Below are 102,750 nucleotides of genomic sequence, written 5' to 3' on the forward strand. Positions count from 1 at the left end.
CGTACCCAAACACCTGCTTTGCCTACTCACAGCTCTTCCAGTTCTGAAGAGCGCCTAACCGATGCACGCTCGAGCCCTGCCGAGGTCCGCATCCCCTTTTGGCCTGTGAGGTTCAGCGTAGCGGACGCGCTTCTGCCGGCCCTGCACAGCCCAGAGAGGAACAAGCAGTGCCTTTCTCTTTTGCAGTAAAAGGACCGTTCGCTCCAGTTTGGTTTCTCCCCTGCTGACGAGAACTCGGCCCTGTGTTACGAATGCTGGGAGCCTGGGGCGGCACACCTCCCTGGCACGCGGCTTTCTGCTGGCACCTGGACCTGCACCACTTTGGGGAAGGAGCTGAACATTCAGTCGGCTTACCAGAACTGAGCAGGATTCAGCTGGGTGCCAGGGTCTGCTCTACTATTTAATCCTAAGGAGTGTTTTATGCTGGGTTTTTTGTACCTTCCATTTTTCAGCTCCTAGCCTTAAGCACCCACCGAAATCCAGGGTCCTGGAGTTAACTTCCCAGTCCCAACCCACTTCAGCTGATCAAACCATTCACAGGTAATGCAACTAGAGGCAGCCTATCAAATTTACATTTATTAGGGAAAGAAATCCCATTTAGTACCAGGGGTTTGAAGTTCTTAAATCCCTTCTGGAGGCTGCTAAGCCGTGCGTTTTAAAGATCACGTTTACCTCAGACCTCAGATACTTCTTCAGAATCATTCTTCAGGATCTGCCTGCAGGGCAGACATTGTCGCAGGAGCGCGGCAGGTTATGGCCCTGGGACTTCAGTCACCTTTCGCAAATGTGGTGCTTGCAACGCTAGTTCAAACTAGGTTGACGGTGACTCAGTCTCATGAGTAGTAGTGCTAATGGAGGTCTCAAGGAGGACGTTTCTGTACAAACTGACTCGCGGTTCAAGTGTGAACTCTTTAATTAGAAGGAAAAAACCCCATGGTTTTCAAATACATTTAATGAATAAAATGTATACCCATTATTCACATAAAAATAACTTTACAATTCAAAGTCGTACAGCTGACAAAAAGCAGTAACATGGTTGCAATCAAAAACCATAACCCTTAACAAAAAAAAAAAAAAAACCAACAAAACCCAAACCTCCAAAAACTCCGCCAAAAACCAAAACCCCAAACCAACCCCCCCCCCCCCATGATTTTCATGTAATCTGACCTTCACACAAAGGCTTTTACTATTACTTTTGACGTCATGAGCAAAAAGTACCGTTTTTACTTACAGTGGCGCGAGTTTTCAGGTAAGCGTTGAGTCAATAAAGGTGTCGATTATACAGCAAACTTCAAATTTTGGAATTCTGTTCAACTCTTGCCATGGCAGCAAGAAACGAAAAGGCACAAGGGCTTCTGCGTGAAATCTTGACTCCATTTAAAGGTACTCCCTCAGTTCAGAAACCACAGTTGGTTCCAAAAGGCGGTCCTCCAAGGTTAAAGCTTTTTGTTGCACCGCGTCATGCTGCTGTGCCGAGTTTCCCCTCTGCTCTAGGGGGTGCCTCTTAAAAAAGAGAAAGCGAAACAACGGTGTATTTGGAAGTGTAATAATTAAGCTGTGTTTAGAGGAGGGAAGGATCTCCGCTACTGTAGCGTGGCTGCTGCTGGTAAATGTCGTTTTAGCGGCTACTTCTTAGCCACTCTCTTCCTATGTAATTACACTTTGCTAATATGGTACAAAATCTGTTAAAAATCATAAGCCAAGTTCTATTCGAGTACAGCATTAGATCTTTAAATGGATTTACTGTAAATTTCAATCTACTTTCACCTCCACCTGCCAGACACGATGGATAACAAGGAAGATTAAAAAGGGATCATTGTAATATTCTTCCCCTTCCAGGGAAGGGAAAGAGCAGCTATAGTCTATAAATTTTGCACCGTATTATGAAACGGTCACTTCTGAAACTTTTAAAGAAATCTTTTGCAGACACACACAAAATGGAAATTTCTTTCTGATAGAAAAAAGCGGTTTGAGTCAAATGAGATCAAGATGATGAATTTTTTTAACATTTGCGGAGATACCAGCTACCAACGGCGAAGCAGTGGTAGGTGGCACAGGGCGAGGACCGAGCGGCGAGAAGGCTCCGCAGGGCCAGCTAACGCCGCTCCCACGGCGGCGGCCCGCATTAAGGGGCTCATCAGTCCCCTTACACCGGTTTGAGCGAACCCATACAACCAAGACCCCGGCTCCTTTTTTGCCTGCCAAGGGCCCGACAGAGCAGCCTAAAGTCAACCGCCACCTTCCTCTGTGTCCTAAATGGAGCTAAAGGCAAATCCTAAATACTCCACGAGTGAACTCTGTCCTGCTTTGCTTTATATTTGCATAGCAGTAGTCGATGGAGCACATTAGAAGACAGAAGCAGCAGCCTCAAGGAATTTAGTATCTGCTCTTATGAAGACAAATAAAAAAAAGCCCCATAGGACAGGCAGGTCCGCAAGATAAAAGGCGGAGCCGGACTCTGAAGTGCTCGATGTCAGAACGCTTTGCAGACCAGGAGGCTGTTTTAACTGTGGTGTATCGAGGCTAGGAACTCAAGAATTAAGATCGAGGCTTTGACCCCAGCTTGCAAGTATTATTTAGCTACAAGGGTGCTCCCTGGTCTACTGATGGCAGATGCCATCTGTGCAACAGCATTAGGCGGGGTGAATTAAGGACAGTTGCGTGCAGATTTGCAGCAGTAACCATCCACGAACAGAGGGCCAAGGAAACCTCTCGCAAATTAAAAGGTGACACCAGACACTGTCACGACAATTTCATCTGCTCCTTTAGGAGGTCGCTCCTGATGGTGGAGAGATGATACTTACTATCCCGTAGAGCTGAAGTATCCCGTATCTGAGGGTGCAGAGGAGGAGAAGAAAGTTGTCAAAAAAGATGCTGGCAATGCTGAAGTAGCGAAGAAAGAATTTCTAGCGCGCAGCCTTGGCTGCAGAGTTTAATTTTAACTGTGTTAAAAATAGAAGCATATGATAGGAACCTTAACTAAAAAAATTTACAGCTAGAGTAGTCACGCTGCGATTTCACTGCGGCCCCTTTCCACACCACTGCTGCGGCATGGTGTCAGCGTACTGTAATGTTCTCATTTCTGTTCGGAGCACCCCTCTACCTACACGCTTTCACAACCACTGATCTTGGCAGCACCTTCGCAGTGGTTTATGGCCTTGTGGGTACGCTCAACATGTAGAGCGTTTGGTTTTTTTCACGTAAAGAAAAACAAATTGGATTTTCACTCAACTCTCCCTTCTCAAACTGCGTGCGAGAAGACAGAATAGCACGCTGGTGGTCTTTTTGCCCTTGTTGCCTGCATCTTCCTTGCAACGCTGTTTACAAATACTCCAAAGTTCATTGGATTCTGCTTCACGCAACGGCCCCATAAAACCAAGTTACAGCAGATAGGAGGTCAAGATTTACCTTGGAAGCCTGCCTGCCTTGGGTTGGCTGTCAGGTGCAAGTCATCCCTGTCCCCCCAGAAGCTGCAGACTTTCAGGTGAGAGAGAGAGAGAGAGAGAGAATTCTATTGCTAGACAGTGTGAGGAAGGCAATAATAATACAAAACCCTAAGTTGTCACAACCTGTGATTCGCTGCACCTTTTTCTGCCCATTGCAATGGCGAATTTAAACTCCATCTAGAAGAGCCCCTGGGCCAAGCTGGATCAGTAATTCTGGATCACTGCAGCAGGAACACAAAGCCACCGGGAATGCTCCTTCTCTGCTGACTTCTCCAACCCCCGCCCCCCCACCCCATCAGGCCCTACAGCCGGAATTTGAGCTGCAGTAAAACAAACCCACAGAAATGCTCAGGTGAGGCAACAAAGATGCAAAAGAAGGTGGAGTTTAGCGAGCAACGCAGCTGTGCGTGGGCGTAATGAGTACTGACCAAGTCATCTTCCCTCTAGGACTGGCCTAGTCCCAGACCCTTAAGATCTCCCGTAGGGTGTACAGGCATTTCACAACTGTCTGCAGCATTTGCTGACCAGTTGTATGTACAGATGGAGACGGACCCTGACCTTTGCTGTCCCTGTCCCTTTATCTGTGCATGTGAGGTCCAACTCATGGCCCTGCAAATGGCTCCATCTCACCTGCTGCCTTTTCCCCCCAAAAAAGACTGGCAACAGCTGTGCCAGACCCCGTGTTACCCCAGCACCTGCACAGGCATCCATTGCCTTGTCATGGCAGCCTTTGGAGAAAGGCCTAAGAGCTGGGTTCAGTACTTAGAGCTGCAGAGGCTGCACTACCATGAGCTAATCCTAACGAGCACTCGAAGGCCAGCAGTCTCGCTGTAGGGAATGCTCCTTCCACGCACAGGCATTTTTTGTAACCATGAAGCAAGAGTTCTCCTGATGTTCGGTCGCATCAGCTGCAGCTTTAATTATCTAAAGCATTTACACCCACTAAACAGGCACAGCCATCAATAAATTATATTTTACTTTCTCATTTCTAAAGCTTGAGACACTGTATTTTTAGACTGGTCTTAGAGGCCGCTCGGGTTTTCACACTGAAGCTCAGAAACCAATGTTACGACGCTGGAGTTTTACAACAGACGCTGCTCAGAGCTGCCAAGCTGCGCTTGGAGACCGAGGGACAGCTCGAGAGACACGAGTCCTTGGCTCGAGCTGCAGCAAGGGATACCGAGACCCAGAGCCGCTCCCTCTCCTTTGAGGACGAGCTGGCATTTCGTCTGAGCTCTGGCCAAACTGACACAGCAGCACCGAGCAGGACACAGTTTAGTTGTCTTGGATTTGACTCATCCACGTTATTTTTTGGTCTATATCCAAGGCAGTTATTTTTAAAGTAGACTGCAATAAAATGCAGCTGCTGTGGAATTGGGTTCGTCAGAAATGTAAGTTTGCAGGTATTTAGTCCACAATCCGTAATTGCGTGCGGGCAGTCTGCCGAAGCCCAAGAGAAAGTTATTTGGTTGAGAAATGCAGCCTTTGCACAAAAGTTCCATCAGGGCTTTTAGCCCAGAGACTTCAGTCTTAATTTAATCCAGCTGCCACACAAGAACCATTATAATCAATGAACAAAAAGAAGATTTGCACCGTCAGCAACAAACTGCCACTTTAAGTACCTACATATTTGAGAGTCCAAGTAATGCTCCTATTCATAAATAAGAGGCTTCCAACTGAGCATATAACAAGTGAAATACATTGATGCTGGGCCACAACGTGTTTAGAAAAGACGGGGGCCTAAAAAATAAAGTACGTTTAGTCAGAGCTGGGCTTTCACCGCCACCAAAGTCACTGAGATAGCGCCACATTCTGTGGCTGTCCGCGGTCGGACAGCTGGCCCCGCCGTCACAGTATCTGAATACCTATTTATGCAAGCCTGACACCACCTTAACAAGGAGCAATTTTTACCCTCCTTCGCACAGTTCTGGCCCAACACATTACATAGCAGCGCTACCCGCTTGGACAGTTACCACAGGACACCTTCATATTTATTTTTTGAGTTTGCTATGAGCTTTTTCTTTCTGGTCCCCAGTAAATCAGAGCAACGCAAACGCGAATTCGTACTGCATTTCACACAGAGGCACGTGTCCCCTGCTAATCTGCCGTGTTTTACCTTTGGTTTGCTCATTAACGTAAGCAGCCCGCGTGTCATGTACCCTCTGTTTCTGCTGATAACGCTCAAAAGGTGCAAGGAAGAACATACTGTAATTATCTAAATCGGATCTGGACACAGCAGCGACATGACTGTACTGTGCCAGAGCTGAGTTAAAAGAAAAGAAAGAGGAAAATCCCAGTATTCTACTCATAACTGCAGATGCAGTTTAAATGTTACAAATGTAATAGGAGCCGTCATAACAACTGCAGGCATGACATAGCAATTTCAGTAAATACAGCACAGTAAATTGCTTATTAAATCAAGCTGCCCTCAAACAGGAGCTGTGGCTACAAATTCAGATGATACAATGACATAGTTTAACTGCACCAAATTACAGCGCTCCCATCCTTTTCTTCCCAACCCTGAGATTTTAGAGCTTCTTAGAGGAGCTAAAAAACCTTCCTGAAGCACGAAACCTTCTGTGAGGCATAAGCAGAGTGCACGAAAGGGTAGCGGGTGCGTACGCGCTGTGCTAGATGGTATACTTCTCTTGGTAAATAGAACTTAACCTCTTGAACTTAAACCCTTGGACTCTGCAGGATGCAGTAAGTTTGTTTGCAACCGTGTTTCTCCGAAGGAGCGAACAGACCGCTTCGGCATTGTGCCTGGGCCAAGGAGCAATTAGACTGGCGCTGGTGGCAGAAACGCGGTTCAGGCTTCAGGACCGTCTGTCCAGTCCCGTTCCCATTGCAAAGCACGGCCCCTGCCCACATCCGAGGTCTACCCCAAGCACGCCGTGTTTTCTCCCATTCTAGGAAATTTACAGCTCTCACTGAAAAGATCAAATCGCATCTGGAAAAGCAAATGCAGTAAGCGGGTACAGCGGTACGACACCACTGAATTCATCGGACTTTTTTACAAAGTGACAAACCCCAGTGAAAGAGGAAATAAGTACTTCATGAACTCTGAAGGATGTATCTGGGTGTGCCGGTGGGAGGGACAGCCCATGCCCACTACTGGGAATTTTCTCGTCTCCATGGAATACAGCTGGGAAGAGCAGCTCTCATTTCTGTTCTTCCAAATCAAGGCCAGAAGTTACCAGGACAAAAAAGGCAGTGCATCTTTTACATCCAAAACTGCAACACCAACAACTTGATCTCATTTGAAATCCCATATTTTTCTTCAGGGCACACATGGAAAAGGTCAAATTTAAAAAAAAAAAATGCCTAGAATATAATAATAAAAAGGCAGTACGTAGGGCCAACAACACAGCACATGAATGGCAACTGACTGTACACGCCCAAAGATCAGCACCTGCAAAGGGTGATGCTGTTTTGAATGAAAGGTGCCGGGTGCATTAGCCCAATTAATACAAACCGTGTGTGCGCTGAGCCTAACCCACAGGGCGTCCAGAATGGCCGAAGGTAAAAGAGAATGACTACAACTGTTTCAAGACAAAAGCGTTCACTTTATAGCTAGGTTGCAAAGAAAATAGCAGGTTGAAATTGCCGGAAAGATTCCTTGCTACAGCAGAACAGCTTAAACACACACGCAAAGGCCACATCACTGGAAGTGTGGCATTCACGGTTTGAAACATCTAGCCAGAGACGGGAAATTAACTTTGGTATCGCTGAGCCACCACCTGCAGGTTTTGGAATAGATCTGCCAAGCCCAAGACACTTCATTCGCGGCGGGTGCCGAGACAACGCGCCAACGAGGGACCGCTCTGGTCACACGCGCGCGGGAGGGTGGGGAAACCCGGACCGCAGAGCACTCCCTTACTCTTGGAAAGGGCAGCAAAACGCTGTGTCCTCCAGGGATCTACTATGGGGTTTTTCAGAAAAGATGGATCATTGGTGAGAGACGGGATAACACATTATCTCACTGGAGGGAAGCAGCTTATTAAACAAGCATTTGGCTGAAGAACTTACGCACACAGAGGTAATGAATCTCAAAAGCTCAACATTTTCAAGCTAAATCACAGGTTCTGCATTTTGACGACAGGAAGATTCAATTCCTGCCAATATTTTTTTTTTTTGCTGGGTGCTGGACATTATGCTACTATCACAGCTAAGACATAGCTGCACGTCTGATGCCACTCGGGAACCAAGTAATACAAAGTTACACGTATGATCACCATTTTTACAGTCCTGAGCCAGGGTCACTGCACTCGTCCACCTCTTCCTTTTGGGGAGCTGACGGGCAGATTTCCCATTTCCAAGGGGACACCGCGCACAAACGCAGTTGTGGCCTTTCAGCAAGAAGTCTTCCAGACGACTTCAGATTTCAACGGCTGAATTTATCCTACTGGATGTAGAGCATAAGCTCTACTACAGCTTACGAGGTAAATCCTCCCCTTCCTCAAATTTACGGATGCTTTTTCGAGCAGTCCACATTGTAAAATCCCCATGTAGCTTAACAGACCTGCTGAGACAAAACTGCCGTGGACTTTGTTAATTTTAACTGGTGTTTTCAACAAATGTACAATCTCGAAAGAAATCTCTTCTACCCAGCAAATAACGATTCCTATTTTAGAATAAAAACAAGGGAAGGGAGCGTTCACATAGTAACCTTACTGCCTTGAACACTGGTCTGCAGAATTCTTTATTTAAAAAAAAAAAAATTCTTTTTCATTCCTTTTTAAAAAAGTCCTTCATAAAAAGGATTGGATTGCTTCTGCAATTTAGCACTTGTTTCTGAACCACTAAAAGGTAGCTGATCACACTCATTTGGTGCTGTTTCTTTTGATCACATAAAGTTCCTACCAGAAGAGGTGAGGAGCAGAGCAAGCACCACCCCTGCAGCCAGGATGCTAAAGCACTTCCCAGGCACAACCCTAGGGAACCCCTTCAGGCCAGGCCTGCGAGTACAGCGCGAAAGACAGCACTACTGGTGATAGTGGGAGCAGGCACGGGGGAGTGGGGAAAGAACCGACCATGTCCTAGGGCAAGTTTAAAAAAAAAAAAAGTCTTAATTTGCTCATCACCCATTTACAACAATAATGCAGGGGAAAAAAAGAAAGAGAGCTCTCTTCAAGATGGATAACAAATTTAAGAAAAAACCCACAGCCTTGGCTTCAGCTTCCAAGGAAGCTTGTGAGGTGAAACAGGGCCACATGGAGGTCAGTAGGTGATTTACAGGATGGCAATGCAACGGTGCCTAAAAAAATAAGTTAGAAGTGAAAGCAACCAGAGAGTCAGCTAGGAAGCAACAAGACCCTCAGCCGTGGTGGAAGTGAAGACTGTACAGCAAACAAGTGAAGACGGGCCCAGAGAAGTTCTTGAGGTGACTTTGGTAGAGGTACACTTTGGGGTTTTGTTTTTCCTTGGAATAGCCTACAGCAGTCCGACACAATGAATGCTTCTCACAGCTTGTAGATTAAAGGTACAATTTTTCCAAAGCATCTAAAGGATTTAGGAGCTTAAATAGCACTGCAAATTCCACAGGAATTTGACTGTAATTAATTAGACTCTTCTGGAGTGTCTTTGTTTTTCGGTTTTAAAGCGTTTTCTTCTCCCTTGCAATCTCGGAGAAAGCGTGTTACAAAATCAGGATGCGATTAACTGGAGCATCCCACGTTACAATGAGCAGGAGAACTAACGTATGCAAGTGTTATTTCTGACTTCTGTTTCTTCAGATTTCCTGGAGTCACTGTTAGTTTCTGTCCTAGACAAAGGGGTTTAAGACTTTCTTGAACTAAGCCCCTCTTTATGTAGCCAACTACAGCAGACTGGAAGCACAATTATGCTACTAAGACAAGACTAAATGCAGTGGTGATGCACCAATTCATCATGTTTGGGTTCTTCTAATGAAGCCCATTACTCACAGAAGAGAATTTTCTCAAGCAGTTAGTCACCAGCAGACAGCTTTCCCTGTTACTCCTTCCTTTTCTACAGCTGGTGAATAGTCTGGTCCTCCCCTCACCATCCCAAAAGTGCAATATTAGGAAAAGTCAACACCTAAATTAAAAGTAAACGAACAGTATTTAACTTTCCCTTAACCAGAAAAATTAACAATAGAACAAAACAGCTTTCAGGAGCAAGCCAACCTTTTTCATTTGGAAAAAAAAAAAAAAAAGACAAAAACAGCCTGCTGTCCTTTTAATACTACTGAAATACATTGAATACCTTTCTTTAGCTTATTAAAATGAGCATAAAAACAAACTACATACTAATTACAGCTTGCATAGAAACATTTTGTTTTGTACTTTGTGCAAATCTTACTAAATAAGGCATGCTTGAGAGTGTAGGTAGCAATGCAGTAGTTATCAAAGAATGCTGAGAAACTGCAAGGAAAATTCCAGGCAGTCTGCAATCCACATCCACTTACACAGTTCATTTGACTTCAAAGACCAACAGCTGATAGCTGCAGATCTGTCTGCAACATAAGGCAATATGGTATGTGTAGGGTCCAGCACCTGCTCTCAGCTAGTCATGGGTTTAATACGCGTAAGATCACTTGAATTCAAAAAACCTGAGCCGCTAGTTAAAAAGAGGGCTTCAGATGTGGATGGGTAAGAACCCTGTTTCAGGGAAAAGGAAGGGAAGGGGGGAAGAGGACAAAGAGATGAAGAAGCACAACCCTCCACAGAAAGGGGTTTTGTGCAGATCTTGCGTATACTTTTATACCCTGAACTGTCCCCATGGGGCAACGTTTTTCCAAACAAACCATCTATTAACAAGTTATCCAGCAGAGTATTTCTGGAACAGAAAAAGCTAAAACGTTTGCCTCTCTTACCCAACCTACAAGTGTCTATTGCAGAAATTCAACAGGAATCAGTGACACTAAAGAAGGGTAGCTGTGCAAAGAGGAGGAGATGAAGTAGGAAGCTGCAGTAAGAGCAGTATCAGAAATCTCTCAAATAAGTTACGTAGCACAGAGGGAAATTATAAGGCCTAATGTAAGGTAACGTGGAAGAACATTTTCCCTCCTTCTTCCCCCTCCAAATCAAGTATTTTCAGGAAATATTGAAGTACAACCTTCTTTTGTAAGCAGCTTTGCATTAAAAATCTGTTTAAACTCCAAAAGCTTTTTTTTAAAACATGCTTGAAAAACCCACTAATAATAATCCTCAAAATCCCACAGTGTTTTGTAACATAAAACAGAATGTTCCTGGGCAAGAGCTGCCAGCTCCTTCAGGAACTCCGGGAAAAGGGCAGCTGCGAGTACGGCATTCCTCACGTGTGCAGGAAGGCCGGGATGAGCCAGGCCTTTCTTTCCTTTATGTCCCAGGAAAGGCTGGAGTACAGCCGGGTAAGCTTCAGAGAGGTTCCTTCCTTTCCCTGCGTTGCTGCTGTGCTGGACATTACCTAAAGCCAGGAGAGAGGAAAGAAAAAGGAAAAAAAAAGACTCAGTATATTGAGCACACACAGTATTTGTACAGTGTCCAAACCCAGGCTACAAGGGCTGCGTTCAGAGCTGCAGTTTGCAGTATCCAGACCGTGCAGGGAGATACTCCACTAATCCAACATTTTAAAGTTCTACATGGCCTGATTCTATTGCATTTTTTATTAGCTATCTTTCCCCAGGTTATACATTATTCAGTTCCAGCTCTGACGAGAAAAATATGTGGGCAGACGAGGAGTCAAGGGAAAGAGTAGTATGGATTTACCGTATGAAATAGCAGATAATATCTACCCGTCTAGACCCAGCATGGCTGTCTCAATTTAAATGATACTGTGATCTAGCCCTCCCCCAGATGAAAACATTCTTTGGACTTTACTTCTCTCCCTCTTTCTCTATCCTCTCCCTATGAATCATCGTGTAAGTGGGTTTGAGGCCAAGCTATCACATCGCCATGGGAATTTGAAGCAAGCTAGAAACTAAGGGAAAAAAACGTTTGAAAATTTTATTTTTCTGCAGCTGTAGGCCCCACTAACTTCTCTTACCTTTAACTCTCTGTAAAGCAACTAAACATGAAAAAAAGAGCAAGCAAAAACCACCGTGTGCTCTTCTATATGGGCTCTGCTGCCAGAGTTCAGAAGATCAGGGCTCAAGCATCAGAACACATGGAATTACAGTGCCAGCAGCACTTAAATTCCAATCAATTGCTCCTTGTTTCAACCTGAAGCAGAACTGCACTTTAATGAGATGATAATTAATTTAGTGAAACTAAAAAGGTGACAAAATTTAACACTGATGGAAATAAATACTTCACAAAGAAAAATTAACCCGCAGAACTCACTGCCACAAGATGTCATTGAGGCCAGAAGCAGAGACAGATAAAATCCTGTCTAACTTACAAGTGGATGTTCTCATAAGCTGTATGAGTAAATCATTAAAAAAACCAAAAACACTGTCTTATTAACCCACACCCTGCAGATAAGCCGAACGCTACATTGCTGCATTAAGATGTTCCCCTTAACGTGCATGCAGTTTATGTTAAAACAACTCGGTCTCAGGTTACACCACCATTTTTCTAAAACCTCTCCAAGTAGGTAATGCGAGGACCCGCAGATGAATGCCTCAGCGGACGCAGCAGAGCAATCCCTCTGTTCAACAGCCCTGCACTTTTGTTCCTTTCCTGCAGTTCTCCTAAGGCACTGTGGAATTACCGTACGCTTCCAAATACTCAAAAGAAATTTTCATCTCAATCATCTAACAGAGTTGTACTTTTCCTGAATTCCAAAAAACCTTTCCAACTCCAGACTTGCCAGTTGTTCATATTGTTATTCTACAAGTTTTTATCTACTAGAGACAGAGGACAGGATTTTCAGTTCTGTGGAAAATTCTGACTGTGGGAGGAAAAACAACTTAAATTATGAATTACAATGAAAAGATAAAGGTTTGAGCTTCCCTTGAAGATGGGAGGTTTTTTTAGATTTTCTAACGTCAAAATGTTTCATAATTAATATTTTAAGTTTTTTTTTAAATAGTTTAGCCAATACAACCAGAATATATACTGTCAAAGCTTTTCTGTTTGGTTGTTTTTTTTTTTTTTTTAACTCTTCCCTTCAAAAAGCATCAAAATTGATCATTTCCCTAAAACCATTTCGATTTAGATTTAACTGCTTATTGGGGAAAAAAAAAAAAAAGAAAAAGGCACAGAAAGCGGATCTAGGGACAAGAGATTTGATTATTTTCTTTGACCAGGATTGTCCACTTCTTTCTAGGGTCAGGATGCAAACTGAATCATAGAATTAAGAAATTGAGAAAATGAGCACTCTGGAGATATCGTTACCAACGCACTGAAAGAAGAGCAGCATTTCCTACGGGATCTGCATCATGACAGCTCTACATATCTAACCAGAACCCAAGCTACTGTGTAAGGAAACCACATACTACTGCAAGCAGAAAATAACAAATCGTCCATTTCTGCTCGAACACCTTCAGAGACTATCACTGTAAAGAGAAAGGAAATGCTCTGGAATATTTCGGTTTTACATTTGTGTTCCCCACTAAGCCTGGCTTCTGTTTTTCAGATGTGAATTCCGTAGGAGGACAGTTACGCTCAGACCTGCAGAGAAAACTTTGGGGTTATTCACCACTTCCGTTTGGGGAAAAAAAATCCCTCAGAGAACAGCTCATTTGCATGACACTCAAAGGTGGCGTTCAAGTTAATGCAAAGAAATCTTACAGGAGTTCCTATTTTTTTTTTCCATTTATCATTATTGTAGCAGTTCCTACCTTGCACTTCTTAATCATTATAATGGACTACTGTGGGTGGATGGACTACTGAGCCAACTTGCCTGTAGGATTACAGTTTGATTACTTGCATCACCAGTCTTGTTGGGAACCAAGACTGCAGTTTTCCAGATATCTATTTACACTCCATCTATTTGTCAAGCGGTGCCTTCTTTACAGGAGTTGCCACAACACAGAAGAAAATGTACCAAGAGGGTGACTAAGCAGCCTTGTTTCAAATTCCTAAATAATGACCAGCATGAGTCAGCCCGGCAAATTCTGAAGCCCACAGAAGAAAAGTGACGTAAAATAAGAAGTATAAATAAATGCCATCAGGAATTCATTATATAAAAGTTCTTATTGCCAGCACTGAAAAAAAAGGACACTAAATGTTGCCTCCTAATCTCATGTCCCACATGCTAGCTACAATACCATCTAATTGTAAGGCTTTCTAATTTATGGCACCAGAATGTAGTGCGTAAAACACTACCGACATTTGCAATACACAACTCCTTTACAGGAGGCACCTTCCACGGACTAATTCTTCGAAATGCAGCCTTAGCAAGATCATAATTTTACAGACTAGATGTACTGCATCATTTGCATTTGTACTTCTACAAACCTTAGAAACACATATCATGCTGACTAGAAACTAGGTAAATTATTATTCAGAGCCTTGAAAAGCGAAAACACAATTAAAATGGCACGTAAAAAGTCCCACTATCCACACCTCTAGAAATCCAAGAAATGTATCAACATCTTCACAGAGATACGGGCAGAGTGGGTGATTATTAATGACTCGCAATGATGAGTAAGCACACACCTGTAAATGCAGCCTCTCTTGAACCCTGTTGCTGAGTCAGCTCTTAACCACCGTGGTCACTGCTCTCACCAAATTTGACACATTCCCGTCATGTGGGAAGTTAGCTTTTAAGGGAAACCTGCACCCAACATTGCCCGCTCAGCAGCAAGCTGAGAAGCAGCACATCCCCAGGGCATGGCCCAAACTCTACCAGTTGCCTGGCTGTGCCTGGAAAGTTCTCAGTTAGAATGTAAGATTCTTCATTTTGCTTATTTTTACTAGCTTCCCCCACGGCAGTGTAAATACTGGTAACTGTCAAGACAGGTGTAGCGTGCACTGTGCTTGAGAAGCAGCAGATGTTACAGAAGTCCCCTGGAAAGCTGGCTTGTTGGGATGTTTAACTCCCCACTGCTCTCGAAGTGTCCTGGCTTTTACACCCACCCACCCCTTTTTTTGTTGTTGTTGTTTTGTTTTCCTTTTCATTCAAGAAAGCACGTTCAAAGTTTTCTGGCTAATATCTATCTCCTTCAGTAGTAGCCCAAACCATGATATGAAGCCTTATTCAATTGTTGCAGAAACCAATTCATTCTGGACTTCCGTCCTCCTTAACATTTATGAAAAAAGAACCAGTGACTAGCTGAAGGTCAGGCTAAAAATAAAATGAAATCATGCACATATGCCATCTCACCTCATGCCTTGAAAGCAAGTTTGTTTACGGCCAAACTGACAGCGAGCCCAGAGTTGATTTTGTTACTTCTTTAAACAGACCTTTTCTGTAGCAAATAAAAGCTTCTAAAGAGCAAAGAATGTCCAAATAAATCCATATTCTGTGGCCTACTGAGCATCATCAGTTTAAAGTCAGAAGGGTACATCTGGTTAATGATATTCACAATGCACCACACCTACTTTTAATCATGCTGTAGAAAATGAGAGAGAGAACTAGTGAGTCATTCCACCCAGCACTCCTGCGAGTGTGGTTAACATTTACCTTTGGTTAGCAATTCGTCCGCGGCATCAGATGTGTCCATGCGAAAAAGCAAGTACTGTTGGGCCTCCAGGAGAAGACCTGGGAAGTCTTTTTCAATGGAAGCAAAATGTTCAATTTTATTTTTCACAGATGCCAGCACCTGCCAAAACAACAGTAACAATTACTTCTTCCTCCCTTGCTCCCAGTGCAGCCGCAGACCGAATACTCAGGCTTTCTCTAGCTGCATTAAAATTGAGTTACAACAAAAGTTATGGTCATAGAGAATTTCCAGTTCTTTGCACAAATGTAATTAAAACATTGAAATGAGATGAGAGGCTCTCAGACAGGTGGGAAAGCAACAGGTGGAACTGAAAAGAGCTAACGTAAGGTTTAACGAGACACCAAAAATACTGTTCCAATAGGCATGACTAACGCTTATGGTCAAATACCTGATAAAGTGACCGCACGCTAGGCTGAAACACCATGTTGGTGTTGAGCAGAAAGGAGCGAAGAAGAGGCTGTGGATAACTTGCCAGCTGAGTAATAATCCCAATAAGCAGCAAATTTACATGCAAGGAATTCTCCAGCATGTTCTCCAGCTTCGACAATACTACGCTGATGAACGGTCCTGCAAGAAAAGAAGAAGGAACCAATGCTTTTGTTTTCACAGAAGAAAAATCCTAAGATCCAGGAAATAGGCATTTAAAAGAAATTTTTATTATCATAACCAGCCAAATTAGACCTCCCACATGCTAATTGAAGCCAGCAGGGAGAAAAACCAAACTGTATCTGAACAGACAAAATAGACTTAACAGAGGTGTTAAAAGCTTTTGTGAGTAGAACCACTTTTGCTAGCTAGCCAATGAGTTTACATCAATGGCATATTTAACACGCATAACTATTCTACTTTACACGTGCCAATAAAGATTTAGCCTAGTATGTTATGGTCTACTGTTCTATTCCCCTTGACGCTAATCAGAATGGTACCACGAGTTTCAATGCAAACAGAATCTGCCCTTTTTACTCGTTGTGCCTTATTTCTACATAAGGACTGGGCAAAGTAAATTATAGCTAGCTTTCTTGTCTTATCAAAAAAACAGTAGCGTTCTAAAGACAATGTGAAAATGCTACTCTAAACATAAAAATCAAGACCTGTGATAGTTCAGATCACAAGAACAGGCATTTTCAGTACTGCAAACCGTCACACAAAGCAGGGGAGACATTAAAAGAGATTTATAAACAAAGTTATTGGTAGATGTAGTCTTTATCATATAAATGTCACCAATAAATAATAGCTTTAGTTTGTGCATTCATGCTGCAGGATAACCACTGAAATACAGACGCATTTACCATGAAAGTACATAAACCCTTAGTGCTCAAGCTAAAGAAACCTTCACAAGGCTGAGCATGACTTTAACCAAGTACTACGTATCGTTAGACGATATGGCTGGCGAGATGCTTGAGGCAGTCTGTAAAAGCGACCTAATTACAAGTAAAGTCTTAAAAACGTCCCTCATCCCACAGCCAGTCCCACCACACTATTCTGGCTGCGTAAAAGCTAGGGAAACCACGCAGAGGAACCCCTGGGTGACGCAGTTACAGCATTGCTAATATCCCACCCTAGTCCCTGGCACAAGATGGATGCCACAAGCATTTCTATAGTCAAGAAGGTGGCCATAATCTGACCCCATTCCAGCTCCCCTCAGCAAGCAAACGGCCACCATTCGAGCTACCTGGGCATAGCTTAGCCCAATTCAATACACCTGCTGTAAGCTACGGCAGAGGCTAAAGCAATTCTGTGCCAGCGCAACAGTAAGGATCAAATCGTAAATGCCTGCATTGCCACTTCACCTAATAGAGCATCACTAAAGGTTGAAGTCTATCATGTTTTATAGCGACCGTGAGTACAAAGCAAGCACTCCCTCGAGACTCATCTATCACAGCTAATGCTGGCACAGCTCCACTCGCAAGAGGAAAGGTAGGAGGGCCAGTGTTAATGAGGCTTTATGTGGCTGCTACCTTTCAGCCACCACGTCAGCCACCAGCGTGAAGGTTGGTTTCATACCCTGCAGAAATCCCCCCTGCCTGGGTATCCGATGGAGCAGCCCCAAAACCTTTTATTGAGATACAGTTTCTCCTGTCCCAACATAACCTACTGCTTCCCCTCTCTCATGTTCATGGAGACATTTTCACAGAGCTCCTGAGGGCCACAGGAGCTCTGCTTCATCAAGAGGGATTGCAGGAGAAGGAGCTGAGATATATCACTGTTTCTCTCCTCTAGGTCAGACTTCAAAGCTGAGTAGGTAAAGCTGAAGCTAGTACTTGTTACAAGTGCTGTATGCCACTGCAAGAGAGGTTACCGAGATATATTAAAAAATTTCTCAGTAGTAGAGTGACTTTTTCCCTGAAGAAATTATTGGAATGAGAATCAGAGAAACTAAGCAGTTTGCAAGCCTTGTAATAAACAGGGCAAACAGATGAGAAGTCAAAAAATTATTCCTTTCCTGACTGTGCATCTCTACATGGCCATGAAGTCAAGCACTGACTGGGGGGGAGGGCAGGGCAGGGGGCAGAATATAAATTCCTGTTCCTGAACACCACATTCTTTCTTGCTCAGGGGAAAATAGGGATGACAGTGTTTAATGCTTTTAAACTGGATATAGGCACCAGTAGGACATTTTCTTCATAGATCCATAGGCCTGAAGAGAGCATCTTTGCGCTGCTGACACTTACTGGGCGTGGGAACCTCTGGTTAATTGATTCTGCAGAGAAGTCCCATCCCACGATGGCATCCCAAAACAGTGAAAGCAACCAAAAATCCTTATCACACACAGCTACAAACATAATATAGCATTCCAAATTAAATATATTATCTTTGAAAGACACTGCAATCTCAACATTTCTGAGGTGTTCTTACGAGCACCTCCTTACTTGCAATCACTAAGATCTCCATTAAAGCAAACAGCCTAAGAGTAAAACACGTTGTGGATGGGGAGTAAATGGCAAGGCTTTTTGTGGTTTTTTTTCTTTGTTTTGCTCAGTTGTGGGTTTTTTGTGGGGCTTTTTTTTGGAGGGGGGGGGGGCGATTGGTTTTGATGTGGGTTGTCTTGGAAAGGAACAAATGGAGGGAGGGACTAGATAAAGAATGAGAGACAGGGACAACATTTTTGAGCTACATTCGACAGCAGATAATGGGAAATAGAAAGGTTTGAATGTGATTAGCTTCTGGTACAAAGAAATGGCCACCACAGCAAAAATAGAAAATTGATTTGAAAAACAGGCTGAATTTTTCAATTAAGAAACAGTGTCAGGCATGCTGGCCACAGCTGACCAGAAAGGGCTGCATTTCAATGGACACAAATGAATGTTTTCCCTCTCCTTTCAAATGAACGAGAAGCCATCTCACAGAGGTTTTGTTTTGGATGAGGAAACCTAGATACATTATTATTTTTTATTATTTGCATTACCGTGGTATCTAGGGACCTAATTAAAGATCAGGAGCCCACAGTGCAAGGAGCTGTACAAATACAGATCAAGCGCCCACTCTAACCTCCAGTAGCACCGTCATTCCTGAAAGGCTTGGACAGCCTGCGGAGACCAAGCTTAAATCGCTGCCCGGCGCAAGACAGAAGAGCAGACCTGACACCGGAGGAACAGGGTGCCAGGGCAGAGCATGCAGACAGGCACGTACCGACATGGCACCGCTGCTGCCACCTCGTGCTAAAACGTGAAAAGGCAGAGGAGGGGAAAAATGGCAACGGGATACCACATCCATAGTATCAGCGAGGAAAGCCACCAGAAAAACAAATTATTTACCTGGGCTCTGTATATTGGAGCAGTTGCTCCAACCCCCTTTCAACTGCAAAAGCTTTCTCTAGAACGATGGAGCTCTCACATACAAACAACATAACCCCTGCTCAAGATTTTAAACAATTACCAAAAAAGCAGCCAAAAAACCCCCTGAGCAACCGCCATTTGCTGTCACCACGCTGGCTGCTCTGCTCTACTTTCACGTTGAATCTCTCACGCTCCTTGGACCAGTCACAGCTATTTGGGCTACACCCTCTTTAGTGCCAGGACCGTTCCTTGCTCTGTGCTTGTGCTGTGTGCCACACAGTGTGATTTCATTTGGCCGCCTTTAATCACCATGCCTTCCTGTATTTGTCAGGTATGTAACAAACAGGACATTCCACCTGTAAATGGAGCACTCTGGCTCCTTGCAGCGTGCTTGGGAGACACGTCCTCCTTTGGTCCAAAGGGAGATGACATGCTCTCCGTAGAAGGGGTGTCTGCTGAGAAATTCTCAAAGTCCTCCTCCTCTTCTGCAGGAGAGACAGGGTCAGGAGTATCCAACTTCTGCTCCTCCAAGCTTGCACTGTTTGGATCCAGTTCCTTAATAATTTTGTCATACTGTGCAATGAAATCCTCACCATCTGTGCTCAGCAGTCTTACACTTAAGTTATGATCTGCCTCCTGAGGAGAAATCTTCAATTCTAAGTCTGGCTGTGGATCAATCTCAGTCATTTTCCGGTTTATTTGTTCTTTCATTACACCTTGAGTCAAGCTTGAATTTCTCTTACTGTGCTCATCCAAGTCCATTTCCAGCTGGCTCATTGCAAGAGGCCCATTGACTACAGTCTGGCTTTGGATCTCGTGTTCTCTGGCTACATTTAAATTTTTCTCCTTGGAGTTGTCATCATCTTGAGTATCCTTCTGGGCACATAACCTGTAAACCATAACATCATCCTGAAAGTCTGAATCCTCTATGTAAGATCCTTTGACGAGCATGATGGCATTTTTTTTCATTTCTTGAATGTGTTTTGGTGGCTCTGCAGGTGGCTGCATCTCTGTGCTTCCCAGATCATCATATGGTTGCGGTGAGCTCACATCAGAACCAGGAGAAATCCCTGTGTCATAGCTATCATCCCATTCTAGCTCCAGCTGCATCTTCTCACCGAATGGAGTTACTTGAGAGGAGCTACACATGCTAGGTGTCCTTTGCTGGAGCCGAAACATGGGGTGTTCCACATCTGTACTGTTCTCCTCAGCAAGGGTTTGGATAAAGGTGTCTGGATCAGGGTTTACTCCATCATACAAGGCAGACCAAACCTTACAATCTTTCAGACACTGGAGGATGGCTTCTTGAGCTTCCCCCAAGTACTGCAAGTAGCTGATGTCCACAGCTCTTCCGTATTCCACAATGCAAGTAGATTCAGAAGAGCGTCTACCAGAATCTGAAAGTAAAGAAGATTAGTCATACCGTGACATAATAAAACAACCCAAAAGTTGTCTAGCAAGGCAGCCACAAAGACATGGCAGGTAGAGTCTTTAGTCCCAACCATCCAATAAAGCAGGAAGATCAAAGCATAAAGATTAAGAAATTTGCTCATAAACATACACAACCTGTTCCTATTGCCAAGACAGAGCTTTAACTCAAGATTTCCAAGAGACCAGCCCGCTTTCAAACCTTAAAACAACAGCAACCACTCTGAAGCAGCAAGGGTTGCAGTCATATATCTGTACACTACTTTCATGAATGCATATTCAAGTTGGATAACCGTTATAATAAGGTTTCAATAGACCTGGACACATGGAAGGAATTAAATAAGCTTTCCAGTCCAGGCTTGCCCAGTTTATTGTTCCCCACCACACTTCCTCCCCCTCCCATCCTTCCCCACCTCCTCCCATGAGCTGCTACCAAATCAAACTCAGTCCATGATCTGGTCTTGGTCTTCCCCTGAGCACCAATTACCTTTAGTTTGTGCTGCTTTTGTCCATAGAATATAATCTTTTCCTTGGCTTTCAAGTGTCAAGGTGATCCCAGTGGAGCAGCATACTGGTGTCAGGGCAAGCAGTTTTGCAGCAGATACAGAATAACAGTCTATCTCTTTCACAGCCCACCGCTGGCTCAACATCATGTGGTTACATGGGATCAGATACCTGAAAATTACCAGCAGTGTCTAGCATTACTTCATCGTCCTTTCATGTTAGAGAAAGCAACAACATACAAAATTCCCTTCCCACCTTCCTGCCCTCTCCAAATTAAAAGAAACGGTAACAATAATCTTGACAGTGACACATATTCTAAATGTCTCAAGAGCACAAAACCCTGACTCTTTATATTGTGAAGCTATGGTTTGATAAGGAACTGTCAAGATGAGCAGAGGTAGGAGATCAGTTGCATCAGAACAGGGAAGTGAACAATCCTTTGCAGGTCAGAGCAAACTTGCTGTTAGAAGGGATGAAGGAAGTGTGGGATGGGCAGATGTCAAAGGCCAGCAGGGTGGTTTGGTCCCACTATGAATGAGTTGTGTCTGAGAATCCTTGATTTATTTGTTTTCCTGGGAAATCCAGAGAGCACCAGTTTACATGTACCAGGCAAGCAGCCAGCAAAGAGGAGAGAAGGGTCATCAAGGTGTTTTACTGCCCTAGATCAAGACTGAGCTCTCAGGCAGAGGAAGGAATAAGCTATGGGGAGTACAAGGAATAGAGGAAACAGTCTTCTTTAGAGCACTTTTGTTCAACTTTTTAAGAGTACTTTATTAAGAGCCGCAGTGTTAACTGGACTGATGTTTTGCCATTTAAAATGCAAACAAATTCTAAAAGATTCCCTAAATAAACAAAAAGAAGATAAAATACAGCACTCTACTGCTGTTAGAGTGGCAACATACTTGAGTTCACAGAGGTCCTAACAGCATTCCCAGGCACAACATCCAGAGCTATAGGGAATTTCACCTTAATGCCTGTAGGCGGAAGGGCAGGCAGTACCTGAAACGTTCATGTGATCTACAGTGCTAAAACCCCAGTTTAGTTATACCAATATTTCCCAATAAATAATCAATTCTCATCTAATACACACACCAAAATTATAAGACAGTATTCTGAAGCAATGCATAGAACCATCTGTTAAAAGCAAAAATAATCAATGCGTTAAGTACATTACATAACATTCTACCTACAACAGTTCAGGAACCTACAGTATGCTCGGTGACAGAGGAATCAGAGGTGGAAAACAAGAAATAAGGTGGAAGCTGCAAATGAGTATATACCTCTGTATCACAGTGCATAATACACTAGAGAAAACATGCAGAAGAGAAGAATTATACATTTAGAAGCAGGGAATAAGCAGTTTGGAGGTGATAAATATATTCTTAAGCTTCTCTTCTCTCACTTTTATAGAAATAAATCACAAGAAAAATCTCTTGCTCCTGAGGATCACAGGACGTAAATCACACTTCTCCAGGTCTGGTAGACTTTTGTCAGGATCGTAAATATTCTTATCTCTGTAGTGTCTTGGATTTCTGCTCTCTTGGAGAACTCTCATCCATAGGCAGAGACTGTATGTCCCAGAATTAGGATGAAGAGCAGAAAAAGAAGTTTGGGCTTTACCTTAAAACTAGCTGTAACATCACATCTTCACAATGCAAACCAATGAGCGTTCTGAACAATGCCAAGGAGACCACACAGAGCTGGAAAATGATAAACATTGTCAGTTTTTCATCTGGAAATTTTACCTTCCCAATCTTCCCTGCATACAACATTACAAAATGGCTCTGCCAGAACGTCATGCTTTATAAAACAGTGTTAGTAAGATATTCCATTTTGTCAGCACCTCTATGGGATATATTTTTTTTAAAGTTGTCTAGAGCTATACGCATAACATGTTACATTTTAACAAAATACAATCCAGAATTTTCCTTCAAATAAGCTATTAAAAAAGCAGTAATTTACCAGTCTTTAATATTATTCAAATTTATTAATTTAATTTAACTCAGCATGAAGTGAACCCTGTAACTTCCAATACAGTGTGTTAGTTTTTACCTCTGACATAGAATTTGAACGAACTAAAGGTCTTTTCCGAAAGAAAAGTTATAAATCACCTCAAGTTTCTGTTGCTTTAAGTATAAGGAACGATTAGAGTTCTACACATTAAGAAGCAGAATGCTTCTATACATATAGCTTAAGGTACTAACATAAACCAGGACTAAATAAGTCATTTTTATCAGAATCTACTCCATGTGGAGTGTTCACAATCCCTCCACTACGGGTCACTTGAACGTCTGGGAACCATAGCAAGGCACGAAGATCCTTTCTGTGAGACCAGGAGAAAGGAAAGAAAAACAGGATTCCTCATAGGAATTGCATGCTTGCCTTTTTGGCAAAGGTCTGATCAAATATACCCATAACTAGGTATTTCAGTAGTCACACTCAGCAGAGACAAAAATCATACCCATTCTGTGACAGGCATCCCACTTTCACACTTGCTTTAGGACAGACGAGAAACATGGACTTCTACAGGCCTTTTTGGTCACTAATTAGACATACAACACTTTCAAAGCTATCGTACAGTACATTTCTAGCTGCCAGATGCTTGCTAGACCACACAGTTATGTCCAACATGGTAGAAGCATGAGCTGTAAGTTTTCATGGACCACAGCACCATCATCTCCCTGCCTCTTAATGCGTATTTCCTTGGGCACATTCTCCTGCACCGCTCTCCCCTAGAAACAGTATCTCACAGCTGGCTTCGACTCCAGGACCAGGCTGACTCTTGTGAAAATTATTTAGCATAAGCTGACCCTTTGCTAGAGTTTCAAGTTGGTGTTTAAATCTTGCCTCTATGTTAATTATGTAAACTCAGATAATTAATGTATGAAATTAATGGCAGTTTTCAGTAGCTAACAAAAGAAACAGATTAGGACAAAATAAGGAAAAAGCTACAGATACTTCTCTACCTCATTTTTTCAGTCACTGAACATCCTTTGTAATTCATTCAGGATTAAATCCAGCATCCTGCCTCTGCATGGCTTCTCCTCCACACTATGGAATTTCCTCCTCTTCTCTGCAGTCACTTCCCTTACTCCCACTGTTAAAATGCTCTATTCTAGCTCTGCAGCAGCGCATTGCTATGTTCCTCTCTCCAGCCCATGCTTTCTCAAGATGTCAACTTAAAGACTCTTTGTTTCACCATTTCCAGTTCTCTCTTTCAGACAAGTAACTCAGCTCCCCTACAATGTGATTGGCTGCCCATGGTGACCAAGACCAGATGAATGCATATATTTCTTGAAAAATACGTATACATACATGTATTTTCCCTTCCTTGGTAGCTATATCTGTGGAACAGCTAAACAGCAAAGTTTAAGCGAACCTCACTTGATAGCCTCTGAAAAGCAAAAGTTTCTTTGATTGCCTTCCCTAGTTTGGTCACTGAACTAACACCCAGAGAAGAAAAAGAGAAAGGGAAAAAGCAGAGAGAAGAGAACCAGGGAACACTCATGAGCTGGCTTGCAGTGAAGCAACGTAGAGCTCAAACTTGTTGTCCTGCCACCACTGTTCACTGCTTGTACTAGGAGCCAACAGGAAGGTGATAGTTAGCCCAAGACCTCATGTATACAGAAACAGACGGAGAAAGTAAAAGGGCAAGAGAAGAAGAAATAACCAGAATTGCAGTTTTAATAGGAACAGGAGTTGAAGAGCTTCACAACAAGCTTTTGGAAGAAGTCAGATCCTTGCATGAAAGGTGCGTTTTAGCCAGGGGACAGAGGGAAATTCTTATTTCCTCTCTGAAATTTACTGAGAGCCAAGTCTAACTTTTCTTCATACTGTGTTTTAAAACTTCATACTGTTCAAAAAAACCCTGCTACTGCCTTAAATTTTCCTGTATTTAGGAAAGTTCATTTTATAGGGAAACATTTCTCATTTGTCTTTGCAACCATATTGCAAATCAGGAATCATCTGAATAAGTAAAGCTAGGCTATTTTTGTATTTTGTAAAACAAAAAGTTTTAATATATGCTCAGGAGACAAAGAGGATAGTATTTTTACAAGTCCTTTTGGCTACCTGTCTGTACATAAGTTTAACCCTGTGAATTATTAATAAGTATTTTCATCAATAATAACATATGCAGCTTTTGTGCTATGGAAACACAGGAGGCTGCAGTTCTGGCTTTTGCACTTGGCCAAGTTATACTGCAGAAAACTCATTTAGCATCACAGAACCATTTTGGCTGAGATCCCAAGTTGCTCAGGGCTGCAGAATTCTTTACAATTCCCATCTCGTTTGCCTATGGAACAGTAATTAATGATTAGCAGAGAAAACAGCATTTGCATTTTTGTTGACAGAAGCTGTTTCAGTTTTCAGGGTTAATCCATCTTAGAGATGCAATAACTGCAGCATATATCCACATTTGCATGCACTCACATTTCAAAACAAATTTCAGATGAAGCTACGGTCCCTAATACACGAATCTAATGCATGTGCTGGTGTTCTGGCTTCTCTTGTACCTGAGCTAAAACAATATTCTTTATTTCATTTATGAAAATATGTGCATCACACAAGATTCATCCGAGACTGCCAGCCAAGCAAGGCTCAGAAGGGTAGTCCAGTGCAACAAGTAGTCATTTTCTCTGCCAGAAGATCCAACTGTTAGCAAAGGTAACTATCATCTCTGTCAGCTAGCTCTCCGGCCACTGTGGTGCATTGTGCCTAGGCTGAGAAGGAGCTCACTGCAAATTTGAGATAAACCTTACTACACAGAGGAGTGAAGGCAAAGAAAAGAAAGCAGCAATCTGATCACTTGAGCAAGAAAACACCTTCTTTCAATCAAGGAAGAAAACAGGCAACACCACAGTTTAGCAAACATGCTATAACAATACAGACTTGATTCCTGAGAAATATATTGGCAATACTGCAATTCACAACTTGGATCAACTTGGAGACATCCTTACAGGGCTCCCGTCATCTCCCACAAGGACTATTTGAAAATGCTTGTTGCTTGGCAAAACTCCAAAGATCAAAAATGCTCCTTACCACAAGTGTATTTATAAGTCCCAGGGTGAATTATCTACAGCAGCACTAATTCAGCAGTATCCAGAATAAAAATGCTTCCAAATTTACCTTTAATCTTCTAACAGAAACCAGACTTCGAGTAGCCCTCATCTCCCTCTATCCCATTTCCAGTGCATGTGAAACCACCTCACACGTTTATCAACTTAGTATAGTGGTAGCTAAATGTCATCACACACACACCCCAAAAAAAACTGAAGAGGTGGAGAAATCACACATTTGGGTGGGAGGAGAAAATTCCTAGTTAAACAGATACCCACTGAATACAGGGAATCTCCCATTTAAATATTTAACCCACATCCATGCTGAGTACCTGAACTTCCTTCCTGCTTGTCTTACCCGGAATGGTGTGTTGATTCGGCTAGTAAGTGTATCTAGGATATGCACATTCTCATGTCGGTGCAGCAAAATAAAACGGAGGAAAATCTTGAGGAGGGCTGGCTCTGAAACACTACGCAAAAAGAGATCCAGGTATGCAGTAGTAGTCATCACTTCTTCCACAGTCACCTACAAGCAAAAATAATGTAAATGCAGACATACTGCACACACAAAATATCCATCCATCCTCTGCAGCTGTATACCTGGCAAGCACTCTAAGCTCTCCATACATAACACGGCCACAAAAACATTTAGGTCTTTGCTTTTAAATTTGCAAAAAGCGTGCTTCTGAATGACTCAGAAGCATTTTGACCTCATTTCTTATCTGTCTTGCTTCCCCAGGAAAAAAAACAACAAACCCTCCCTCAAACTGACACCCCAAACCTCACACATACTGAAATACAAAGAGCCAAATCATGCTAGAAGCTCCCCACCACCTTTCTGCCCATGTCAGCTCTTTTGCATCACACTTCTGTCATCCTTCAGAAGCATTTTCAGATGTTGTGAATACCTGCATCTACCACTTTATTAAAAATAAATGACAGAGCACAATCAAAGCACAGTACAAACTCATGGTTCTAGAGCTTTAAAGAAAAAAATCCCCATAGCTATTCAGGATTTTGCCACAATTTTCCTTCTTTTTATTTTCCCACAACACAATTCCTCATCTCAGTCAATTTTTAAAAGGAGTATGTATATACATAAATACGCGCACAAACCAAAACCCAAGATCTTCGCTGCTGACTATTTGTATATCAAAATACAATTCAAATATCCATGCGACTTTTGCATACCATAACCCACACTGCTCTGCTTATGGCAATCCTTTGGAGCTTGTCTATACACAGTATGCACTGGCAAAGCACAGAAAATTCCAAAGGCCACCTCTGCACCATGCAATGCTGTTGCAAAGTCAGCTTTTTAAAAATAGTTACCCAGGAACATAATAAGCTTAAGTGCACAAAGATAAACCCTTAAATACAAGAATCTGCCTATATGAAAGGAAGTATTAAACATCTTTTGTTCACCAAACTTAGCTGGATAAATGAAAAGACTGATTTTATTAAAAAAAAAGAATCAAAGCTGTCACTTAAGAGCTAAGAGGATTTAGAAAATACTCAGAAGGGCAGCATTTACGTAACATGCTGTAAATATTAAAATCCCTGTTCCATAATGCTGCATGTTAGCCACGTACACAGTAATGTCATGCTGCAAATGTTCTCTTTAAAGCATTTAAGATCACAAGCTTCTTCTGGCTGGTTACACAGAACATAGGAATGCTGTACGCAGCCTGCAGACCTTATGGAGGCAGAGCACCAACGAGGAGAGCAGAGAGAAGCTCTAACATTAAGGTCATTGATTCATTTGGAGGCTTTAATCTAATACTCAGCTACACCATCCTTAATACAGTGGGCTACTAGCTCATTTTGGCATTAGAAACAAAGCACCAGTGAAGTAGCAATAGTCGAATTTTTCACCAGGATAAGAAATAAGTTCACCTTCTTGGTTTATCGCAGTAAGGTTGGTCAAAATCAAGCATTAAAATATAACAGTGAAAGGAAAGGAATGAGGCACACTTTCACAGGATCTGTGAGCTTTCTAAGGCTAAGTAAAAAACAGCTAGACATATTTTCTAGATCTGCAGTTGTATGTTCAGTGCCACCAAAACCAGAAATAAGAATATAGTTCTTTCACAAAATAATATCTATCAACATACAGTCCAACTCAGAATACAGTTTATGAATTCATTCCTCCTCCTTCCACCACAAGCGTCAAGTGGAAAAAAAAAAAAAAAATTAAGTTACCGTGTTAAGCACCCCAAAGTTACAAATTGCCAGAATTAGCACTGTGGCTACAGTCCTAACTCAAATTCTGTATTACTGTAAATATGAAAAAAAAAAAAAAACCAAAAACAAACAAACAAAAAACCCAAACATGCTTATGCACATACACACACTTTTCCATAGGACTACTGCCACATTTCAACCACCAAAAAACCTGCTCAGGAAACGAGCCAGGGTTGTGAAACAAAGGAAATGGTTCCTGGTTGCAGCCGAGATTCTTCTTCTTTTTTTCTTTTTTTCTTTTTTTTTTTTTTTTTTGCTATAACCAAAAGGTGTGAGGACTTGTGGGGTAAAAAAAGAATGGCTTTCTGATTAAAGCTGTTGACTGTTGCCCTGAGAACTGGCTTGTTTGTTTGTTTTTTGATAGCAGCAAACTGTAAAAAGCAAAGCCCAAGAAATCCATCATGTGACATCATTATGATAGCATACAGTTCATTGAAGAGTTTAAACCCTCTGCCAAGGAAAGGCCAGACAGAAGTAATACATTGTTATGTCTCTGTGTCACTTCTCCTTCATCCTTTATGGGGAAAAGGAAGCACATTCTTGGCCTGCAGGTTTCGCAGACGTTCGCTGACAGCAGAGGAATGGGCCTATGTATATATATAAAATACTGAAGCTGTAAATGAAAGCAAGAAAAGACAGCAGGTTCACAAGTGCAGTGACCTTTCTCTGAAGCCGATGCTGTTTGGACAACTCATCCTACATTTGCATCAGTGAGAGAAACCCATATGCTTTTCAGAGTGTGTATCATGAATGAAACAAAGAGCAGAAGAACGCCAGCTAGAGACTACTTTAGAAAAGAAATGTTCGATTCCGAGAGCATGTACAGTGCTCCTAACAGCTTGAGGACTAGACAAAAAAAGAAATCATGTTTACCGTAGCCAACACTTCACCGATAACACGAAACAGAGCTAGAAGCACCAACCAATGATTAATGAAGCCCAAATAATTCACAAAGGAGTTACTTATAACCTTGTTGAATCTTAATTGTTTGAATTAGGCTTTTCTGTGCAGGGTGCCACATTACACTTAATTTTTAGTTCTTCTTGGGAAAGAAGTTGCTGAGTCTGCTTAACCATTTTCCAAGAAAGAGGGAAGAAGACTAAGTTTTGTCAAGATTTAAATGGATTTTGAAGAATCTTTTTTCATTTTTCAATGAAAACGCACTGCCTTATCCACAATACTTCAAACTTTTGCAATAAATGAAGCTAGGATCTGTTTTGCAGCTCACTGTGCAACACTCAAAGCAGGCAAGTTAACGCTGGACAAGTGATTTTAACGCTATTGTGTTCCAGAAGTTCCAGTGCTCTCTCAGCGCAGCTTTGTGCGCAACTTGTCCACACGAACCAGCACAGAAACCATCCTTCTGCTTCCTCGCAAGAACAAATCAAACAAAAATATTGTTCTTCAGCGTTTGAAATGAAAGCCACATATGCAGCTTAGGAAAAAGATCAATTAACCTGGCAAGCAGACATCTGTGCTTTTACCATTATATCTTATTTTGCCACCTTGCATTCTGGGTTTGCTTCTCCCTTTTAGCATAGCTGACAGTAAGTGTAACTTCTGAAGATTTGAGGCACCTAGAGAAGTATTCAAAAAGGCTAATTTTAGCTCCATGAGGCTAATTTTCCTTTTACTCAATGGGATACGTTAGCCTGCTCTGAATGAGCCTCTAGAGAACTCACTTTTTTTTGCAATTAACTAGAGAAGGATGTTGGAGAAATCAGTTACACTAGGCAAAAACCAGCCTAGGCAAAAACCCTTTTAACTCTGTAAACCTTTTTTGCAGATCACATTATACATAATACATTGAGGGTTGAAATTGAGACTCGTTCAATTTGTGCAGTTATTATTGAAGAACTCTGTTTTCTAAGACACCAAAGCCATGCTATTAAGCTTCATTCACACTACCTGCTGGTTGTCTCTCCTTAAACTAATTTCTCATGAGACAGATTTGGGGAAAGCAGGGAAATCCTTTCTAAAATTCAAATCAGTACTTAGGTAAACAACAGAAGAACAAATGCTCCTAGAGAACAAAACATTTACTACCCATGTCAAGCATGCCCACTACAGTCAAATCCTGAGGCAAGTTACAAAAACTTTATATCATTGTAAACATTGATTACAGTATCATTTGTCCAAGTAAGCTTTTAGCTAGCCCTCAGAACTGAGGTGAACGTCTTTGAAAGGATGATAAAAAACAAGGCCAAACTTTCACACATCCACAAATCTGATACTTAATTTGAAAATTCTTCACCTCTGATAATTCAAGTATCAAGGAAAATACCATAACAAAGGGAGATGAATAAAATTAAGACAAGGTAGTTTTCTAGAAAGACCTTTGCTAAGTGACTAAATTTCAAGCTATGTTTTCATAAGAATATTTCAGCAATATTAAAATCCACCACTGCCACAACAGCAAAAATAAAAACCTACCAGCAGCACCCCTTGCATTAGATCCTTTCTACTAACGGTAAAGACTAGAGATACCTCTGTTCCTAAGATAAAGTTGTAGGATTGAAAATGAAAAATTAGAAAAATCCATATCCATTGCATTAATCAGGCCAGTATTCTACCATTTCTATTTTCATTATCCATAGTTGTAATGAATAAAATTTGTTAGAATTTTTTTTTCAATATACATATAAATGTAAAGCGTCTACCTAAAGATACCATTTAAAACCTCATCCACACGTTTTTCCTTTACGACAATCAGGTGTCAGATATTTTTGAAGATGTAGGCTGCTACAAAAGGGACTACCTGAGATTCTTCATAGCCAGACAGATATTTGATTAGAGATTATTGAAAACAGAAAGCCACTTTTAGCCTTGTAATACCCTTCTCTAATTATGTAATAATTTTTAGCAAATCTTTTCTTGCCTCATCTGATGACTGATTAGATGGCGAGGCAGAACACTGTAAAGAGATCCAGCTTTTACAAGTCACTGTGCCAAATAATACCAAAGAGCCAGAAATTACTGTCATTGCGAGTTCAGTTTAATATATTACACTCACTGTGTTAGACCAATTACACTGATTCTTTATTACTGGCTATTTTCCCTTGGGATCCACACAGTATATTTTCTAATTTACAGCTTCATGCCCTCTTACAGGAATATGGCTATCATGATTCTTCCTTTCCTTCACGTTTCCCTTCCTTACAAGGATTTCATATTGCCTATGAAGAGACCATGAATATTCTCATTAGAACTTATCCTCTAGATCCACGAGCAATTTAAACCTGAATAAGCCCACCTCGCTGACAAAAAATTCCAGCCATTCCCACTCTCTTCTCCTTTCTATTCATTTTCAGCTTCCTTCTTGCCCCCTGCTTATACTGGCAGAAGGGTTCAATGCTTCACTTCACTGCCCAGTGAATTGGCTCAGGGAATTGATTCAGGTTAAAACTATCCAGGAAATAAAGCCGAGTTTTAACCTCAATCAGTTTCCCATCTGAACAGTTGTCCTGGCAAAAGAGAAGGGGGACAAGCGGGATCAGGGGCAGAGGAAGTTTGCACACTGGGGGAAGCAGAAAACGAGAACTGCTTCAACTTCCCTCAGCCTACGTTTATAAACCAGTTCAGTTCATACCAGGTAAAAATTCAACTCAGCTGCAGTATTTGATGCAGAAAGTGAAAGGCACCTTTAACATGTATCTACTTCGTAGCCAGTAAAATTAAGTTTTGTAGCTATTAATGGGCTTCTCCAAAGCATGAGACTATTCAAAGTTTTCCAATAACACTTAGTTTACACCTTTTTACAGCAGCTCTCCAAATGTTTTTCAGTAGAGGTGAAAGATGGTATTATTTCTAAATGGGAACTGACATTCTTGTAGGATATTTATAAAGATGCTCCTTCTAATCTGTACAGTATAATTTACAGATCGTTTCCCCCTAGCTGAGCTATGCAATCATCAAGCGGGTATTGTTGAATTAACACAGTAGCATCCCACGTTAGAGGTTTTCTTTTAGATGGGGTAGTGCACAAGAGAACTGAGGTCCATTTGACAGAGCTTATTTGACAGGACCATGCCAGCGCTTCCACAGAGCCGTTCTGTTCACTTGGCCAACAGCAACTTTTTACGCTAAAAAGCTCGTACAATTTTCCATTACTCAGATTAAAAGCAGCCTTCCAAGTAAAAAAATAATTATATCATAGTTAGCAATTAAATGCCGTGTAATAAGTAATGCCAAGACATTAAAAATTTGCTTTTATCATATAATGTCAAATTTTTAGCACTATCTTCAATAAATTGAAATAACATAAATTACAAACACTCAAGATGTTCCGAATAGCTATCGTTGCCACCCAAATTCTCTGAATGCCAAATTAAAATTAAATTATATGCACTTACAGTAAAGAGATGTGTATAACCCATCTGAGATGTATCAAAGATAGCATAGTATTATATATACCACAGTGTGGCTCCTAATCACCTAGCACATGGTTTTGACTGCACTATATATACACATATTAAAGACCTGAAAAAGATTTCACTCAGATTTCTACAATAGTGCTGCAACTACCTAAAAGAATAAGGGAAATAAGCACTTTCTACTACCAAATATATAAAGACTAAAACAAGGCAATACGGCCTCTAGCAGAACCAGTAAAACAGACTTCAACGGGGTTATTCTGGATTCACTCTGGGATTTCAATTAGGTTTTAACTGAAGAGAAAATTAGTCTTATTTGATTACTTGGACCCTTGTACAATTTGGCCCCAGAAGACCTTATATCTTTTTTGATAGAGCTCCAAAATGTTAGTTTTGAAAGTGAAGCAAGAAATAGCCAATGAAATATGTGACAGGAGTTTAACGTTATGGCTCTGTGCCTGAGCAGAGTTATACCTTCTCACAAGTATTCTTTTCTTAAGTACCAAAACCTAGGGAAGAACGTACAGAACTGCATAATTTCAAGTGGTAAGTGACACGGCATCAAAAAATACCAGTCTTAAATTAAGAACAGATTCTGCCAGATAGTCTTAATTTTCTTAACTCCCAGACACTTACACCAGAAAGAATAAAAGATCGTTTGGGCAAAAATTTAAATCATGGATTATTACTACAAAAAGAAAACTACCAAATTAACCTTTTCTTTAGCTCTGTATCTTTACACACAAAATATTTTATTCCTTCTGTTTTTAACTGCATTTGTACAGAAATAAGGAATTTGTGACCTTGCATAAAGACAAACCCCCCCTGAACAACGTCATTGAATCACTTTTTTTGATGTCTCAAGAAACTCAGGTATCAGAAGTAAGGGAGGTAATTCTTTTGTAAAAAGTACAATAAAATCCAGACAACCAAAGGACAAGACAGGGCTATCCAGCACAGCCGGTTAATGCATATCCCTAGCTACATAATACAAATCTGGGCTCTGTCTACCCATTCGGCAACGTGCAGCTTCTGAGATACAAATATATTTGTCAATTGCACGTGTAGGTGGGATAACCCACACAAAGTGGCAAGACTAGTACAGACCAGGTATAAATTAGGCTACAAGAACGTACTATATTTAGGATACTTATCTTTGAGAAATGAAGTTAGGGAGTCATAAACTTGAGAATGTTCGGGTTATATAAGAATATTGCAGTTAATCTGCTGTATAAATAACCTTCTTCACAGAGCTCACTGTGAAAAACAGGTTATTTCAAGCTAGCTAGCTAGCCCAATCAATTTGAAACTTCCTTAACTGGGAAAAAACTGAACTAGCAAATTCTTTTTTCAACTCCATACTAGCTTCCTCAGATAAAAACATAAAAATCACACCAAGGAAAATATGTTGGTCTCCCCACCCCCTGACTTATTCATAGAAACCCTTCTCTATCCTCAACACTCTTGTACTGTTTCATTCACACAGTGAACTGTGTGCATAGTAAGTATGTATAGGGAGACAATCTGCAAAAATTTAAAAAAGGCAGAGCTTACTACATAGTTCCATAAATGTTACAGACATTTCAAGATAACGCATATACACATCTCAAAGCTTTGGAGCACTTACTGAAATTCTGAACTACTTTTACTGAAGTTCTACTTACTGAAATTCTGATGCTACTTTTACCAAAAGTCTTGTTTGGTAGTCCGATGTTTTAAGTTGGGAGAAGAGAAGGAAGTCAAGCAAAGGAGACAGGAGGTCTGCATAGATGAAATAGGAGCTTCTAACAAAACTGAAACATAAAAAGGAAGAGATGGAAGCAGGGACAGGCGACCCAGAAGGAATATGGAAAAACTGCCTGAGTGTGCAGGGAAAGGATTAGGAAAACCAAAGCCCAGCTGGAGTTGAAGAAGGGCTTCAACAGCAGAAGGAAAACTACGAAAAATGTGTGCCCGCTGCTGAATGGGGAAGGGGACCATGGTGACAAAATACATGGAAAAAGCCACAGAACTCAATGCTTTCCTCACCTTGGTCTTTACTAGCAATATTTGCCTTCGGTAATCCCAGGTCCCTAAGATGAGGGTGGAAGTCTGGAGCAAGGAAGACTTGCCCTTAGAGGAGGGGGATCAGGTTAGGGAACGTTTAAACATACTGGACATACATAAGTCCATGGGGCCTGACAGGTTGCATCCCTGACTGTTGAGGTCACTCTTGGTTTTCGAAAGGTTGTGGCTACCTGAAGAGGCTCCTGACGACCAGGAGTAAACATGTCACTCCAGTCTTCAAGAAGGATGATCCAGGGAACTACAGGCTGGTCAGCCTCACATCGATCCCTGGGAAGGGGATGGAGTAAAACCTCCTGGAGGCCATTTCCAAACATATTAAGGAGAAGGTGGGGACTGGGAGTAGTCAGCATGGATTTACTAATGGGAAATCAAGCCTGACCAACTTGGTAGCCTTCTACAATAAGATGACTGGCTCAATGGGTAAATGGAGAGCAGTTATTATTTATCTTGCAAGGCTTTTGACACCATCTCTTGTACAACATCCTCATAGACAAAATTATGAAGAACGCACTGGATAAGTGGACAGCGAGCTGGATCAAAGAACTAGGAACTGCTGGGCTCAAAGGATTTTGATCAGCAAGGCAAAGTCCAGCTAGAGGCCAGTAATGTGTGGTCTGCGCTGGGGCCAATACTGTTTAATATCTTCATTAATGACCTAGATGATGAGATGGAGTATGCCCACATGTAAGTTTGTAGATGTTGCAAAACTGGGAGGAGTAGTTGATAGACTGGATGGCTGTGCTGCCGTTCAGAGGGATCTTGAGAGTCTGAAGAAAGAGGCAAACAGGAACCTCATGAAGTTCAATAACAAATGCAAAGCCCTGCGCCTGGGGCGGAATAATCCCAGGCACAAGTGCACACTGCGGACCAAGTGGCTGGAAAGCAGCTTTGCAAGAAAGAACCTGCAGGTCCTTGTGAACAAAAAATTGGCCATGAGCCAGCAATGTGCCCTTGTGATGAAGATGACCTGCAACCTCCTGGGCTACATTCAGAAGAGTGTTGTTAGCAGGTTGGTGGGGGGCATCCTTCCCCCTTACTCAGTACTGGTAAGACATATCTAGAGTGCTGGGCTCCCCAGTAGAAGAGACACACTGACATACTGGAGCAAGTCCAGCAGAGGCCCAAAAGATGATTATGGGATGGGAGCATCTGTAATATGAGGAGAGGCTGAGGGAGCTGGAACTGTTCAACGTGGGAAAGAGAAGGCGCAGGCAGGATCTTATCCATGTGTACAAACAGCTGCTGGGAAGAAGCAAAAAAGATGAAGCCAAACTGTTCTCAGTGGTGCTCAGTGAAAGGACAAGAAGCAATGGGCCACAAACTGAAATCCAGGAAATTCCAGCTGGACATCAGAAAAAAAAAAAAAGCAAAAAAAGACCACACACTTTTCTACTGTATGGGTGGTCAAACACTGGAACAGTGTTACCCAAAGAGAGTGCACCATCTCCAGCTTTGGAGATATTCAACATCCAACTGGACACGTCTCTGAGCAACCTGCTCTAGCTGACCCTGCTCTGAGCAGGGGGGTTCGACAGGACAATCTCCAGAGGTGCCTGCCAACCTCAGCCATTTCTGTGATTCTGTGAAGAGACAGGAGGAAGGAAGAAACTGGTCAGCACCTATCATCTACAATATAGGCTTAGCTTTAATCTAAAAGCGAGTAACCCTCCTCATACCAGACATTTTGCTCATATCTGAATACATCAGTTGCAAAGGCAAACTGATGTTGTTGTTGTTACTTCCCAAGGGATTAAAAGCTAATTAGACTATTAGCTACACAATTTATCTTATAGTGCTTGTACAGCTGTTAGGCTTATTTTATAGACTTGAATCAACTAAATTTGATTTGGTAATCAGACAGGAAGTCACCTTAACATGATTTGTTTATGTTGCTGCTGTTGTTTTAAACAGAAATCAAGTTCTACCACATTGAGAACGGAAAAGATTGAAGACTTCTTTCTTAGATGTCTACATTCTTGACTGGAGCTGTCTTTGCAAAAACAATAAATGCAAGTCTATGTCTTGCTGCAGAACAAATTTTTTCCACAAAACAGTACTTCTTGAAGAAAAACTAGAATATAGTACAGAAAGAACAGGTCTGAAGTAGTACGCCTACCCAATAGTTATTCAAGAGCAGAGCCAGAAGCTCATCTCCCTTTTGATTTTTGCATTAAGGTAGAACCATGGGTGCCAGATTGGGTGTGGGATGTTAAGGCTTGAATGCCTTAGGTCAGGTCTGGACTCCCTTCCTTCCTTCCATGTCTATCACCAAGAGTTATCAGAAGCAGCTGTTCCAAAACAGTTAAATTCCAGAAATAAGATATATGGGAACCCTTAGGAAGATGTACCAATAATTATCATCTCTTCTTACCACCCCTTCCTTTAACCTTCCATAGATCTGTCTTCCTAACCAGCTATTTATACCATGCTCCGTTACTCGTTGCATTTAAACTCATAAGCCAGAATGAGTCAGAACAACCCAAACGAATGATTGGATAAAAACTAAAATCTTCAGCCACAAGTAGACTTTGGGATACCAAAACAGCTTCATTAAGTTTAAAAGAAAAACAAGATCCATTTAGTATTGTGTTCAATGAAAGAACTTCTGTTTTAAAAACCACCATGGTGCATCTGGCCTTTCTCTCATTTTGGCCTTTCACAAATTTTTCTTAACCTAAAGGTTAATTACAACACTTAAGTCCCCAAATGAGTGATACAGTTTTCAAAGCCTACTCCTCAACTTAGCACGAATCTTTTCAATGGCTACTAGAAATTATTTTAATGTATGAAAGAGCTGTTTCAGCATAATTATCTGTCTTAGTGCATAGACATCTGTCCCAAAAGCAAAGATGTGAAATATTTATTTTCTGTTAAATTAATGCGGGGCACAGTCCAGAAAGACTGAAGAGATCAAATGAACCTCTATTCACCTGTTTCCTTTTGCTATGAAGTTTTGGTCTCTCATACATGAGAACCTTGTATCAGATCCACTAGATGGTGCAATCCATCTTCTCCATTAAATGCGTTTGAAGTTTATACACATAAGTAGTTAATTTTTAAAGAGGAAGAAGTCAAATTTAATGCTAATCAAGGAAAGGTTTATTACTGGAAGAACAAGGCACCAAACAGAATGTAGGGGTTCAGGAAAGATCTAGGCTTGAAACTCACATATGTTAGCAGCCAACATTTCCACTTTCAAGAGAAATATGATTTCACCCAATTTCAAAGTATATAAATGAGATTGAACAAAATTTCCATCACAAAAAAAAGTAATCAGAACAGCACGCTTTAAATGATTTAAGTAACATCAACAAGGAAATAATCAACCCAATAGGGGGTTAGCAGATTTCCTGACCAATAAGAATGGCATTCAGCAGCATGGTAGTATTCAAAACAACCTAAAATTTCTCTTAAGTACTTCAGAGGTAAAAACAGTACCCACTAAGACCAGAATCCCACAGCTACATATTCTGATATGTCCCTTGTTACCCATAACCTTGATCTAAAGCTGGTTAGCTTTTTACTTCTGATTCTAATTCCCAGTCTTGGTAAGGGATTACGTCAAGATACAGAAATAGAAAAAATTACTGCCAGGTAAGGAGGTGAACTATCTCAATGACAGGCTACAGCCTTGATCTGGATCACAGCCAAATTTTATTTCAGCCCTCGCCAAGTTCCCAAATGTTTGAGGTCTGTTGAATCATTGAAGAAGATTCTGTACTGCTTATTACTTTCTTGGTGACTACTTACCACAAAGAATTGTGTGCACTGCCAAGACAAGTCCTAGACTAGAAAGCAGGGTGTGTTTCACTGGCCTCCTAGAAAATGGAAGAGGTGCAGTGCTTTCTGCTTGGCAGGCTTAGTAAAAATTAGTAGACCTTCAAAAAGTAATTTATTAGTCCTCTCCTGGCAGTTTTTGGTGGATTTTTACTCTCAGCAAGTCCTACTTTTTCTCCTCAAACAATGTGTTCTTTTTACAGGGCAATGAATACTGTTAATTGACATATTCTGCAACAGTTGGAAACGTAGTTTCCTGCAGCCTAACAACAACAAAAAAAATTAAGGAATTCACCAACATCAGTGACATTTTGCTAAGGATAACCCCTAAAATTCAAAGAAAAATTGATTTTTTTTTTTTCAAGCGACATAAATTGCACCCTAATACATTAGAAGAATTGATACCAAACTCTGTCTTCTCCACTTATGAAAATAGCTCTACGGACTGTGATAAGGAAGTACAAAATAATACCAACTTTGTTAAAATTAGCATAGTATTTCTTGACTGAACATTTTCCTTGTGGGCATTTTCCTTTTGGAAAATGTTCATATAGAAAAAAAATCCTCATGGAAACATGTCTGCCATGATGAAATGTTGTCTAAAAGGTCACTGCTTTTTTGATGATATGTCAGCCTAGCGCAACCAAAAATATTTTGGTTCTTCATTTCACTTCAGAATTTTAAACATTCTCAGAAATACCTATATCTTGCTTAATAATCTGTATAGCGTAAATAGAAAGTATTGAACAAAAAGATGGAAAGTTAGCCTAGAAACTTACTCAATTATATGGAAGTCACTACTGACAGTACATTTAATAGTATCTTTACACAGAAATCATCCATAATGCTTTTTGCCCATTATTATTTTGTGTCATGCTTGCATACACCACTGACCTTATGGAGCGCAGGAGCCATTACTGGCACCAAAAATCCATTGTAAATGTAATTCACAAGCTGGTTACGTATCAAGGGATGTGCCACCTAAGGGGGGGGGGGGGGGCGGGGCGGAGAGAAAGACACAGAACAGTTCCAGTGAGATTTAAAACAAGACAGGGCACAGACTACTATTAGCCACTACCAAAACCCTTTCCCATTTAACAAGACATGTTCATTTGTCCTTCTCACCAGCATTTGCTATGATTCAGGGTCTTAAAGATTTTTTCCTTCTTCAAAGAAACACATGAACTATGTTTAATTACAGTAAGCCTGCCAAATTTAGAGAACAGGGCTTTTCAATCTCCCTGCATGCTGACAAAGATGAATGGATGGACAGAAAAGCGTGTATACCCATGCATCAAAGGAAGATTTGAGATTCTAAATTTAGCTTCTGCCACCTCGTCAGGGTCACTTGAAGGTGGATTTGCCATTGTTAACTTGTCCTCTTATAGGAAGAAAAAGCAGAACAGCTGCTTTCATATGGTTCAAGAGTAGGTAAACCAAAGCGCTCTCTAGCTATGGGGTAAGAACATACTGTTCACATGCCCTTCTCCCAACCACTGTAAAACAGAAATGAAAACAAAACCTACATTTTTCATTCAATAGGTTGGTTAGGAGCTTTAAAAAATTGAACTGTTATTAGAAGCCAAAAATTTACTTTTATAATGAAGCATTTATTTTGTTTTCACAAAGAAAACATTATCAATTCATGCATTTAAAAGAAATTTGATAAAAGCAAAAAAAAAGTTCCATTCAGAAGCATTCTAAGTTAATATATTCTGTTTGAAGTCCACATAGAGACTGGAATGTCACAGCCTACATGTGGCCACAAATACATTCTCCCACTTGCAATTCTTCCCAGACTTCCCTTAGTTTGTAACCTTTACTTTGGAAAGGGGAAGAAAAAGGGTTGCCCTTCCTATGCTGCAATCCAGGGCAAAATTAGAAATTGGCAAGAGGTCTTGGCTACGCTATCCGTTTTTAATCTCTGGTGAAAGTTTTTTGGGTCAACACAGAACAAGCCACACCATGAAAACCATTCCATGCACAGAGCAAAAATTCCTGCAGTAATTGAGCTTTCAATTCAGCTGAAGAAAGACTATAAAGACACAACGAAGAAACTGCTCTTTCTGCATGTCAGCTGAAGATCCTTAACCATTTTGAGTTTATTTGAAAAGTGTTTTTAAAATAATATGCTTTTCTTCAATTTGTCTGTAGTAACCTTTATATTAATTTTAAAAAAAAAAAGGTATCAAATATGACCTCCTACAAATGTAGATCTGTAGAAAAATTCCGCTTAGACACCAAAATGAATATTGTCTCCTCTTCATATTTAAACATGCACGTTAAAAATCTGATATATTGCATTTAAAGAATGACAGCTACTATTATTTTTGCTTGTTCAATGCTTTAATAGTCAATCAGTTGCTTTGCTGTATTTCGCACACATCCCACTAAAACATATCTTTTATTTAACAGTAAACGTGACTAAATTTTCAATCCTATGCAGCATTTTTCTTCAAGTAACACATAAATCCACAGTTTCTGTAGAATTTATATCATGTTTTAATAAAATACTGGACAAGGGTTCTAAAGGGTTTTCTAGCCTTAAAAACAATCTAAACAGACAAAAATCTCATTTTACATTTAGATCAGAGAAAAAAAAAATAGTAAGGGATCAAAGCCAAAAAAAGAAATTGTAATCAAGAAATAATCATTAAGAACAGAGAGTGGATTCAGAACAGGCCAATCTCAAATGAATTTATATTTCTAGGAAGATACCTAAATTCTACTTGGAAAGCATGCAGAACTCGCCAACAGGCAAAACAGACTGTTTTCTTTTGTACGCTATTATGAGAGCTTAGACAAACACAGAATGTTTTTCAGTGCTTAAATATACAAAGACTACATTTTCCCACATGTAAGGCATCCAATTTACTTTTAGTATCAACAATGGTATTAAAATGCAATAAACTTTTTTCTGAAAACAGAAAATCTTCCCAATTACATTATGAAATATCAAGCCGCCACACAACTCTACTGCTTTCATTTGAAACATTTGTCACTTGAAAACCAAAAACATATTAATTCATCCTTATAACCAGGACAGACAGCACACAGCATTCACTTTGTAAGCAATTTATTTTAGTGTAACTTAAAAAGTCCATACCATTAATAGAAGTAAATAAACTCTATAATTTACAAACTTCTGCAGAATATATAAAAAACTACTACTTGAAAAGGACAGGCCAACTCTGCTCCATTACCTGTATCACAGCATTGCAAAATTCAAGGGAATTCATGAATTGTACAAGGGCTGGTGACAAGAGCCAGTCATCTTTCAGCAGACAGTGCCACTCTTCTCCTTTTTCTTCCAGCTTTGTAGGCAAAGATGAATAGAGGCCACTTAGTCCTGTTGCTAGCACCTGTATTTTAAAAACAGAAGAGAAATAAGTTGACTTTCCAACTGTCCATCTGCTTGAATGGCAATGCCACAAATTGTTTCTCTTACTAGTTTTAGTAACATAAGAGAGTGTTGAGATTAATTTAATTTCCTTTTGAAAGAGTCCTGTGGCAGAAAGACATGAATGTTTTAAAGAGGCTTCCATATAATGTCCTTCTTCCAAGACCTGGTATTTAGAAGAAAGTGATTGGGAAAAGCAGGTTGTCTTTTTTTTTTTTTTTTAATCCCAAGTTATAATTTCTTTTTAAATACTTGTAAAATCATTTTACACTTTCCTTCAGTCTCTTCCACAAGAAGCCATCGCTGTCATATATCTACAGCATGTCCTTCGTTGGTGATTTGAATGTTGCTGCTTACACATGCCTATATGAAGTGATTTCACTTGGAAATATGAAACATTAGAAATGGAGGGGGAAGTGCCCCATCAACAAAAATGAAGTTCAGCCTCACGTAGGCCACAGATATATGCTGACTTTCATTCCTAGGCACTTGAACGCATCTGAATCCAATTTAAAAAAGATTTTGCTTGTAATTTCTCATTTTCCTTACTTTTTTATTTGGAAGGGGGAAGGGAAGAGATAGAAAAAGCCTGAAATAAGTTACTGTATAGACATTGTTTCCAGTGATATTAAGGCTTACAGATGATTTATGTAGAATATATCACAGAAACACAAGAATGTATTTTTAGTTACAACTTAAAAATCATATTTCCAAAAAGGTTTTTAAATTTTACTGAATATATCTAGAGTATTGGGAGTTTCAGACCCAGTTTTTAATTATTAAAGTTATTTGAAGCTGGAAACTTTCTAAATATTATTTACAACTCTTATCCTTGTGACACGATTTTATACAACTTCAGGATAATTTTTAAGACGATCCTCATTTTAATGGGATCATTAAGACTCAGCACTCAGCCTGATGGAAATCTTTTTTGTTTTCATTCAACAGATTCTTTAAGAATTTTTTCTCTTTATAGAAAGGGCTACTTGGCATCTACAGGGCTAGACAGTCAAAGCTCAGATGAAACAGGACGTTTTATCTATTAGAAAACAAACAGTTGACAATGTGCAGGTCAAGGACCAAGAGTTCACAGAAGGGGATTCACGTTTTGATCATATGCAAGCCTAACCAATTATAATTGCTAACCCATCCAGTCAGACGAATGCTGTCTTTCTGAATGCCTTCCATTCCTAAATCACATAATTTTGAAGATGGATTTATTCTGGCCTACCTACTTAAGCCAAATATTAAGGCGGGGGGGGGGGGGAAATACTGTGGAAAATTCACTGCTTTAGCACACTATGCTACTTTTTTATACACATAGATACATACAGAAAGATGCTGGAGACATGTTAAAAAACAAAGAAGCTGAAGCCACTGAGCAAAACTTTATCAATCACATTCTTCTATAACCAGAATCTTTTTAGCTTTCTCTCTCTCTCTCACGGTAGAAGACCTCAAAGCAAAAAGTTAGGAAGATCTTACTAGGCCTATAGAACTACCTATACATAACCCACACACAGACTTACAGTCACAAACCCAGGATTCAGACGATTCTACGAAGGAAAAAATTCTGAAGAGAGAATTTGAGTTTCTTTTGTGTTGCAACCTGTTAATTAATGCACACTTGGATTTTCCATTGTCTGCTTAAAATTTAATTGCTATTCATAAATGCATACTTACCTTCTCAGTAAGCAATCTGATTTTCAGAGCCGTGTACTATCCGCATTTCTCCTTTATATGGAAGTTTAGTCCTTAAGCACAAGAAACTGCCCTTGAGCAAAACATACTACTCTTCACTAAAAGGAACAGTGAATTCACAGTCAGGCAATGTCTTGAAGTGAAGAACTTAGTTTGTCTGACTTACTGAAGTAAGAAGTGACAGATGTAGCTGCTAAAATCTGTAAAGTTTAAAAAGCTCTTATTTTTGCTATGAAGTACAATGCAAATAGCTCTATGTGAAATTATGTTTCAAAGCACTGAGATAGAGAGTAGCCACTGGAAGCAAATTTCATCTCTTTATGAAAATTTTCAAATGTTTTTTTACCTAGAAGTATATGGTATAAACAGTATCACCATCTGAAATTACTGACAGAACTCTTCACATGCTATAAGCAGGCATATAAAATAATGCACATATGTAGACTAGACTATGGAGGTTTAGTCAGTAAAATGATAAACACCAATGAAAACAAAAATCTGAAAGGTAAAGAAATTAATGAGTTCAGGTCCTGGAAGGGCAAGATTGATTTTATTTTTTGTTTTATCCAGAGCAGTGTCCTTTTAAACTTCTCCCAACGTTTGTCAAGTCAACCCTACATGATCATCTACTTTTACAAGCATCTCCAGCAGTTTCTTTCTCACCATCGAGTCGTGAGTCTCTGCAAACCAGTCTCGATTTATTTACTTTCTCACAGAAGACACTGACTATGTGATTCATAATCCCAGACACATCATATGATTAAAATGTGTTGTTAATATATAATCAATTGCTATCTGGACAATTCTTTCCTTTTAATAATTCCCTTTCCTCCGATATCCATAGTCTTTCTATCTCTGTGCAGCCTCTACTTTTCAAGGACATTGCAAAGCCATACCTCCTCCTGCTTTAATGCCTGCTTTCCTAAGCTGTGAGGTATTTACAAATACAAAGTTTTATGGAGAGCCTTTGAGATGCTGTCCTGCTCAAAATTCTTTAGAAACATTGTTTTCTTATTATAATGCTGATCAGACAATATCTTCAATCAGATTTAGAAAAAACTTTCAGGTCAAAACATGATAAAAATTACATGGTAGGAAAATCTCTGTGAAATCATAAAACTTTGCCCAGTAGTTTGTCTACATATGCTGTGTTAAAAACATTTGTTAGTGATGTATCTTACAGCAGCCTGTCCCCTTCCTTCTGTATAGTTTATTCGCCTACAGTTTTGAATACCATGGACAATCTAGTTTTAAAAAGCTGCTAACCAAAGTTAGCTCAAAAAATAGTATCAAGAAAGCCTTCAGGTTCACTTCGGCACAGATGTAACACTGATTCAGATATATGAGACAGCAGAGATTTATGGCCAGACCCTGTCCCAGGGCATGTCTATACTATGCAATAAGGCATAGTAAAGAAAACCCTCTATGCTACCAACCAACTCGCCCCCAGAACCAGAGACAGCATCAACACAGTGCCACCCAAATGCCACTCCTATCAGCACAGGACTGCGCTAGTTGTTTTGCAGAGCAGCTGAGGCCACATCTGCACTGATCTGAGTGATATACAGCAATGCTGCTGACACCCACAGAGTCTTCCACCAGAACAAAACCTATTCCTTCAGCTCATCACACTCAAATTCAAAAAAGATTTTGTGCTAGTGAGCTAATTCTATGGCACTGCATTAAAGTTTTATTATAGACTTAGGCCAGTCTCATTACTGTTCAGAAAAGTCTGATTTTAGCACATTTTGACAAGAAGCCTTCCTAATTAGAATGATTGTCAATCATGCCTCCCTGCTGTTAGAAGGTTAATATAGCTGGCTTTTATCTTCAGTGTAAAAGGGCTGCCTTTTTTTGTTTTTAATTAATTGGAAGATGTAATTATGGAAGTTATAGCATGGATCCAATAATAGTATCTGTCTCAGGGACAGTTTGAGAATCAAGTTCATATTCTTTAGCAGCATCTATTAAACAAGGTCAACTGGAATCTCTCAGCACAAGAAATTTGATGCAATATTTACAACTGACAAAGGAAATAATTTAGAAGTTTTGCTCTGGAACTTGTAGACCTCCTCCAGCCTGCAAACCTGGCTCTGCCCTGCTGCTCAAAGGACATAGCAATCTCAGAGTAAATGGAAACCTACAGCTGAAATAACTGTCATGCACTAATGCTTAAGGAAGGGATTCTAGTGTTCTCTGTTCTAAAGCTCTCTGCTTTAGTAGCTATGTAAAGCTCCCCTCCACTTCATTTTTTCTGGCATTTATTAAACTAAAATGCAAGCCATGCAGAAGATAAAAGAATCTGTCCAAGAACTGGCACACAAGAGCAACTTTTCTACAGAACAATATTTGGTTTTGAACCTATCCATTGCAGATCACAAACTGATTTTTATGACAAGGCATGAAGAAGCAGGTGTTGTCGTGTCCATTCTGCTTTAGCTTTAAAACTGCAGTAGGGCAGCTTTGTTTGTTAAATTAGATTATTTACTTGTTTAACAGCAAAGGTTTTCTGTTCACGTAGTCAAACTGATTTGCCAGATCTAACAACACAGCACTACTATCAAGTTTTGTAACAGAGCACAACATACCAAGATGGTGGTTTGCCTGAGGCAGCTGCAGAAAGGTCCAGTTCTGTGACAAAGAGCAAGTCTCCCTTTTATCTTGCAAAAATATTACATTTCTATAACACTCATACAATTTTCACACTTATTTTTTGAACTGTTTAACTGATGTGGCAAGGACAGCCCACCTAAGCTAGCACTGCCACCAGCAACAGCCACTTCAGGACACCTTGTTCCCATTTCTCACTTCCTTCACCCCCAGAATCTCACAGGGACCTCACAGTGAGGCAGAACAGGTTTCCCTCCCACCGAGTTCTGCTATAACTTCCATCAGTTTCCCAATTCAATTCACTGTGTGACTGCAAAAACACTTGTGCTGGCCCAAAAGCACAAGACACAGGTATGGAAACAAAGAGCCAGACTGCGTTTGGCAGTAGGGCTGGCTTAAACAGCATTATAATTTGTGAAATAGCTGTTAGCAGAAACAAATGTGTTACAACACATCTTTATCAAAAATGACAGAAAAGGATGAGAATACAGGGGAGACAGTTAGTTTAGCATTCAAGATCAAGCAAACCAAGAACAACTTACTGGGCAAAAATAGGTGTTTTCTGCTATGTGGTTTGCAACAACATTGTTTTCTGCAGACAGAGACATTATGAAAAGCAGTGCATCACGGGCCTGCTGGCCTACTGTTCCTTCTCGATGGATGAAGGGAATCAGGAGGGAAAATATGAGGAAATTGGCAGCTCCTTGGTCCTCGCTGGTATGGAAAAACAGTTCTAAAATGGAGGGATCTTTGGCTATTATAGAGCAGAGCTGGTTCAAGAGGACGACCAACTCTGTTTCCACTGTTGGAGTGGCTGTTCCTGAGCAGGAACTCAGCAACATCATCAAAGGCTTCAGGATGGGCTTGTGATGCAGCAAAGGCTGATGAGACTGGGTTACTAGCATTTCATACATTTTGAGTTGCTCGATTTTTGTCTCATCGGTGAACTCTCGCCGTAGGCTCCAAAGAAAAAGCTTCTCCATGATGTTTTCCGAGACTACAAACTCCAGAATAGGCCCCATTGAGGCATCTTTTGCTTGTTCCTCAATTAATAAGAAAAGCATGTGCTCCACATAATTCTGAACAGTGCTGGCCTCATCAGGGGAAATTGCCCCATACTTTGCCTGAGTGTTTTTCAAAGGATCATGCTTCTCTAAGATTTTCAGAACCTAAAGAGAAACAAATGCATTTTAGTTATTTGAACGTATTTTTTAAAAATATGCACTTACGCCTAAAAGGAAAAAAAAAAAACATCAAAATTCTTAACACAAAAAGCCCAAACTCTTCTTATGCTTTTAGTTTTTGTCTATCAAGCTTTCTAAATTTCAAATTTTCACATTTGGTATGTATGAGGCCAAAATGTAATCATTTTGTTCACTTCTATAAGCACCTAAATTTGCCACTTGTCCTGTTGCTGAAAACTTGGGGTTCTCTGAAGTATGGATAAACTAGGTTCCCTTAGCCTTCAGAAACTGAGTTTCAATGATGTTTGCAATAATGTTTATTTCTTTGTCACAGAGAACTGAAATCAAAGGGCCTGCTCTTCAGCCACAGTAACTGTGCTTAGGAGCATCAATATCATGAGATGACTTGTAGCAGTAAGAGTGGCAGAGGCCCACAGACCTGATCTTTCCTTGCCACATCTTATATAATACCAAATGGCCACTGATGCGCACATACTCTTGCAACATTCAACATAGATTTAGGATTGAGTAACAATTGTAATCCCAGCACTTATACCCCTGGATTAAATTCTGTTCTGCATGCAATCAATGAAGCTCCTTGTCTGTGAAACAACCACTGTCCAGCAATTCTGTGGAGGATAATTGCCACAAAACCACAAAGGAACAGCGGCTCCCCTAACATGACAGCATCACTAGAGTTAAGTGAGAAAAAGTGGCTCTTGAACAATGGCTCCTCTGACGCTGGAAACATCTCGAACACCAGCATTTGCCTGGCTTGTTTCTCAGGATAGCCAAAAAGCAGCAAAAGCAGCAGCACAGAAATCAATTTTACATACACTGTTAGTTATTCATATTACCGCAGCAAACAAGACCTTATATTATGGTGCTTGAAGCAAAACATCTTTGCCTAAAAGCAATTATAATACTGATGACATGCAAACAATTTTTAGAATATGCTAAAGTGCATAATCTACATCTATCCATAATAAACAACACTGCATACAGCTTTGCATCATGCGTCTAATGTATTTTACAAAAGCTAGGCAAGCCTTACCCAGCACAAGGAAAGGAAGTATAGAAGTTTGCAGCAAGAAGGTCCAAGTCACAGTGAGTCACTAGGAAAGCCAGTAAGGAGATCTAGGCCTTCCGTAAGACATTACCCTGTCCTACCACTTCCCTTTTAGATGCAAATCTGGAGTTCAAAGTGTGATTAGTAAAGGCCAACCATACCTTAAAAGGTCAATTACCTTTGTGTTTTAAAATGTTTCAATGTCATCTATTACATTCTGCATGAAAGATGTTTGTTCCTGAGCAATTCAGGATTTTCCCCAAAATAAGAATGAAGCAAATTTCTGTTAATGCAGCCTACTTCAAATCAATAAAACTAATTAACATTACCTGTGCCCAGTGTGTTCTAAACACTATCATGCATGTTTCTGGGTCAACACCCTGTAGGCTTGGAGCCTGCCGATTTTTGCTGATACTGGTTCCAGAGGACATTATAAATTTTTCAAAGGTCAAGCCAACTAGGCCATGCTGGATTTCTTTTGAAAACCCTGTAGTTAGCTACAGATGTGCAACCATCATGATGAGACTGATACTGTGTTTTGAGCTTTGGTATCCATAGAAATCTGTGTTAAAAAAAAAAACAAAACAAAACACACATATACCTATGCACATCAAATTATAGTGTATAACAAAGAAAGAACATACTTAAAGACAACACTAAAACCTTTTATTTTTTTTAATTCAGTTTGAGGATGGAATTTTTTAAAGCATGTTATATGGGACCATCTTCTCAAACTTCTCCTCATGATAATAGTTTCTAGTGCTCAAACTTTTGAGATCAGTGACCAAATTAAGGTGCTACTGAAATAAATAAGCATCACAGAAGCTCATGCAGTAAACATCTGATGCATAACGCTACATTTTTAGTTTTTCATTATGACATTTTTGCCATCTGACCATCTCTCTTTTCAGAGTTGCTTAGTAACTAATGTTGCATAGGCTATACAAGTAAAAAAAAGTACAGGTTATTTCTATATTTTTAAAATAATACTTCCATGAATAGATATAATGACAAATACTTAAAGTTTTCTGTCAGAAAACATACCACGAACAGTTGAAAACATCTGTAGAACACTATATGCAAGTAGAAGGATGAATCTGTATCAACACCAAAGTAACCAAAAACGAATGACATAAAAGATAAAACCTTCATGTATCTGAAGTCAAATAAATTGAGATGTCGTATTAAAGGTCTATGAGAATAAGACCAAACAGTGAAACATTCTTTTCATCCATTATTTAATATCCTAGATATCCGAGTATTAAAGTAGTTGCACACCTGCAGGGGAAAGTTAAAATGAAACAAAGACAGACATCTTCCAGATATTTGAGAGGCTTAAGAGAACATATTATTCCCTCAAGCACCAATATCCAAGTCACACAGTCCCCCTTCTTTTTTCTTTCTCCCCCCACCCCACCCCCCCCCCGAGCTTTACATTTTTATTCTCCTTTTTGCAAACCAGCTAGGCTTTTAATTTAATTCAGTTTTGGGCCATAGCCAAACCAACAAAACCCCCAAACAAACAAAAAACAAAACCCTGGAAAAAAAAAATGAAAAACAAAACCCACACCAAAACCAAAAACCACCAACAAAAAACCACCCCACACCTCCACAACACCAACATACAAAGAGTTTAGGAAGACAACAAATGCACTGCAAGTTCTAACAGCTCATGTAAATCGCAGCAGATCTTTATTTTCATTAGAGACTGCATCTTGAAATGCTCTCCTTTTCTCAAGTCTTCATTAGCATCCCAGGGCCCCTGGACATTCATTGACTTAGCGAAATACATGAGGAAATTTTTGTACCGTAAGTTGCCACAGCCCATACAGCAATTATTTGCCAGTATAGTAGGTATTTCTCTGTGTATATCTTAAGAGATGAAAATCTTTTCTCTACAGTGGACATCTCTGCTCCGCATGTGTGCTCTGCTTGTATTCTTGAAACTGTTAGCACACCAAAGCATACAGCCCATCTCAAAAGTAGCAGCAATTTCTGCCATTTTCAAAATGTCTAAAAATACACAGGGCACAACTTTAAGATTTCCAAAGCAAGCAAAAAGCAAAAGATGGTTATGCATTCCCCTGTATCTATATATCTATATTCATATGCTCAAGATTCAAATGCATGATCACAGTCTCCCCCCTCCATCCTAACCCTTGCTTCTTGCAGCTCGTAACATGCATTTCCTATGCATTTTCTAAACACTCTCATGCAATACAATTAACACAATCTAGTTCATCCTTTTTGCAGAAAAAACATTCGATGTGCGGAGAAGCCAGCATAAATCCTGGATGGATTATCTGTTTGGGTAACACTGCTTCCAGAATGAAGCTGGCACTCCATACAAGCTACTCCCCAGGTAATAAACCACCTGGAACCAGATGCACTGGAAAGCATTGTGCAAAACCAGTGAAAATTAGCTCATGAGAGCCAGCCAATGCTGGGAACAGAAGAAATCCCTTATAAAACATTATCAAAGTCTCTCTACTGCGTGCCCCCCTACTCCACTCACACTTCTCATCTGCCTACCTCTTCAGTGCTCACACTGGCCTTACACTCTCCTTCCCAACAGTTTGGTTCATATGCTCATTTACTTGAAGGCACCTACCAGTATACTGCTACTTCATAAACAGTCCTGGAAAAATGAATAGTAGTACTTCTACATTACTGATGTTCCTGCACACACACACAAAAAAAAAACGAACAAAAAACCCCAAACAATAACCAGAGGTCGAAGTAGCAAGTGGATTTGAGAACCCAACTCCCAACTTCAAAGGCCTAAGACTGGGTTTTTTTGTTTGTTTGTTTTGTTACTGACTTAAGTAGGTACCACTATATGTTCAATGCACAGCTTTTGGTGACTTTTGCTTGCTGCTCTGAGTGCTCCACATTTCTACCAAAAAACACTCAGAAAACAAGATGCAGGCTTAGAGACCATTTAGAAAAAGCCTGCTCTAAGTTGTTTGCCTAATACCATGCCTAATAATCCAAAGGAATATTTAATTGACCTATTCTTCAGATCACTTGTCTGCTTCCTCCAAGTTCCCTCTTTGTCAGCCCTCTCCTTCAAAGAGAAATCTTCCCATTTCTGTAAAAGTTCAGCAGACTCCTCCAGGCAAAAGCATCCTTCACTGCACAGCCCTTATTCACCCTTTAAGCAGATCTGTCCTGTGCATGAAGTGAAGCAAGCAGCTTTGGAAAAACTAATGTGATCATGTAATTAAAGATGGTATCATAAGGTGCAGCAAGAGACCTTAATTAACAAAGCAGAGGCAAGCTCAATTCTGGAATTTATGAGTTGCTTGACTTTACAACTTACAGCTTGTTTCAATGTAGACTTTGCATGTTATTTAAGAATTTAAATAAAAGCAGCTGATATTACACATCTAGATATCACATGACAAACTCTATCAGCAGTACAGCAGTATGATACAAAGAGTAGAATCAGAAACTTCAGAAGATCAGCCTCCACTCTTTAAGCTAGTAAACAACAATAAGGGAGATTATGGCTTTCTTCAAGAATGCTGATAAAAAAAATAATCAAAGATCAGTGATGTAAGACTCGAGATGCATGCAAAGCTCTAGGATGTACCACACACAGGCAACCCAAAACTATTTAACCTGTCACCCTCTCTTCTCCTCTAATGTGTTCTAATTCTCTGTTCTCCCTAGCCTTTGCAATTTTCTTCTTTCCTCATGCATCTTTCCTATCCCAGCCTCAGACTCTATTCCACAAACTTCAAGACAGTACGCGTTCCCTCCCCATCAGACCCTCCTTTAAATAACTACTTCTATCTTGTAGCTCTCAAAACATACTTTTTTGGGGTAGAGGTTCCATACTCATACTTTGGTCATTACAGACCCTTAAAATATTGCCCTACTTTTCTGCAGCTATGAGAAGACCTGAAGTGAACAGAAATGGTACATCTCTCACCACACGTTCGAAATACAGCAAGATGCCAAGAGATCCAGTGACAGAGCCACTGTTTCGTTTGTGTGTGCAACAGGAAAGCTCACTTTCCACAAAAGTACTACTTAGTAAGTGACATTTATGTAAGAGTTTGTAACTACCACTACATTATTGAACACTCAAGTCCTGCTTCTCTTAACAGCTTACTGCCTAAGCAAATGACTGCTACAGTCTGCACTTGTAGTATGGACATCTTTTCCTACACAAGGATATCCTAAGTCTAGCCACCATATATAAAGAACAGATACAGCCTCTGTGAAAGAAGCCTCCAAGACAAGGAGGTGTGTCCCTTCATCTCCTGCATGAAGTCCCCCAAGGTCTTATTTATCCAAGATAGCACTTAGGGACATGGTTTAGTGGTGGACTTGGCAGCGTTAGGTTTACGGCTGGACTCTGTGATCTTAAAGGTCTTTTCCAACCTAAATCTATGATATCTAAGAGCTTCCTGTCATTTCCAAATCCTAATTTGGGCACACTCAAGTTACGACACTGGGACTTCTCAGATACGTAGGATATTAACAACTGGCAGCATTTTGATTTAAATCCGATCTTTTTCAGAGTTAGATGACACTAGATCAGAACAGCAAGGGCTTTCAGTGTTGCCAACTCTAGAAATGTCTACCAACCATAGGAAACTTTTAGGAAGGTTCCCCTGAGCTGCCTGGTCCATTTACTATATTTGTTATTACATGCACAAACACTACCCCATTGCTTGAAAAAGGTCTTTGGGAGTACGTGATTGACAAACATTGTAAAACAGCAAATTCATCTCCAGCATTTAGGTATTCTAACTAAAAACTGCACCCAACAATATACTGCACATACATACAATCACAAGATTAAAGCCATTTACAGCTTTAGTAACAAAGAATCATGAAAAAGATCATTCATCCCTTGGTGACAAACTAACATCTCAGTAAAATTCAGTCAAACAGTTCCTTCAGAATGTTCACTCCTACTGCACAAAGTTCATCATAAACAGACTGTACAAAGCATCAAATGAAGAAAAAAATACCAAATTTAAAATATTAGCTGAAAAGAACTTGCCTGCAGCAAACATTAAGTTGATGAGGGCTAAGTTCACTTGCATCTAGCCCAGCTATCAGATCAGAAATCTAAGAGTAGTAAGAGAACACAGACATTCTCACAGTGGCAAATACTATGGCTTTTTAATCATCTCTAATTTAAAAGTAACAAGACAGCAACAAGCAGACTGCAATGTGCAATAATATTTCTAAGATCAAATCAATTCTCTTAAGGAAGCAAATATTTCCAGTTTGGAAAGCGTCTTGGGATACTGGGATTTCCTTAGCAATACAAAACACAAATAGATTATGTAGGCTTCAAAGACTTTAAACTCTGTAATACTGTTTTAAAAACCATAGAAAGCTTTTGACAACTTAAGTGGTCACAGAGTAGATCCTAAAAACAGCATACCCATTTAAAAAAGGAAAGTAATTGAACTGGAAGAGATACTATCTTTTAAGATACATATCAATCTAAATTAGTATACTCTAGTTATAGCAGTAGCAGAAAGAATAAGTTCATTATGTTTGTGGTAAGCAGATTTTGCTATTAGTTTAGTAGGTTTTCTTGATTATTTTGCAAGGCCAAATGTGCCACGGTAACTGCAACAGCATATTATTCCCTGTGAAGTAAAACTAACTCCAATTAAATGGGACAAAAAACCTGACTATATTGAGTCCAAAGGTGAGAAAATAAATTAATTTATAAAACACCAATTCATGAAGGAAGTGGTAAAAATGAACTTAGGGGCCACTAAGAACAGAAGTAATGGTTTATTTTAATCAGTTCATGGTTAAAATTTTACAACAATTTCGCCTTTCATCTCTGCTAAATCCTGATCAAGGTATTACTCCACCATTTGATAGTCCTGACAAGTGCAAATACACCTCTCCTGTGGTCCATTCAAAATTCTACTTCCAAAAACCACTGCTCAGTTTAATAGTTTGACCCTGCCACACAACAACAAAACCTTCTTAGCAGGTAAATCTTTCTGCAATTCAACCGTATCTTATCTATCAGTCATTTAACCCTATTACAAGGCCAAGTCCACTTACATATGCCTTCTATTTCAATTGCCTATACTGACAACGCTTTTGTTTCTAATCCCTCCTCTCCTACATGAGGTACCTGCCCCTACTGCCAAGGGTTTATACGTTTAACAATCCCCACGTGGAACAAGAAGCACCAGCATACACATCACACACATGAGGAACTGACGTTCGAAGACACAAGCCAGTATCTCCCTTAAGATCTTCCTATATTCTTTCTAACAGCTTTTGAAATTAGGCAACTAATTTGCATCTACGTAAACTTTGTTGGTTTCATATTAAATACCTTTCCATATGGTTTTGGTTGGTTGAGGTTTTTCTCCTGCAAATCTGGTTGACTGTTGCGTATACAAACATGCAAACAAACGCCTGTCTTCTCCCTAAGCAGCAGCAGAGAAAGTTATCCAGTCACATACATAGGTCTATAACTGTGTCTGTGCAGTCTCTGGTAAGTGAATGAGAATGGGAGGAAGAGAGCAGAAAACTTTAGCACAATTCAACCTGTTTCCAGTTTAAAAAAAAAAAGCAGCAGTCCACAAATGCACTGAGTAGCTTTAGATTAATGATGAGATTGAGACCCAGTCATTGGACTCGTGGAAGAGATCTGCTTTCAGTTTTCCTTCAGAAGTCTGTAAATCATCAACCCTTTTTCCACAGCTGATTACAGGGCTGAACTCCCCAGTCAACAGAAGTACTTATTTTACTGCAAAGTACACTGGAAGAACAGCCTAGCAGAGAATCCCTTGTGAAGTCCGCTCCCACTGGAGTGTCTCTTTTCAAAAGTTTCACTTTTGAATTTAAAAAAAGAGCACGGAAGTTTGCAGGCCTGGGGCTTCCCAGGCAGTGCAGAACATACAGACAAAAGATACACTGCCTAATATGATAAGGGAGACACAAAATATGCTGCAAGGCTCTGCAATGTAATTACCAAAGTTGTCTTCTGTTGAAATGCTAAGATGCTGTGCTCTCCAACAGTTCTCGAACACAAGTTCGCGATCTGTTATCAGATACTGTATGCTTTTGCTCTACCATCCAAAGCTTTCCACCCTGTCAGTCCAGGTACGCAAGAGAGAATGGAGGGATGGACAAGAAGCCTCAACGGCAGTGAAGAAACAGCATATACCAAAACATTTTCATGGATCAGTACGGCATAAAGGGGCTTGAAATTAGACAACTTCAAAGAAGCAGAGGGAAATTATATGGTCTTATGCATAGCTATGCAATCATGTTTCCCACAGTCTCTGATAAGTGGATGAGGGAAGGTAGGAGGAAAAATAAGTGGCAAATTTTAGCATGCCTCAACTTAGTTCCAGCTTAAAAAGGGACCTTGTTCAGGGTTTGTTTATTTTTGATTTAAAAGAAAGCCTTCTGCATAAATTTGTCAGCTTTTCTTTAGGGACTACGATCAGGGAGAGGGTTTAAATTTTTTTAACAAGCGTGTTTCAAAGGAAGACATCAATCCTTTCAAAGGAAAGAATTCATCCCACTTGTGGTAAGTTTTGCTACAAAAGCAAAGCCTTTGAAGAACAGTCACATCCCCACCCTTAATGATCTTACACATTCACCACCAGAACGCAGAAGAATTACTGCTTGCTCACTAGAGAGCAGTAGGTCTGTGGTAGACAACTGAGCAAATGTCAGTGGTTAAAAGCCACTGCATCAGAGGATCCTCTTTTTGGTTAAGTACTACTCACCTTCAGAAGCTCTACCAGCAAGAAAGCTGCAGCAGATTACTAGAGGAACAGTTTAAACTATATTAACAATTATCCTACTTCTTCACTTGTTCTTTCATGTTTCAATGCTGCAGTCCACCAGTTGTCCTGTCCTTTGTCTACCTCAAGCAAACATTTCACATTTAGTCAGCTTTCTTCAAGCCTTTCTACCCAGTATCTGCAAAGACACTATGCCTTCCATGTGTGGGTGGGAGAAGATATGTTTTACACTGATAAAGCTATCTGCTTAAAAGCCTAACAGAGAACAAGTCACCATAAATTGTAGAGCAATATAGTTAATCAAAGTATCAATCTGTTCTCATCAAGCACAATTTAATCCAACCTGCTAACATGAAAGTAAGAACATCTTGTGACTTGTCCCCACAGAGACTGCCTAACAATATCTATCTCATGAGAGGAAGTACACGCAATAGGTTTTATAATGAGACAAAAATCTTACTGTCCCATCCATAGTCAGCCTGCTGCAGTTAAAAAACACAGTTCATCTTTTCTCAGATCCCCAGAGCAGGGAGCTACACTACTCACATATTTATTGTGGATTCACATCAGCTCAGACAACTAATTGGGGTACCGCTAACCTCTTCACGTGATCTATGTAATCCTATGGTATACGTTAGGGGATCCAGGTTACAGTGTTAAATAAATACATGGCTCTCCAGACACATGAATGGGCAATTTCCCCCCAGTAAGTACGGCAACAGCAACAGGCAAGGGGCCCAGCTGACAGCCCCAGTTCAGCAGTGCTGCGATGGCGTAAGGGCAAACAATGGGATCAACTCACGCTGGCAGCCTGGGCACTGGGACCCAGGCTAAGCCAAATACCAGGCCTTCAGAGACTTCTGCTGCACGGGGTCAGCCAAAAATGAAAGAACAGAGGCGCCAGTTAGGCAGTATAGCCCAATATGCATTGATGGGTTAGGCTTATATTATACACAGTGGGTCTAGGAAGGTATACAGCTAACCAGCAAAGACGATTCATCAAAGGGCATATTACCAAAGCTAGAGAAATGGCAGTGATTGCTCAAGAAAACAGTAATTAAACAAAGCAGATTACTTGACAGAGACCTTGACCTCCTCAAGGAGGGCTCTATTTACCTGATACACCACAGGGCATGTTCATCTACCACATGCATTTGCACATAGGCAATTTCACTAGAACTCAAGAGCATGCAATCACTGAAGTTACTCTTGCAAAGTCCCTGGAGGAATGAACTACACGTTCGTATCCCTAGGTCATAAATCTGAAGCTAGGGAGGGAAAAAAATAAAGGTTGCAATTCTAGTGGTATGGCTTGTTCCTTTTAGAGAGAGATAAGGAATATAATAAACCTGTTTCTCTGTTGTATTTGATCTCCTGACATTTGGCCTACTACAGAAAGGCAACAATTCAGTAACAAGTAGCAGTTCAAAACCATATTATGTTGGTTAAAAACTTAAGAATAAAATAGCAGCTAGGCTTCTTAAAATCCAAGATAGATATCCCTCTATTCTTAGTAGCATTCAGGCAGAGTGTGACTGAGATGTCTTGTCTGCTACTAGCAGACAACTGCTGCAAAAGGGATATTAAAACCTTAAACTAAACTAAACAAAAAAAATTAAAAATAGCAGCTCAGAAAAGTTCACTTCTACCTGAAATATACTATATATATAGTGTGTATACACACACACACACACACACACACACACTGAAGAAGGCCAATGTCATCAAACTGAAATCAATTCAAAGGCTTTAACTTTGCTGGTTCATTCCCAAATCACGACCAAAATTGCTAACCCAAGAAAAGCATGTTTCCATAGAAAACCAAGTCATTAAAATGTCTGAGGCTCACAGACCAAAGTGTTTGGTGTGGTACTGTGTGAGACAGGCATTACGAGCAAAACAAAACTCAATTTAAGACCTTGTACTGTGAATATGCTTTCATACCACGTTTCAAAGAGAAAGAGAACAACCCCAAAGGGCATTGCACACGTCACTGAATGAAAGCTACCTTCCATTCCTTGATTTACAGAGGGATTGCAGATATCAGCTGCTGTGTCTACACTAGTAATTTTGTTTTGTCGTAATTGAAGTGAATTATTGGGAAAAAATAGTTGTTGCCAACCTCCCAATCTCTACTGAGAATTTGTACAGGGTTTATGTCTAAATTTATCACTATCCGGGAGTGGGAGGGAGCAACAGATCAGAAAGCAGACATTTAACAAAACTTACTTTATGTTCTGGTTATGCTCGTGGAAGAAAGAAATCAAAATGATCCACACAATCTACAACATCGATTTTACTTTCCAAGATAATTCTGACATCTGTGTGACATACAAACTTGGCCTCAACATGCTCATAATTTAGGAAAACCACATGCTTCTTGAAGTTATGATGCTAAAGTAAATGGAACTTTTCTTAAGTTTCTTTTGAGAAAGGGAAAAATAGCTAAAAGTATAAAATAAATTCACAGGAAATTATTAAGTTGCCTATCTAGAAAACCTTCCTGACAGGAAAATGAATGAGACCAGCAAAGCAGTAGAGGACTCCGTACTCTGAATATTTAAAACTATTTTCAGAATAGGAAATACTACCGTCCCAAAAGAAAGATGGTCTAGAAAAAAGTTATCAATGTACCTGTAATTATTCTATGTAGATTACAGAAAACAAGCTATATATTTTATGGCTACAGCAATAATACGTAAGACAAATTTTTCAAGTGATTTGCATAACATGTCAAACTACTCATTATTATAAGCGTAAGAAGCCCAAGAATAATGTTCTCAAGTCTACAAAGTGACATTAAAGAAGACGTGTATGCTTTCAGCGTTAATCCACAATAAAATGCGAATACATATATATTCTAAACATTCCACGTTTCATGATAAAGAAGCCATAAACTTTTTTTTTTATTTCCAAACTCTCAGATGATTCTGCAGGTTCTAAATATAGTTCAAGCACAACAATCAATAGTAAGACACCATTAAGATTATTGTGATTACTTGATCAATAAACCAACAAGCCAACCAACGAGCTTCCCCAGAGGATTGTCACCAAGTTTTCACTGAGAAAAGAACTTCCACTTTGCAGATGGAATTCCTCTCTCTTGTCCACATGCACATGCTACTTCTCTTTATCTGTCTCTTTCAAATTAAAAGCTCCAGAAAAGGACAGAATATGCCATAAAATCAAAACTGTCAGGTATAGAATGGATATTGCGTAGTTGTTAACATAATACTTACTCTAGATGCATACTTATTTCTCCTCCTAGGGCTTCATTCACAATACAAAGTTGTTTTTTCCTGGAAAAACAATGGCTTAATAACTGTATATAAATTTAGGTAGCTATCTATTGCACAATAAAACTCTCTCGTACTTCTCAATATGTTCATTACAGTACATGGACTATAATAATTGACTAGATGACTTGAATCTGTCATTTATCTTTTCTGTACATGATTAACTGAAACTACTCATTTTAGAGAGAATTACCACCCCAAGATACTTATCCACCAAGTCAATATTATTTCCTGCACTCCGAAATGAAAACCTGTTAGTGACGTGATGAACTAATGAACGCAGGGAATGAGCAAAAGCATATTGTTACGCAGCTTCAGGACAACTCTTTCACTGCACTGTAGGATGGCAGAAACCCATCACAAATTATTTCTCAAACCTAGTAAACTTAATGAGCTACTAAAACCTGAAAGGTCATTTTCATATCTCACCCTATGTACTATGTATCACCTGACATACAGTAGGGGGTTGTGGTAAAATGTTATATGCAGTGGATTGACACTTTTGAATGCAAATGTGCTTCTGTGGTCCTTTTTTCCTTCTTTTAAAAAATAAAAAGAACGGAAGGAACAGAACACTCTGTGAACCAACACTGTTTGCATCAGATATTTGCAATTTAGCTGGGAGAAAGCTCCAGAAGCTAGTGAACTCCCTTTGTCCTAAATTATGTTCCAGGCTTGGCAAAGAGAAAAGCACTTGCAAAATCCTTTTTCATCTCCTTTTTATGACTATCAATTGCCAAATTTGGGGAAAACCACTGAATAAACATTACTGTTTAAGATGAGACCCACAAATCACTATAGCACACTGTTCGCTGAAGAACAAGGATGAGGAAGAAGAATAAAAGAAAAGGAAGAAAAGGCAAAACAAGCACTCCTTACAAAATCCTATCCTGTCCCTCCAGCTCCCCATTCCCATAATGCACAAAACCCCACGTATTTGGTCTTTAGGAAACTGCACAGAAACACTGCTCTCCCTCTCTCTTTCTATTCCAACTCAGAGCAGAGAAGCAGTTGAAGATACATTATGTTAATTCCTACTGAAAAGTCAAGAACCTCAATAACATAGCACTTCCCCCATCTGTGAGCATAGATCCATGAAAAACCAACCTCTCCTCCCACAGTGACACCCTTATTTAAAAATATTAGTACAGATTTGCAAGTTGAGTGGATTTGACAGATTATGGCTTTCTATATATATGCTGAATTTTTTGCTTTTAATACACATGGTAGTAAACAGCAAAATCCAAAGTGGATTGTTGGCATTTTTATTATGTTTAGTGCATAAAAAGCCAAATCAAAGAAAAATCCCCATGTTATTGAATTTATATTTCCATTTCTATTTAATTTAATTGCATTTTATAGAGGTGGTAGATGTTTTTCCCTCTAAGCTTTTCCAGCTTTCCTAGGAATAAAATTATTTGTGTCATGTTAACAGTGTTAAGTTGTGCATTATGCAGAGTAGAAATTAATTCTTCTTCTCTGATGTCGTAACACAAGTCTACTCTACTATGAAAATATGTTACACTCTTACACTGCCTAGTCTTCTGTAATGGGAAGCTGAACAACATTACAGCATCTTCCATTCTTGTGACTACCTTTGCCTGAATAATAAGACATAGGAATGCACTGGCAAAAAAGAAACTTATATAGTTTATACAACATTTGTCTCAGACATGTTGCCAGCATGCAAAAAAGAAACTGCTAAATAATCACGGGAACAATTTTTTAATTAAAAAAAAAAATCCAGGTAATCTGACACATTCATAACAATTCTGTATAATTTTTTTTCAGTCTTGCCTTTGAACCTTCGGGAAAACATGAACAGAAATACAGGTATCTTTCTAGTCCAGGGAGGAATGAAGATAAACTAGCAACTTTCACACCCTGGAGGGTAAAAGAAGGTAAACAATAGCCCTTTCTGAATTGCAAATGAAGACTTGAAGACTATACATCTTATAAAGGGAGTGCTCTGAAAAACGCGGAACCTCACAGATTTTGCTGGAGAACAATATCTACTAAAAGGTGGGGTAAATATCAGAAGCTAGTAAATATAAAATTTAATTACTATTTAAACTTTTAAACACTCGGAATGCTCAATACTGAAAGCCTAGTAAAGAAGACAGTCGGATGCCAGCCCTAGCAGGAATGCTTCTCAGTACAGATAACCGAAAGTCAAACCATAACCTCTCCCATCTAATTTTGTAACACCTAAGGAGACTTCTACAGGCATGGGAAAGCACAGGTTCCACCCATCAATAGGTTGTTCTTATTCCTGCCTGAACACCTCCAAAAGTGGGGAGTGTCTGTGTATGTCTCTGGGAACCCTGCTGCTTCTCACCTCTACTACTGTCCTTCTGTCTGAGGCTGTTGGAGCTGCAGAAGCTACAGTACACCAATACTCCTTTTTTTTTTTTTTTTAAGCAGTTGGGGTGTACTCTTGTCTCCCATGCTTGAAATCCAGCACCTCTCCTCTCCCATTTCCCCTCATCCCAAATTTTTCAATTCACCTTTATGATCTTCTTGAAAATTGGCAATAGATGTGCTATCCAAAATTGCAAACGGAGCCTTATGCAGAGTCACATATGACATACCAATCCTCACAGAGCTCCAAAGGAGAAGCACAAGCTGAAGGCCAGAACAGTTTGAAGAGGCATGAGAAAGTCTGTCTGTATGCACAGGCCTTGAACGTTAGTCTGTTATAACCACAGCATGTTTGGAAGTAAGACCTCCCACTTTATTCCTGAGGACATGGTTCTTGACGCTGAATTAGCAATGTATAATTTTTTTTCCACCTCTCATTTAAAAGGGGAAATAAGCTATGAGAATTAGAAAGCATACATTTTTTTGATATATCAGTTATGAAAGTACTTTAGTACATGCAAAACTATTACATCATTTACCAGTTATCCCTCTGCTGAAACAAAACTTAGAGTATTTCTACTCTCATCACATATATTGCTATCTCTGTACTCTTATGTTTTTTTCCACATTTTACTCTGTTATATCTTCAAGCCCACCTCTCCCCACAGACACCATTTTACTTGCATCATAATTCATGCCATGGGCACTCCAATAATAAAGCACTTCAACACTGTTTCAGAATACGCCATCTCTCAGCTAGTCAGCATCCAGATATCCCGACTGTTCTCAAGCATACTTGTACTCTGAAGGACATTAACCTCCAGTGCTGAGAGCCACAGCATGTCCCAGGGGGCTCTTCATTGACTTTATGGGAGAATTTGCATATAATCAAGTGTCTGCACTGAAAAACTAACTGAAAATAAATGGTGTTATTAGTAAGTCACCACTAAATCAAACATATATGACTAATGACAAATTAACAATGGATGGTAGAAAACCTCTCTTCAGGGGAGCCGACACCAAAAGCACATCCACCTGCCATTATGCATACCACAACAATCAACCTAATTGGAAAAAACCAGTCCCCAAAGTTGCCAGCACTTGAAAATTCAAACCCACTAGATTCAACATGTCCAGATGGGGTCATGGCAATGCCTCTCCATCCTCTAACTCAGCAGAACTGGGAGCCAAGATCTGCAGTTTTCTCTGACAAGGGAAAAACTGAGACAGTGTATTTATCTACCAACTTGACTATCAATAAGACCAATGCAAAAAATAAAACACAGTGCTGTGATGGATGACTACTAACATAGTAAACCTACCACCAGAAGCAGTCAATGGGCTCTATGGACCCACGAGGGCTGTAGCTACTGCTATTAAAATACAGTGCTACAGCAGCTGTGCCGTCTTACATCCCTCAGAGCACTACAAAGGGTTTTAAGTATCAATTTAACACAGGATGGTAAGAAAAGAGATTCACCTTGCATCTCTAGCAACCATTTGAACAACAGATTCTCTCATGATAGACCATTTCAGATACCTGAAATATTATTTTAACATTGCTCTAGGAAGAGGTGCAATCATTAAAGAACTCAACCTGAGAAGATTAGTGTAAATTTTTCAAAATAAAGACCACATGGAAGCAAACCTGAAACAAATCAGCTTACAAGTGGAGTGACAGAGTTTTGTAGCCTGAGACACCAGAACCAACTGTGTTCACTCACAATCACCAAATCTTACAAACATTTATTGGGAAACCTTCAAAGCTTGAAAGTTTCTAGATGGATTGAACAAGTTTCTTTGGACTTAGACAAGATTGTATGAGCGGTTTGGTGGTAAAAAGTATTAACTGGACTTGCCAGAAGAATTCCCTCAAATTTGTTAAATTCCCCTCTTACTTGTTCTGAATAGCATGCTAGGGACGCAATCATCATCACGAGCCACACTGATAACTGCCTACATGCAAGAGTTCAAGCCAGGAGACTTAATGTTCTCCTCCAATTCTCTTCCCTTTTATGTCAGCCTAAGGCAAATCACTCGGCTCAGTTTCTCCCATAAGATGAGAGCAACAGACTTTTGGAGAGCTCTGATTATTATTAAAGCAGCAAGTCATTATTCAGTTGACAGTCTGGCTGTTTTAACTGCCCAGAAAACTCTTGAGTCCCTATGCACCACACTCAGACAACACACTTAGGCTTATGGCCCCCATCAGAAACTCCTACTTGGCAAAATGTTTCTAAGCCCGGGGCCTACAAGTAATGAATTCTCATCTTACCTTCATTTCTATATATATATATATATACACATATATATATATATACATTTCTATATATATATAGTGTATATTGTGCAGAAAAGATAAGACACAATCAAGGCTCTCTAAATGACGAAAAAATACATTAAGTGTTTCAGAACACCAGTGGGAAGATTTCATGCAATGTATGGCTATTATCAGAGTGCTATTTTGCTTAGCAGATCAGAGGATATAATCAGCAGATAATGCAGCCATGATTTGCAAAGCACAGCCTTATTAAAGACTAATGAGATAAACGAGTTAAAATTCACATTTTGCTCCACTGATAAGGTTCATTGGCACACTTATCTCCAACACCATGGTTTGAATATTAAACCCACTTATTAATGTCTAGTAAAGCTAATTATAATGCTGAGTGGCATTAAAGTATAATAACCAAGCAGCATGGTAGAATCACATCCTTTAGCATTACTGTAGCTCTGAAGTTCTGCATCTGGAAATAAACACACCTGTTGAGCTCATGCTGTGAGAAAGCACTAGCCTTCTGCACCTTTTTCCTGACCCTTCTGAAAGCCCAAAGCCACGTTCTAACAACGCAACAGGCAGGTAAACATTGCTCGTTACTATGATTTCAACGGTGACTGTCTGTCTTATTGCAGTAACAGTAAGGATTAAGTGACAAGTATTTTTGTATCTACAATATATTACATTACACTTGGCATATACTCTCTAATCCCTAACAGAAAGAGCACTTGAGGTACTGACAAAATTAACAACAAAAGCCTGGAGACCATATTTGTTTTTACTCACCTTTTTCACCATCTTCTATCAAAACTCCACATATTACTATAAAACACCCACCATTTACTGAAAAGGATACTGAAAATACAACTTAGGCCTTACACTACCCTATATATTTTTAGGCCACCTCTATCCAATGTGAGCACTTAAATGGACAACAATCATTTTTAAGGATAACATAAGAGGACAAGGGCCACAACATTCTTTCCATTTTAATCTCCACAATGTATCTGTCCTGTGACAGCAACGGAAAGAAGGCAAGACAGGGGATAATTAAGTGCCAGCTATTCGTGGATCAACAGTAACCTGTGTCAGGACTCACATGTGCCAGTCCAAAAAGAATTTCTGGCAAGCATAAGGTTAAGATGCACAGTTCCTCTGGGAGCTCCCCATCCCAACAGAAGAGCGGCACCAGCTCTCCTTCCAAGAGGAGAGCCATGGAAGGTACAGGACTGCACAGCAGCCACCATTACCTTTTCAAAGTAAAACATACAAAAAGAATGACAACAAAAAGCATAAAACCACTATAGATAAAACAACTCCACTTCTTATTTGTAAGGTAATACTCAAAAGCAAATATTCATTACGGACATAAAAAAGGCTTTGCAGAACTACCAGAATTTTTTCTTCTGTGCAGAAAAGTGAAAAGGCACTTACAGCGTGACAATAAAAGAAACTAGCTGAGCAAATCATGTGTGAAGCATTAAATGCAACTGCTTTTTGGAACACGCTTTTGTTCCTTTCAATTTATCACCCGATTTAAACATTCAGCTCGTAATACAATCCATTCCACTTTCTTCAGCCCAGCTTTAAAATACAGGCATGCCATATTTCAGCAGTAGAAGCAAAGAAATGCAGTGGAGCTTAGAAACAGAAGATTAGGTATACGGCTTGATGTGAAGCATTCCACTGCATCTCTGATTATAGGAATCCATGAGCATACACTGGTATCCACAAGTCCGTGCTGTAGCCAGGCACAAAAAAAAGAGAGCGGTCCACTTCAGTGGCAGGTTCTAGTGCCACAAAACCATCAAGCCAGATAAGCTCCACCAGGCCTTTTCAGCTACTGGTAGCGTGAATTATGTCAGAAGCACCTATGCGTGAGGTCCTGAAACCAAACCTGGAAAGGAGTTTGTTGAGTGCTCAGAGGATCCCTCCCAACACTCTGTCTTGAAAATGGATACTTGTGACTCTGGAAAAGCAAAGCCATCAAGCCTCTTTCCCTAAGGGAAAATCCTGCCAGCCTGATCCCACAGGACCTCCTCTCTCTATGCAGGCTCTTCCCATAGAAGAAAAAGTGGCTCTGCCGTCTTTTTCTTTCAATACACTGCAGATGTGGCTTTTCCCAAGCCATTTTATGAGTATCGTTTGTTTGCTAAAAGAATAATCAGAGAAGCTGCTCCAATTACTCTTTCAACTACACTAATACTTGGTAGGTATTCTGAATCTAAATGCTTCAATACTTCCCTGCATCTATAAACAACAGATGCATCTAAAGCATATTATATTTTTAAAAGAGAGGCAGCAGCACAGTATTCCCACGGGAAGCCTTGTCAGGAAAAGATATAAGTGGTAAATAATTAATTTTCCTAGGTTAACTTGAATTCCAGACTAGCATTTGTGAGCAACAGTGCCATGGAAAGGTAACTAACAACTCTAGTTTGTATTCCTGTCCAGTAAGGAGCTTTACCTTACATGCAAGCGCTGACAGCAGAAGTCTTATCATCTCAGAGATAGGAAAAATAAAGAACACTCACTTTGTATTTGTGAAATACAAAGAACTTGAAAGTCTGTGCTTGGCTACTGCTGTATTTTTTATTTTTTCCTTTTTTGACAGTTAACGGGCCAAACACAGATAGGTGCTGAGCACTGATGTCAGACTGCAGCACACAGAACCCTCCAGTATCATCTGCCTTACAAATAATTAAAGATGTCATTCACTGCTTACTATGCTTTTTTCTTCTGCATTACAGATGTCTGGCAGGAAGGCTGGGGACAATTCTAAACATCGGGAGAGCACATTCCAGCCAAATCATCTTTTCAACATTGATCTTAAGTTTAGCAGTTTAACAAGTAAAGGTTTAAAACAGTACACAAAATGTTATGAGTAGTGCTGGTGTATATTCAATATTTGCAGTTTGAAGTCACTGAAGTTTTATACAGACTATCAATTGATAAATTGTGATGCATATCACACTTAGAAAAGGTGAATGATCTAATTCTTCTACCACTTCGATTTGTTGCCTCAAAAGTGCTGGCAGATCATAACAGTCAAAGAATAGTTCATACTATCAGGAATAAGCTGGCCTTTGAGACAAGACTTTGTAGAAGGTAGCTCCTTTTCCCTGGAAATGGTCCACAAAAATGGACTAAAAAACTGTCTACATAAACATTTAAGAAAGCAGCTTCAGTAACATATTGCTTACGCATTGATTTTCTGACAAATGAGGGGTTTCTTAAGTAATTCTATACCTGGTGGTACCCGTAAAGGAAACTGAAGAGCCTCTCACACTTAGCTTCATTTTCAAGCCATGGAACTAATCTAATACCCCACAAATTTTTCTTCTAAGTCTGATTTTATTTCTTGTGCTTCTAGAACTGCCTTGACTCTGTGACGGAGAGCAAAGCTGATGGACCTCAAGATCCTATTTCCTTTCATTTCCATCGGCTGAATTTTTAGAGGATCAGAATACAGTTCTATTATATATATATATATGCGCACCTTTATATATATATAAAGCTGCATTACAACCACGATAAAGAAACAGGAGAAATGTTCTGCTCTGTTCATTACAATCAGTAGATTATGTAGCTCAGTCAGAAAGCAGAAGGAATTATGAAAAAAAGAAAAGTAATCCTTAAACTATTAATATTTCCAGAACAACTTTTCTTTCAGATAGAGAGATTCCCACCTCCCAAACACAGCTAATAATGTCAGAAGCCCTGAGATTCATACAGTCACAATGACTAATATTTACATTAAGCAAATGTATTGCCATAGTAACATAGACACCACAGAGCTATCTACCTGCCACAGCTCACTAAATTATTTAGTATGCCAATACTACAGTGACACTGTGTAAATGATCACATTCATTAAGAGCAGAGTATGTACTGAAAAACTGAATGCTAGACAGCTATATTTATTGCCATGAAAAAAAACAATGGCACCAGTATTAGAATAAAAGCAGAGAAGCACAGAGGAAGGCTACAGCCTGTAGCAGAACAAAGCACCTTGAAAAGTTTCATTTAAAAAACATGTGCACATCCCCATCCCTGGGCGAAGCAGCACAAAATATAATCCCACTTATGGGACACAAGGCTGACCCACTGCAGCCAGAACAAACTGAGACACTAGTTACTTCCTGCGTTACATTTTTGGGATAATCATTAAATTTGTTTAACATGCATCTTACGTTCCCAAAATAGTATTCTACATCGTAGGATTATAAGAGCTAGTGCACATGAAATATTCAGGAGTAAGTACGACACACTCTCAGAAATCTGTAGTTCTTCAACAGTTAACGCATTTACAGTTAGGAGAGAGGTGCAATATTCTGGGTGACGGCCTGCCACATCCTCCAAGTGGCAGATGATGGCGGGGATCTGAATGGTTTGTGTAAGTCGCTGTCAACCACCTGAGTTAAAGAACTTTGGAAACATCAAGCACTTCCTGCAGGATGGATATTTTCCCTTCATCATGTGCAACAGCAGAATCAATGACAGGACAAGAAAACAAAGGGACAGCTCAGGTCAGCTCCTGCAACCAGATGGATTTCTTCCTAATTTTTGGCAGCTGTAGTTCCTTCTTTTGTTGGACACAAATCATGGTTTTTCACATCTCTCTGAACTCAAAACAACCAAGAAGAAACCTAAGGTCATAGCACAAAGATCCAGGCACAAAACTAACCCGGCCCAGCTCTAACCAACTCCTGTTCTCTCTGATCTTTTTAATTCTTCATGGGCTCAATTTACAGAATTTCAATGCAAGAGAAAGCTTTAAGTAATTTCTTCTATTAAATTTTTATGGAAAATAAGTCTGGCATACACCCCTCTCCACCCTCATGCTTGTATTATTATTCACCTGCATGGAAATGCCACAAAGTCTTAAAGACATTTTTATAATACTAGCAATAATCAAATCTAACCTCAAAACAATAGATTACCATAACAGAGACTCATGCGGAATTTGATCTTGAGACACCAGCTTTGTAAAATATCACAGCATTTGGGCCATGCTGCTCTCCAGAGAGACTACTGTTTAAATAACAAGGGTCTGCTTTTCTTCAAAAAGTTATTTTAATTAAGAATTATTCAAGAACTGACTTGCTACTCCACAGGAGAACGTCAGGAAAGTATGGAGAACAGCACCATGGTTTGAAAGCAGTTTTAGAAAGTAGCATCATGGAACCTATCAATAAAATCCAGATTACTTTCCACTCTCTACTAAGTATTTTAGATCTTCGGAATATATTCCGTACTGTAAGACAACGCGACACACACAATTTATTGTTTTTAACTCATCCAAACAATAAGTGACATTGCATATCTTGCTGTCACATGAAAGAAATCCTCCCTAAATGGTCCGTCTATATAGCCTCAATCTTTCCCTCCATTCACCAGCTGAATCTTATTTCTGAGAGAAAACAGTCAAAGATACACCAAATACTGAAACTTCCTCTTTGCCAGATAGAGGATTCAAATAAAACAAACAAAACCAAAAAACAACCAAACCAACAAAAGCCTACAAATCTTTCATTCCATTATCTTTAGAAGATTACACTAATAAAATTATCATTTTGAAACATGCTCTTGACAATCAGCTTCATTCTGCTTGTCACTCAAAGATCATCTCTCCTACTGGAACCTGCTACAAGAACCACTTCTGAAACTATACAGTTTTTCAGTAGACAATATAAACAATTAATGCAGTTATTCAGTGACTTCCTGTATCCAAGAAGTAGACAGAACTATAGTTAGTGGCATATCATACTGGACCAATCTGTGCTTACAATTTTCCTGACCTCCTGACAATTCTTAGAGCTGAAAACATAAGATCTGACACTTTGAATTAACTAAAGCATATTCCAGTGCTAACTAGAACACCAGCATGACTGTTACTAGTCATTTTAGCCAAGCTTCTTTGCTATCCTTGATTTACTGCAGGAGCTTAATTTGCAAGATTGCTATAATCAGACAAGAGGTATCGAGGGGGCTGAATGATTTGAAGTAAGAGAACTTAAAAACAAAACAACAAAAAAAACCCCAAACCAAATACCACAACAAAACAAAACCAACCAAACAAAAACCAAAAATGTGAGCTGACACTTCTCTACTATGGAAACAATGCAGGAATTGGGTGTCTTTACCTCTATGTTCTGTCCATTCCTCTGAAGCAGTACTGTAGAAACATAATGTAGGATCAAAACAGAATTCTGAAAGCTATGCACAGTACAACTAAAGACAAAAGCATCTATAAAGAGCCATACTTAGCCATGACTATACAGACAGCTTCCCAATATTCAGACTAGAGAGGGGTGCCTCAAATACTGGTACTGCAGAGCACAGGTGTGGTGAAGAACGCCAAAAAGTTGACTGCTTACTGAAGTCAGTTCATCTTCCAAAAGTACTTAGGCAGTGAACCTCTTACACGGAGTCTCCACTCAGTATCCCACTTGAGATCATGACTTTAACAGAATGGCTGCTGATTTTGTAGAAATACCTTAGTCTGCGAAAGACAAATACTGCCAATAGGACTGACAAAATATAAATTGATCAGATGAGAAGCAACTGACTAGTGGACTAATTAGCAGCAAGGAACAGAATTATGCAAAGCCTCCAAATTCCAGGCAGAGATATCAATTACATTTACATATTACAAATCACCTTGCTGATGAAGTGCAAGCTGGAAATACAAAGTCACCTTCAAGTATTCAGCATCTTAAAGCACATTTACAATGGGGCCAGTGGGGATATCTGCTTGGTTCACTGCAGTAATTTAAAATGTGCACTAATACTTGAAATGTTTCTGTGACAATTGAGCACCCAGCTAAAGTGGCTGAGATAAGCCTTTGACAATTCTAGATAAGAAACACTAAGCAATTAAGAGAGGTATCCAAACACTAACCTTAAATTCCACTTAGGTTGACTTTTCTCCTGCAGCTTCCATCTTTCAAGCTTATAACTGAAAGCACTAGAAAAGTCCATCCTGCTACATAAACCACAATTAATTCTAAATGCAAAACGTGTATTTTGTTTCCAAGCCAACAGTGAGCAGATGAACCCAAAAAGTAACAACAGTCCACAGGAACACTGACTTGATTTTATTAGATTTGGCTCAGCACCACTACTACTGGATCCAAACCGTCTCCTGCAGAACAATTCAAGTAACAACAATGCAAAACACTTTGCTCCAGCAGGAGTGGTTTACAGATCAGATGTGGTACCATTCCCAAAACAAGTCCACGTTTTTTGCATGGTGCTATATTATGCTAGAACAAATCTTCTCAAAACCTAATATTAAGCAAGCTTTACATGATACCAGCTTACATACAGCAGAACGAGGACTAATAATGACTGCACATGAAGCTGAGCTGACTTCAGGCAGAACGGGCACTTCTGTGCTGAGCCTCCCAGTGCTTCCTGTTCCAGGAACACATGTCCAAGCTGGTTCTGTACAGCAACCGCTTATTAATTTTGGTTCTGTGTCAGGCAAAACTAGTTGCACCATTACCAGAGACAAACTAACTTTGGAAACATTAAAGCCAGGTTTTCTGTAGTGCTGTGCCATGCCATGCCAATTCCAACATACCTAAACTACTTTTGGATCTACAGCATGGTTAGTCCACAGTCCAAATAATCTGGCAACATATAATTGTGCGTTGACATTACACATATACGGTCAATATGGATTACAAAAATTTTGCACAGTATAAATTATGAAGTTATATAACCAGACATAAAGCATACTGCACAATAAGCAAGATTGCTTTTAGGCTTTACCAGCCATCAAATATAACTGCTGCTTGAACTCCCTTACCCAGTACACAGAGTAGCAGATTCAAAAGAAAAGTGTGAAATTTCAGTATCGCTTACCTTTAAAAGATGATTTTATAGCAAAATGCTTTTATTGTATAAAAGATGACTCAAATCAGAATCTTTGTTTACTCTGTGTATACAACAAAATCTGACCCACTTTAAGGGTTTTTGCATCCAGGTTGTAAATAGATCTATCACGCACATCCACAGGTAAATTAAGCTGGATAGCTAAAAACTCATACATGTACCCAATTTTGATTTCTGGATGACCAAACACGTTCTCTGTCAGCAAGGCAAATTTAAGCCTGCAGAGCATTACTGGGTAGTCCTCTGTTACAGTTGTATAAACACACATGTGCGCGTATGTGCTAACTGCAGCACGTTTGGACAGCTCAGAAAGTATCCCAAGAATAAGAACAAAAAAGTCAAAATACACCATTTCTCTGGCTCAGTTAAATTTAAAAGTCAGACTAAAGCAGGCATAGGGACTGAATGGCAGCTGTACTGCAGTTTAACATATTAGGTTAACAAGCAGCAAGTAGGCTAGCTGACAAGGACATAATTGGCATTAAAGGTAACAGCAGCACATCTAATTTCCAGTGCTACAGTCACTATCTCAAGGGTGTTTTGTTAACACTGAAGTATCAATGACTGTACAAATAAAAGTAAAAACATTGATGTAAGACAGCCTAAGATATTCCAGAATCCTGTGGTACATTTTGTTACTTTCTCATGTATTATTCTGACACGAGGCTTGGTCTCACTCAGTGCAATGTGTCCTGTTCAGTTTAATGGCAACTTGATTCCCCTTTCTTAAAGCAGAATACAAAAAACTATAAAAGGTTCATTTTTGTTATTATTTGTTACTATTACCCTTCCTCCCAGGCTCCCCCTTCAAACCCAATTGTTCAAGGGACACGCTCTAACAGTAACTGCTTCAAAGTCCTGCAACCTGACAAGCCAACAAAGAGAAAAGGCAATCATGTGTTTAACATGGTCATCAAACTGATGTAGAACCTCCATGCTTACAGAAGTGAACATGTTTAAATGCCTTGCTGGACCAAGGCCAACTCAGGACTAAGCCCCAAAAGAGCAAGTCTGGAAAGAAGAATCAAATCCAGGCCTTCCATATGGTATAAAAGAGCATTAACTGACACAGGGTTGGCCTATATTTTGTCAAATTGTAATTTGTTTGGTTTTATCCATATATTGGCATGCCAAAGCAGGCTCAAAAAGGACCACGAACAGGAGGAGCTCCAGAGACTTTTTACTTAGGGGTTCAGAATTGAAAAGGTAAAGACAGAGTCAGCGGGCAGAGAAGACGCCAAAACTCGAATATCTCTCATCCTTATTTCCACAACTTAGTCCTCCAACCACTTAATTTTAATGAAAGTGCCAAAATCCTAGTTCTGCAGAGCATTTTGCCAAAGAACCAAATCACTTCAGACAAAACACAGTCAAGAGCTGATACTGAGGTTTTTGTGTGTTTTTGAGGCATTGCTGTACCCGGCTAAATGCAACTTGCAAGAACATCCTAACTGTTCAAATGACTCATCAAAATCCACAGGAAAAAAACAGAGCAAAGAGTGTGTAGTTACACCTGGGGAGTGGGAGCTGCTTTTATTTTTACTAACCCAGAAAAACTCCTTCCACATTCTGCTCTCCTTCTCAGCCAGGATGGGAACAGAGCCCTTCGTCAGGGTTAGCTTAGCCAGCAGCCTCTCTCACACTGGCAGCTGCTTTTATACATAGCTGGGAGACTTAAGAGGTAGAGCAAAGCTTAGCATTATCGGCTCAAGCCCAGGACTTCAAAAGGAATAAAGTTTTTTCTCACTTTGCATACCACAACAACTCAAACTCCCCTGTGCAATGAACTATGCCCTTTTCCCCTTCCATCCAGCCCCCACAATGAAAAAGAATCTTTGCCATGCTCTCTAACTGGCAGAAACTTCCAGTCCAGACTCAAACAGGCTTAATGCAGATATACTCTGCACATAGCTGAGATCCTCTCTTTTGAGTCATGATTTACTTGTATCTATGCATTTCTCCTACTTTTTAAAAACTACTTATAACAATGTTTGGGGCAATTTTCATGTAATTCCTGTATATCTAGAATAATGTTTTTAATTGCTCAATCATTTGGTGTCAGCTGATCTCCCGCAGACACCCTGCCATATTGCTGAAGGTGGTGCGTAAGTGATAAAAACAAAATGGGTAAAATCAAGAGAGGTGTATAAAGGAACAGACCAGGCAGAAGTAATCAAAGGTTTTTTCAGCCCTGCCCATCCCTGCACCCACACCCACTCCCCCACCTCACCCCCCAAAAAAAACCCGAAACCACAAACATTTCAAGTTCCATGACTAAAGTCACAGATGGCACCAGTGGCACTGGGATGGGACAATACCAGAGAGCTCAGTAAAGCAAAACAACAGAGGCCCTCTCACCATGGATACCCACACACCACCAATAGGCAGTCTTACATGAATTCAAAAAATGCAGAATTCATACAAGTTTTGGTACAACAAAAGTCAACAAACAGCAGAAGAAACAGCAGAATGTCTCTGATTTAACAAAGGCAAGCAGAAATTGGGTGGACAAATCCATAAGGACCTGAACAGATTGCCTAACTAACATAACCTTTACCTAGACCCTACCTCCTAATTCTGCTTATTAAAAAACCAAAACAAACAAAAAAACCAACCTGTGCTGTTCACCCCAAATTCCCTTCCATGTCATATACTTAACCTGAGGTAAGAGTAGAACAAGCATTCCAAGCGGGGAGGCAGATGCACACCAGGGTGGGTCCTTTTCACTCCAAAATTAGATTATTAAGACTATTTTAAACAAAGTTTTAATCAAGTTTACCACATCATTTTCTCATAGTAAGTACTTACATAGTGCAAAATTCCTATCAGCTTTCTTCTTTGCTAACCCTAGTCCTTAAAGCTTTCTTTGTTTCAGTAAAATAATTTTCTAATGAACTTAAATATCCAGAGAAAATGCATGATCCAGGGCAGGTCTGAAACAGGACTAGCTTTTTGCTGCCATTTCATATTTCAAAGTAAAGTTGACTTTATCACTTACAATTATTAAAAAAAAAGTTTTAAGCTTTCAACCTCCCATTTTCTGATCACACTTACATAGAATTTCAATTTCTCTCTCCCTCCCAACATCAGAAAAGTAAAAATTATAATCATTGTTTTGTATCAAGATGCTCAATTTGGATGCCTGCTGTGCTCTCATTGACACTTTTCCTACAGGTGCTCCAGGCAGTGCAGAATTAAGATAGTGAATTGCTACCACCCTTTTGCTTTTAGTTTTTGTCACTGCCCAATTCAAAAGAATTAGAAGTACAAAGCACAATCTTCCATGGCTGACAGAGGAAGAAGAGCTACAGAAATAAATGAGACAACAAAGCAAGAGGGAAGAAAAATTACAGAGAAGTGCAGAGAAAAAGGATAGATGCAGATAAGCAAGGGCCACTTAACAGATTGGAGTCTGTCATCTCTCCCTCCAGTTCTGGTAGAATTCGTGCAGAGCAATATTTGGGTTATCAGAACAGAGTAAATGGAGGAAGATGGAAATAGCAGAACTGAAGGAAACAAAACCAAGCTTTTTTTTTTTTCCCAGACAAAAATGGATGGGAAGAAATAAAGAAAAACAATAAATGGAAAGCAAAAGATAGATTTATAAGATTTGCATTGATTACAACACTAATCAACCTCTTCTGTACTGTACAGCAGTGTTAAAAAACCCTACCACCACCACCCCTTACACATACATACCAGTACACACAGAAACCAATACATGTTGCTGTTAGTAGTCAAGCTGCTGTATACTTAATACAGAGGCAGATTTACTGAACTGGTATTTCTAAATTAGTGTTCAAATGCCACAAGTGCCATACCTAAAGCATATGAAGCCCCAAATATCTAAAACTTGAACACAAAAATGACAGTTTCAGATGCAGATATCTTGCTATTAAAAAAACCCTGAATAATTACATATGAATTGTCACCTGGTCACTTGCGCAAATAACATCCTATCTTTGCACTCTCTGCTCAGGCTGTGAGCACGCTGAGGGGAGGGAAGATTGTGGCACCATCTCACTCCTGACTTAGGTAAGTGGGAATCCCACTCACAGGGATCAGTTGTTCCAGCTACTCCCCCATAGACAATTTTAAGACGATTATTCTACATCATGAGATGCTTACTGCTTTTGCATGCTACTGTAGCACTCTTTAATAAAAGGCTCAAGAAAGAGGGTATACCATACAGGTTTAAAAAAAAAAAAAAAAAAAAAGATGTAAAAGAAAAACCACAGAATTTATGTATTGTGTGATTTGACAGGGGAAGAGGTTTGTGGGGCTATGTCCTCCAGAAGTATCCAACACAGGGCTTGTCTCAATTAGATTCAAAGTCCATACTGTTTCAGAACATTTTAGAACTTTTTTGGAAGCTAAGGGTGACATAGTAAATGACATATGCCGACAGAGCACGTACAAGCTCAGTTGTCTTATTATTAGTAACATGCTAGTCAATACATTCTGAAAAAGAACACATACTTCTAAAATGTAGAACAGATGCACTTACATGACCTCCCCAGTTTGCATTTTAGAGGACGCAGATACAAAACACTATCCTATACCAGTTCAGGTGATTTTCTGGAGTACATGTTTGTAAGATAATCACGCAAACAATCAAAAAAATTTCCATTATAAAAGAAAAACCAAAGCATTCATAAAAGAGCATCAGTAACTCTGCTCAGGGTTTGTCAGGTTATTTTGTTTGTTTGTTTTTTTTCCTCCTCTTCCAGTTTCAGAAAAAGTGAGAAGTTCTGAACAGGGTCATTCATGATACTGATTCAGCTGCTGCCTTGTCTTTCAAGAGTGGCAGACCAGTTTTTCTCGTTTGTTTCAAGACAGCAATGCAATGGGACAATAACTTCATCTGCCGAATTAACTATTGTTGGGCACCCACCTCGAGGCAATTGGCTTACCCTGTGCAAGCACTTTATTACTACCCTCCTACTTGTTTATATTTCTCAAAATGCAGCATATTATTCTCTTCAACTGCAGTTGCTTCCCACATGTTCATTCATCTTAGTTCGTCTCACTGGATTTCTTCAACTGTGTCTCATTAAACAGTCTGAATTTTTCTTTCCAGCTGCATGCTAGGTTGACTTTCAGTGAAACTAAGGTAGATTTACACCAATGAAAGGAAAACAGAATCCAGTCACACAGTCTTAAGATTTAAGAGACAATAAAGCTTTCTAGGCTATGAATTTTAATGCTCAAAGATTAGCTATTCATCTTAATCTCAGTTTTACCCTTCTAGGACAACACAGTTATTTAGAGAGTTCCTGATAGGGTTTTTACTAAAGACATAGTTCCAAAGGATGGGATGAGCCAGTAGAACAGCACCTAGTTCCCAACAGAACAAGGTCCTTGCCCCAAATCCCTAGCACATTTATTTTGTGTATGGAAGCGCACTTTGTCACTCCTGAGCTGATTCAGTTCACCAAACTATCAGACATAAACCCAGGAGAAAAGAAAAAGGGACTGTTTCCTGTTCAGTTCACAGAGCAAGTCAGCTTAACAACAGGTCTAACGAGAGTCAAAATAGAAAGGAGTAAGCCCACATCACTGCAAGCTGGGAACGGAGGGACAACCAAGGCGGGGGGCAGGGGGGAGCTGTGCAGCTTCCACCTTTCACAGAGACTAGACCACCTCTGCTGCTCCTGGAATTAGTCCCTGACTTTTACTACCATAGCTGTATATTTAAAGCCAGCAAGTGAAATTCTGAAGATTCACAGCTGATCCCTTGTTACTGAGCCAGTAATTAATGATATGTTAGTTCTTCTGAAATACTGTTACAAGAATTCAAACTTACTAGCAGTAAACATTTCAAAATGTTCAAAATGTCAGGAGACATTGGATCCCCAGTCTCACCTTATTCCAAACTGACCAAATCATAGAATTGTTTAGGTTGGAAAAGACCTTTAAGATCATCAAGTCCAACCATAAACCTAACACTGCCAACTCCATCACTAAACCATGTCCCTAAGTGCCATGTCTACATGTCTTTTAAATACCTCCAGGGATGGGGACTCAACCACTTCCCTGGGCAGCCTGGTCCAATGCTTGACAACCCTTTCAGTGAAAAAATTTTTCCTAATACCCAATCTAAACCTCCCCTGGCACAACTTGAGGCCATTTCCTCTCGTCCATTGCTTGTTACTTGGGAGAAGAGACCAACATCCACCTCGCTGCAACCTCCTTTCAAATGCAAGAGAAATGCAGGAGAAATATTCCCTGGCCTGACAGCCGCTGTGGCCCGGTAAAGGACACAAACTGATAAAGCAGATGTATGAAAACATAACATAAAACACTGACAGAAGTGGGCAAAAATTCAATAGTCATACTGAACATGATCACTAGTCAAAACATTCCCGGAAATGTATCTCTCTTTGCAAATAAATTAATAAGAACTCCGTATGTTCTTAAAATAAACTTTTCACATCCTTTCCTCCTCTGGAACTGGAAGAATTCTGGTTTCTCAAAGATCACTCTCCTGGTCTATTTCTCCAAAATTAAGCCTCCAACTCTGCATTCAGCAAATGGCCATTCCAAGCTGAACATGACCCTTGGAGGCCAGCAGATTCTTTTGCATCTCACCCACCCCAGCAATTAAGAGTCGGGCTGCGCCTCCCACTGCCTGGCTACAAAGAAGAGTAACAAAGGATACAGCAACTTCATCTATTCTGTCCCACCCTCAAAGATCCTTGGTATGGAGGGAACCGATTCCAGAATGCATCTGCCATGACTCCAGTAAAAAGACTTCAGTTTCCACCTTAAAACACACTTTGAGGTGCAGTTGACACAGTTTTGAAAGGGAAAACAGACTGATAATGTTACAACCTTAAAATAAGGGGAGAAGCAGGAAAGTAAGTTGCTCCTCTCAGGCATAACACTTTTTTGAACTGCTCCTGGGATGACACCTACCATTACTTCCTTAATCACAGCAAAATAAAGTTTTTGTCTTGCCATTCATGAATAGCAAAAAGTTATTATGAAGTTTCTAAGCTGTTTTCAGAACAGAAGTATTTCAATTATTTTGGCTTTTGAAAGTTTTTTCCCCATGTCATAACCTTCGTAGCACTTAGAACTGAAAGATTTCCTTGGTTATCACGTCCCCCCGTCTGCTATCACCAATTTATAATCCTTCATAAACTGGTCAAGCTCCAGCTTTTTAATGTTCTCTTACATTCACTGAAGATACTATGGCATTTCCAAAGCAGTGAAATATCAGTCCACACATTTTTTTACCCAGTATCATATTGTAGCCTACTCAGTCACTAGAATCACCCATAGAATCAGATAACTGTCAGAGTGTTTTATGAGTCTGTTTTTTAAATGAGAAGATAAGTAATTAGATCTTTAAAGACTGTACTGTAAGATAAATTTTAAAGTTACTGAATGTAAAAGCTTCATTACCACAGCCTCTTCGAAAGATTAATTTTTTCAGTTGCAGCTGGTTGCTCAAGGGTATACCTAAATAATTATTTCATGAGGCTAAAATGAAGGCTCCTCTCCAGCACATCCTACAACAATAATACTCTGCTGCTGGTGTGTAGAAAGTGTATTTTGCATAGGCCATTTGAGAATCTACAACATTTTACAGATGAGCAACGTAATTTCAGCACACAGGGAGAATAAACTCTCAACTCAAGCAAAGCTCATTAGGACTTAAAAACGACCAGCAAAACTAGGAATGATCAAATATCAACACCCTGAGACAGAGTTGTGGGGTTGGTTTTTTTTTTTTCATAATGTTGTTATATGTCTTCTCAGTATAACTGGGTAGCCATTAAGTGTGAAGAACAGCTATGAAGTGAGAGAAATGCTATTGAAGAAAATCAATATTAAGTGGTACTTACCAAGTTATTTTCTAGTATCCCTTTTTATATCTGAAGGATCCCAAACAGCTTCAGAAAGCAATCAGATTCTAATTGTACAGTGATTAAACTGAGAAATACCAACTGTTCTACACTGAAACAAAATATTTATACATTTCTTGCACTTTAAGTTCAGATGTCGGCAAAATAAATCCCAGAGTAGTACTAATCAAGCCAATGAGTTATGGTAATTTTACCTATGAGAACACAGACTTTGGGTCAAAGTTTCAATACTGTTTCGGGTTAGCCTCCTTCTGCAGTAGCATAGTCAAAGATTTCCCCATTAGCAAAAGATTCAACCAAAAGACATTCACATACTGTCACACACCGCCTCTGTGCCACAGCTAGAATGCAGTGAAACACTTTCCCTCCCTCTTGAATATAATGTTCCTGCTAGAAGAGAGGCAAAAAAAAAAAAAAAAATCATGTGTTTCATAAAACAGTTTCCATGCAAAGCAGTTTAAAAGCTTCAAAACCTATGACTGAAGTAGTCAGCTGCACACCTTTGCAATACATGGAAATGGCCTACAACAAACCAGCCTGGGTATAAGATACACTGTTGCACCTTACTGGTAGCAAGAGGAAGCTTTAGAATTGAATGGGCATGAGAAGAATATCACAAGACATGTGCAAACTACATGCTAGGTCCAACAACTGGTGGCCTTCAGGAATGTATCCTATTTATCTGATTGCTTCCACCTTCTCTTGGTTAGGATAAGACACAGTTCATTTTAGTTAATAGAGCCACAAAAGTAGGATGACACAAATATTCTGCTTAGCTTGTATTTTGTAAACTTGAGCACGCATGTGGCAATGGAATCAATTCATTTACCACCCAGTCAATTTTTCCACTTTGAACTTCAAGCACTGCCAGCAAATCTCATTAATCTAATCTGAGTAGTAAAAAAGTTTCTCCAAAATTCATTTTCAATAATGTTATAGTTACAGTGTCCAAATCTTTGTTTTAAAAGACTTACAACAAAAATAACATTCAAGGTAAATTTTGCAACATTCAACTTAATATGAAGCTAAGACCACAAACACTGCTTTAAAAAGCCCAACCATACACTTGGAAGTAGGTGATAGATTACTTTTTCATTAATCCAATTCTATTTCTAGCAAACCAGAGTTTAAAAAATTTCACAGGAATCCTCTTTTCTCAGGGAGATGAATGACAGTGTGCATTCACAGCCCTGAAACATACGCTAAGGCAGAGACACAGAGTCCTTTAAAAAAAATTAAAAGGAGTATATGATACATGATTTAAACACCTACAACTTTGATCCTGCTTTTTCCTCCCTCTGGATATCTCCTTTTCCCATCTCTGCTTCTGCACGAGCATTAATTTGTGACACAAACTATGCAACTCATTAGTACAGGCCACAGCAGCTACCAAAAATATACATTACTTTTAAAAGCAATTAACCAAATTCATGAAAGAAAAAACCCACCGCACTTACAGAACAGAAAGACTATTGCTTTTGATTAAATAAGCCCGTGGCCAGAGATACTGCCATACGCTTGGACTATGCACATATTCTGCCCTATGCATCTGCCACTGGAAAACACCACTGTGCTGAGTTGATTTTTGACCCCAGCCAGCACAGATGCTCCTCAGCTCTTGTTTCAGTTGCAGGTGTCAGCGTAGCTGGTAGGATGGCACCCAAATCCGACCAACAGGAAAACGTGCTGAATCGCACACGAGGCCCTCTCTGGTTTTAAATCAAAACAGCATTTCTGAGACACGGCCACCGGGAACCCCAGCTTCTGTGCTTGTGTGCACAACTTCCACCATGCTCCTGCCACCTTCTCTCAAGGGCCATAAACCCATCACCTCCTGTTGTAACGACAGTTCAACTTGAAAACCCTCACCAGTCCCCACTGCTCCATAAACAATGTTCGCTGCATTGGTTGTAATCTCCATTGCTTGTCTGATTAACGGGCAGCTTGTCTGACAACAGCTACTGAAAGGTTTTTCTGGCAGTTTTCTGTTCAACCCAGCAGATTCTCAGACTGCAGACACAAAACCAAAATCTAATGAACGAGTTTACATTTAGCCTTCCAATTCAATCAGTTCTTGCAGGCCTATATATTATCAGCTGTTACTCCTCTATTTCATTTATTATTATTTATTATTAAAAATTAAGTCAACCTTACCTGAAAACCCTCTTTGTTTTAAAAAATGTTGGGATGTAACAAACAATGATACACAGGAAAACATCCTGTCAGCTGAGAATTTGATCCTTACAGATTTTGTTCTGCAGTTTTATTTTGTATTAGCATGACTTTTTCCTTATAAGTTTGCTGCCATCGCAATGGTGGTTTTTCCTCCAAATTAAACATAAACCCACTATGTTGATAATGCTCACTTTTATTATGAAAATCATAATCACTTTTGTTTGCTTTTTTTTTTTAAGACTATCATAAAATCTCCTAATTTCTAACACTGAATTTACCAAATTTCCTTCATTCAGAATGGTCACAAATTCCCTTAGGTTTCATAGGGCTGCTACCAAGCACAATTTACACTGACTTAGTAGTAAGGGAAAGCCAATTCTGGAAAGATATCTATTTACTATTTTTATTTCAATGGGACCAAAGTTGAGAAAAATAGCTGTCACTATAATCAGAAAACTAGTCTTACTTTTCTATTTCATCATGCCCATGGCCTCTCCTATCTACCATTACACACTGCTAACTTCCCTGCACTGTGCTTAATTCTTCAGGGCAAAATATGCACTTATCTAATTAGACTTAAGACACAAGCAATGACAAATAAGTCAAGATGGTTGGACAAAACATTCTTTATGACACACCCTGAAACTTTGCAATGAATAGCCCACATTATGTGATATATATGCAAGTTTTTTCCTTGTTTGTCTTGAGCTGAGAAAGACCAAGTATCTTATGCATTACTAAAGCATTGCATACACCTTTATACTTACCCAAACTGCCAGGCAGATGCATCCTTTATAGACCTATCCCTTAGCATCATAGTGAGAGCAAATTCGTATGCTACTGTATAGTGATGAAAGATTAGAAATAAGAACTGTTTGAGTTAGTTATAGCATATCATTGGCTCCTAAAGGCCATGCCATGTAGCCTCCAACTGGCCCAAGGAATCCTATGAAAGAATAAAATCTAAATCATATAATACTCTTTTCTATTAATACTAACATTTTGTGAAGCTCAAGGCAGTTTAAAAATTACCTACATCAGTAAAATAGGATCTTCGCCTATAATATTAATTTCAGGTAACTGATAGCAACCACATTTTCACTGGATTGCTCCTAAAATCAAACTCACTGCTGAATGAAAAAGACAATTCCCTCCTCACAAGTCTGAGGCTTCACAGTTTTTGTACTTTTTTTTTTTTTAAACCAGAACAAAACTCAAAACCCTACAAACCTTCCACCAGAGAGAGAGAAAAAAAAAAAAACACACCACCACCAACAACAACAAAAAAACCCCAAACACACACAAAACCACAGGAAGAACACAGCTGAAAGGAAGCATGATCTTAAGATCCTACGTACAAACTAAATAACTTTTAAAGAGGGCTTTTATCCATTTTGTACCTTTTTTCATTCTGAAATTCCTACCTGAATCTAGGAAAGCTTTCCTTAGAAAAGTTTAAATGAAAACAAAAATATATGGGAACATAATTATTTCAAATGCATTAGTATTTTCTGATAAAAAACATTATCGACTCTAGTCCCAACTGGTATTGCAGCCTTAATCACAGATAAACTTAAACTAGATACTCAAGCTCTTAGGTTAAGAAATTAGAAATTTTTTTTTAATTACTATTGTTAGCTAAACCAAGGGGAACTCAAACATACTAGCATAATTGATGACTTGAATTAACATGGAGTAGGAACTAGTGCAAACTAGAAAAAGACTTCACACCACTGCATTAGCTGATGTCACTTCCCACCATCAGTGACTGTAGTGCCTTTCTATTAGCATAACTAGATTTTAAGTCAGGGACAGAAGAAACAACTAACTGAAAGCTGTACGTTGCTATAAACAAAGTTACAGAATGAGATTGGACAATAGTTTAACAGTTGTTCTTTTGTCTTCTGTCAGGAGAAACAAACAGATTTGCCTTTATTGCGTAAGATATTATATTCTAACACTACAAACCATCTGAAGAACAGCTCTTACCTACAGCAACTGATTGAGAAATAGTCATTTTGGCAATCAAAGCTGCTTCCATACAGGCACAGAACCATGGATGAGCTGTAACTCAGTACATGTGAAAGCTGATACTCATTCAATTTTGGATACAGTGCCATCTGTCTTGAGAACATGTAGTTCTTCTGGACAAACACCCTGCTAGCTGAGCTTCTAGACAAGGTTTGACATTCAGAAACATTTTAATGATCTGCATTGGATAAAGCAGGTTTACAACACTTTCAGAGCTGCCAATTAATTCCTTCACACAGTGGAAACAATAACATATTAAATACTTGTCAACATCAGTGTATCTACAGCCCCTCAGTTTCCTGAAGATACTTTGAAATGATACTTTGGGAACTTGTACAACATATTACAGAGATACCAGATCCCTCCCTAACCCTTACAGAGCAGCACAGGTTAATATGAGAAGAATATCATCGCTTCCAGCTTGACAAAACAGAAGTCTCCCATTCACAGGTCAGCATCAAGAACTGCAACAAACTGCATCAAGAAAGAGGTGGAAGAATGAGTATGTAGCATTAGAGGGGAGGATGAGACCAGACACATTCTACATGAAAGGCTGCTGAAAGACGGTGTTCATTTTCATAAAGCAAGTGTTTAGAGTTTTAAAAATAACAAAACACAGCACAAGAGTTTACCAGATAGTTAATACTTGGTTAATATCTACCAGCTATTCCTATTTTTCTTGATCAGTTTCAAAGAAAACCTGGGTATATAAAAAACAGGAACTAGTGATTATTGTAAAGTATCATTTCATATTTGTTCCCCTCTCTAATGTTATTTGACTGATATGAATGGCCTACCTGATGTAACTAACACAGCTCTGGAAATCAAACATAGTGTCAGATTTCAAGCTTGTCTGCACTAATCCCAGTCTCATTTCACGCCCACACATCAGGCTCCCTCCTACTAGGTAGCTTGGGCTTCTCTTACACACACTACTTCCTTATGTCAATCTTGCAATTAACATCCACATCTCCTCCCCAAATGATGCCAACTCTTCTATGAAACATTCAAGCTATGAAGACCACACCCCCCTTCAAGCTCTTTCATCAGCCCCTTTTGCAGCCTGAGAATAAGCTTCTCTTGGGAAGGCAACTCATCGTGTTCAGCCCTTTTCACCTTGTAAAACAGCTTGTCTAATAAAAAAGGGACATGTACGATGTTGCATCAAGAACCAAATGATACTCATCCTTGTAGATCAGGTCAGGGAGGAGATTTATCTGAATTTTCATCTGTCAGCTGACTAGTTTCACTGCAGAGTAAGGTGAAATAAGATGATCCAACGACAAACCAGAGTCTAGGAGCCTCTACCCCTTATTCAGGTTTTTTTGTAAAAGTATTTCTAAAGTTTCTGTGCTCAATTTTTAAGCACAGATAGAGAAGACAAGTCTTTCCTCCTTCAACTCTTTCTGTATCCTACGGTGTACCTGTTAGAGTCAGAGGAAAAAACGAAAACGTACATTCTTCACGTGACAGGCTTTGCAACTATTTCATATCCCATAGTCCAAATGACACAGAGATATTCTGAAACAAAAAAAGAGGAGTCTTGCCAACTCAAGAAAATCCTGGCATACAGTCTTCTGGCTTCTCGTCATTGTGCCACTGGCAATCTGTCACTGACTTATAGGGTATGTAGGTCACATACTGTTCTCCAGAAGTTACAGGGCACTAAGAGACAGCTAAAGTGCATATGATAATTGCCACATATTCATTTCACATATAAGCAATTACTGTGGTTGCCACAGGAATATTATGCAAATGTGAGTATACTGTATAGGTGTGAACAAGAAGAGAACTGAAACACCACACATTGACAGGATGCTCCAGAGCCCGCGTTATCTAAATGCGGCTCAGTGCTACTAGAGCCTCTATTTGACATTTTAAATAAGACTGAAGTCGAAAGCCCGCTTTTCAGAAGACAGGTGTCTATACTGCAAAAACCTGTCATGACACCCAGCATTCCAAATTGAGATCTCATGGATCAGCAAACAGACTTCTACTATGAATTACCTATTACACACACACACACACTTACTTTACCTGCAATAAAAGCATGTCAACAGGTCAGCAAGGAAAAACTTGCTCTGGCAGCTGTTCCATTTGGTGGAAAATCTAGATCTAAGGTTTCTTCAGCTGACACCATTCAGCAGCATTCAGCTTTCCACTACAGACAAGGAAAGGCAGAGAAAGTAGAAAAGTAAAAATTACCATTCTCTATTAATAGAAAGTAACTGCCCAACACTTGAATTAAATTTGGCAGTTTAACAGCTGAGGGGAAAAACTCAAACCATCTTAAGGAGAACAAGATGATAAAATCTCAAGTATACAAGAGAAGCAGTAACAAAGTGTATTCCACAGCATGAGACAGGTCCACACAGACAAGATCAGAGCTTTCAGGCCTTCCACCACTACCTTGATGAGAAGCCCTTGAAAACACCAAGGCCATAGTCAGCTATGAGCCCACAGCACTGCAGAAGCAATCCACGTTTCACTTCATTGCTGCCTTCTATTCACTGCTGCAACCCAAAAACATTTGCATCTATGCACTTGTGCATCACACACTGAATGTGTTTGGGGCAATTAAGAAACTGTTCTGGTTAAAAAGTAACCACTGAGGAAAAAAAAATAAATAACATGCAAAAGCAGAAAAAAGTGGTGTGACTGAATGCTAAAGCTGGCTACGCTGCCAAGAAGCTGATTATAAAACTCAATTTTCAGACAGGAAATGCTTCATAACAACATTTTGTTAAACAAGCTAAACACATGCAAAGGCAAAGGAGGAGAAATCCACACCTTTCTGTCAACACTGGAGTCATTTATATTAAATTTATATTTGACATGTAAAAAGGCTGCACACATACAAAAAAAAGCAAGTATGAAAAGGGTGTCTATTCATTTACACAGTGCTTAGCATTCAAAATTGATTTTACAGACATCCTGCTAACCTGTCTGGCAGAAATTCCTCCAGACTACACAAATTAATTCAAAACAGGGAGGCTGTCAGTTTTTCTCTCTTATAAGCAAGGAGGTAAAATTCTGAAAGTTTTCGGCATGCTGAAAGGAATCATGCAAAAGCTAAAAAGGTATATACCTCAAGGGAGAAAATAATTATTTTGCATAAATATAATTTTTGGCCAAGAACTCGTAGTTTAAACCAGGTTCTTATATAGCTTTCCCATCAAAGTAGCATGAACAAAACCACCCCAAAATTAAGAGCTTATGGGTAGACACTATCAGTTTTTAGATCACAAATATAACATGGTTTCAGTAGAGGCTAGACTAGATGATCCAAGAGATCCCTTGCCGTCTTATGATCCTGAATTTTAGGGATGATTATACCAGGTTCCTCCACAGAGGTAACTAGAAATCTCATAACAGTCTTTTAGCATCATTTTTTCCCTCCATTAAAACAAAGACGTAGTCCTAAAAACTAGCCAATTTCTGCAAGCGAAATGATACCAGGGTGAATCTCTCTATGCTCCAGACCATCTCCAAAACATTTCCTGCCAGTGCCTTTAATGTAATCCTACTCCAGCCTGTGCCTCTAAACAACAGAAAAAATATACCTACCACCAATATAGAACCAGATCAATCCAGAAAATTTTATGAGGTAAGGGTTAGGCTTTTTTTGTTAAAGTACCCTTTAAATAGTATGTGGGGATTTTTATTTTTTTTAAATTCTACATGAAGAAAAAAGTTCTGGGTTTTTTTCTTGGTTTTGTTTTTGGTTTATTTTTTCCTCCTTTGACCCCAGTTCAGAAAGGTATTACTTTGCATAGCTCACTAGAGATAAAAAAAATCCGTAAGAGACCCATGAAGGACTTATCTGCATGCTTTTATCTGCCGACATTCTGTATGGCCTTTGTTACTACTAGCTGGCTTCCACAATCTGACAATGTGTGCAGCATCACTGAAATAGTAAAATACTGTTCACAAAATGCTAGCTTACTAAACCATGATATTTTCAATATATTTTCTTATTACTCAAAATAATTCTGAGTGGGGGCTCTAGAGGAAGGAGATTTCTCCATAATTTGTAGTTAACACTAATTCCCTACCTGTCTGCTTCATACATCCATTATGTCTGGTCATAAAAATAAGATTATAAGTTTGACTTGTTAAATACAGTTTTTCTATTTTTGTTTCGCTCTATCACTTATCTGTGTAAATTTGTAAGTGGAGCCTATAATTGTGTTCTTGACCAAGCTGTCCTTTAGCTTAAATAATTACTTTCTCCCTTGGATTCACCTTCTTTAATTTGCAGCATAACTTAAAGACTACTGTCATATACATTAAAAAGGTATAGTCTAAATGAAGTCATCATGATTGAGGTTTACAAGTTGATCAGCCTGGCATTTTTCTTTCCTTTTAGCTACATATTAAATAGTCCATCACAACAAACACAAAAGAGGAAGAGGAGAAAAAAAAAAAAAAAAAGGAAGAGAAATAGCCTCTACCCATAGTCAGAACTAAAGACTAGCACAGAAGGTAAACCCAAGCCTCTCTAGAAATCAGTTTACAGCAGATGTGGGAAAGGAGTATGCAAGAAGCACCCATGGAGGGGTCTCAAGTGATCAGAATACAGAAGGGCCTCAGGTGATCAGAAGCAAGGGGGGGGGGGCGCCAAGAAATGAGCCTTTCAGCATAATTGTTTTAAGGATTCCAGCATGCTTCAGCCTGAAGGACATTTCTTATCCAAAATCACAAGCCCAAAACTGAAAATTGGTACAAGAGACTGAAACCACAGTCAGTGAAGAACAGAGTCACATGAGGAACAATCCCTTTTCTGATCTGGCTAGTGCCTGTTTTCCATCATATACTTAATAAAATATTACACATATTTAAGAGTGGTGCCATATTATCCTAACATATTCAGTGTTTCAGCTTCCAAGTACTGCAAGACTGATGCAATGAATCTTTGTTAGTCCTACTGAGGCAGTAAAGCAAAACACAAAGGTGTGTTCTTTTGTAGTCTACAAAAGCATGATTTCTCCATTATATGCCGTTAATACGCAGGTTTTAAAGAGAAGACATTCAGAACATGGAAAGATTCTCTAACTACACATATGTAAAAAAAATATGGATCTGAAACCTTAACATCAAGCTATGGTAACTTTCCAGAACCTAAGTGCCTTTAGCTTCCCAACTCATTTAAAAACAAACAAACAAAACCAAAACAACACAACACACCTTAGGTTAGAGGGCAAAAGAAGACTCAGTCTAGTATACGAAGTCACAAGCATTTGAATAATCTAAAGAAATTCCTATTTCCAATCAGCTTTTTTGTTTTTCATTAAAAAAGCTGTAATTATATTAAAGAAGCAGAGTTATAATTAAACAGAGAGCTTCCTGTACTTGTGACCCAGGAGAGTCGTATTAATCACACAGTATTGCCAGTGTGTACTTGTTACCCAGTCTCATTCACCTCCAAGACAAAATTCAGTACTGCCAGGTAGAAAATAATACATCCTTATCTCCAGAGAGCACTGACACTTGGACCTCTTTCTAGGCACTGATAAACCATTACTGCCAGCCACAGTCTTGCCTTATGTAATGTATTTTTGGAAGAACAAGTATTTTGCTTTTGCATCAAATACACAGCTTTGTAAAAGCAAGCAAGCAACACCACACACCAGGTAAAAAATAATATACATCCACATTCTGTATCCAAAATGGGCGGGGGGCAGAGGGAAAGAGAGAGAACACAAAGTTTCTGCCTTCTCATTTCTGAAAACCGAGACAAATGAGGAAAACATGAAATGGTAGAGGAACTGCTCCAAAAAATTGGAACCAGATATGAAAAAAAAAAAAATTTCAAATCATATGAATATTAGGGAAAAAATTATATATATATATATATACACACACATTGCTTGGATAGACTGAGAGTCTGTCCTAAAATAGGTGTGATGAGGATATTAAAAAGTTTTAGAACATAAAAACAGTCAATTCATAGTAGTAACCTTCATGAATTAAGATGCTCTATTTTATATCAAGATATCATCAACATAATGGCAGAAGGCAGTTTTGAATGTTTCTTCAACCCACAGCAGAACAATCTGTCAAACCTTCTTTTCATAGGTAGGTTACAGGACATCCTCAGAAAGGCAAAAGCCTTTTCAAGGATTTGTAAGTGAGTAGCCAAGAACTAGCCGTCCTCTTTTACACAATTAATTCTGAGCTCAGGATTATACTGCATTTTATTTGAGATGAAAGTTGTCCTTCGAGACTGTATTGCATACCATGTATCATAACCCACACCACTACCCAGGCTAGATATTATGAAAGATGCATAGCCTTGTGGTTTGGGAAATTTAAATTGCTTTCCTTATCTTTACCCTTCACGTGAAAGCCCAAGAAAATAACCCCAGAAACCATAGTCAACAGATTTATGAATCAATACAAACACTCCCGGTAGCAATATATGCCATTCAAAATCTCACAAAAATAGCAGATGGACTTTAAAATATTAAAAAGAGAAGTATGTTAAAAGTTAGCTCTGTTTCATACATGCATGGTGGTAATTAAGAGAAAGAACACATCATAGAAGTGATACATCCTGAGAAACTTTCCTCTGTGAGTAAAAAAAAAGTCTCCTAAACTGTTAATTTTACATAAAATATTTGCTTTTGATTTAAAGATCAGTTGACACTGCAGGACTTCCTCAAATCTTTGTTTTTCTTCTGCTATTCATGGCTTTGCCCAATAGCATGCAACTGAAATGAAAACCTTTGTTTAATGTCACCATTGTTATCCCTAGCATTGAGACAAGAAATCTCACACAGTGAATAGCCATCTCTGTTTTGTGCTGTTACTGGACGATTAATTAAAGGAAAAGAGTGAGTGCACCCAAATAAACACAGGCTACAAGGGCAGCACAATAGGGGGTTGTTTACAACATACAGTAGATTATCCGAAAGAGTTTGCCAAATTGTCACTAACACAAGCTGATTAAGTCTGCATGGCAGAGAGCAGATATTAGCACAGGTCTGGAAGCAGTAAAACCGCAGTGGCTTGGATGCAATGCCATACAAATATGACTAAACTGTTTTTGAAGCTAATCTAGGCATCTTCACAGCAGATTTCCTAGCACTCCCTGTTCTAGGATTTGCTCCTGCAGAGCCAGTGTGGGTACAGGCATGCCCGTAGTCCTTTTTTCATGTTGTTGTCTTATAACAGGGAATTCTAGCTACTTTTCAACAGCCACAGCAATGTGAAGTTCTATGTCTTGCTCATCTACTCCATGCAGGAGAAAAGAAAGAAAGAAAAAAAAAAAGGCATAATGTTTTCATATCTTCTGGATCCTCCCTGTCAAATGAGATGCAAGAGTAGAGGTAGGGAGAAAAGGAATTCTCAGTACCGCACTCTCCCTGGATTTTACAGATTGTGCTGCTCCACAGTAACCATCTCCTATTTACCAGTCAAATGATCAAAAATCACCTCAAAGTCATCTAGTCCTTCCCCCTGTGCCATGGTAATACCCATCATGTTTCTGTCACAACTCTCAGATGCTTGCATCACCCATGCTTAAAATTATTCACAAATTTTCCTGATAATATATTCCAACGCAACAGTCTTACCAACCAAGGAAAGAAAACAGATCGTTGTGAGAAACATGTATATTTCACAGACTAACCTTCACTCTCTCATTTCTCCACTACCTCTTTCTCTTCTTTGAAGCTAAAATAACAGCTCCTGGTTCATTCAGCCATTCCTCCAGATACCCAGGTATTCTTAGTACTCCTCTCCAGACTCCCTCCAATGGGTTCATATTACCTTCTTTTTTTTTTTTTTTTAAATAAATTCCGTCTTCAAAACTGGACACTATCTCAACACTGGCTAGAAAGATTACTTCACTGAACTTGCAGAATATACTTCTATTCTCACATGTGTGATGCAGTCACAGGACCGCACAGCAAGAACAAGAAAGGTCCTAAAGGTTTACTGAAGCAAGCCTCGGGGGAAGCATTCGGTCGTTCTGGCCTTCTCTGATTGCTCCCATCAACCAGGAGGCAGTAATTACTTTAAAGAAGGCTCGCTGTGTTTGAAGTAAGGAACTGAGCTGTGAGGCTGATGCTTTTGCTATGCAAACCTCAGTCCCAACCTGAGAACCAGCCCTATTAAAAAAAAACAAACAAACAACCAAAAGTTTTGTAAGGGCAGAATTCAATCATTCTGTGACAATATCTTGGTATGATATTCTCTAATTTTACAATTACATAACAATGTTGACTCTTATTATTCTTGTCATCCACTATAATACCTAAATCCTTCATATGTATAAAAAACAAAAAAACCTCACCCAAATCCCAAAACACTATCTCATGAGTCCATTCCAAGAGAAAATAATGTTTTTCAAGCAGTTTAGTGCTTACCCACAGTCGATTCCTCCAGACATTCTTTAACAAGAGTGAAGTTTTGACATTTTCTATCATAAAGAGTCAAGCTATCAGAGATCAACTGCTCCTCTTCTGATTGCAGGGCCTGTTAGCATTTTGGAGAAAGAAATTGCATTAGTCTAACATGGCTGAATCTTAAAAATAGAATCATATGGGCTACTGCTCGTTTCTTTGTCATCTTCTACTGCTTTAGGAGGGTTTAATTCCCAGGGAAAATACTCCAATAATCAAAGTTAAACAACAGGGTCTACAACTGCTCATTTCCACTTCCCCCCCAACACCTGACAGACACTATAATCACTCTTCTCAGTCTCACAGTATTACACACATCCTCCATGAGTTAAGTAACTGCAGAAGCTCAGGGATTACATCAGACAGCTCTTACCCTTTCAATAAGGTTTTTTAAACACTTCAAACTTAAATTTATCTAAATGCTTTATAACTCGTTCCTTCCTCACACTAGCTTAGGGTTTTAGCACTTGCTCTGAACACCATGTTTGCCTCCTAGTCCCCGTCTCTCTTATTAAAGATGAGGTGAAAAAAAAAAGACCTCAGTTTGCTTTGCATTTTCTGTCCACAGCTCCAGTCTTCAAAGAGCAGCAAACCTTCCCTATTTTTCTTTTTACTAACATTGTATTTCTATAATGATTTCTTATTACTCTTTTGGAGTTGGCCATTCTGAATGTTGCATTTTAAATTATATGTGCTTGTGCTATATTTTTACACTTGTCCTTGGCAATCCAGCCTGGATTCCTTTTCCCTCATTGTGTTTGATATTAAAGAGCTCACTAGTAGCCAAGCCAGCCTCTCACTACTTTTCATATTTATCTCTGTGGAAGAATAGTTTCAATTTCTGCCATTAACATAATTTCCTGAAGAAACAATATCTCTCCCAATTTTTTTTTCCCCTCTTAACACACAGAGAGTGGATAAGATTCATGTTAACCAGACTTACATGAAGTCTGCCTTTCTAAAAATCCATTGTTTTATTTTAGCACAAGTCCTCCTTCCCAGACTCTCATTTGTTCACTCTCACACAAGTTACATATCTTCTGGTTATAACAAAGCTTGGAAGAGCCTATCCTCTGGTTGCTTTCTTCATATTTAATACCAGGAAAGTTTTACCAAGGTCCTCCAAGAACTTAGTAGGAACCTGCATCCTGCTGTACACTCTAACCAATACTCCTAGGTAATCCTGCAAGCTGGATGATTTCTGATAGGTGTCCACAAACACCCTTGTCCAGAAAATCTCCCTGATTTGCCAGCCTTCAGTCACTTCTACCAAGACAGTACCAATATTCTTTTCCTTTTTATTCACACAGACTTTTAGAAGAATTGTTTAGAATGGAAAAGTTTGTTTATTCTGCCACCAACTGTTTTTTCAACTCCCTTATGCCACAGACCCCAATATTCCTGTACTTGAATAAATAATATTTTTACCTCAGAATATTTGAATGTACTTTGGAATGATAACTGCTTAGATCACATTATCTCCTGTCACTGAGCCCAATGCTGAGTGCTCCTGAAATGTTGCTGTTGAGTTGATGCCTCTTTCAAGCCTGAACTGTTGTTACTTTAAATGTTTGCCAAAACTTTGTACAAATGTTACCACTAGTAATGGAATATGCCTTGCTGCCAGTACAACAAAATTTTATCCCCCACACTTGCTGCTACTTTAAAATCAAACAGTAACTTTCCACCTACTGAATCAGCGCACATGTACCTGCTATGGTAATGATATAATGCACAGCAAGTACTGAACTTAAGCTATGCATAGTTTATCACTTCCTAAACTAATACAACATCCATGAAATGTTAGGCATTACCATCACCTTAGAATTTTAAACTGTCAAGAGGAAGAATCAGATAACATTTCATTCATCTTTAATTAATTTAACTTTTAAAAATGTGTCAGCACACAAAGTAATTCAAATTGAATTTCAGTGAAGGCTAATGGGAAAAGTTCATGCAAATAGAAGCCACAAATTCCGCTAACAATTTTTTTCCTTATAGGCAAAGACTAAAAGAAAAATTAATACCTGGAAAAGTGTTCAAATTGCTTCTATATACACCAAAAGTCAAATAATACAGTCATTTTAACTGAGCTGACTTGAATGTCAGCAGAACCAAGGTCTGTGTGCCCAGAACTTTGTCTACTTCCTCAGCTACAGAAATCAATCTAAGGAAGAGCATTATCACTTCCTTTGAGCTTTGCCCTTACGTCCTTAATGTTGGGTGGTGGTTTTGATTTACCATTTCTGATTAACTCATTTTACTAACAAGTAAGTTGCTAAAAACAACACTAACAAAAGATATAACTTGTGAATAGCATGCATCATAAATGCAGTTTGTTAAACTGCCTTAGTTGCTTCTCTCTGAATATTTAATTTTTATTTTTTTTTCCAGCAATAAAGGTTCTTGTGAAATAAAAAAGTTTTCCAAGTCTAAGGACTCCACTGGCATCCAAGCAAAACAAACCTAGCTCTATCTAGCCTAAGGAAATTCTGCAAAACCATCTCGATACTATGATGTGTTCTGCTGTATCAACGCTAGCAAGTCAGGAACCCCTATGCACTGGGCTGCTGTTGGCAAACATCACCACTGTAAAACTCATGCCAGCGAAACACTGCTGAAGGCAGATGTAACCACTGACATTCCATAAAACTTGTGTGGTATCTGGCAGCCAGCTCATGCTAATGTTTCCCAGTGTTCTTCACGTTGCTGGGACCAAAACACTAAGAACAGAAATCATTGTGAGGGCAAACAAGTTTCTGCCCTCCATGTTTATTCCGCCCCCCCAAGGAAATGTGAAAAACTTCCACTTCACATGCTCCTCATCCTACAAAAATGTTTCAAGGAGCTAATAAAGAACTTCCTAATTGTTTACCTGAAACCACTACAAGCAGGCTAGCATAATTAATCTTAATGCAAGTCAGCAATTCAGAAAGGAAATTATTCTGTTACACCTATTGCTGACTCTGTGTTCTATGCTTCCCTGTACTGAATGGCAAAATGGCCAATTAAAAAAAAAAAAAAAAAAAAAAAAGGCAAGACCACCTCAAAGTAACAGACTAGCTGAATCCACTACTTCGCTGAAACTCAGAATCTTAAGTCCCAATATGATTGATATTCCCAATCCATGCCACAGGCATTGCGAGGACATTTGAGTGGTTCGATAACAACATCAGAACAAAACAAGGAGCAATGCATCCTTTTTTTGAAGGCATTAATGGTTCGCAGAAAAATCTTTGGCTGCTTAGCACCTGTCACAGCTGTACCTTGGTCAGGCACACAGGAGAGAGAACCCACCATAATTCTAAGTCACACGCAGAGAGGAACAGAGCCCTCACCTCCGAAACAAATCCACGCCTCGCTGTGGTTGGGAGCATGCACTTCCTGCAAAGTCCAGCATGGAAAATAAAGGGAGTTCCTCACAAGGGGAGATAAGCTTTTGTCCTCCATAGGTTTTCTTACAGGAATACTGAATTTATGACACTGTACTAAAACATATTTATGGCACCGGCGAAGTGTAAAAGTGTCACATACATGCAAGGCGGAAACAGAACAGCTGTGTTTAATAAAGCACATGGGTCCAGTGTAACAAGGTACAAGGCACCAGTGTTTCAACTTCAACTTGTAATTATAAATGCAGCACCTCCCTACTCAGGCTCCCTTCTTCCCGTATATGTTCAACATACATACGCTTACAGAAACACTACTCTTAATGTAATGCCAGTACAGCGGTGAAGCACCAAGACAAATTATCTCTCCCTCTCAGGTTAGTTGCATTAGGGCAGGAGCCTGCCACATCAAAATGAGTTAACACAATTCAGTAAAAACCCACATTACTTTTTGGACCTGGCTGCACAACAGCAATTTCTCATTCGTTGCTCTTTGACCTGTGTGTCAAAAAACAAACATCTGAAAAATGTTTAGTTATTACAAATATATTAACCATTAATTGTTAATAAAACTAACTCAAAAATACAAAATTCTCTTCCCTCCTGCTCAGGGGTACCTGAGGTTTTACAAAAGGTTTTGTGAACACAAGTGGGATTGATTCTTAAGCAGTTCAACTCTTCAGCCACCAGCGCAGTGCGATGAAAACAGCCAATAGTTAAATTTAAGTTACAATTCAAAAGTTTACTGGCATATAGGTCTTGTCAATAGCTTAAAGGCTTTATTTCTTTCATGTACATTAGGAAATCCTTCTGGCTGTGAGGTCTTTCGCTGGCATCACTTTATTGGTTCCCCAAGAAAACTAAACTACTACTAGAATAGTCACTACCTTAGGTCTACTTATATAAAAGTTTTCACAGAAATAAATCCTACCCTCCACCAATACAGGCAACTTGTAAAAAATGAACTAGAATTAGAAGGATAAATGGCACAAGTGTCTTTCAGCAACAGTTATTTACACAAAGAACCTAGCACATATTTTTATTATCACACAGGTTTTTTGCCCCTTTTTAAAAAAAAAAAAAAAAAAAAAAAAACCAAACCAGACAAGTTATTCTAAGGCATGCAACTGTTTATTTAAACAAAACTGTGTCTGTCATACTGTTTGGAGTCTATGGGAGAGGTACAAGGGGAGAAGATGACATTTGACTATGCTTCTACAGTTAAACGGCAAAAATTACATAATAAGAATTTGCCTAATACTTTTAGCACTAATCTAATCTAGCTATGTATTTCCTCACACGGAAGCAGATAATATGTCCTTTACAATGCTAATTATGATTAGACCAGAATTAACTGTCATGGTCTACCATCACTGGGCAGGTGGGCAATTCAGTATTACCTCACAATTTGATTTTTTTCTTTTTTTTAGGAAAAAAAAAAAAAGAAAAAAGTCATTGATTTCCCAATAACTTACCACCCATGGGGAGCCACCACAGTTTGAAACGGAATAAATTTCAGGACAAATTCTGCAACTGCTATGAAAACATCCTGCATTTAGTTCAGAGATAACATGAGTCAAAGCCGCTACTACATCTTACACAAATTAACTCTGCATCTCATTCCACCTTTTCCTCCAAAATCAACTGCCACCTGAAAAATACTGTTACGCGTATATACAGAACTCCAGTTTTGGGCCTCCTGCATGCAGACAGCTATAATTGTGTCACGTTTCCAAACTTTCCTCTGTTAAAGGTAATCCCACTAGATATCAGAGGTAACACATTCTTAGATCGTGTCTTTGCCTGCCTTGAGCCTCTACCACCATTGTCACCAGCTCTTACCTTACTTGCTCTGCTTTCATTCCACATGAAATTGCCTCACCTGGACATGCCTTTCAGGATCACCTTTGACAAGAATTTTTCAGCCACATGGTTTAAAACAGAAAGCATTCTTATACCATCAAGGAGTCATTTACCAAAAGATACCTACATATAATAATAGGAAGTCTTATGATCAATGCCTAAGACAGAAAGTAAGGCAAGATGTGTTCCCAAAAGTTCTTCTGTCTTCATAACACTAACATTAGCTGTGAATGTTTTGCTGCCACCACAGCACCTCCAAACTTAAGTTGACACTGGTGTATGTGCGTATATATTACACAGGAGTAATTATTCCAGAACCATGTATTGCTGTATGCATTCAGAAGTGCATTCAAAACCATTCTTTCAACTCAGCCCAGTCAGTCTTCAGACTTGATCCCAGTCTAACTGACCTGCTCCCCACAACACAGTGAAGTCCTAGCTCTACTTTCCAAATCCATGAATCCAATCAGAAAAAGGCACCATTTCTTGGAGGCTGTTCGCATGAGTTTTTAAAGGTACAGCAATTCTTACAGAACAGCCGTACCAGCAGTTACTTACAAGCCTTTATTTGGCCACTGTGCTGTACTACAAAAAGGACTGAAGGAAATTCAGAATTTCCAGATCACTAGTGCCCCAGCTTTTGACCAGTGCAGGCCTTTGTAGCCTCTTCTGGAAGCACCCCAAGGTTGCTGGTCTTGGCTCAACACTATCAGAGCATTAAAAGTGCATCCATAACGTGCCTAAAGTATAGGCATCCACTGTTGTGTAATACATCACCTGAAACACATCCAAAAGCAGGACACACAAAAAGCACCATTTGGCCAACAGCCTTCCTTGATGCCCTCCTTCCTGTGGGCTTTCTCCGATGGGGATAGAGAATTCGATTCTTCCTGGGTTGTAGGTCAGTCTTACGCTAAATAACTATCTGATTAGGCTGAGAAGAGACCACAAGCAAGCTAACAATGCCAAGTCAGCATGTTTGAGTAGGAGAGTCTTAGAGTTTAAGTGCCTATAAACTAAAATACGGTTATAAAACTGTTATAAAAAAGGATGACTAGAACAAGAGGTCACAAAAGCCCTGTTCTCAGCAGCACATAACAAACACCACAAACATAACTGCTCTAGAGCACAGAGAGAGAGAGAGAGAGAATATCTCTCAAATGTTTGAGGGAAACTACTAGTCACAATAAGATTATACCAGGATGTGGAGACCTGCATTTTTTAAAACTCAAGTATGCAACTCAAACATGAAGGAACAAAACAAGATTTCCATAAGTCTAATTAAAATTTGAGAAGCCCTTGCAATGAAACTTTCTGCAAACATCAAAAAGCAGCATTTGTATACTAATAAATAAAGATATGCTAGGGTGGAACAGCAGCATTTGTGAATAAGTTCTTTTTAAAAAAGCCTTAAAACTTGATGTACATCAAAGTAATCTTGATATCCCTTCAATGAACACTTTAACAGAGAAACTGATTCTTCAGATGGTACCGAGAGTCTGTAAATCTGAAGACTTAAGCTTAACAGGCATCAATGCATTAGTATAATCTTTTGAAAAGAAAATACACATCTAGATTTCTAAAACTCAGTTTCATGCCAGGGTCAAATAAAACCACGTCAGCAGAAGTTTCTCCAATTTTGGTTCTCTTACTTTCGGATTCTATAAAGTTTTGTATCCCATTTGGGGAGGGGGGAAATCAAACCCAAAACAACCCTCACAGAGGATAATCCAATTTTTACCATCACCACCATATAGTTTAGACACAACGTGGATACAGTAAAGTTTTTTTTTAAACAAAAAAAAAAGAAAAGAAAAAGATGTAAATTAAGTTATGTTCTTCCATGGGCTTTGGCAACACATTTTTCATCATTTTAATAGAATTCACTTATTTTTCAAAGCACATATCATCAATCATCATGGCTCAATAAATAGATTAAAATAGCTGTTAGCAGAAGTCAATCGAAAACGTTTGTCTTGATTGAGATGGATAACAGCAAAAGGTATCTGGATGTTCCATCAGTTTCACAGCTGCCATCCTCACACCAATATCTCACTGGTACAATCTTGCCCTTTGCAATTATTTATACTTTACAAAATAGATTGTAAGTTTTTCTGTCTTTTCCTTCTCTCTTTGACCTTCCATGTTCATTAAAGCAGAGTCAGAGAGGAAGAAACAAATTACAGCACTAGGTCCTAATTCTTAGATTAGTTTCAGATCAGGTGGACTCTTCATACACAGCCCAGCAGAAGTAAGGCAACAAAAATAATGTGAAAACCCTAATCTGACTTCACTCCTTTGGGTATTATAAACCTTTCCAATCGCCATTTTTTCTAAAAGGTTTACTTCTAGAAATTATGGTGTAAAACCAGCACAGATCAGGAACATAGGTCTGTACTTTATGACCTAACACTGTTACCATATTGGTGTGCGAGAGATCTCTTTGAATAGGCAGTTTATTATCACTCCCTCTTCTCTCTGAAAATGAAAACCAGGTAAAAGCATCATGCTTCACCACTCACGAGATGAGGCCCTGAATCCTACTTACAGCTACAAGGAGGAACAAAACCACTGTTGTACAGACCAAAAATGCAACTATAAACTCTTGCACAGCATCAGAGTTTCACATTGATCAACAGAAAACATCTGGGCAGTGAGAGAAGGCATTGGCAGATTCTGAAGTCCTTTTCAGTTCAACCAGAAGCAGCATGGCAGCATATAAAATAACATACTCATTTTTAGGCATTTTTCTTCCTCTTATCATCGTATGGCATGTGTTAATGCTAATCAGAAAACCAATCACACACCCCAGGGAGGAGGAGGAAATCAGACTGAAGCAAAAATCTCCAAATACTACCAAGTGTGCCTTAGCATTTTGCAGTTATAAGAAACCATATGCCCCAACCTGGCAAACTGTCCTATACTGGCAGGCTGACCCTACGCACAACCTCCTAACAGACAGCGTGTATCTGCCCGCACCTACACCTACAGATTTGTCCACGTGGAGTAACTCAAAATCATGCCGAGTTACTACCAACAGCCTTGGGTGACAGAACACGTTCGCACGACCTTGCTAGTAGTTCCTCATTGCCTCAGAGATCACAGCAACACAGCAAACGCTTTATCAGGACACACTGCCTACTCCAGATACCAGGGCCCTGAAGCTGCCGAGACCTCTGCTTTCCTTTGCCATCCCAAGAAAATACCAAAACAGCCTTCAGTGATTTGGTGAGCGACACAACAAGTTTCCTGAAGAAAAAAAAAAAAAGGTCAACGTTACTAGCCTGCTAAAAGAGAAGCCTGAACCCAAACTGACAGCCCACACGCAGGGTCAGGCCGCTGCCTACCTAAGTAGAAATACCTGGCACTACGTAAAGCATCACACTTGTGAGAAAAACACCTTCTTTGAAATAAAAGCGTGCATCCCACGCTCTCACCTCGGCGCTCGCCTGCTCCCCTGTGTGAAGCCTGGGTCCTCTCCCAGAAGTTTGCGGCCAAGGCTGCCAGGTCGCCCTACAAGCCAGCAGGAGAAAAGCCGAGCCAAAAAAGATAAAGGGGATTAGGCAGGCATTACTTCCAGTGACCTATATACTCCGCTCGGCGGCCCGGAGGCAGACAGCAGCTGCCCGGCTGCGGGGGACACCGTCCCGCACCGCCGACGAGGGGAAACGGCGGCGAGACGCCCCCTGAACGGGTCGCCCGGGCGCCGCCCAACCCCGGGCGGGAGGCGACCGCGCCCGGCACCGAGGCCCCGCCGCCAGGTCCGAGGCCCGTCCCCAACCGCCGCCGCCACCCCCTCGCGGCACCCAGCCCCTACCTGGCGCGGGCGGTGGCGGAAAGTTTCCCCGGGGAGAGGCGAGGCGGGCTCCGCTCCCTCTCTGCCGAAGCGACCGGCTCCGGGAGGGAGGGCAGCGGCCGCCCAGGTAAGTCGCCGTCAGCGACGGGGCAGCCGGGACCGGCGCTAATCCCTCAGGAGGGAGGGATCCCCCCCAAGCCCGCCCTCACCGAGCGCCCCGGAGGCTCCGTCCCCTCAGGGCGGGCATCTCCCCCCAGCCCAGCCCAGCCCAGCCCGCCCCGCCCTCCACCTCACGACGGGCGGCCCCAACTCGGCACCGGCCGCCGAGTTTGTGTAAGCGGGGGGCCGGGCCGCTGAGTCAGCGGGGCGGGGAGGAGCCGCGACCTGGCGGGGTGAGGCGCGGCCCCTGGCGGGCGGCCGCCAAAGGGGACAGAGCCGGCCGGTGCCGCCTTTTGAGGTAAAACTTGGGGTTATCAGGTGAGGAGGGCTCGGCCCGGGAAGAAACACGCTCCTGTAGGAGCAAAAAAAAAATAAAAATCAATGTTTAAAAAAAAATAAAAATATCTGGTGGATTGGCCTTGTGTTTTAGAAGCGATGCCGTAGGAGGAGGGTGACCCCAGTTATGCGAGTCACTAGGTGGCACTGTTATACACACACCCCCTTTTTAATTTTTAATTGTTATTATTACTAATTTTTTTTTCTTTAGGTGATACCACGGCGTATGAGCGTTGTCCCCTCTCAGCAGAAAATGCCGGCGCTCCCTGGGGAGCGTTTCGAGTCCTGTTTCCTCGGTGAGCTGCACGCTGGCCTTCGGGGCCTGTTGTGGAGGGTTACGGGTGGGGAATCACCTGCCTGCCGTTTGCCTGGACCCTCTGGGAGGGTTGCTCACGTAGCCCCCGTGAATAACTAAGAAAGCTTCCTGACATCAATTTCTCCTACATGGAAAACCTGCAAACCAGAAGTACCATTTTAAATCTAGCCCGTATTACTTACAAATTAGAATTAGAGGGAGTTCCCTAATGATACAAACTATGTAGTTCGTATTTTTAAATACCTCACTATAGCTGCGACAGACTGCTGCGGTGAATAATTAAGCATGGTTCGCTATGCTATTGTGTCTTTTTTTTAAATGGCTTCAAATAAATTAATTAGACTGTCAGGGTACTGATTGTGATTTCACTAATGACTCAAAATAGGAATAGATGCTGGCCTGTTAGGGTAACAGCTCTTTTAAATAAATGTATAATATAATTTACTAAGTGTAATGGTGTTCTCTATGAGCTCAGGAAGCATTCTCTCCAAATGCTCTATGTAATTAAAGAATAATTTACTAAGATTACTAACTAACTAGATCCACACAAACTAACTCACTCCTAGGTATGCCAGAGTTAAGATTTCCCAGGACAAAACCATCATCCAAAAACCCAGTC

The 102,750-nt window shown here is 39.8% G+C and overlaps 1 protein-coding gene across 4 annotated transcripts; it reads right to left on the reverse strand.

The window, feature by feature from the left end:
• Positions 1 to 8,328: 8,328 nt before the first annotated feature.
• On the reverse strand, positions 8,329 to 101,608 carry FHIP1A (FHF complex subunit HOOK interacting protein 1A). 4 transcript variants are annotated; one of them, XM_087736435.1, is made up of 15 exons: positions 101,342 to 101,608; positions 100,962 to 101,037; positions 92,237 to 92,345; positions 85,902 to 86,025; positions 48,517 to 48,749; positions 46,477 to 47,103; positions 41,427 to 41,585; positions 39,118 to 39,204; positions 26,121 to 26,288; positions 22,326 to 22,405; positions 20,689 to 20,876; positions 19,130 to 20,170; positions 15,386 to 15,564; positions 14,958 to 15,096; positions 8,329 to 10,853 (listed from the first exon to the last, which is right to left on the reverse strand). In XM_087736435.1, exons 5-15 carry the CDS (start codon positions 48,616 to 48,618, stop codon positions 10,603 to 10,605), a joined length of 3,021 nt encoding a protein of 1,006 aa, XP_087592561.1. In that variant the 5' UTR covers positions 48,619 to 48,749; positions 85,902 to 86,025; positions 92,237 to 92,345; positions 100,962 to 101,037; positions 101,342 to 101,608; the 3' UTR covers positions 8,329 to 10,602. The 4 variants fall into 4 exon arrangements, with proteins under 4 accessions (XP_087592561.1, XP_087592563.1, XP_087592560.1 ...); XM_087736437.1 differs by lacking the exon at positions 100,962 to 101,037; XM_087736434.1 differs by lacking the exon at positions 85,902 to 86,025.
• Between the last annotated feature and the right edge of the window lie 1,142 nt (positions 101,609 to 102,750).

Source organism: Nipponia nippon, unplaced genomic scaffold (genome assembly GCF_047370975.1).
Source record: "Nipponia nippon isolate SJK-2023a ecotype South Korea unplaced genomic scaffold, ASM4737097v1 scaffold_6, whole genome shotgun sequence".
NCBI classification, from domain to species: Eukaryota; Metazoa; Chordata; class Aves; order Pelecaniformes; family Threskiornithidae; genus Nipponia; species Nipponia nippon.

Bases quoted from the DNA above. Each gene is read 5' to 3' on its own strand.
- FHIP1A (XM_087736437.1), bottom strand. From the start codon at position 48,618: ATGTCCTCTGGAACCAGTATCAGCAAAAATCGGCAGGCTCCAAGCCTA. The intron at 47,104-48,516 runs GTAATGTTAATT...GTTTCTCTTTAG, and splicing joins TTAGAACACACTGGGCACAG to GTTCTGAAAATCTTAGAGAA. The intron at 20,877-22,325 runs GTAAAGCCCAAA...GGTAATTTTCAG, and splicing joins ATGTTACAGCTAGTTTTAAG to GTATCTGATCCCATGTAACC.